Source organism: Chinchilla lanigera, unplaced genomic scaffold, assembly GCF_000276665.1.
Source record: "Chinchilla lanigera isolate Chin_1 unplaced genomic scaffold, ChiLan1.0 scaffold00043, whole genome shotgun sequence".
Taxonomy (NCBI): domain Eukaryota; kingdom Metazoa; phylum Chordata; class Mammalia; order Rodentia; family Chinchillidae; genus Chinchilla; species Chinchilla lanigera.
This window is the reverse complement of record NW_004955444.1, coordinates 5,039,587-5,174,811: the sequence shown is the minus strand read 5'-3', so window position 1 is coordinate 5,174,811 and position 135,225 is coordinate 5,039,587. Positions and strand designations below refer to the sequence as shown.

General features: G+C 36.7%; 1 protein-coding gene across 2 annotated transcripts; it reads left to right on the top strand.

The window, feature by feature from the left end:
• The first annotated feature begins 16,823 nt into the window (after positions 1–16,823).
• Positions 16,824–93,799, top strand: Hnf4g (hepatocyte nuclear factor 4, gamma). 2 transcript variants are annotated; one of them, XM_005392071.1, is made up of 10 exons: positions 16,824–16,884; positions 71,231–71,402; positions 74,988–75,082; positions 78,099–78,205; positions 79,948–80,103; positions 83,364–83,451; positions 85,994–86,146; positions 86,275–86,511; positions 87,445–87,567; positions 91,000–93,799. In XM_005392071.1, exons 2-10 carry the CDS (start codon positions 71,257–71,259, stop codon positions 91,119–91,121), a joined length of 1,227 nt encoding a protein of 408 aa, XP_005392128.1. In that variant the 5' UTR covers positions 16,824–16,884; positions 71,231–71,256; the 3' UTR covers positions 91,122–93,799. The 2 variants fall into 2 exon arrangements, with proteins under 2 accessions (XP_005392128.1, XP_005392127.1); XM_005392070.1 differs by lacking the exon at positions 16,824–16,884 and adding an exon at positions 67,277–67,457.
• Positions 93,800–135,225: the final 41,426 nt, after the last annotated feature.

Sequence of the window (135,225 nt, the reverse complement as noted above, 5' to 3'; positions counted from 1 at the left end):
TTCCTTCTTTCCTCCCTCCCTCCCTCCTACCCCTCTATCCCTCCCTCCTTCCCTTCCTCCTTCTTGCGTCTCTGCTGTCTCCTCTCTCTTTCTACCGTGGCTCACTGTGTAGCTCAGCCCAGCCTTGATCTAAAGTCAGGTTTATTCTTTTTCCAACACAACTTTGTTGACAAGAACAGGCAGTTTTGTAGGCTTATGACTTTTGTTGTCTGAAATTGGGTTGTTCTGTTGCTTTGATTACAGCCACAAACATAGTTCAACTTTCATAAAGCAGAGGATAAGAATCCGGCACAACAGCTGAAGCCCGTATACACAACTGTCACACGTCGTGTCTGACCACATTCTACCATGAACATTTAGTTACATGGCTGTGCTCAGATGTCAAGGTGGTTGGAAATGTGGTCTCCAGCTCCAGAGTGCTCCTTTCCCAATCACTGGTTACAGATGGGCGGAGAATGCATGTTAGTAAACTACTAGTTATCTCTTCCAAACTAGCGTCAAGTTAAATAGAAACAACTTCAACAATTTTATTAAAAAATGATATAAATAAATATTTCCAAAGAACAGTAATATAATATCCAGTGAGAGGATCATACCATTATTATACCATTATCAATAACATTTACAATTACAAATAATCACTGTAATATCCATATGTTTCCAACACTGTGATAAACAATTAATATACTTTATTTTTTATCCTCAACACAATCTCAAGTGTTGGGTACATTTACTGATGTTGATTTCTAAATAAATATTTTAATTTTAAGCAGTTTAAAGACTTAAGTATAAAGCAGGCGGGTGGCGTGTGCTTGTCATCTCAACAGTTTAGGAGGTTCAGCCAGGAGGATAACAGGTTCAAGAGCCCATCTCAGAATGTAAAAAGGGACTGGAGGTACATCTTAGTGTAGAGGCTGTGAGTTCAACTGCCAGTCCTGGAAAATAATTAAAACAAGACTTAAGCATATAATTGTTCAGTGTTTGAATGACCATGCCACCCAGCCAATCCTGTCTGAAAGCCCAAGTGCTTCACTCATGGATAGTGAAAATAAGAACATTACTGTGGACCATGGATGTTTTAACTTTTCCTCTTCAATGAGGGACTTTTTATTTTGAAGAAAACAAGAAAATAACAACAAAGACCAAAGCAAAATAACACAAAAACAATAAAAATGATACAGGATTTCAAAATAAGATGATAGGAAATTAACAGTGGTTGTTATATTACATGTTGTTATCTTCAGTGAAGTTGCTCAGATTACCAGATGTAAGAATGCAAGATTGATCAAACAATTAAACATTAACTGTTCCTTTCAATAAATAACTGGAAATTAGTGGTACAATTATCTTAGCTATTGTGTGTGTGTGTGTGTGTGTGTGTGTGTGTGTATCTGTTCCTTTTCTCCTTTCCCCCATCTCAGTTGTTCTTTCCTTTTAAAAAAATGTAAACATAACAATGAAACCAAGTTTCAAAACAAGTAATTAGAATAGTTACAATAGTTAATATATTGTGTATTGCTATCTTCCTAGTAGTTTTTCAGAGTAGAAGATACATGTATGCTATCTTGTCTATACAATGTTAACACAGGACTTTCTTTTTAATGAACAAAGTGGAATTAGCTGTATGACAATCTTACCTATCTTGTATGTACATATATTTTTTCCTTTCTTCATTTCCCCTTTCCCTAAGTTTGTGCTTTCTTTTGAACACTGTCTTCCAAATTTGCAATATTTATTGTACATTTTGGATCTTATTTACTTGTTTTTTCACAAAGTGAGAATACAATCTTTACACATATGGGTCTGACTTGTTTCACTTATGAGTACGGTCTTGAGTCGCATCCATTTACCTATGAAAACCTTAAGTTTATCTTCTTTTACAGCTGAGTAATACTCCATTGTATGAAAATACCACATCTTTTTATCCATTCCTCAGTTGATGGGCATTTGTGTTGTTTCCAAGATTTAGCTGTGACAAACTGCACTGCTGTAAACATGGGTGCATGATGGAGAGCACTGTCCCTGAGCAGGACTTAAGTTAACCTATTAACTTTCCATATTTACTTGTGAGACTGTCCAAGGCCTAGGCTCCTTGTCTGGATATGGGCAGTGGACTCAGAGTAATTGAACCTCTCTAAGTCACTAATCCCTACCAAGGCCTATAATGGCGGATGAAGCCAGAAAGCCTGAAAGGATGATACAAGATCACAGACAAGGACCCCTGGATCCTATCTGAACTGGATAGACTGTAGCCTCAGGCATCTCATCCCTGGGTGGATTAATCTAATACCTTACTTGGAGAAGTCCTTCAGTGGTTCCACCCTTCCTGAGTATTCCCATTCCTTCTTTTGATAACTAGATAAATACAGGCCACCACAGAAGGTAAGTCTGTGAGAGGGCTTTGCTCTTCCTAGAGCCATGAAATCATTCCATTTGCCTCTTTTATTTAGCCTTCACCATACACTCATTTGGGAGATTGTGGACTTGATCAACCCACAGTAATTAAGGGATATTATTAACCCAATAGGTACACACTTATCACTGTGATATGATGTTTTCAGTTCTTCTGGAAAAATACCCAGGATGGGAATAGGTCGGTTGACTGGTAACTCTAACAGCAGAGGACTCTCCATACTGATTTTCATAGTGGTTGTACCAGTCTGCACTCCCACCAACAGTGGAGAAGCGTTTCTTTTTCTCTACAGCCCCTCGAGCATTTGTTATTCATTGATTTCCTGATGATACCCATTCTTTCTGGGGTGAGATGGAATCTCGGTGTTGTTTTAATTTGCATTTCTCAAATAACTAATGCTGTTGAAGATTTTTTCATATGTTTATTTTCCATTTGTATTTCTTCATCTGAGAAGTGTAGATTCTTCTCAGATGCCCATTTTTTGATTGGATCTTTGAATTTTTGAGGCCTATATGTGTTCTAGATAGAAGTCCTTTGTCTGAGGGACGGTTGGCTAAAATTTTTCCCCAATTTGTGAGTTTTCTTTTCACTCTGTTGGTGATTTCTTTTGATGTGCAAAACTTTTAATAGCATGAGTTCCCAGTTCTTGATTCTTTGAAGTATATCTCATGCAGTTTTGTTTTTGTTCATGAATTCTCTCCCTATGTCTTCAAGGTTTATACCAACTTTCTCTTCCAATAGATTTAGTGTTTCTATTTTAATAGTTAGATCTTTAATCCACTGGGATTTAATTTAGTGCATGGGTTACACATGGGTCTAGTTTTAGTCTTCAGCATGTGGAAAGCCAGTTTTTCCAGCAGCATTTATTAAAGAGGCTATCTTTCTTCCAGTGAACATGTTTGGCCCCTTTGTCAAAGATAAGGTGGCCGAGTGTGTTTGTAGTTGTGTCTGCACCTTCTAATCTGTTCCATTGATCTTCAGGTCTGATGTTGTGCCAGTACCATGCTGATTTTATCACAGTAGTTTTGTAATATAATTTTGTCAGGAATTGTGATGTCTCCTGCCTTGCCTTTGTTGGCCAGGATTGCCTTTGCTATTCTTGGCCTTTTCTGGTTCCAAATGAATTTTAGGAATGTTTTCTCTAGTTCTCTGAGGTATACTAATGGTATTTTGATCAGAGTTGCATTAAATCTGCATAACAGTTTTGGGAGTATGGCCATTTTCACAATGTTGATTCTTCCTATCCATGAGCAAGAAATATCTTTCCATTTTCTGAGATCCTCTTCAAACTCTTTTTTCAGAATATTACAGTTTTCAGTGTATAGATGTTTTACTTCCTTTGTTAGATTGATTGCAAAGTACCTTATTTTTTTGGATGCTATTGTGAAGGGTGTGGTTTCCCTAATTTCTCTTTCAGTGAGTTTGTTGTTTGTGTACAAGAATGCTGTTGATTTTTGAGTTTTGACTTTGTAGAATGAAGGATAAATTTAAAGATAAAAGAACAAAAACATTAACAAGCATACATACATTTAGAAAATAACTGGGATGAGGGATTTTTGAAGGCACATCTTAGGGTATTAATTCTGGTTGCCTGGTTTATATGAGGCTTTCAATATTTATATTTAGAACAAGTTAATGAGCAAATAAGCAATTATATAAATTTAATTTAAAGAGATAAAGAGAGGGTTCAAGATGGCCCTGCAGAGTGGCAATAACGTTGGACCTTCTCAACATCACCAGTATATTCCCTTCACTGGGCTCTTCTAGTATCTCTATTCAGACTCCCATTTTCCTTCTGGTGCATCTAGAGAGATGATATATACTTGGCTTTTAATTACATTGTTCTCGAAAGTGATCGATCATTGAAGTATCATGAGTGTTATTACCTTTAGTTATATACATATCAGACACTAATAATCAATATGCAGAGTAATCTACCAGTAATCTATGCTCTAGAGAACAATTAAATCAATTTCTACAATCTAGTGTTTCTGAAAGGCATGATAATGGAGAACTACAACTTTCTGGGTAATTCAATTTAAAGTAAAGCAAACTAAAATGTGCAAGTAATTTTTAAAAATGTATCTGCTGCTAACATTTATCCTTCTGGGTTTAGCTAATTTTGCGGATATATCCATATTATTAATATAGTGAAATAGCTGTACAACAACTCAGGCAAATGATTTTAAAAAATGGCTTATTGTCCAACAGAATGATAAAGGGATGCAGAAAAGAGATAGAGCTTTTTCTGTAAGTTACTCTTGCTGCTTTTAAAACTTTAACATTTGCAGCATTTCCATAGTTCTGTGTGAAGACTGATTTGATCGCATCTCTTTCCAGCAAAAAAAAAAGCAAATAAAAAACAAAGCATACAAACAGAAAAATCAAAAACAAACCAAAATATAAAGTTCTGAAATGAAAAAAGTAATAGTTCTGTTGAATTAGGTATTGTAAATCACAACTGGTGCAAGAAGTTGTATAAACTTTTCCATATTATGGGTAATTGTCAAGTCACTATGAAAGGTCTAAAATGCACTGCATATCTAACTATAGCTGGGGATTTTTTTTTGCTAAGAAGAAAAGAATTTTATACACCTGTTCAGAGTGCATATATCTAGAAGGTTCATTTTCTACACATTTGAAATCCTGTTCTCTATATAAAATCTTAATTGAGTCATTCAAAATTCAACATATTTATATTGCTTGTGAAGAAGTAAAGAGCAAAGCAGAAGATGATTCTCAAATGCATTGTGACTACTGAGAACAAAAATAAAAATTTTTGAGGGTGGCCTGAGGCCACATCTTTAGAGGTCTGTGCTTTCACTGAAAAAAAGGGACTTTCAACAATAATACCTCAGCTACCTAAATCAGCAAATGCTTGCAATATTCCCATAATTCTCTTCTTGAGATATATTCTATCTCAGGCATCAGGCTGCCTTCAAATATTTTTATTGAAGTTTGTTTATATCGAAGGATCTAAACTTTACTTTCCATGGAGATGCAAAGTTGTCAAAAAGAGGAAAAGAACAGTGACAGTAAAAAGCTACCCAGTCTGATTTTAAAGAACTTCATTTTCCCAAAGGAAGCAGTGGTGAAATTTTCACAATTTTTACTCAAACAATAAGAGCAAACAAAGAAATACCTGTTCTGACTTTGACCATTCTGAAACAAGAAACAGTCTCCTCTATACCGTAAGCTTCTGGGAGACAGGAATTGTGTTTTCTTAATTCTTTGCTCCCTAAATGCTCGGTGCACGTGGTGCGTTCACCAGACCGAGCTGACACCCTTGTGGGAAGAAGCAGTAACCTCCACTGACAGGTTGGCTTTCAGGGGCAGAGTTCATCTCACCGCTGTAACTGGGTCAAAGTTAAGGTACAGTTTCCTCCTCATGTGTGTTTTCTAAATAGAAAGTGAAAAGTAAGGTGGATAATAATAATCCATTTTGTGCTATTGTATTTTTCTAATTATTTTTAACACTTTAACTGCGATTTAATGGGCACAATATGAGGAAAACGTGTTGTTGTAGCTTAAGCATGCACATTTTAAGGGACAATCATACTCTGTCTGTAATGGTGAAGATTATGAAATAAGCTCTTGTAATTAAGAGAGTAATAGGAGCATTAAAAATAGAGTAATAGGAGCCTTAAAAATACCACGTTGAGCCTGGTGTAGTGGTGCAGGCCTGGAAACCCAGTGCTCAGTGGGCTGAAGGAGGGAGGCTCTGACAAACAAGTTTCAGTGTCACATGGGTTCTCTTCTATGAGAAGCGCAAAGTACAAATAGCAAAATAAAAGATAGAGAAGAGGAAGTGGGGAGATTTTTATCAATGGAAAGGGGAACAGAGACGGAGGAGGGAGGGAAGGACAGGAAAATGGTGCTTTAGAAAGGAAAGAACTGAGGACAAATGGAAACAGAGTTTTGGAAATGGAAAGGGGGACGAGTTGGAAGCAGCAGGGACGGATGGGCGAAGAGGGGGACAAAGAATCGAAATGTGTTATCCGCACGTACAAACCCCTCGTGATGAATGCAGTCACTATGCACTGCAAATGTGCGCTAATACAAAGGTGTTTTTAAAAAACAAGTTTAGGCTCCTGGAAAATTCAGTGAGACCATGTCTCAAGATAAAAAAAAAAAAGTGCTGAGATGTAGCACTATGATAGAGCATCCCTGGGTTTGATTCTCCATACCAAATTTTTTAAAAACATTATATAATCTTAGGCATCACAACATTTCTTTTCATTTAGTATTCATTTGCATACAGTAGTGTGTATATTCTTTCTGCATTCCCTGAACAAATCTTACCTCACCCTGCAAGGTAGGGTAAGATTGTATAAAGAGATGTAGCAGGAGAAAAGTTTCTAACACACACACACACACACACACACACACACACATATTTAAATGGAGTGCAGGCTAAATAATGGCAAAACACATCTCAAAAACATTATATGTCTGCTTTTCCAGTCACTGTGATATTCACAGAGCTTCACAAGTTCCTAGAAAGGGAAGGTCACTGCAAAAATCTGTGCAGAAATGTAAATATACACTTGAATTTCTCTCATTGTGTAAAAAAAAAACCTCCTAACTTCTGTGTGCTGAACAGGTGTATCAACTCTGATCAGGATAGCAGTAGGGACATTAAAAAAAGATGAAATGCTAGATGAAAGGATTCTAGGAAAAGAAAGACTTATTCTCACCCTGACTTCACGCTGGTGCTTGTACAGTGGTGTTTACAAACGATCTGTGTACTTTGGCTTTGTTAGCAAACAGGAGTCAATTCTGCTGCGTTCTCATGTGAAACCCGGGAACTAATCTGTGTGTGTGCTCACACGCTTGTGTGTGTGTTCATTTTGGAAATATCTGTTCCCAGTAGCATTTAATCATACACGTATTTCCCCTACCTCCCACCATTGTGTTGCTGTGACCGAGACACTAATGGTCCCATAAAGCATGGAGGAGCCCTTGTCCTCACAACGGCAGCCATCGAGGAATCTTCCCCATTTGCTGAATGTCCAAACAAGCTGGTTTTCAAATAACATAGGTTGTGTCAAGAAGTAATTCACATATTCGCACAAAATGCACCACCTGTGGAGGAGGGTTGCACAGTAACTCAGCAGCTCTCCTACTCTTTTTAAATAGCTTTTTGGAGAGGTCAGAGCTTTCCACAAGAATTTGCCTCATTTTGTGGTGTCATGGATATTATTTAACTCATACTATGTTGTGATCCTGTATATAGAAATCTTATGTTAATAAATAGCTTCTGAAGGAAAAAAAAAAAAACCCTCTAAATACCTTGTACACAGAGTTCCTAACAATGGCTAGCACAGAGGGGTTTGTAAGCATCAATGTAGTTCTCTGCTGGCTTAAGGAATGAAGACCGGAGCTGTGCCTCCACTGAGAAAGTGTGCACAGTTCTACGTTGGGTTTATTCACATTGCAGGCGTTCTGGTGATAGAACGTACTTATTTCTTTTAATTCACTTTGTCATTTATTCTATTAAATGTAAACCATATTAAAAGCTTGAAAAAAATGTAAAAGCCAACGTTAACCTCTCAAACCAGCTGAAGGTGCTCAAAAGACAAGGATGAAATTTCATTACACATACGTCATGTGGGATTTTTATAAAAAACCCATAGCCTTTCCAACTAAAATGATGAATGCTGCTCTGATTCTAATTGACAAGTGTTATATATAAAAGAGTTCTTGCCTTCATTCCTATCAAAACTGTGGGGATTTCCAGTGATAGGACAATATTATGTGGGTGGAAACTTCTCAGAAGAATAGAGAACTTATCAGTATTTACTTAGGTTCTATTACATTCACGGCCATAAAAGCAACTACACTCATAAATTTATAGTCAGTCAAGGTTATTGCTTCTTTCCCAAAGAGGCTAGATATTAAAGGAGAGGAGTGAATGAGCTCAAATTGTCAAGTGGTTTCAATATTGGGGCAGTTTTTCCCTTCATATTTCAACTTACAGCCAAGATGTTAGGAAGAATCACTGGCTAACTAACTTTGAGGGCATGGAAGCCAAAAATAATCCTTGCCTTTATTATTATTATTTTTTTTTGCTGATTTTATTTTTCTTCTATAATTATTACTTGATAATAATATGTACCTTTTCACGAGTTCTGACTGCAGTTTGGTGATCACCACCTATGTGCAAATAGATGTTTTTATGATTTAAAGTTTGCAGATAAAGAAATACTCACAGAAGTTAAGAATTTTTCTCCCAATCACAGAGCAGAAACAAGGTTTAAGCTTGCGTTCTTCCGATTCTGAAGTGGATTTTGTATGAGTTTCTGCTACTTGCTGAAACACATTATCACAAACTGAGTCCTTGAAACCCCTCAGTTTTTGACTTTATGGTTTGGGAGCTTAGAGTTCAAGATGGGGGTCTCCCTGGGCTGAAAGCAGTGTGTCCGCAGGGCTACGTTCCTCTGGGAACGCTAGGAACGCACTCTCTTCCTCGCGTTTTCTCACTTCCTGACTCTCTCTCCATTTATCCACCCCTTTCTCTGTTTTCCAAATCAACAAGCCTATGATTCCAACTCTACTTGCTGCCATATCAGCTCCTTTTCTCTCTTGTCTGCTTTGCTTGTGTCTCCCCTTTTCCATCTCTTGAGGAAAATCCTGGGCTTTTGTTTTTTTTTCCTTATGGACAAAGAATAGTTACCACCCCGTTTTAATTTTTTATGATCAGAGAGGGTCTTGCTGAGTTGCTAAGCTGCTCAGGCTGTGCTTGAACTTGCTTAGGTTACACTTGTGCTGGCTCAGGATCATCTATTTTAGAGCCCTGAATTATATCCCCCGGTCACTTTTGACTTATTCACAATTTCTGGGCATTGTGATGTCTTCGGGAGGCCGTTTTTCTACTTAAACAGACGCTGAAGAGCTAAGTGCAGTTGTGTGTATATTTTGAGGTTATTATGTCATATTACTACTTAGTGAAGCAGAAATATCCCTGCAATTAATGATCACTGCAATGATTATAGTGATATAAAATAGTAAAAGTAGAATTGACTCTAAAAAATTTTTGACCTATCAGGTACTATTGTATAACGTCTGTGGTGCAGTACTTTAGAATTTATGTAGTTTGGAGTTATACCAAATTTTCTTCTTCAGAAGAAAATACCTAGCTGGTACATGTTCCAAAAATGTTTCAGGGGCCAGGGATATAGCTCAGTGGAATCGCGCCTGCCTGGCAAGCACGAGGTCCTGAGTACCATTCCCAGTACCCACCCACTCAAAAAAAAGAATATCAAAAGTGCTTCAGAAAGCAGGCAAAGTAGTATGTGGTGTATGTAGATATTATTATGCAATGTCTGATCATTAAGTTTGGAAAACTGTTTAATTTCTAAATGTGTGACACATGTTGCAGGCCTCCCGAACTCTGCCCCGGGCCTGTGCCAGGTCCTCTGCTGTACTTTTTAGTGGAGACTCACTCTGCAGAAAGCCAGGTTTTACACAGGAAAAAACGTTCATGATGTTCAGTAGATTATTTATGCTTTTCCTTTTCCTTTCCTTTTCTTTGTGTGTTTAAATTAATTTTCCTGAAATAATTCCTCCCTTACATTTCCTTTACATTTGTACTTGGTTCAAAGAAAATCACTTCAAATCTATTTTGTTTGATGTATTCAACCGTGGTATTTTCATACAGTTGTTCTCTCTCTCTCTCTCTCTCCCTCCTTCCCTCTTTCCTTCCCTTCCTGTCTTCCTCCCCCACCCCATCCCTTTCTTTTCTAGTACTGGAGATTGACCTCAGGGCCTCTGCCCTGAATAACGTCTGGTTGTCCAGATAGAACTTGAGTTTGTGATCTTCCTGTCTCAGCCTCCCAGAGTGCTGAGATTACTGGTATATGCCACCATGCGCAGCACAGATTGGCTTTTATCATGAAATTTCAAATTGTATTCTTTTTCCTGAACTAAATTTGTCTTTATCTTATCCTCACTCTTTTACTCTTGCAGGTCTTATCAGGTTTCTCCCCTGGAAATCTGCCTTGTGAAGTTCTACATGTCTCTCCTGCATCATTCAGAAGCGGTTCTTTCCCTAGTCGTGCTCTAGGACTGTCATTCTGGAAATCCCTTCATTTTATTTCTAGAATGTGACCCTTGGCTTCTTCAGTTCCGTGTAATTGCTTTCTATTTATTATTGTCTTCATTGTCTAGAGCCTAGCAGCTGTAGACTAGTGGTTAGCGATGTCAGTTGTTGCCACCTTCTACCCACAACTATCTGCCAACTCCTTCCATGGAGGCCGTGGGGTGTGAGATCACCATTGTCTCTGAGCTGGTTGCAGGAAAACACCAAGGACAAAGTGTGTGAATTGTAATGGGATCATCAAATTCTGAAGAGAAATTTGTCAATGCGGTACAATCGTAAGAGCAGGAGAATGTGGAATAAAAAAGGAATTATACTGTTAATTCCTTCTCTGTCCATTCCTCCTGTTGTTAGTGATAACTGCTTTTTTGTGTAACATTTTTCTGGCTCTTTTTTTCTTAGGTACCTAAGTTATCCTAATAAACCCATTTTTCTGGATTTTACTTTATTTATCCAGTTTATCGCGTTGGACCAGTTGGCTGGACTTTACTGTGAATGCCATCTTTTCTGCTAACATCCGCCTATTCTATCTTCCTTGATTCTGCTAGACATTGTTGGCATTTTTTTTTTTTTTTTTTGGAGGGGAAATGGAGGAAAAATATGTTCATTTCTTTCACTAGTTGAGCTTGAATGCTAGATTGTGTCAGTGCATGTGAGGCTATGCTTGCTTCTTTAGGTTCTATTTGTTTTATACATGAAGGTACTTTTGTCTTTATGCTGTTAATTATACCTATATCTATATCTAATCACTCTCTCTATGTATATATTACTTTAAGTATATTCAAATCTTTCTTTGTATCCTTTTTTTTTTTTTGGTACTGGTAATCGAACTCGGGGACCTTGAGCTTGCCAGTCAGGCGCTTGTACCGCTGAGCTGTGTCCCCGGCCCCTTTTCTTTGTACTGTGCCTGAATTTCTATGAAGAATTTCAGAGTGGCAGACAGAGGTATCTGTTTATATGAATAAATGTCTATATTGGCATGTGTGCACTTTCATATATTCATGCACTTGTCTTAGTATATCTCGTATTCTCCTTGTATAGCTCTATAAACATTTATCAAGCGTAGCTACTGTTGGCTGAGATGGTCACTCACAGCTCACCTCGGCACTGCAGATGAAAAGACAGCTCCACGTTTGTTTCCCAGAACAGATGTGTCAGGTCCGGTGCCCAGGTCAGGATTCTCTCTTTTGTTCTGCTTCGGGGAGGCACAGTCCACATCCCACTCACCCCACCTTAACAAGACCATCCTTGCCCTATGATTTCATTGAAAAGGTTCTTGGAACATATTTGCCCTTTTCTAGAACATTCTCATTTATTTTCTTGACTTAGCATGAATTCTGGTTCCCCAACAGACTCACATATCTCCCTAAGAAAGGCTCTCCACTAAGGCATTCTTTTATGTATTCAAGGGATGTACGAGCGCTCACTCGCATCTTACCAAAACGTTCTTCCTGTCACTGTCCTTCCGCTGAGCTGCATTTTACTGTTATGTCCATGTCCTGAGGCTGTTCTTATCCAGTATGCCTGGGATCCTCTCTGAATTTTTATTTATTTTTTGTAGTACAGGGCCTTCACTGAGCTCAGGCCCCAGCCCTTTTATTTATTTATTTATTTATTTATTTATTTATTTATTTATTTAGTTAGTTAGTTAGTTAGTTGTTAGTTAGTTAGTTAGATTTTTTGAGGCAGGGTCTTGCTGAGTCATTAAGTTGTGTAGTAGGTTATGTAGCCTGGCCTTGAATTTCCAATCCTTCCTCAGCCTCCTAGAGTGCTGGCATTGCAGGAATGTTTACTGTACCTGGCTTGAAGTCTTGTATAAGGAAGCAACACGTGGAGATCACAGATTTTTTTTTTTTAATCTTCATTATCCTTCCTTTCTTTTACACATCAACAGTCCGTAACTTTTGAAAAATCATTCCGAGATTTCTTTCATCAGATCCATTTCTGTGCATCTTTAAAACTAAGACTTGAGTTCCAATTCAGGCCAGCAAATGTTCCTAACTGCTGTGGACTTGGTGGAATCTGCAAGTGTTTAGGAACCTAGATGATTTGTAAACACTTTAAATTTTAAGAACTACTGCTGTAGGTTAATTCTTTTTTTATCATAACTAATCTCACATATATGCATGTATACATACATGACAAGTATATCTTTTCCTGTTGCTAATTGTGTTTTTGGGCTAGGTGCCTAAGGAGAAGTGATAGTTGAAGAGGAATAGCATTTCAATATTGATTTCTCTTGCACTTTTTCCTGTATTTAATTCTATGATTCATGATAGCTTTTCTGGTCATTTATCTCCCTCTCTGTGACCACTTGCTCTCAGTCTTTTTCTCTGACTCCTATCTGCCAGTCAGTTAAATACTGCCCACCTCCTTTTCTTGTTCTTTGTCTCCTTTTCAACACTTAAAATTGTGCAGAGGTGACAAAGGAATATCTCAAGAACCTTACATCAAAATGCACCTCCCAGTCTCTATGTTTCATGAGCTTACATGAACATAAAATATACTGAAAGTGTTCCAGTGCTACAGATATTTGAACAGCCACTGGTTTTTTTTTCTGTGTAATTTATTTGTACCTAATTTCTTCCTAAAATGGTAGCCTTGTCCTCACCTTCCTGTAATCTAGAAAAGAAGTTAAGATGAATTGATCATGAGTCTATGGAAAATCACACTCTTAAGGAAAAAGACTATTTCTGTATTGTGGAAAAATTGTATTAGTCAGCAATTGGTACAATAATGCTGCCTAAGAAAAAAAGACAAAACTTTCAGTGTGTTACTTCCTGTGTGTTATTTATTTTGTTATAGTCACAGTGCTTTAATTTAGTTGATTTACGATAGGATTTTCTGGATTGAAATTACCCTGCAGGCTTTGGGAGGGGTTTCAGGTCTGAGTTACAGGCTAAAGGGAGAGTGGAGACACTGGAAAGTCTTTTAGTGGCAGATGGGAGTTGCTTCAGAGGGCATGCCCGCCCATGCAGGTCGTTGCATCACATTCACTAACATTCCGCTGTCAGAGCAGGTTCCTGTGTAGTGGGATGGGGGAGTGCATTTCACCCATGGCAGGAGGTGCTCTGACCTGACATAGCGCAAGGTGTGGTAAATAATCCCAGTACCAGGAAGTTTATAATTGGAAGGATAATGCAATCCACGTTAGAAGGGAAGCGTACGAATGCAGGTGTGACTGAAACTGTTCTCGGTTCACACTATGTTTTGTTTTTTTGTTTTGCCACAACCAGAAACTTCCTCAAACTTTCTTTAAAAAAGAGTTTTACCTGGTAAATTAATAAGATTACTCATTCACTTACTCGAGCTTTATCCTACATTACCTGACTATCATAGTGGTGGAAAACAGAGGGGAAAGATGTTAGTCTTTCTTCTGTCAGACCCGTGTTTTAAATTGCCCCTTACCTATTCTGCAGGCAGCTGATTCCTGGTACCATCAGTCATCGGACTGAGTCTTTGTTTACCTGACCTGCTGCCCCTTAACATCCCATCCTCAAATCTCCTTGCATCACCCTCATTTATTTTTCTTTCACATCCTCACGCAGGATTAGTGAACACAGTCTGTCGGTTCTAACTAAACACACCGTACAAACCTCTTCACTCAATCTCTGTTTTCCTGAGAGCTTTCATTTTTATTCAAGACTTTTACCTCAGAAAAATCTAGAACCAAACAGAACAAAGACATGGAAGTGTCTCTCATGATTAGAGGCCTCAGTTGCTGAGTTCTGACATTCTGTTGACTACAAGGTAAAATTCAAAGGCGGCATCTGAGCCCTTCTACAGTGGCCCATTGTTTTCTGTCTTGGGGAGCCTCCTACTTCTAACTTCCCTCCCGCCATGCAAACTCCCCGCCATGAAATGCTGACTTCAGCACTTATTCCTTAGATGATTCCGTCCCTGTCTTTAATATCCCCAGTGTGGCCTACTCTTACAAATCCCAGTTCAACTTCTGAAGCCAGGACAGTTTAACCTTTGCTATTGGGCTTTGTGTGACTTTTACCCAAGTCAGTGACCTTCTTCTGGGAGATTTTTTCCAACTACCCTTGAAAAACATATTTCACATGATCATGCAGACTGGGGATGTAGCTCAGTACTTAGCCTGTTTAGCAAGCATGAGCCTTGGACTGGCTACCCAGTGTGCTACAATGACCTCACTGCGTCTTCATTTTTGATTATAAAAGTATTATTAGTGTATTTGTAAAATCCACACTATATGAAAGAAAAATATTTCCACAATAATCACTGTTTTTCTCTGCTTAAGAAAATATAGTCAATATTTTGTTACTATAGGTTTTTTGTTTGGGATGTAAGATCATTTCATGTAATAATATACTGTATCTATTTTCTCAATTACATTCTATTGTAGAAGTTAATTTAGCTATTTCTTTTCCACTTCAGATCATGCATTCCTCCAAAGAGCAGTTTTTGTAGTTTACAGTGTATTTCCAATGCTCTGCACAATGCCTGGCAAAAGGGAAGCTTTTAATGAACGGATTCGTGAACGTTAAGTAAAATGGGAATATGTTTCTCATTCCAAATAATTTAGTGAACCAAGAAAGTGTAACAATAGCCAACAGAAATTACAAAATATGCAGGTGATGTTTTAGTAACACCGGGAATCTTGTTATATAAGATACAATTTTCTTCATCCCGGCACTGTGTCCAGGCAATGGTTGTAATTCTGTATTAATCTTGTTTTCTGCTCCTTTGACCTTTGAAATTTATTCACTCTATGGAATCTAGCCACATAAAGCTTTAAGTATTGATCAAATAATGCTGCCACCTTTTCCCTGGAAAGAAATACAAAGGGTTAATTCATTCTAATCTATTTTTTTTTTCTTTTTCTCCTTCTTTTAAAGATATGTAACTTCTTTGTCTGATCTCCTTATGGTCCTTGTCACAACTGTAAGGCTTTTAGTCACTCATAGCACCCAGTGACTTACAGCGCTGCCGGGACCTTAATAATGTGCTTGTCTCTCTGGACGATCTGCCTGATAAAACCCTGACAATCTCGCAGGGTAGTGGGGAGACAATCAGAATAAAAAATGCTCTAAGAGTTCAGCTAGTGGAGCATACTATTATTTTTCACATTGTGCAAGGGTAGTAAAGTACTGACTTTCACACTCTTGATAGAGTCTCTGATGAAATCCGAGAAAAACTGAAAATCTGACTTATTCTACTGCCAGTCGGGACAGGATATTGTGAGCAGAAAACAAGCATATGTAACCGACTCTCGTACCACAACCTCCGAGGGTCAGGCTGTGCTCTCTGAGGTCGCTCTGTGCAGACCATCCCAGCAATGAGCTCATGACGGAGCTCTTTTATATTTTCAATTTCTGCATGGAATTTTGCAGGAACATAAAATGTCTCTTCAGTGATGCCTATTTGCATAATTAATAATAATACCTTATATTGACAGAGTGTCAGATTTTTTCAAGGTGCTTTCCATTAAATTATCTCATTTAACTCAATAGCCCTCTGAAGTAAACAGTGCACTTTTATAATTCTCCCACCTGTCCCATGCCATATGCCTCTTTCCTTCTCATCATTTCCGCATTTCTTTTTCTCTCTTTTAAAGGAGGCAGTTTGCTGTGGAGGAAACAGCACAGTATATGAATTCAGGTATTTAATCCTTGCCTCAGTGAATTACTTTGACATTGGAGAGGTAAATTTCATTCCTCTGAACCTCGGATTCACAATTGGCAAAATATGACTAGCGATAATATCTGTTCCCCTAAAGTTGTGAGGATTAAGTCAGGTAAAATAAGAGAACTGTGAAAGGTTAGCGTCTTTGCAGGGCAGCTTGGGAAAATGGAAGGAGACAGACCTTGGCCTCATTACTTTGTAATTATAGCACCCGAGCAAGTTATCTAACCTTTGGAGCTTTATTTTCTTTCATGTAAAATGGGCATAATGCCTATCTTGTGGAACAGTTGCAAAATAAAATAATCTATATGCTGACGCCGGCATAGCTCCTCACGTGCTGCAGCGTCCCCCAGAAGCGTTTGCTCCCTTTCCTGCCTTTCACTCTCTTCCTGCTCTGCCTCTTTGCTCTCCGCTTCCTTTTCTTCTTCCCATCACCAGTTTGGGAGGCCGAGAAGGTTGGAAACGGGATTGCAGAATCGTGGAACCTAATCATTTAAAAGTGTTTAGCATTAAAATTATTTCCCACGAACAGATACGTAGGCTTCATTTGAAGCGTTCTGAGAGCACATCCCTTCCCGTCACGTTGTGGAAACTGCACTGATTCCTGAACATTTCGTGCAGTTGAACTTGAAAGTTGCTGACGTAGCCCATGTTCTCATTTTACAGATGAAGGAACTGAGTTTCAGAGAAACTGAGTGACTTGCCTGTCTGAGCTCGCAAACTGGTAAGTAGAAAGCTAAGAGCAGTGCTCAGTTGTTTTTGCCTTTATTCTATGGGTCCCTTTACTAAGTAAAGATGCAAAATGCAAATGGAGATGATGCAGAAGCTTCTGTTTAGGCAGAGTATGGCCTCTTTGTGTGGATCGAATGAACATATAGAAGAGGAGGAAAGGCAAGACAGCATATGTCCATGAAATGAGGGCAACAAGTAGATACTTTGAAGGGAGCATAGGTGGGAAGGACACTAACACCATGAGGACAGGGACTGTTTCTGCATCGATGACACTGCATTCCTAGTGTACACAGAAGTGCCTGACTCCCAGTACGACGCTGAAAACTGCTTCTGAATTAAGGGGATGAATGATGGATTAAATATACAATTGAACTAGTTTTAGAACAAGGGAGGAGATTTAGAAAATCTAAAACTCTGGATTGCTCTTCATTACCGGGCAATGAAATACATTCTGTGGATAGCGATTTATATCTAAAAATCCAGAGCATCATTAGGTCATTAAAATTGTTAGGTTTATGTGAGGCAGACATAGAAAACATGAATACAGAGGACACTTATATATACACCTGGTCACAATTTTAGTTAATTTTAATTCATCTGTCACGAGCATTTGATGACGGAATGGAACATGTAGAGAACTGCACCAAAGTCTAGCTCAGGATAAAGAAATGATGGCTTTGCTTAGTGGCAGCTGCTAGGAAACCAGGTATCCTAGCCATAAGTAGGACAAAATGAGGTTAAAACTGTGAATGGAAGAAAGTTTTTCTTTAGAGAGGAAGTGAGACTCTGGGGTTAGACAGTAAAGGATTAGCCAATAAAGGATTTTAGATGTAAATTAGACATGAATCAAAAGAAGCTATCAAAATCTTAAAGAGAGGAGGTTGAAAGGAAGAGTCCCTTCCTCTTAACATCTAGTGATGAAGCTGACAGGAGAAGGCGGGACTGCTGGGTGTAAGCAACAGAAAATTAAATAGACACAGAGATAATAAACAAATCTTTAAGTCAAAGACTGGCGGAAACGGCACGTTTAATCAGTGAGCCTAATACATTTTGTGTTTGTCTTTTTTAAGTTTGCAAAAAACACTCACTTTGCTTTCTAAGATCCACGTTTTTCATTTATCCTAAATTTGTCTAAGACTTTGTTGGTACTTGATTTTTTTTTCTTTTTCTGGTCCTAAGGATTGAATGTAGAATGTAGTGTCTTTACATACAGCTAGATCCACAGCCCCTTTCATTTTGAGATGAAGTCTTCCAGCATTGCTCAGGCTGAGTTCAAACTTGGGATCTTCCTGCCTCACCCTTCCGAAGTACTGGGGTTACAAGCATGTACCACCAGGCAGTGTCATTATTATTATTATTTAAAATTATAAAGCTTTGACTCCCCTCTATATTATGTGTTCATTTAAAAGTTAGAAATAAGGTTTCAGGAAGTACGAAAACATTGCACTTCTTGTCCTTACTTTACTTAGAATGAAGTAGGTAGTAATGAAATAGTTTTGGAAAGCTTGAAGTCTAATTTCAAAGGGCTGCCATATGTCTACAAAAGTTGAACCTTTGTTTTTCCTTTGGGTTTACGTGACGTTGAAAGAACACTCAGAAGTTGAGAATTACAGAAAAACAAAACAAAAGAGGTGCTTTTTAAAAAGCCGTAACTTGTTTATTTTAAATTAAACTAAATTATAGCTCTTTGTTGTCTGTTAAGCGAACATATGCTAGCAGGCATTATCGGTGTTGTTCTACGAACACCTGTATATGTGTGTATGTCAGTGTGTGTGTCTACACGAGAACTAGGAAGAGAAAACAAGACTTCAGTGTGGTCGTGTTGCTGTGTGTGTGCAGTCAGGAGGTTGTCTCTAGGCATGGCCAGGTACAAAGGTTCATCGTTTAAGTCTCAGAACTAAATAAACATGTGAGTTTATGATTATTTTATTGAGCTTTTTTATTTTATGGCCCACTAATGACCCATGGATCAGTTATACTGGTGAGACCTCAAAACCTACAGCTTCCAGGAGTTTATTTATTTATTCATTTATTGTTTTTATTTTAAAGTGTGATGAAGCAAATGCTTAGTTCACAGTCTTATTTTTCACTTACAATAAACCGTAGAAGTACATTTTTTATTTTAGAGAAGGAATTAAAGTAGCTATTGCATGGATCTAACCAGCAACTTACATGTAGCTTTCTAGTTTGCAATTTGTAGTACAAATTGAACTTCTAAGTTTGAGTATATGGCTTGTTATCAATTATTTATTATCAGATCTGTTTCATTTTACACTTTTTAAGCTGAACTTATTGAAAAATTAACCAGGTTATGTCCTTAGCATCCATGATGAGGTAATGTAATTCAAGTGTAGTTTTTAAATTCGTCTTTGTTTTATTTCTGCGTGTACTATAGGTTATTCCTGTCACGCCTTACTGAAAGTTTTCAATGATAAGATTAGGGATGTACTTAGTGGAGGAGTATTTGCCCAGCACCTGCAAGGCTGTGGGTTCAGTTCCCAGCACAACAAAACAAAACGGACGGTAGAAATTCTTTCTCATGTAACTGTCGGGGCAACTTGCACACATAAACCTTACTTCCCAAAGAAGGAGGGGCTAGGTGAAGCTGTGAATCTGTTTCATTTTCCCAGAGTTGTCACCCAGAGGAGTCCAGTCCTTCCCTCTAGGGCCAGGTAATAAAGGAGTGGCGAGCAGAACGGAGAGGAAAAGCCTCGATTTCCTCAGGAAGAAACACCAGGCTTGAGGAGTAGCTGCCCCCTCGCGAAGCATTACTGTTTTCACTCTTTACAAGTAGATTGTATTTGAAGATTGGCGCGAAGGTTTTGTTTAGTAGGACGTGGGTGTGGTGCTCACCTGCAGTTCCAGCTGCACAGGAGGCTGAGGTGAGAGAATCACTTGAGCTCATGATTTCCAGGCCAGCCTGGGCAACAAATAAAAAAACTTTTTTTATTAATGTAGTAGCTGCTAATGTGACTTATTTATGATTAAAGTAGAAGTAATGAGTATTTAGCATTACAGTTAATTAGCCTCCTTCAAAATCCTGTCTTTATGAACATCTCGTCCAGTTTACTTAATTGGATTTTTGTAGTTTGTAGGAGTGAAATGGGAGTAACTGACAGCTTTATTTTGAGAATTTTAAGTGTTTGCAAAAAACTATGTTGATATTACAAAAAATTATTTGACTTGATATATACATATACGTATATATATATTCCCTAAGATCAGAGCCCAATTTTGGAAAGATTATTAGGTCAGAGTTTTGAACCATGGACTTTTAGTGCTAAAATATTTATTAAAACTGTATTATAGAGAATGAGAAATATTAACCTTTATCAATACTATAGTTCATTGAACTCTATGCTTAGAATAGAATTGTTCAACTCCTTTATAAAGAAATTGAAGATAGTGATTTTTATGTGATCATATTTAGAAACACATAGATATGGAGCAGAAAGGCAATTGGTATCCAAGCAAGAGAAAAATATTTATTTTATGAGCATTTAAATATTTAAAATAGGATCCACATCCAAATTAATGAAAAAAAGAACCTGGGGTTCATTATTCTCATAGCCCTTGCCTTTATCCCATTATGAAAACGTTACAACACATTCTCATGACTCAGAAGTTTATATATATATTGAAAGTTGAGTTAGTCCAGAGACACAAAGATGAAAACTTTCCAAACTTTCCAAAATGATGTGAGAATTTTGTAATAATTCTGCAGACATTCTGAAGTTCTAAAATTTGTTATGTGAGTTCTTAAGGACTTTATGCATTGGATTTTCTTACAAACGTTTATGTTTTTCAATGAAAACAATGAAGTTTCTGGCAAAGCAAGAAGTAGAAGTTGGGACTGGAGACTGGGGAGCTGTGAGCCTGCCCTAAAAAATAAAACAATTGTTGGTTAGTTTCCAGAGTCCCAAAATATGATGTGGTGACAGGAGAGTGAATTTCAGAATCCGATACATTTAGGCTGCAGTCTTGGTTTTGTCAACTGTATACGTTTTTGCTTATGGCACTAGATCTTTTTAGGGCTCAGTTTTTCATTTGTAAAACTAGAGAAAGGAAGACATACTGCTTAAGATCTGGATGAAATGAGGAAAGGGATATCAAAGCCTTCCACAGACCTGGCACAGAATTGGCCTTTAATATCTGCCTGACAGAAATATTCTTTCAAATGTAACTTTCTAAATGGTCCCTGCCTAACTCTCATTGAGAGACAGACCAACCTCTGGTTATATCTTTTAGCTCTACCTGTGAATGGAGGAAAATGATTATTTTGCTTCAGGGAAGAGAAGTGATTCCCCTGCAGCAGTCAGAGGAGCAATACACCTCAAAGCTGGCTTGTGTATGGTGCAAATTGAACGTTTTATTTCTTGTATAGTGGTGTTAATGTGGTTTGCAAGTGTAGGTTGTGTGGAATCAAGTGAAGTGCCCGAAGAAAGCATTTGTTTTTGGTGGTATGCTCTCTGAGAACTGATCAGCAGTCAGGACTTCAACTGGGAGATCCTGTCTTCCGAGTGGCACCCTTACTCATAACGCAGTGAAAATCACAGATAAAGCTAATCAAGAAATTGCTGTCAGGGCTACATTACTAATAAAATGCATTGATTTGATCTAAATGATTTTTGCTGTGTGTTTCTTGTACAAAAAAAAAGCTGTGTTGTGCATGAGTACTTATTTGTTGAATAAGTGTTTTATTTATTAGAAACTGAACAAGAAGAGGGGGTAAAACAAATGTTCTATATTTGTCTATGATGGGGTACAGGAGGATTTTATAATAGGCCAAAACAAAAATAAAGGAAAGAAACTATCCTCTTAAATTTCTATACCATTCACCAGTTGTATACTTTTAGAAGTTTGTCCATTGTATCAATGTTTTCAAATTTATTTGCCTGTTTCAGTATAATAGTCTTTTATGATACTTGTCAAATAATTGGGCTATACTGCATTACCCAAGAAAAGGAAAGTAATTATAAAGTCTAATGATTAATATAAAAGAAAAAAAATCTATATTTTTTAGGCTTTTTGGTGTTAAGATAAGAGTTTTTTTTTTTTTTTCTTTTGGGAAAATCCTGGGCAATTTATGAACAATAGCCTTCTTGCTGCAGGTGTGCTTAATTACCTAATAGGTAATATTTTGCTTGTTTATGTTATATATGAGATAACATGTAACATAATAAAGTGTTTATCAGGAATTGAGAGTCACACAATACTTTAATAAGGACCACTGAAAAGTATCTAACATGTACATTTAGTCCAAATTTGGGCAAAATCACTTTTCCTTCCTGAGCGCGAGGCACGTCTCTCCCCTGAAGCTGTGGCGTAGCGGCAGAGCCTCATCTGCTCAATGTCAAGGTTGTAAACGGGGCGAAGCCGTCCGTTCAGCCCATGTCCTGCAGCATCGCTGAACCCCAGTAAGTGTCTACAAGTCCTCTACCTGATTTTTAGTTGTATATTAAAAAAGAATTTCTGTTGATGAAGCCAGGAAAGCTAAAGATAACAATTAAAACAAAATGTAAGTGGAGGTTAATAAAACCATCCAATATTATTAATTTCTTCATGGGAATATATGATATCTGAAATTATTTTATTTCCCCTTAACCTTGCCAGAAAACATAGCTGGGCTAGTTCACAGTATTGCATGTTATTGCAAAGGAAGTAGAAGTCTTTGTTTCTAGTCCCGGTAATGACTGTGATCATATAACTTCATTTCCCTGGGTCCCATTTGTCCTGTCAAAGGATGGGATTAGTCCGGAGAGTGCCGAATTCTTTCTCACAGTTATGACTTTTACCTACCGGTTGTATAAGTGAAATTTGTTTAGAAGATATTTCCATAAGGTGAAGGTTTAAAATGCTGTGAGCTAGAAGTACATCTAAGGTATGTTTACTTCCAAGATTTTATGATCTAGTTCGTGTTTACAGATTCTTATGATTGAGTCAAATACAGGGATTACAAAATTGTGTGTTTTTCTTCTGGAACTGCCCTACTTCCACATTTTTCACAGAATTCCACTTGCCCATTCTCCTTAGTCAAAATTCAGCTTGTTTTTCAAAGTTCAATTCTGCTGCCACCTTTCAGATGAGTAGATACTTCAAAGTCCCCTTTCCGGACTTTTGAAAATAGCAAATTAGCCCTGAAACATTTCACCTGTTCTTCATTCTGCTTTGGTTGCTATGCGTGTGAAGAGTTTTTATCTCACATTCCCACAGGGGCATCACACAGGCAAGGGTAGGGGGTTGGGGTCAGGGACGATAGTGAGAGGGTGCCCGGATGTTACCCGGAGCGCACATTGCTTCAAAAGGGGTCATATCCTGAATGGGCTGCCTGGAAGCTGTCCATGGGGAAACTTCAGATCAGCATTGCAAAAGGTGTTTCAATAAAATTTTACATGGAAAATTTGGATGAAATTTTGAACTCATAAAAACTCATTTAAAAATAGAAAGCATAATCTGGTTATGGTGGCACATGCCTGTAATCTAAGCACCTCTAAGGAGGATCACTGTGAGTTCAAGGCCAGCCTGGGCAACATAGTGAGTTCAAGGCCAGTCTGAACTACACAGAGACCCTATCTTTAAAAAAGCAGAAAATATAAAATACTAAAACAAACAAAAACTTTATAATACTCCATAGTATACACCTCTGGCCTGCACAAAAAAATGCATGTCCTCTGACATGAACATAATCTATTAATTGCACTTTTGTTTGGGAACATTCAGTGAATCTTACTGAAAATGTTCAGACAGCCTTTTTACTATATAAGCTTGCATTAAATCATGAAGCTTATTCAAAATACTGATGCAAACGACTGTTAAGAGCTGTGTGAGTGTGAAGATGGTCGAATTGTAAGTCGCTCAGCATCAAAGATAAAATCTTTGGTTGCTGACTTCAATGTCTACTGCTTGCATCTTTGCAGTATAGTACAAAAAGTTTCCAGAATAAGAATATACTTAATGGGCATCTATAGTTCTACTATAGTTATGTAAGCAGTGGGTAGATTAGCTAATCACCTAGAAGAAATAAAAAATCTTTCTAGAAACTTGAGAGGATTTTAATGAGTTATCCTTGACTAGGTCTTAAAAGAGATCTCTTGCATTGGAGTCTGGTTTTTTTTTGGATGTTTTGCCTGAGCACCTTTGGGTTTTTTTCACCACCTGCTAGCCAGAACACTGACAAGTTTATGTTCTTTTATATATGGCTCTGCTGGCAATCATGCTTCATTTTTCCCACTAAGAACGTGTTTGAATTTTACCTGTACAAACAACAAATGAAGCACTCATATCTTCATTCTATACATAACTAAGTGGTAGTGTTGATTTGCACTATCATTGTATTATTGTTTGCTGTTTGAAGTAATTCCTAGTGAACTTTTCACTTTAATCCTTTATTTTGCTTATCACTGTATGAGTATTAACTAGTGCGTGTGTATAGAGCAGGAGTGATTGAATATTTCTAGGAGGAATGACATGTGAACTGAACATGCACTGGCATGATGAAATGAAGTTTGAAATATGTATGCTCAAACAACACTTTTTCAGTTATGAAGAAATAGCCAAAACTTTATATGTTATATGTTATTCTAAGAAACACAGAATGGATTCTGGTTCTAAAACAATGCATGTGACTTAAGATATATATTCATTTGTTTCACATGGGTCAGATAAAAATTTCCTGGACTTTAATAAGTTTGTCAAGAGAGGGCCACTTTCTCTTTCCAACACAAGTGTTAATACCTGCAGTGATTCTGATGGCCTGGTTTGTTACTCTGCATGGCGCCTTTTCTCTTTAACAGGTCTATTAACATCAAGGGAGCAGAATTCTCCTGTGAAAAGAGCGGTCCACGCATTATTTGGGGAACCCCACTGGCAGCTGTGTGCCTCCTGTCCTCAGCCTTTGTTGCACTGCCCCCTGCTTCTTGCCGAGTGGCCACACGGTCTGCCCTTCAAGTTGTTCATCCTCTTTTCTCCCTAAAAAGTAAGCCTTCTGGGCAGTTTTCCACTGAAGTTCAATATTTATCTAAATTTGCCCTTGCTTTAAAAATAAGAAAAATCACACCCCGGTAATCCCAGCACAAGGGAGGCTGAGGCAGGAGGGTTATCAGAAGTTTAAGGCCAGCCTGAGCTACATTGTGAGATCCTGTCTCAAAACAAAACACAAAAACTAAAACGAAAAATAAAAATGATGAAATTTAAGTAGCACAGAGATACTTTAAAAACTAAATATATATTAGATAATATCTCAAAATTTATTAAAATAACTCCTATTACAAGATTAAATAGATTTATTCAAAGCTAGTCTAAATTACAGTTACTTACAGCTATTATCTGTTAATATGTCACTATCAGTAATAAGGACATTGATAAAAATAATCTTCAGTAGAATTTTCTGTGTACATGGACCCTTTAACGAGAAATATCCCATTATGCTATCATACCACTTTTATTTTGATTACAGATTCAACAGTAAAGATTCTAGAACACTCAGTTTAGTGAACTCAAGCAGACGGCTGCTGGTTGGAATGCAAATTCTTCCCTTAATGCAATAAAATTTGGTAAAACTGATATTTTTTCCTGTCGGCTCACTTGTGAAAAGAGCAAGATATGCAGTATATAAAATGTGTAGAGCTTATGACTGCAGTTATGAAACCTTCCTTAGACTCTGAGCCTGAGTGTCCCGAGGCATGAGGCACCCGTCGGTCTTGGATTTTCCTAGAATGCTCTGCAGAGAATCTCCCTGGTCTATTTATCTCTGTACTTGACTCCCTCTCTTCCAAGGTTCAGCAGGGTCACTGCAGGCCAGGTTCAATCTGCTCCTAATACTCTAAGTTTACTTCACAGCAGCAAATCTGACTATAGTTAATCATTTTGCCATAATTTTTAATGTCTGTGTTTCCCAGTAGACTCAAGTTTCCTTGGAACAGTAGTTGTGTCCTAGTTCACTCACTGTCCCAGTGAGAGGAGAGCTGAATTTAATCCTGGTGTCCGTAAGTGTGGTTCCCAAACTCTTAGCCTCTAAGTATGTGCGGGGTTGAATTTTTTCTAATTGAGCTAAAATGGTCATACACTTGATGGTCATTGGTTTTTTTCTTCTTTTGAGAAGTGTCTGTTCAATTCATTTGCCAACTTACTGATTCGGGCTATTTGATTTTTTGGTGTTAAGGTTGTTGGATTCTTTATGTATTATAGATATTAATCCTTGACTGGAACATTGGCTGGCAAAGATTTCTTTAGGCTGCCTGCTCACTGTGTTAGCTGTTTCCCTTTGTGTGTAAAAACTTTTTAATCTGATGTAGTCCTATGGTTGATTCTTGCTATTTCCTGTGCTCTGTTCAGGAAGTTTTTGCTTATGTCTAAGGCTTTAAGCATTTCCCCTGTTTTCTTCTAGCAGTTTCAGTGTTTTAGGTCTTACACTTAGGTCTGCTTAGAGTTGACTTTTGTGTACATTTATCCTGTACAAGTGCATATCCAGTTTTCCTAGCATCATTTACTGAAGAGGCTGTCCTGTTTTCAACAATAGTTTTGACATCTTTCTCATAAACCAGCTGTGTGGATCAGGTAGTAATTGTGTGGGTTTATTTCTATGTCTTCTATACTACTCGATTGCTCTATGTGTCTATTTATGCACTACTACATACTGTCTTGGCATTGTGCTATAATTTGAAATTGGGTATTCTGATATCTCCAGCTTTGTTTGTTCTTTTTGCTTATGAATGCTTGGTTATTCTGGGTCTTTTTCCATATGAATTTTGGGATTTTTCTCCTTACTTTTGTGAAGCATGTCATTGGAATTTTGATGGCAGTTGCACTGAATCTATGAATGTTTTTTGATACCATGGCCATTTTAACAGTATTAACCTTGCTGATCCATGAATATGGGAGGGCTTTCTGTCTTCTAGTGTCTTAATTTCCTTACCTGGTGTTCTGAAATTTTCATTGCATGTGTCTATCACCTCCTTGGTTAGATCCCTGTTTTTTTTTGAAGCTCTCTTAAATGGAATTGTTTTACTGAATTCTTTTACTGAATTCAGTCCATTATTAGTATATGGAGTAGCTATTTATTTTTTAATATTGATTTTATATCCTGCTACTTTACTGAATTCATTTATTGGCTTTCATGATTTATAGTATATCTCAATAGTTTTCATAGTACTTTTTTTTTTTTTTCCATCCTAGGATTGCTGCCCCGATTATCTCTTCTCTCAAAATAGGTACAAATAAAGGAACACTCTGAAAAGCTCTGGGCTCTGTCTGTCCTTTTTTTGCTGTAGGGTTTTTCTAAGATAGGGGCACGTATCTTGGGAGTCAGCACTTGGTAAGTTACGGTGCTACCACACACATACTGACACTGCCCAGCTACTGTCCCACGTAGATCTGCTGCACGCGCAGCTTGCTTGCTGCCGAGCATCAGATACAAACACTGAGCAGCCTATTTTTGTCCACAGCTTACGGTCAAAATTAAGAATAAAGGAATGGAGACAACTCTTATTTTGAGTGGACTCGGTTTTCAGCTGTTCTTTTTCGACTGTCACACTAGATTTCGTGGCCTTCACCTCGCAAGGACCCGGCTGGCCTTCCTTTGAACGTTGTCCCTGGGAACAGCTTTTGCTTGAGTGTTCTCCAACAAATTCTCCACGTACACGTTCTTGTCCCTTATGTAGTGACCCCGGCATGCTTTCTGCTTGGATCTTGATAGTGCTGTTATTTTGTTTTGATATCCAGATTTGGATAGACTGATTCGGGGGCCTTTTCTCCCATCTTTGTTTATCTGCATTGAACCTGTATTATGTGCAAAAAAAGCGAGCTAGAACTCAGGGAAAACACAAGATACACGGTAGTCTTTGTTTAACAGTATTTCATGCCCTTGTTCAGTGAGAAATGACTTACTGTGGTTTACTTGCAGAAACTGAGCTTAGCTTAGCTCTGCCTCTGTAAATGAAACCTGGTCAAACTCAAGCAATGAGTACATTTTTTTTTTTTTAAATTTCATGCTTAACATTTGAAGATTAATGCTGAAAATTCATCTTCCCAAAGTGAATTTAAATACTGGGTATTTTAAAAGTCCCAGTTTATAGCTGAAAAATTTGAAAAGTTTGTTTCTCCACTCTTCCCTCGAGGGTAAACGCTTTAGTAGTCATTTCCACAGACTTTAGTTTCCTTTACGCTAGCGCTCGATTTGGAACAACTGCTCTTACCTCTTCACACTGATATGTTGAATCGGTGAATCTTTTGCATAAATGTGAGTTGGTGATTCTTTTCTGCTTTATTCCTATTTTATTATGAATATTTTAAACATATATGCCCTAAGACCTGGAAATTATCACATTAAGACTTTCAGGTTGTATTTGAGTTTTGAAAATTGGTCATTTGGTTTGTGTACACTCGAAGACTTACCTGTTTGGGGCCAGGGATATAGCTCAGCAGCACAAGCGCCTACCTGGCAAGCAAAAGCTTCTGAGTTCAATACCCAGGACCCAAAAAAAGACTTAGGTGCTCAACAAAATGTAATGGCTTCCAGTCACTCAGGTAAAGGAATCTGAATATTTCTGCCGTTCTCTTTCTAAACCACCTCTCCAATGGTCTTGTTCCTATACATGCACAACCCCTACTCATCCTTTCAAACACCCATTATTTGCTTTCCTTCTACCTAAAACTCTTCTTTTCTTCTTCTACCAATTGAAATCTTCCCACTCTGGTTTCAGTTTAACCCAGAATCAGAATCATTTCAGTCCTTGGTTATGAGATTGCCTCGGAATATTATGAATAACTTGAGTGTCTTAGTTACTGTTCTCTCATTGCTGACACAAAATACCCAACAACCCAAAGTTAAAGGGGGAAGGTTTATTTAGCTCACAGTTTGTAGAGGTATCAGTCCATAATCAGCTGGCTCCAGGGTGGCATATGCCAGAGGGGCAACAGTTCATGGTGGTAGAAGATAGCAAAAGCAACGAGAGAGGAGGGCTCAAGCCTCTTTGTATCCCTCACATTGTTTGCAGGCTACCTGCCCTAGGGCGGGTGTAGCACTCACACCCTTAATCCCAGTGCTGGACCTTGAGTCAATCACAAACTCTAGATGCAGCCACCTCTGAAGCGCCTGCCCCCCATCACCGCATGAGGCTTTGGGGGGACATCTAGACACAAACCATAACTTTGAGTTTGAATATTTTTCCAGCTTATGGTAATTAGCCTTATATGTGTCTCTCTACACAACTAGATCGACTTTTCAAAAGTAGGAACCATGTTTCATATTTTTGTCTATGTCCTCGGATCCGACCATTAATGGCCCGTTAATAAAGATTTTATTTTTTTATAACCCATATACTATGCAGTTCACCCATTAAAGTAAGTCATTTCACTGTGTTCACTCTAGTCACAGAATTCTGCAGCCATCATTTTAGTTGATCAACTTTTGAATATTCTAATTAGCCTGAAAAAAGAAAAACTCTGTACCCTTGCCTCCTCACCTCCAGATCTCCATTCCCTGCTCAGCCTTCAGCTACGAGTAATCTCTTTCTCACAGCTTAAACATTTTTGCTTGTGACTTACAATTACATTCATTTTGGGGAATTGGCACATATACTTATTGTATCTTAGTCATTTCTACCCCTTTCCCCTTCTTGCTTTCCCTCTGCATTTTCCCTCAGATCTCCACAGAGTCTACCTCCTTATTTTTTTAAATCATTTCTCTTTTAGTTTATTCTTTAAATTTTTTATATTTTGGGCTTTTTATATAAGAGAAACCATGTAATATTTATCTTTGTGTGACGGTTTTCAGAAATTGTTTCTGTTACATACACTGTGAAAACCTTGTACATGTGAATTGTTTGGATAATAACTTCTGACTTCTGCTATCTGAGCTGGGTACAGTAGTGCATGCTTGCAATCCCAGCACTAGGCTGAGGCAGGAGGATTGTGAGTTTGAGTAAGACAGCCCCCCCGCCGCAAATTGAATCAATTTTAAAATTTTAAAACAAGCTGGGAGTGTAACTCAGTGATAGAGCAAATGCTTAGCATGCTGGGCTGTTGGTTCAGACCTTATGGGTTAATATAGCAAATTCCTCATGTTACAGGTGAGAAAATTGGGGAATAAGCATTAGTTTTGCTTTGTTGTGTTGTGTTGAAGCAGAATCTCACTGTGTAGTCCAGGCTAGCCTTGAACTTATCTTTTGCTCAAGCCATCAGCTTGGCCTCCAACTCTCGATCTTCCTGCCTTAACCTTCTGCGAGCTAGGATTATGGACTTGCACGCTGCCCCCACCTACTCATCTCTTGTCAGGTGTTCCTAATAGCTTTTATTTCTGTGTCTTTGATATCTCAACTCGTTATACCTTCTGAAATCTTAAACGTCACGTTTCTTTTAAAAAAATTTAAAGTGTGTTGTGCTTTCTCATTCATAGTTTTTTCAAAACAGCAGAAAACACTTTAGACATCTGAAGCAGGAAAGACTTAATTTAAGCAACACAGGGCTCACCAATCCACTGGAAACCCTGCAGAAGCAGGATTCAGGAAAGTTCACCACTGGCTTGGACGAGTCGGAGAGCTGACCGTACGGCCAATGAGCCTCCAGCGCTGAAGCTGCGGATTTCTGGGGGAACCGGGGGCGCAGTGGAATCTCACATTTGGTGGAGCTTGAGTGCTTGGTTGCCTGCTATTGCTAAAGGACTGATAAAGTGCCTGTATCTCTTTTACCTTTTGGTGGGGTTGCGGTGCAGTCCTGGGGATTGAATCCAGCACCTCTTCCTTGAAGTGCATGCCTGGGCCTTTTTATTTATTCATTTGTTTTTGAAACAAGGTCTCTCTTCATTTCCCACGGGAGACTCAAACTTGGGATCCTCTTGTCTTTGTCTCCCAAAGTGTGAAGATTACAGATTAAAATCAGTGTTCCCGCCATGTGAACACCTCTAAGAGGCACAATCTGCATTGTAAAAGGAAATGAATTCTCAAAAGTTCATATTAGTTCATTATTAATTTGCTGCCTTTTAATTTAAAGGCACATTTTCTCATCTACCTTAATCACTCGTAAACTATCAATCTGCTCTAAAACTGAACACTAGCTGGTGTTTATAACAATGGAGTTATTCATGCTCGAAGGGATTGCAGCTCATTTAAACCCTATCTTTTATTTAGAGGATCAAATCACATATGAATGGTAGTGGGGAGCCAACTTTTCTAACCTATCTCCATGGTGTAGATAATGTTTTCCTGCTGTACTTGCTTGACTCTGCTTGTTGCTCTATACTTATTTCTGTAACTTCTAATTTAGTAAGGTAATTAGTTATTGTATTTAATTGTATAGTGCTAGGCTTGTGTTTGAGTTTTACGAGACACATATACATACGTATTCGCTAGGGAGGAGTTAAGCGTGCTCATTGCTGTTCCAAGACAAAAATCACCCTTTTGTCTGATAACTTACAGACAGAGAAGTGGCCTAGTAAATCTGTTTCACCAGGTCTCTCAATGTTGTGGATGATCCTCCGGGCAGCCGGATACTATAAGTCTGTCACGGCCGCTTCTCACTTGGACGCGTTCTGGATGACCTCGCTGTGGCACTAGGGTTTTCTTAAGTATAAGCCACTCCCAAGTCACACTGCTGTGGGCTGCGTTGTCCTCAGACTCTTCAGTTTTCCTTTTGGGCTATTGGTCTTTCGATGTGTAGGGAGGGGACTGCGGTGAATCACTGAATCCACGAAGCATGTCACTCAGTCGTGGGCTTTTGGAAACGGTTTCCACGGGAGCACCAGTGAACGCAGCCAGTGTGAGACAGTGATACTACAGAAAAAACTGACAGCTTACTCCTTGTATCGATTCTGCTCTTCTCTACAAGTACAGACCCCGTTCCCTCCCACAGCCTTGTAAGTGGTGCCTGCTGAGGTTGCTAAATTGCTTTGTAAATTATTTATTACTTGGACACCTTGTGAAGATCTCTTTTCTTCCTCTCTCACTTACTTGCGCTTTCGTGGGTCTCGTACGTTGAGAGGCCTCAGAGGCTATGCCTCCCACCCCCTCCTTGTGGAAACCCTTCCTTTGCATTTTATACTGTAAGCAAGTTTTGCCCTGCCAGTGTCAGGATTATGTGTCTTTCCTCTGGTTCTTGTCTCTGACGTTGTTTACAAAATATCATGAATTTTTATATGCATCTGTGCCCACTGAGCGCCAGACAGCCTGGCAACTTGGCAATGAAACGCCGCATTTTAAAGCCGAAAAGTTTGAGGTGTTTGAAAAATGATGGAGAAAATAGTTTCTCTTCGCAAAAACCGTCGAGATGCACGTCTTTCATTCACTTGTATCGCTGTCACAGAGCCAGTTTTCTAAAAAATGGCAAGCACTTTTTCTCTTTTTAGTTATTTTTTCTAATGTAGGTTTCTTTTGTGATTTTTCTGAACCAGAATCTTTTTAATGTCTGTAATTTAGGTAGGAAAAAGGCACTTTTACATCCACTAAACCAAGCAAATTAAATAGATTTCCACTCCTTACATTTAGATGCCTGAAAGTACACACACAATTGAAAATACTGCACAGAAACAACTCTGAGCTTCACATCACCCTCTCTCTGCCCTGGTTTCTGCGTTAGTGGGCTCAGGACCAGTGTACACTTTTTAAATTAGAGCTAGAGTTACACTAAGGCCTCCTGTAGTTCCACAACACAAGCACCTTCACTTGTCATCCATCCTTAAAACTGATGTATGTTTCCTGAATGTGAGCTCCTAGCTCAACCTCTGCTGGTTAGGAACTCCCTGACTATAGGCAAATAACTTAGTCCTCGCATGTATCAGTTTCCTTCACTATAAAACGAAATTAAAACAGTGATAATGATAATACTATCTCTATACAAGTTATTGAAAAATAAATATGTCAGTTAATTAGGAGTCTTAGCATATTCATATAAAAACAGCCCCTGCTTACCTACCCGATGGGGACATGTTCCAAGACACCTGGTGGATGGCTGGAAATACAGGTAGTACTGAAATTTATATGCAGTAGGTCTTTTGCCAGCATGTACATTCCTATGATAAGGTTTAGTTTATAAATTAGGTGCAATAACATATTAGTAATAACTAATAATAAGATGGGATAATGAAAACAATATACTGTAATGAAGTTTGTGAATAGGGTATTGGTCTCTAATCTCTCTTTCTTTCTCTCTGTATATAAAGTATATATGTACATATATGCAGTACACATAAAATATAAATATATATACATTTTATTGTACTGTAGTTACCCTAAGATGGTGATGCAAAATGGTGCAAAGTCCTCCCTGCTGAGATGAGGTGGCCGAGCTGGTAGTCATGACATATGGGATGAGGCTCCTATGAAAACATTACTTGCACACAAGCACTGTGATAACATGACAGTATATCAAATTACGAACATGGCTGCTAACTGGCTACGGGGTGGGTAGTTTATACAACTTAAGCCCTTTGGACAAAGAAATTATTCACATCCCAGGTGGGACGGAGGAAGAGAGTGTGAGAATTTACCATGCTATTGAGAATGGAGAAAAATTTAAAGTATGAGAACCACTTATTTCTAGAATTTTCCGTTTACCGTTTGCAGACTTCAGTTGACCGTAAGAAACTGAAACTATAAAAAACAAGTGACTACTACATTAGGTGTGAGTGATGGTTATGATGTTACTAAAATGTAATTTTTCACTTAAAAGTTCGACTTTGTGATGATTACATTTTACATAACCTCAATGGATGCAACATTGAAAATTAAAAATATGCAGTTAGCTTCTCCACTTTAAAATCACTGCATCTTGTTTTTAACTGTAGAAACTTGAGAATCATGCAAATACAGTGATTGATTGACGGTAGCAATGCAAGTCAAACTAAGGGCCTTGTCCTTGCTAGGCAAGTGCTCTACCACTGAGCTACCTCCTCGGCCCATGAACTCACACTTGTCAGATCACTACTTCTCAAAGTGATGGAGAATGCCTGTCTGTTAGAGTGCAACCACGAGGATTTGTAAGAAGAGGAAGCCTTCTTGGCTGGGCTGCAGCTGAGAAGAGATGGGTGGGTCCAGAAAGAGCAAAGCTGGACGCAAGCAAGTTGGTTTAGACAGTGAGGCCTTTGTAGACAGTCTTCAAGCCGTCGGGACAATCTTCCATGGGAGGTTCGCACCAGCACAAGGCTGGTTCTCTTGTTCACGGCTTTGTGCCAACCTGTAAAATGGCCCTATCTCATTCTTCCTCAAAATACTGAAGGCTCTTACCATGAAGGATGAGTTTTCAGTACCCATTTTCGAACTCAACTTCTGGCTTGGGGTGTTGTTTCTTAATATTCCTCCAGTGTCTCACAGAGCGGCTGAAGTACCACCCCCTCACCTGATCTGTCCCTGTTGTTCTTACTGACTTGTGCAGCACTGGGAGTAGGAGTCACTGTGTCTAACCTCTGAGATTAGAATGCTACCTGGTTTAAAAATTGTTTCCTGTAAAACTATTGAGCCAGAAATGTAGGGCAGAAAGAGGCTTCCACTGTCCTTTCAGTAACAACGAAGTGATAGATTAAAGAAGGTAGAGGCTGGTAAAGGAGTTTCTCAGATAAAATGCGGAGGCCAGCACCAGACTGGAGCTTTGTAGTAGCTGCCTGTGTGTGCACACCTTACACGTTTCTCACCTTGCCAGCAAGCACTGCATTTACCACGCTACTTCATAAACCACAGTAGTCACCGTGTAATTTTTCTCATGCATTCCTACAGTCTTACGAGCTGGCTGATTTCTTTTGAGGAAAAAGTAAGAGAAGACTCGGCTGTGCTGGCTGACTATGCATAGTTCCTTTTTGGGGGCAGAGACGAGAAGGCCCTTAAACAAGAATTGGAACGAAAGTTGGAACAAATACTGTTATTTATATATAAATGTAAAATATTAAAATGTGAAAAACATGTATTGAAAAACATGTTTTTATCTCTATCTATATACATTTATTGGAAATTGAGCTAGAAAAATCCTTATTATTGGGATGAACCAGATTTGTGCTAAAAAATTTAGAAAAGGAAGCAATATCCTCACTTTAGCTGGGTTTATGTTCTAAAAACTCCTTTTAAACTGAAACTGTCAGAAGCTGAAAATGCACTCAATCTGCCTGACCTATGGACCAACCCAGCGTAGCAACCCAAAACTCTGCAGAGTATACGTAGAGAATAAATGTATCTACATATGTATCTATGTCTATACATACAATATACATGTTTACTCTCATGATGGCATGGCTGACCAGGAGCTGTGGATCAGCTCCCTGCCCCTGGCCTCTCTGGAGCTACAGGGATGGTCTTACATATGCCAGGGGAAAGATCAAGTTTCAAAATTCAAAGCAGTGTTTCTACTGCATGCTTATGACCATAGAAGAGTCAAAACATTGTAAGTTGAAGACCACCCATGTTAGACAAAGCAAAACTAATTAGACTGTGTTTCCAGTCCTGGGAAGAAATGGAAGATGATGGGGAGACTGCTTCACCCTGCTGAGTTTCAAGAGGCTTCCTGTCTTCCTCACAAAGTGATTCCTTGAGGGAAACGTTATAAATTCACGTCGTGCAAAATTGCGGTGTAAATGTACCTAGTGAGTGTTCCCATCGAAGTACAAGACAGCATCCACTCTACTGTATTCTTACTAACACTGGTCATTGGAATTAAAACATAAAATGCTGATCTGAAATTTAAAAACAAATACTCCTTATACTCTTCCACTCAGGGTGAAGATTTTCTATATATTTACCTCCTAATTGCATTTCCTTTTGTCTAAATGGTAAATTTGTAATTTTAACTTCTTCAGAATCTCTTGTAGCAACAGTTTTTAAACCAGTTCATACAAACATATACAATTTTTACAAATTTTATAGTATTTTTTACCTGTTACATCTTCAGACAACATTGGATAAGCACATATAATTCCTACTGATTATATATAAATTAGAAATTTTACTTTCTGTCTGTTAATTTCATGAAGCCAGATTTTACTGGTTCATTTAAAAATTGTTTGAAAGGTTGTCCCCAGTAATTGATGACACATGTTAATTTACCTTCTCTGTTGCTATAGTATTCACTCTAGTGTTACTTTGTCATGAATAATAGAACTTGTCTTCTATGTATTAATATTTTCCAAACGTTAGATCTCTGAGAGCATTGGATTGATACTTAAATAAGAATGTGTATATACAATAGATAGATAGACAGATGGATAGATAGGTGGATAGATAGATGGATAGATAGATAGATAGATAGATAAATAGATAGATAGATGTATATATACAAGGCTATTAAATGCCTGCATACTTGGCTTTTATTCATCAAAATTCTCTGAGTCCATATTTGTAGCAGATATTGTGGGATATATGTGCTAATATGGGTCATCTATACTACTGGTTTTTCTTAGTTCATTGAAAATAAAGTTTTGTGCTGTTACCTGTTTGTTTCTTTTTTTGTAAGACAGAATTTTTTCTATCCATGACTTACAGTCTAAGTAACATTTTGACCAGTTTTTTCAGATTGTACTACACTGGGTATTAACTATTATTGGTGTATTTTGGTGTATTTTTTTATTTCTATAAACTTTGTTATGAAATTTACTTTTATGTTTATAGAAGTAAGAAGAGTGATTTTTAATATTTTTCTAAATATCTTCATATATTACAGTAAAATTAAAAAGCACTCAAAAATAAAAACACACCTTGAAATTGAGAAAAACTGTTGTAGAAAAATCTGTGTTTCCTGAAACATCATTCTTGCAAAAAGCAGAGTGTAAAGGGGTTTTGAACTTCTATTCAATAATTTAGCAGGAAGTACGAGGAAAGGACATCATATACAGAGACAAAATGTTTTTACAGAGTAAAGGAAAAGCAATCTCTTTCCTTCCAACTCTCACACATTTGGTTGACCATATAGAAGGCAAGTAGAAAAACCATGTAGTAGATAAGTGAAAATTTAAGTCATCTTTATTGCCTGAAATAATGACGTGAACATTAGTAAGGTCTTTTATTCTAGTTGCATGAATTGAGCTTTAATTTGTAGTCATTGAGAATATTGCTCCTGACATGAAATGAAATTTATTTTTGCAGAATACTGTATAATAAATGCAGATTGCATGTTAAGATTTGATGGATCGTGTACAGTTAGAAATATTCTTATCAAGTGCAGATACTGTGTTTTGTTTGTCCTTGAAATTATTATACTTAGATTAGTGCCTTAAATGCAGTAAGTGGTCATTATTTTCTTAAATGAATGATTGGTAGTGAAATGTCATCTTTAAAATGGTCAAAATTTAAATAATATTTCTAACTCAGAAAATGTGGAAATAAACATGCATTAAAATGCAAAAACAAAATATTTTATTTTCATAATAACTATCTGTTTAAAAAGGTAGCAATAGCAATTTTATTTCAATTGACAGTGAATTACTGCCTGCCAGCTATGTACAAGTTAGTTTTTAAGGAAAGTACATAATTTTATAGTTTGGTTTCTCTCAGTGAGTAAATTATGCAAATAATAAACTGGTACCACTCATCCACTAAAAAAAATACAGCATGACATGAATATTGTGAAAGAATGCACATGGCATTGTTTTTTTAACTGATTTACACATCATATTATTTAATTTTTAAAGATTATGTTGTTTTCTGCTACCCCTCTCGTGGTGTTTTCTTTTTTGAAATCATGAATAGTATTTTCTGTTTTCATGCAGTCAACCTGAATACAGTGGTAATATCTCTGAACTCTTTACTCTGACTGTCTCCATTTGTTTGCACTCATTTCAGGTGTTTTAATTACCGATATTAAGGATGTAAGGCCCTTATTATCCAGCAGGACTTTCTGTCACTAACAGTGTGATGCTAAGCCTCAGGAGTTTCACTGTGCTCGGGGTCTAGTGGGATCCTGATATTTCAGGGCTTCTGCCTGGACACAGTATTCACTTTGGCACTTGTGCGAGCAAAGTGTCATTTCATACATTAAGACAGAGCATTTTTAATTTTTAAAAGTTAAATTAAAGAACACAATATTGTTGTATGAAGACTAATGCTGAATAGTTACAATATTAGTACCCCCTACTTGAGAAAGCGAGCAATATCAATTATTTTTCCCCTTTTATTTAACAACTACATTTTCAAATCTTTAAGTTTTGTGAACTAGCATGCTCAATATTGTGAATTATCATATTATATTTACAGAGCTGTACTCCAGCTAAGTAATAGAGATGTGCAAATTAGCCATGGGAAAAAGGACATAATATCAAAACTAATATCTAAATCTATCACATCCTCAAGAATAATTTTATATTTAAATCAAATTTTAATGTTATATACAAGATAAGAATTATTTACAAATTCAAACACAATTTACAGTGTAACGTCTCTCTCTCTGTTTCTTCCTTTCTTTCTCTTTTCTACACCATCTAGCTGTGCAATACAGGCTGGCCTTGAACTTATTAGGTAGCTCAGGTTGGCCTCCATCTTATACTTCTCCTGCCTCTGCCTCCTGAGTGCTGGGATTACAAATGTGTGCCGCCTCGCCTAACTTGGGCAATTGATTTTTTAAAAAACATACTTGCCCATCTAGTCACTGTTATTCTTTATCCTCTTATCATGAAACCTCTCTGACACCTACTGGCAGGATTCTGGTAGCTTCTGAATAAGTCTAAACATTCTCATTTCTTTTCAACTTAGTTACTGTAATATTAACATCACAACACTGAAAACTTTTTAGTTTGTGTTTCCTGCAGCCTTCCATGGTTCACTACTCACAAAATGTTTGATATTGTGTTTTTTTAAAAGTGCATTTACAGTCTGCTGCTTCTTTGGATGACTTGCATAGGAATTTACCATCTCTTATTCAGAGGGATGTTATTCTCTAATGTTAGAATTCTTGGATAATTTTGCACTTACTTGTGCCATGTAACTTATGAAAAGAATCTCTTTTCAAATCTCAAAAACAAACTGGTTGTCAGGAAAGAGTTTTCAAAACACGGGGTGGTTCCACATCCAGAAAAGTGAGGGCAACATAGAGGTAACGTCATGCGTACAAATTATGCCACAGAGGAACAATATCAAGTACATTATTATTATATATTTTGGTGATTTAAAATAAAGAAAAACTTTGCTATTTCACAGGTAATAGTGAAAACTTTTGTGACTGAAAATAGCTGTTATAGGAAAGATAAAATGCAATGATGTTTATGAGACTTACAAATATTATCAACTTCAAGGAAATTATGTTGTGGAAAATTCACTTTCTCAATGTCAGTGTCCTGTGATTTGGAAGACTTTGGCTGAATTGGGATGACAGGTGCTTCTTCACTCCTCATATAACCTGGCAAGTGATATAAATGCTGGATGTAGAAATGAAGGGTGTAATGACAGCCACGCAGCCAGGGCTGTGCATTTGTATTTGAACCATCTGGAAAGCTGTCTGAAGATTTTCGGTTACCGAAGTAATGTTTTAAAAGAAAAAAAATGCTCTAAAGGCAGAAAAAAGTGTTTGTGTGTCACCTAAACATGTTTAATTTGATTAAGCATAGGAAAGAAATCTGATTCCTTGTAAAAGGAAGTTCTGAGCAGCGAACTTAATAGAGACTGGGAAAGACTAGAGGTGGGAGGAAAATTAAAAGAAGATTCAGTAACACTAATGAATACAACTAATAGATGACTCTGTGAGAGAAACATGACACTGCTTCATACAACTGTTGAAGAGGAGGAAAGGGTTATAAATTCAGAGCATATGATCTCTATTTCATCATAATTCCCATTGCAATTTTTCCTTTCCTTATTGCTCTGTGATCTTTTATAGATATCCTGGTTTTCCTTGTCATATTGAAAGAATCACTGTAGATATTTCTGTGTTTCAGTTTTTGTTACTCTGTTTTAGAATTCATTAATGTTGTTGTTGGACATTTTAAAAGTTTGTCATTAAAATGAGACGTATTGTCACATTCTAAGTCACATTATGAGCTAAGCTTAAATTGCTTTTAATATTTTATTAGTGCACGTTTTCAGTCTATGATGCCTCCATTCCTGGCGTGGACCTGACACATATACATAACACATCTTCATTCTTTTATCGTCTCTTTCCCCTTAGTACATCTCTGACTCCCCGACTCCTTTACTAACAATATAATTGATACCAATCGACCTATAATCCAATTTGGAAGTAGGATGTGGTGTACTTAATGCTACCCTAATGTCTTCTAGTCTTAGGTATAAAAATAAAAAAGTGTAGAAGCCTCTAAAATACACTGTGTCATGATTAATATTTGTGTACCTATTAATAGAGAGCGTGCTGAAAATTAAAATATAAAGTATCCGTGTGAAGCCAAACCTGATGACACTCGGGAACCATGTAGAATGCTCAAGTTCCACAAGAGTCCTTTATCAACGCACAATTAGTAGTCAGATGCACAACTCACAGCAGCCAGCTCTTGAAAGTGTCCTACATCTCCATGCAGAGATTAAATAAAATGTAATAGTTATACGCAATGGAATTCTGCAGTGACACAGACATTTAGGAAAGTGGATGCACGTTGAGAATATAATGTTAAGTGAAATAAATCAGACACCTAAGTTTATATAGTGCATGGTTTCTCTTATACAGAAACCCCAAATGCAAATGGATTGGAGAGCAAAATAAAAGATGATAGGAAACAGGGAGGTATATCTGCAAAAGGGAAGGAGATTTTGAAGTGGAGAGAGGCCAGAGAGAGGGGAGGGAAAAGGATGAAGGAAGAGTTAAGGTGTGCTATGGACATGCACCAAGTCCACTTGAAAAATATAAACATTATCTACTGAAAACATGTGCTAAAGAAAATAAAAATTAAATTCTCACAAGAAAACCTTAGTATTAGATGACTTCACTGACCAGTTCTAATGAGCATTTTATTCATTTATCTTTGTTTTCTTGAGACATGGTCTTGTTATATAGCTCATACTGGACTTAAACTTATTTTGTAGTGAGGGCTGTTCTCAAACTCAAAGCAATCCTCCTGTCTCAGCCTCCTGAATGCTAAGATTACAGTCATTTGCTGTCGTGCCCGAGCTAACAAGCATTTGAAAGACAAGTTAACATAAATCTTTTAAAAACACTTTACAGTATTCAAGAGGAGGGGATATTTCTTAACTTACTCTACATGGCCGGTATTACTGTGACACCAAAACGAGGCAAATCCAAGGCACTTTAATCACAAAAGCACTTCATAAGCTAGAAATAGAAGTTAACTTCCTCAGCCAGGTGAAGTTCATCTTATAGGTAAAGATAAAACTCTTTATCTGTCATGTCACAAATGCTTAAAGACTGAAAGCATTTCTCTCAATATTGGGAACAAGATAAAGACATCAGTTGTTGTTCTTTCTGTTTAATATTTTACTGGAAATTCTAACCAGAGCAGCTAAGCAAGAAAAAGAAAGAAAAGGTTTTCCAGTTGTAAAGTAAGACGTAAAAATATTTCAATTTGCAAGTGCTGCGATGCTGTACAAAGACAGATCTCATGAAAAGCCCTAAACATCACTACAGCCAATAAGTAGGTTCAAGAAGATTATAGAATTCAGTCAACAGAAAAAGAAATCATTTGCATGTCTGTGCATTAACACTAAACATTCTGAAAATAGAAGTAAGAAAACAGTTCCATTAACAACAACATTGAATGAAACAGTAAGGAATAAATGTCACAGTTTTAGTTAAAAGTTGACTTCATTTGTTTGGGTGTAGGTTTCCAATTGTCCTAGTGCACTTTTTGAAGAGATTACAGTTTCCCAGAGCGAACTGTCTTGGTCCCTTGTCAAAATTAATTAACCATAAAAGTATAGGCTTATTTCTAGACTATTGATTCTACTTCACTGATCTTTATATTTATGTTAGTGTTATATGGGCAATTAGCAAACCTTTGCAGTAAGCTTTGAAAGGGTAAAGTGTGAGTCTTTCAACTCTCCTTTTTATTTTTTAATCTTTTGCCTATTTTAGGTCATTTGCATTTTCTAATGAACTTTAGAATTATCTTGTCAGGTTTTGCCAAAACAACTGGAATTTTACAAGAATTGTGTTGAATCTGACAATCAACTTGAGGAATATTGCATTACCGTCTTCACAATATTAACTCTCCCAGTCCATGACCATGAAATATCTATTTATTTAATTATTCTTCAATTTTTAGTAATTTTTTAGTGTACACCCAAAAGTATGAAGTTGAACTCTTAACTAAAACTGTTTACAAAAAACAACTTTAAATGACCAATGATATACATGTAACAGCTAATGTAATGATATACATGTAATAGCTGATATACATGTAATCAGTATATCAGTGTAACCAGTGATATACATGTAATAGCTGATATGCAAGTAATCAGCTGCCTTCATGATTTTGAAGCAGACAATTGACTCTTGCATGAAATAATGACAGCACACAAAACAAAATAAGAAATAAGTTAGATTTAAGTAAAACTTACAATCTTCGTGTTTGAAAGAACTTTGTTGAGAAAGTTAAGAAAAAAATCTATGGAATGAGAGGTAATATTTGCAAATCACATATCTCATGTAGTCTGATATTCAGAGTGAAGAAATGTTACTATGCCGTAATGGGATCAAAACATAATTACAAATGGACAAAAAATTTGAATACATGTGTCTCCAAGAAAATATACAACTAATCAGCATATAAAATACGCTCATCATCATTAATCATTAGAAAAATGTAACTGAAAACAATGAAATAATACTTCATTCCCACCATGATAGTGAAAATAAATAAGCCAGACTATGATGAGTGTCAGTAACCATGTGGGGAAATGGAAATCTCGTGTAGTATTGGGCTGGATGCAAAATGATGCAGTCACTTTAGGAAACTACTTGGCGATGTCTTAGAAAGTTAGAAAAAGTTACCATTTGAAACAAATTTCTTGCCCAGAGATGTACCCAAGAAATTTAAAACATATGTTAATATGAAAGATTATAGTTTATAGCAACATTAGTCATTAATTCTATAGATTAGATACAATCCAGTTGTACAATCTGACCAATTGATGTGTATCCATATACTAGAATATTATTCAACCATAAAAAGTAAAGCACTGCTACCTTTTGTGATACTAATACTACAGCCTGTATGATCCTTAAACACAGTAACATGAGTGAAAGAAGCAAGATTTATACATGCAAATTATCACAGAAGTCTACTCATGTGAACTGTGTAGAATGAGGAGACTTACATTAATGGATTTTTAGGACAGTCGAAAGTGAGATGAACATGACTGCTTATGTAAGGGGGCTCTGAGGGAGTGATGGAAATTTGCTAAATTTGGTACAGATACTGGTTGACCAATGTTTTGAATAGACTTACTACATCATAAATAAATACACAACATATTATAAAAGTACAATTCATATGTTTATACGTTCATGGTATTTACATTTTTATAATATATAATTATAATATATTAGAATATCCCAGAGAAATTCTGATTGATAAAATAATGCAGGATGAATAATAAATGCTGGAATTTTAACAATTATGATAAAACTGTAATAATTCAAAAAGTTTGATGCTATTTGGTGTGTGATACATCTGTCAGATGAGAGAGGGCCCAGATATATTCCTAAACAGTGGAATGGCTACGCAGAGCTCACTGACATGCACATTATCTCACAAAAATGGTGGTAAAAGCCCTTACAAATCTACTCTTAGTAATTACAAAGTGTTCAGTGCACTCCTGCTTACTCTAGATGCCTTGCTGTACAATAGATCACTTGAACTTTTGAGACAAATTTTTAAACATGAATGAATATATAAAAGTTTTATTAAAAACAAAAACTGAGACAGATAATGAAATTTGAATATGTGAAACTTTAAAACATCTGCATGCCCCAAATAGTAGTTTATATAAGACACGTAAAGTAAATATTAATTTTAATATAATCAAGAAAAAGACAGCAACCACCCTGATCTGCAAAGGACATAGTGTATAGTGCAAAGTTAAAAATTACAGTTAAAAATTAAACTTTTAACTATATAGTAAAATATCTGGCCTCTACCAACAACTAAGGAAATGCAAGTGTATGCAACAGTGGAATATTTCCATTCAATTTAGCAGAAATAGAAATGTATCTAGTTTTGATAAGCCTAAAAATGTTACACAATTAGCATATATTGCTAGTGAGCACATAATTTTTTATCACTTTTAAATAATGTGACTCAAAAGATAAAATGTCTTTAATTTAGGGCTTAGGTCTCCAAAAAAAGTCAAAAACATTTTTAACAATGATGTCCCAAGGTAATACAGTCATTTCCTGTATTAGCAAATTACTGGAAAATATAATCTATTTATTAGTATGATAGGAATCTAATATACAATGATGTGAATATGTCTCCTGGATATATTTTTTCAAACAAAGAACTCTGCAATATTTCAAAAAGTATGGTTCAGTTGATGTGTATTTTAAACGTACATAACATATACTTGTGCTTTTTTCATGCATAGATGTTCTTTGTATAAATGCATCGTAATTCTGAAGTGGTGGCGCCACTAGGTGGCGTAGTTTGGAGTCTGGAAGGAAAATACTACTTTTCATAGAGAATACTACATAGGTAAATAATTGTCAAGTATTTGAAGAAATGTTTGGGGGTAAAGTAAAACATTAATAAAAGTAGGCTTTGATATTAGACAGCTCTCTATTTGTGTTCGGTTGTGTTGTGACTACCTCCTGAGCAATCACCTGAGCTTTCCAAGCCTCAGTTTCCTCTCTGTAAAATAAAGATAAAAATAGCGGTCACCTATGGAGCAACTGTAGGTGTTAAATGAGATAGAACAGGTAAAGTACCACAGGGCCAAGCACTGAATGATCTTTCAGTTAATGCCCTATATTTGTGTTACTAATAGTAACAGTAAGAGTTTAAGATGGTTGGATCCTAATGCTTCCAGCAAGAGATGTCAGGGCACTCTTACATTGGTTGCTGGTCTGGATTAGAGCTTCCTAATCCTGGTGCCGTGACAGAATAATGTGTCATAGCCACTGGTGTTTGTGTTGTGAGTAATTTGTTACTTTTTTATAATACTTTACCACAGTTTGAGGAGTGTTTCTTCTATGCTAGAGCTGAATCAGTGCTGTGCTTATAAAAGTTCTCTCGGTCTCTTAACTTTAAGAAGGATCTTTGAGTAGGAAAAAGAGGCGTGGAGCTGCTTATACCCAGTGCTGTGATTGAGGACATGTCTGGGTGTGCCAGTGGGAGTGGGATGGGAATTGCGGAATGAAATGGTCACAGCTACAATCGTTGGCTGTGGATGAGAACGAGTGCAAAGCCAGCAAGCGGAAAGTGTGAGTCACTGAAAGCACTGGGAGTCATTGTGGACTATTTTGAGAATCAGTGAGTCTTGCATCTATAATACCAAAAGCAAATAAAATTCTGGGCACGCTAAGGAAAGGAAGCAGAAAGTGTAATCTTACTCCTTATATGAAAACTTTGTTTTTGCCTTTAAAATACAACTGCAGGGCTGGGGCTATAGCTCCGAAGCACAGCGTCTGCCTGGCAAGTGCCAGGGCGTGAGTTCCATTTCCAGTACAAAAAAAAATAAACAAACAAATAAATACAACTGCTACAGCAGTTGTAGATATTAAATCTGAAGGGTGATACATTTATATAGAACAAATGCTATGAAAAGCACATTATTAATCCAAAAGTCATGAACATTTTAATAGTGCTTGATATATGTACATATGAGATAGATCAAAAAGTACAGTGATGTCTAAATTTAAAATAATTCTTCAAGTAAAAGACACAGGGTAATTATTCCCCTTCTAAATGTCCCCTCTTCCGTAGCACACACGTTTCTTGTCTTTGCCATTTTCTGAAGCCGTCCTGGGAGTCCTCCTCTGTGAGTGTCTTCAGGTGCTTGTCATGGCTGCCTCAACATCTTGAATCGATTCAAAACATTTTACCTTTTATGGTAATTTTGACTTTGGCAAAGAGCCAGCATTCAAACAGTGTCACATCTGGCAAATGAGGATACATGATCATGTTTTTACGAGCCTGCACTCTACAGAAGCGTGCACCACGTTTTTGATCACATCTTAAGAAGACACACATGAAATAAGAGTTCCAGAGCAATTTCAGATTGGCAAGAATGATGAGATTTATTCAAAGTGAAGGTGGGTGTTCTGAGGGAGATTAATGTGTCTTTTACTGGATTTAATTTTTAAATGTAAACATTCAGCATGTGTTTTATCACCCTGCATACATGTACACACACACACACACACACACACACACACACGTTTGGGATCAGCGTAATGTATTTATCACCAGCATTGCATAAGTAATCCTGGTTATCTGCAGCATACAATATCATTTATAAAACAAGCTAATTTTCTGTGCATCAAATTATACTTTGAGATTCATGTAGTATAATTCTTACAAATTTGACACATTTTCTATGTGTTGGTTTCCTGTTTACTGTTTGTCTAAATTGTGTATTCGGCACTCTTCTGTTGGTGAGTCATCAGTGATTTATGGCACTGTGAAAGTTAGTTTGAACTGGTCACATCTCTGGTTCCATGGTGTGGCACTTTGGAACTGTGTCTGGAATATTTGGTGTTGCTTGATAGAGAGTTGGGTGGGTCTTGCTTAATTCCATTAGAGAAGATGAGAATAAAAGTTTCTGTCAGTCCTAGAATACATTTTCAACTCTTAAAAACTCATTATGTCCCTCACTGAGAAATTCTCTTTTTGGAGAATTTTATGGATAACTCATTAGGGTCTTCAGACAAGACAATATCTCTTTTCTCATGATAATGTTTTATAAAATGTTTTAGGTTTTAGGGGCAGTTACTGATTTTTCCAGCTAAATGCTTGGTGTAGTTACTGATTTATAAACTTGAGTCTTCTGCTAACTTGTTAGTGGACCTTTGACAAGTAAGTCACTTCACCTCTTTGTTTTCTCAACCACAAGATGAGAGAGAAGCTGAGGTTCCTCCAGGCTCGCTGCTAGCTACCCGTTTCTGATTCATTTATGCTATGAATTTCTTGCTTCCAGATGCATTTTAGGATTGTGCAACCGACTTTGGGGTCGTCCGCGGTCCAGCACGGGTTAGCGTCTCTCTGCCTTACTCTGCAACCCATTTCCAGGACAGTGTAAACAGTCCAAAGGTTTCCAAAGCTTAGAACCTCAAAACTAGAGGATCTTGAAGCTGTATTCACTGAAATGCAGACAGAGTTAAAGGAAAATATGCATCAGTATTGCTTTATTTTTCCAGCTTTTGCTTCAATTCCACTGCCCTGTCCTTAAGAAAGAAATATTAATTTGTCTTGTGATATATTCGTTGTAAAATTCATAATAAGGGAGTGGTAAAAAAGAATATGTGAGTCACAAATACACTACTATATTTGTGAGTTCTTGCTTTGTTTTCATTGAGCTTAAATATTTTCAGGGGAAGAGTGTGATGAAGCCATTTAAATGCCAGTTACATTTTAAATGCTGTGTAGATACACACACTGAATAATTAACTCTGGTTACCAGTCAGTGACTTAAGTGGATGACCCTTGACATTCTGTTTGTAGCAACGGACAACATGTTTTTTTTTTTTTTTTTTTGGTTTTTTTCTCCGGTACCGGGAACCGAACTCACGACCTTGCGCTTGCCAGGCAGGCGCTTTTGCCGCTGAGCTAAATCCCCAGCCCCCAACATGTTTTTTTTTAATTAGGAAAATTTATCTCCAGAGTTTAAGATTCTTGGAGGCAAAAATTGAACTTGCAAAATGGGTTAGTTTAGCAAGTATTCATCTCTCCATGAAGTCAATGTTTTGCATTTTAAAATCTTGTGTTTTTTAGAATGATTAGATAATTTGAGATCAAGTATGTAGTGCAGAGAAAGGTACCTTTTCCCCCTACAACTACACACCAATCCTCAGTGTATTAGAAACTATGTAGCTTAGAAATTGGAGAAGTTGTGATTTTAAGAATCTGAGTTTGAAAGTGTAAACTAATTTCATAAAGAAAAAAGCTTGTTGTATGATAGAAGCAATAAAATCTATTGTGAAATGTGTAAGAGGCGGTAATAAATATTAAACTAAGCTTATGAGGGAAAGAACTCTTACGTTCCATTTTAAGCAGCTGTTTATCTTACACTTGAACCCTTCCCTCATTTTATCCTTTTGAATAGTGCTGCACTGAAGTGAGTGTCTGATTAATATTTAAGTGCACATGGGGAGAAATAGGTAACCTAATCAAAGAAAATAATTAACAAGCCACCTCATTCTCATACTCTTTAATTCCTACAAGGAAGCATGTATCTTGATTACTACAATATCCTTCCCTTTGACCTCCTTTCTAATTCAACGCCTAATAGATTTCATGATGGGCCCGGCTCACTAACATGCAATTATAATTTCTGAATATTTCTGGATGTAGTTTTTTCTAAATTCCATTTTTTTCTCATACTGTATCAAAGAGTTACCCGTAAGGATATTCTTTCTCCCACTCTAGACAATTGTGTGATAGAATTCAAGGGCAAATACCCACAATTTAAGTAGGGACCACTGAAATGTGTTTTTGGCAAAGAACAAAAAACAGTAGCTTGTTAGGCACAGGTTTAAAAAAAGAGATAAATCTCCATGTATTAACTCACTTTGAATGATATTCATGTTCTGATGGTTGAACATTACTACTTGATTTAGGCTGAAAAATTATGTAGGTATGTGAAAACATACATTTACAAAATTTTACCTGTGTATGTTTATGCTTGAGTATGTGAAATATGTATTTTGTACATTTACATGAATTATAGATGAAAACTATAGATAAATTCTAGGCTATTGTTATATATAATGTACCTGTTTATATTCTTTTTTATTTTATTATGATCTCTTTCTACATACCTTTATCAGGGGGGAAATGGTATGTATTGACTGCATTTCATTTACATATGTTGTAAATTTTCTATTGTATCATTTTATAATCAAATTAAATTTAATGTACTCAGATATGTGCATGTGTCTTTTATGATTTACCTTTTTCAATTGTTATTATTATTTTCCTATTCTGAAACAATGACTATGCCTTATGTTACTAAGTATCCTTTTTAAAAGTTTACATTTTGATGTTTTCATTATTTGTTCATAATACTGTGGACCCTACAGCTCCCTAAATTCTAGGCAAGAGCTCTACACTGAGCAACATTCCTCACCCACCCCTCTCCACGTTTTAAATTTTGCTTTGAAATACGGTCTCTAAATTGCCTAGCCTGGCCTTAAATGTGTGTTCTTCTGCCTCAGCCTCCTGAGTAATACTTTGTATTCATGTACCAGCAGGTCGGACCTGAAATTTTAACTTACTTCACTTAAGTTTAAAATTAATATCTGAACATGTACTATAAATAATATAAGCTCAATAAATGATTTAAGGGTTGCTTCCTTCTCAACCTAAATGTTACTGTTGACCGTACTGCAGTTGTTTTATCTTATGCTTAGAAATGTCTGTATTGCCTTGCTTTTTAGTATTTTCAGTATTCTACTCTTAGTACTATATTTCTTATTGTATACCTTATAAGATGGGTACCTTTTCTGCATATTTAAAAATTTTCTTACGTTTATGTTTAATTTGTTCTTCTTTGTATAATTTCTTCAGTTTCTCAGTAAGCTACGTGGAATTAGGTAACTGATTTTAGAGCATACTTTTTCCTGCGTAACCATTTTTGTATTAGAATTCTCTGGAGAAACACAATCAACCTGTCCTATACATCATTACGTATGGAATACATCCATATATACAATAATCGTAGGTATGTATAGTTTTTTCACACCTAACACTAGTATGAAGGCAAGGAATCCCACAATATGGTGAGAAGTCCCAATATACCACAGGAAAACTGGAGAACTAGGAAAACTGATGGTATAATTCATCCAAGTCTGATAGCCTGAAAACATTAGACGTGAGCTAGGGGAGAAGTCCAGGGGATGCTAAGTCCTATTTGGGGTCAAACGGACCAGGACTAGGAGTGCCGGTGTCCAAGAGCAGAAGGACAGGTATGTCCCAGTTCAAACAGAGAATGAATACACCCTTTCTCAGCCTGCTAGTTCTATTTGCGATGGATCGATGGATTAAGTGATGTCAGACAGCTTTGTGAGGGACATTTTCTCTACTCAGTCTACTGAACTCAAATGCTAATTTCCTGTGATTTCTGGGATTGTAGGCATGTACTACTTAGTCTGCTTCCCATTTTATTTCTTTAAAGCTTAATTCACTGTTCTGGATAAGGTCTCTCTTTGTGAAGAGTTCTTGCACAATTGAATAGATTCCTTATCTTTTTTTTTTTTTTTTGATGTTAGGTGAAGTATTTTTATACACGTAAAGTAGCTACATCTGGTTGATTGTTGTCCTTCAATCATCCGTATTGTTACTGAGTTCCTACCTTTTGTTCTACCAGTTAATGAGAGAATAGTGCCTATCCATGTAAATGTTATTATGGATTTATTTACTTCTACTTTGGAGTTTATGAATTTTTGCTTTGTATAATTCATAAGTCTTTTGATAGGTACATGCATATTTAACATTTCTACATCATTTTGAATAACTTAATTCTATTCTTATATAAGATCACATTTGACCCCTAATCTTATTACTTGCTCTGAAATCTTTTCTGTGAAATAATATCACTAACTGTATTTTACTTTGTGATGGTATGATATACGCTTTCTTCTCATTTTTCTCAATCTTTAAGTGTACTTATTTCTTTATATTAGTAGTGGGTTGTTATAGATATGATGTTTTGTAGGGCAGTTTCTAAATACAACCTGCCATTTGTATTTTAGTTTTTATATTTACATGGAAACAATAATAATCGTTGGTCTTTTGTATCTTTTATGTGAATGTCAATAATTATTTCTCTATCATAAATTATTATTATTGTAATGACATATGCAGCAAAATAAAACTATTTAGTAGAATACACTTTATTTGATGTTGTCTTGAAAGGTTGAAAATAATGATACTTCTTTAAGAAGCAATCACACTACAGATTAAGTTTTTAAACTCTTTATTGAAGTATAATATAGATACAGAAAAGTGCTCGTATCATAGGCATACAGCTTGATAAAATTTCGTAACTCCACACACCCATGCGTCCACAGATTAGGATTTAAGCACAGAGATATGAGTGTCCTTTTAAGACCTCTGTTGGACACACACTTCACATTGTTTGATTTCCTACCAATATATTTATTAAATAAAATTTATAGGAAACATTATAGATACACTACTAGGCAGTATAGCTTTATGGATGATGATGCAAGCTTTTCACTCTAGAAGAAATTGTCGTGAATCTGGGAGACCCTTGAAAGGGACGTCTAGCCAACAATTTAAAGCATTCTACAATTTCATGCCCAACTTCGTCCTCTTAGTGGATAAAAAAGACTCAGGATATCACAAACTCAATCTGGCTGGTTAAAATGGTAGTCTTGAGAAATGTGTCATCATTTAATTTTGTGTCATGTGTAGCTTTGAAGTTCTGGCTTATGTATTTATGCCCATGTGTCATATGCTTTTTCAAATTGTAGTAGTCATTGATTTATCAGAGTTATGGCATAAGAAAGGTATGTGAGGCACAGTCGCTTGTTTGTAGCACATGGGGTAAACGGTATGGGAGACAGGAAGGAGGAAGTGAACGTATTGCGAGGCTGCTGCACCCTACAGAGCAAGTGATTCATCTTGAATTAGGAAGACAGTGAGAATGGACAAGTAGGGATACACAAGAAAATGTGTTACTGAGGATTAATCAACATGATGCATTATTGAATTAATGGGAAGATTAAAGTAGACAGAATTTTCTCTATTTGTTATACATATAACAAATGTTTCACATTTAAATGTAAATATGTAGTTAGATATTATTGGAAGAATATACCAAAGAAATGTAGGATAATTGGAAAGGCCAATTTTTGCATTTCCAGTGGAGTAAATTCCACATTCCATATATGTATGTGCTTGTATTGCAGACGTATTGTGACATCTACATATACCAGCAGTAACCTGTTTCATAGTAATGATGGTTTGCATGTGAAGTACTTGGTACTTGTCTCCCACGCTTTCTGTAGCTGCAGTTCTCCGTGTGGGAGAAAACACAAGCAGATGAGATCCTAGCACTTGGTGCATGCTAGAAAGTCATGAAATAAACCTTTGTCACTGCCTTCACGGTTCTAGCCAATCATATTCTCCTGCATCAATAGTCCAGCCTTGATGAGCAGCTGCTAGCGTGTCCTCCCTGCCTCTGGACCCAGGAATCCTTTCTAAGCGAGGTGGCTCCTTGTGCTCTCCTGTGTCAGTTTATGTGCCCCAATGTAATGGAATTACGATCAAGTTCTACTATGTATGTCGTAAAAGTAGTCCATGGAAAACTGTTTTTTAGCTGCAACAAGTGAAGGGAGGAAATTATATTTTGCAATGGCATAAAGTCTTTGATAAATATATGGAACAAGATAGTAATAGTGAGTTTAATTGCCAAGATTTTGAAGGAAAAGAATAGCAGCAAGCTAAAGGATGAAACCTTGAGGCATGTTGGGATGTGTAAGGTGGATGAGGAAGGAAAAATAGGTTTCTCACAGGTAGGGAAGGCTTGAGGACCATATAGTTTTAAACAGAAACAGCTAAAGAATTTGACAAGGCAGAGACCGGGCGTGGTGGTGCATGCCTGTAATCCCAGCACTTGGGAGGCTGAGGCAGAAGGGTCATTGTGAGTTCCAGAGCAGCCTGGGCTACAAAGTGAGCTCAAGGCCAGCCTAAGCTGCATAGTGAGACCCTGCCTCAAAAAATGAAAAAAAAAAAAAATGAATTTGGCAAGTGAGAAGTAGATTTAAAGTGAAGCTAATAAAGGTAAAATTTAACTAAACAAGATGGTACGACTTCAACAATGGTTGTTGTTGTTATTTTGTTATTGTTTTTTCTCTGTAAAATGAAAAAACAAACAAAAAAAGCCCCTAAAATTTCAGGGCCATCTTTTGCATGAATCTTTTAATCTTCATAAACCTTCCTAAGTCGCCAGTTGAAAATGTTTCTAATTTATTCTTTTTCAAGAATCTTTTCAAAATGTTATTATCTTCAGCCTGGTGTAGTGACACACTCTTGTAACCCCAGCACATGAGGGGCTGAAGCAGGAGGACTGTCACAAGTTTGAAGCCAGCTTGAGCTATATAGTGAGTTCAAGGCTAGTCTGAAGTACATAGGAAGGCCCTGTCTCAAAAAAATAAAATAAAATCTCCCCCTCTCTATGTGTCTATCTAGCTATCTATATCTATATATCTACCTCTATCTCTAGATGCTACATATAGTATAGTATCTATGCATATAGTACATATAAGTGTGTACATATATATATAATATTAACTTCACAACATATGAAACTAGAGTAGCAAATGAAAGCAGTTTTTTCTGCTTATTAATTTTACTTATTTTTTATTTAATAATAGCGGTAATGTCATGAAAATTATTCTGATACATAGTTGTGCTGTTCTGTTCTTTTCCTTCTGTCTTTCTGTGCTGAGAATGGAACCTATTGCTTTGTGGGTGAGCTAGGCAAACTCTCTAGCACTGAGGTAAACTTCCTAGCACCCTACATCCTGATATGCTCTAAACAGGTAAGTAGAACACATAAATATTCCTGCCTCAAGCATTTTGGCACAAGTATATTTTGAATGCATATAAATTCTATTTATTTGTGATTTACTTAAGTTTTTCTAGAGGTAGATATTTATGATCTAGGATAAAAATTCCTTTCTTTTTGTGCTTTCCTTCCTGATTTCCTCCTTCTTGCATTCTTTCCTTCCTTCCGTCTCCTGTACCTCCTCCCCTCCTCTCTTCCCTTGCTTCCTTTCTCATCCTTTCTTTCTACCTTAAGTGAAGGGAAAACAGTTAGAAGAACATGGTATCTGTTATCAGAGTGCGTACTTATCACTGAAAATTAAATTGCCCCAATTAACAGGGGTGTAACTGCTTGACTGAACAAACATTCCATGTACTGTCGTAATTTAATGTCAGAGTTATATTACTGGGTGCAGGGTTTTTTAATTACAGATTTAGAAATAGAGTTTTTACGTTGGAGGCCTGGGACTGACCAGTTAGTATTGGTTTCTTGTGTGGAAAAAAAATGATTTGTCAACTTTTGTAAGTTAACTCAACGAAATGGACCAACCAAAGCAGAGTGAATTTGTTAGTATATATCAATATTTCTTTACATTTAAAAATCAAATACTAATAACAAAAATATATTCGCATAGCATTTAAAGATTCTTAATGCCTTAACAAATTAAAGCAGAGATTCAAAAATAAATATTTCTAGAAGGATTTTGCCATTCTCAGAAAGTTTTCTTTACCTCAAGTTCTAATTGATGCTCCAGAGCCCCTGATTTATCTTCTTTTCTACTTTTTTATTGTAAAATGGTAAAAATAAAGGATGTAGCCCTGTGCAGTTAATCTTCATTATTTGAAGAATCCATATTTGCAAATCTGCCTACCTTCTCAAATTTATTTTTAACTTCAAAATCAAGCCTCAAGACCCTTTGCCAAAATTTCTGGTGGAAAGTTTGCATTGCTTGGTGTGCACGTTCCCCACTGATGTCATACAGTGCTACACTCAGGTCTTACACCGTGAACAAGTTTCCATTTCACAATATATTTAGTGTTTAATTAAACTAAATTGAAATTGAGTGGCCTTGAACTCACTAAATTTAGTGTTTAATTGAATATATATTTAATATATTTCACAATATATTTCACTGTTTTTGGGCTTTTGTGTTCACTGTTTTGCTATTAAAAATAATCCCCAGTCAGATGTGGAAGTGCACTCCAGTGTCATCACGCAAGAGGGTTATGATGAGCCTTAGGAGAAAATAGATGTTAGAAAAACTTCACTGGAATGTGTTAAACTGTGATTGTTGGTGAGTTCAATGTTAATAAATCAAAAATATGTATTAAATAAGCATCTTTAAACATAAACATGCATAAAATGAAGGTGACAGAAAGGGTGGTTTATAAAATCCAATGACCAGAGACTTTCGGAAATATCACCATTATTTCTCCTGGGAATGGAAGCTCAGGGTTTGCTTATACAGCCTTCATGTTGATTTAAAGGAAACAAATCCTACAGATGACGAGAATCAGCCGTATGTATGTATGTATATGTGTACATGTGTGTGTGTTTGTGCCGCTTACTTACCCTTACAGATATACAGATATACATATATTGTTGTTGCATTTGAGAATTTACAATAGAAAATCATTTGTTTTGAAAACAAAATCGTATTTTGACCATTAAGAAATTAATTAAATGGTAACTATATGGGCCTGGGGATTTAGCTCAGTGGCACAGCACCTGCCTGGCAGGTGCTAGGTCGTGAGTTCGATTCCCGGTATCAAAAAAAAAACCAAAACCAAAAAAAAAAAAAAAAGAAAGAAAAATGGTAACTATGTTTTATTATAATGACAATCTGAAATAATCTTAAAAATTTACTTTTGAAACTGTAGTACATTTTAGCTTTTTTTTGTAACATGAATTTGTGTTCCATAATCAGACAATAAGCAGATTTTGTAAATGTTGCTATTAAAATATTTTCAGTTAATGCAATGGCAATAACTTATTTACTAAATATATCATTGAGTCTATATTAGGACTTTTGCTTTCTTTGTAAATTAGGTACAAGTTGATATTTCCTCTACTAACTGTATTTAAAAATGTGTCCCAAGTTCTCCATTCCTTGGAGGGAATTTCACGTCCAGGAAAATCAATTAAATCTTCCACTTGAACTTTTCTTTTCTCGTGGAATCTTGAATAAAGGCTGCAAACCCTGACGTGAATACCTTTATTTCTAATCTTGCTCGTGTTAGATTTTTCTGCATTTTCCTTGTCTAGCTTGTTTTTCTTTTCCGTGCCATTTGTCTGCTTGTTCCTCAAGCTGAGAGAAGGAGCAGTGGGGCAGGTGGCACACGGAGCGAGTGGAAACTGGGGGACAGTGCCTGCAGCACCTGCCACCCATCCGGGTACTGTGGACATGCCGTACTATGGCCCTTGTGAGGCCCCAGACCATTTTTTCAGCCTTAGGATATTTTTGCAGATATTGCCTTTAGAGACACTTCCAAGAATGAGGTGAGACTGAGGTGGGAAAATGTAGGAGTGATGACATTCAATCCAAGCTGTTTGCAGTGTTAAACTTGAGGGAAATTCTCAATAAAGGGTAGTTGTTCTATTTTTTCAGTAAAGGATATTTGGTCTATCATGCAGTTACTGTAAATATGAACTGAACAGAAGGTACTAAGTTCTGAGCTGTGACAATAATGTGCCATACAGTGGCGCAGTACAGATGCCACAGGATAACTTCAGGTGGCTTGTGCAGGAAAATTCCTTAGGACTTTTGCTTTCTCTGTTTGGATGTCTGAGACTTCTCCTTGGAGTGTCATCCTCTGGCGGTCCCTAAAGGTGCGAGGTCTCAATCTCTCCCTGTTTTTGCTTCGTGTTTTTCTTAAATTGCAGGCAAAAGCTGAGTGACAGTAAGATTATGTACCGGTGTCTTTACCTCATGGGATTCATTTATAAAAATGCTGTAATGTTAAAACATAAGGCTGTGGAGGTGGCGGACAGGGGGAGGGACTGAGGTGTGGCTGGGGGTAGTTTATTTATCCTACTAGCAGACTCTAGGAAATAGATCATAGTCACATAAAGAAAGTTAATTATGTAACTCCAGATTAACCTGGGAAGAAAAAGAAAAAAAGGTGCTTTAAAGAGAAAACTACACTGGCCAGGTGTGGTGACTCACGCCTGTAATTCCAGCACTCGGGAGGCTGAGGCAGGAGGATCATTGTGAGTTCCAGAGCAGCCTGGGCTACAAAGTGAGCTCAAGTCCAGCCTGAACTGTATAGTGAGACGCTGTCTCAAAAAGATAAAAAAAAAAAAAAAAAAAAGAGAGAGAGAGAAAAAGAAAAGAAAACTACAGGAAAGTACTCTTTAAATTAGATGTGAATTTCTTTTCATTAGTTTTGATTAGACTGCTTAGGCACATACAGAATTCTCCTGGGCCCATAAAATACTCATTTTAGCCAATTAATTTCTTCTCCCAAAGTAACTATATTTTTGAGTTTGTGTAACCTTTCTTTTTTCAACATTTATCTTACTTTTCTAATTTTTTTAAAAACTTTTTGTTGGACAGCTTATTTTGGAAAAGCTACTGTGTTTTTGCTGTAAAGCACTCATTTGATGACAAACAGTATCATTTTTTTCTGTCTTGCTTCCATGAAGCCGTTGTGTTTATTTTTTGTTTCATTTAGAGTCTCCTTAATTGCCTGTGTGAAATTTTGCATTTTGTACATCTCAATCTATCCTCTTTGAGTTTATTTTGCTGTCCTTCCACATTCGTTTACATTCTTGAAATCATTATTACATTAGGAAATCATTATTTACCTTGTCTTTATGGTTCTTTCTTGTTCGCAAAAACATTCGCGCGTATGTGTGAAACTCACAGTATTAGAAAAAAGTTTAGGGAGCTGGGGATTTAGCTCAGTGGTACAACGCCTGCCTGGCAAGTGCAAGGTTGTGAGTTTGATTCCCGGTACCAGAGAAAAACCAAAAAAAGAAGAAGAAAGTTTAATATTCCTCATCTAGTTAAGACATTTACCATACAGTCTGACTAAAATATCAGTGGGCAAGGTTTATGGAGTTCTGACAGTTCATATGCTTGGTGTGTTGCCTCCGCTCCCATTTTTAAGACAGCCTCGAACTATTCATGTTTCTAGAGAGGAAGAGCTACGGGGATGTGCTGGCAGAAAACGAGCCAGCAGGCTGGGAAAAGGAAAATAGAATGGGTCTTCAGAAGACATCCTTTCTCTGCTTAGAACCTGGGGGCTTGTGCCAAAGAGCCTTTGGCAAAAATCAGAGTTCCAGCCCAGATGTCTGGACCAATGCCTCTGCCCACAAGGATAGTTTGTAGTAACCTAAATGTGTTGCCATCAGATTTTTACTTTTCTAGGTCCCTTAGTAAAACAGGACAGTGGTGATGAGGAGCTCCCCTGTCCCCAAGCCCTCACTGCGGTAGACTTTGCAGTCAAAGGCACTCCACAGAGATGGTCTCCACCTGTCACCTGGAAACAGAGATGAGGACTTGTAGCTAACCTATCACCTGCCCGCAGGCCTGCTGTGCCTTCAGCCATTTGTAACACTCAGGAGGAGAGGAAGCAGAACCATGAGTAATCCAAACATAGAAACAAAAATCCTAAAATCACTTACCAGAAAGAGAGGTACTAAAAATCTTGCGTTTAGTCAGAACGTTCCAGCTGATTAATGATTAGAAGATGAATATTTAAGTCAGATTCAAATTTAAATCATTTTGTAAGGCTAATGGCTAGGATTATGAGTGTAAAATTTACAATAAAATGGTGAAAGTATGGTTTCTATGGAAGTGCAAAAAGAGATGTTGGGGGAATGGGGAAAAGGTTATATCATGTACAGGTACAAATTCTCTATGATGGATGTGATCATTATGGGTACCTACAAAGTATAAATAAAATCTGATTGAAAAAACAAACAAAACCAAGTTGGTGGTTCAGAAAGTGCACCTGAGTAAATACCTGAAGCAGGGGCAAACTGGAATGAAATTTAAATCATAAGGAAAAACATAAGAGCTTTGTAGAATAGATAGTATGAGCTTAAGTTTTTTTTAATGTACCAGGCATTCTTCCACACGTTTCTCCATTTCTACTTAATTCTCAAAAGGACCCTTAGAGATAGAGATGCTAGAGAAATCTATACCAGAGTAAGACATTTTGGAAGGAGAAATGAAAGGAGTAAATCCTTTAAAAGTTTCCTAAAATAAAAAGAGTAATAGAAATTTCCCTTGGTGAAAAATAGTAAGTACGGATAGAAATGGCATGCACATTCCATGAAGGACTCAGGAAAAATAAATTTAAAGACGTACTCCTAGACATTTAGTGGTACTCTTTCCTTCCAAATATCAACATTCAATTCTTATGTTTAAATACATGAAGTTAGAGTTCATAGGAATCATTTTTAGAGAAGGTAGAAATTAAGGACCTTTGACATCTGGTCTCTTCAGCCAAGCTACTATTTACCTGTTGGTGTAAAAGCAAAGCGTTTCTCAGTTATGCGTTATTTTGCTTTGTAATTTTGTTTAAATATATATAGAACTGATATTACCTGTGACGTAGTGTATCCAGGATATTAAAAATACTGCAACAGTTCATTTGCAATATCTTTCCTTTCTTCACACCACATTGAAATACAATCTTTATGGTATATTAACTACTTTTTACAATTTTTGAAAGTTTTATTAGCACATATTTGTAGTACATGATGGTTATATTCATTGTGGAGAGTTTTGATGTGCACATAACACATCTTAATTCTTTTTCCACACCCCCTTTCTCTTGCTCACTTTCTCGTCCCACCATCTCTTGGTCCTCTTCCACTTTGGAAAAGATCTAACTTTTTATGTAAAATAGATCCTTTGGCTTTTCTCTTTTTTGACTTGTTTATCTAGCACAATATACAGTTACTCTTTATTTATCAGTCTATTGTTTAGATAAGGTTACCCCTACTTTTCTTTCATTTAGTTTTGACTTTTTAAAAATTTTTATCAATACAAGTTTGAAATCATGTCACTTAAACAGTCTCTACCTTGTCATAAATCAGTGAAAACCTAACCCATAGCTGGCTTTCTCACTGGAAATGAATCTCTTATGTAGAGAGAATTACTATATCTAGGATACTAGTATTTTATATAAAATAAAATTAAATCTTCATTGGTTTCATTTCTACCTCATTACCTTCTAAAGATTATTTTTATATTATTATTCAGAATTTACACCAATTACTTAATTATTTCCCCTTTGTGAATCCTAGAACCTAACTAACCATGTTCGTTAGTGTGGGTGAGATTCGTGTTTAATTATGTCCCCCAATTTAAGGGAAATGGCCATAGTGTTTTACCATAGAATGTACTTAAGATTGAGGTTCAATAAACATTCTTTATAATATTTGTGTGGGCATTTGCTATTCCAGTGCTGGCTTTTTATAATACATGAATCATGCTTCTTCCACATTATCTCTGACCTTTATCTGAGCAATGTAACTCAATGAAAAAACTGTAAAGACATTCTTGGTGTCATGGAAAGCCTTAGCACTGATAACATGACACAGACATACAATCACATGCAAGAGACTGCATAAAAATCAGGGTGAATTTTACTCCTCATTTATACTAGTAACCCTACACATATATGTGTATGTATATATGTCTTAGTTCCTTAGTTACTGAGACAAAATGTCAGACACCCAAAGTTCCAGGGGGAAAGCCTTATTTAGCTCACAGTTTGTAGAGGTTTCAACTAGTAATCAGCTGGCTCCAAGGCAAGGTGGCACATGGCAGAGGGCAACAGTTCATTTCAGCCAAAGACAGCAGAAGTAACAAGAGAGAGAGGACTCTCTCTGTCCCTTATATTGTATGTGGTGTACACAGCTATGAATCAAACACAAACTCTAGATTCACTGCCCCCAAAAAGCCAGCCCTCATGACTGTGGAAGGCTTTGGGGGCTTTATATCTATAATTTCAAATTTCCCACTGAAATGCCTAATAATTCACAACAGTGCAAATGAAGACAGAATTTGGGAGTCAGTAGGTGGTTTTAGATCCTTTCTCTGACCCAATGAGTTTTCTGTTTGTAGAAGTCTGTGTGTGCATGACACTGATTATATTTCTCAGTCCAGCCTCGTGGATGCTGGGGAAAGACAAATGGCCGGCTGGCTGCCTCTTGATAGGGCTGTGAACCATCTTGATCGTGGTGTTCGTTGTGATGCTCGTGGTGATTACTTGATTGTAAGCTCAGTGAGAGCAACAGGAGTGTTTTGCTATTTGTCCATTTGGAGAAACCCAAAGACTAGAAAAGTGCTTGCTGCATCAAATCCACTCATGTACTTGATATGATACTTTGGCAAATGAAGTATTTGTATTTTATTCACACATTCAATAAACATTTGTAGAGTATTTGCCATGTGGTGGACAGTGTTCCAGGCACTAGAGACACAATAATAAATAAAATATAGGCAGTCAGTCTTTGCCTTCACAGAGCTCATGGCTGAAGACAATGGTCCCCACTCTTTGTTGCACATTCGGCTCACCTAAGATTTTTTAATGTCTGATCTTCAAACATTCTGATGTTATAGATATCTGTGACAACTTGGGCCTGAGGGGGCATCTAGATACCTAGATTCTAACGTGTAGCAGAATTTGTAACTCACTGGCCTGATATCAAAGTTAGACACTAAGCAATTTCAGTTATTTACTTGAAAGTGTTAAGAGATTATTTTACACAATCTAGCACCTTGCCTAAGATGTTCAGTTCTTGTATTAGACTCATGTGATAACTATTTAACATCATTGCTATTAAACCCTATATTTTCATGCAGAATACCATACTTCATATGCTAATTTTTAAAACCTAACCAACAGTGTTCTGTAAAAGATGCTTATGAAGAAGGAAGGGACGTATTTAGCATTTCATTTAAGAGTAATCCATATATGTACCTACCTTTATTAAATGGAGATGCAAATATTGTTTAGTTTTATCCAAATAAGTATCACATTAAAATGTTCTGCCTCTTTATTTCCAAAAGCTTTAAGAAAGAATACTGAAGTTTTTGATAGCATGACTGTGAATATAATCTATTATGACTTTTTTAAATGGAGAAAATGCAACTTTATTTTGATCCCCGAAATAAAATTTTATGGTTATCATAGTGCTTTGTTTAAAGTGTTCAAGTTGAAATGTTCACTCAGCATAGTAAAGCCGCTGTTATTTTTCTTAAACATTGCATCTCTTCAGAATGTATCTGAAACAAGCCCTGGTCCAAACCGATGCCTTCTTCCCTTTCATTTTGTACGCTGCAGCAAGGTTGGTATCGGTGTGTCCCCACAATCTTAAAATATTTCGCCTAGCTTCGCTGAAGTTGGCAGTGCAACAATGATAATAACCAGTGTAAAAAAACAAACAAAAAAAAATAAAATAAAAAGAAAGAAAGAAAAAAGTACCTGTCAAATGTTCCTTATATCCACAGGTCCTTATAGCCACCATTTTAAAAATTTCCTTATATGTGCAAGCTCTATCCCGGTTAATAATTTAGGACTAATCAGCTGCTTATCTCCTGGAAAGGAGAGTCTGTTTCAATCGCAGGCAACTGACCTTGAAAGTAGGTTTAATACATGAAGATTTCTTCTATCACTTCTGAGCTTTCACTCACAGTATTTTCTCGGCTACACGTAGGTCTCAGCTGTGAAACCTTTTTGTTTCTCATCACTGTCTCAATGATGCAGTTGTCTGTCTTCCTTCTTAATTTTGAATTCGTAGAACTAGTTTCAAATAATATTCTGAAAATGAGCTCGTAAATATAAATAGAGGAAGTAAATCATAATTATTATGAAGAACTAATTCAACTATTTTAAAAGGTACTTATATATCTTTGTCCAGTTTGTCTAAATTTCACTATTATGAAAATAGTAATGCAAACTGATTTCATCAGTCATGGAAAAGATGTGGACGAGATATAAAACTAAATTAAGAATTTCAAGTTTGTTCCTTGGACTAAGGATCAGGAATTGCAGAACAGTGAATTGAGAAATGAACTATGGAATAATTATTATTTAAGGAAAATTATAAGCTATGTAAGTAAAGTTACAAAAATTCAGTTTAAAATAGATATTTTCAACAATGAAAATAGACTTTTTTAGTATCAGAAATGACTTTTGTCTAAATATCCTAAAGAGCTAATATAATCCTTCTGGGAATTGCATAAAGCTATCTGATCAAAGAACAAGGAAAAGAAAAGGAAATTTGGTTTTGTCCATGTAAAGTTCTATGCGATCTGGACTTTATGAAAAGATTTCTGGATATGTTTGAAAACTGCATCCCATCCTTGCAAGCACTTTCAGACTTCTTGGTATGTCAGTGAGGGCCACTCGCTTTGCAGATTAATATTCTGATTTTTGCTTCTTCGTTTTAATTATTTTCATTTGTTTTTTTCTCATCAAAATTACAAAAAAAAAGAAAAAGTAGAAGTTTTATTTCAAAAAACACATATCAATGAGGCTATTAGCAACCGAGAAATAACAGTGCTTTTTTCTAACAAATGAGAAATTGCTTTGAATTAAAAAGCCATTTTTCTGGGGAGACTTTCCTACTTGAAGGTTTTCTGTTTACAGTGAACAATATATTTGATTGATGTAGATTGATACTTTTAATCTAGGTTTCACTGATTATGTTTATGTGCTCTTCATACTTGAAAAGTGAATATGAAACAACTGAAGAATTGCTCTGGGGTTAACATGCAGTAATTTTGATAATATAAAATAATCTCAAAGGAATACATTTAGAGAAAAATTTTTATTAACTATACTTTAATATAAAAAATGTTTTCATGCTGTGTTACTGTTCCAAGTTGCGTTCATGAAAATTCTCTTATGCAAATAACCTTGATTTTATTAGCTTGTTTTCTATTTAAAATCACGCTATGAAGGAATGATTAAATCAAATGTAAAGTATAGAACAATTTAACAGGCGTAATAGTCTTACAGATAAGATAGAAATGTTTCTGCTATTACTTAAATAGTCAATGGTGGATTGAGTTGTTAGCTGATTTCAAAACTATGTTATTTTCCTTTCTTCTTACATTTCTCTAATGAAATTAAAATAATATATTTCATATAGTTTATAAGAATAGTGCCCTGAGAAAAGTGTTTTTCAGTGTCATATTTTGTGCTTTTTAAAGTTGACCTTTTATGCACAACAAATGTCAATTCCTCTATGGTGTTTGACCTGACCAGGACAAAGGTGTTATACCTTTACTTGCGAAATGTGAGATCAGACTAAGTAACAGGGATACTTTTATTCAGCTGAGAGAATAGATGCACAGAACAGCCTCTGTTAGGAGACATCTTCCATAGACCATAGTTTATCATTTATATATACTTTTAGATACAGATTAAGTTTATACACACTGCTTTAGAAAATATGTTCTCATTATTATAGGTTACTGTTGTGTATATTAGCGTGTATATATGAAGTTTTTCCTGATTAAACTTTTATAAGTAGACATGAAAGTGCTTTGAAATTGATGTTAAATTTACAGCTAAGTAACATGTAAGCCTTATCTTTTTAAGGATTATTGCTTTTATTATCACTTAGGAATAGAATTAGTATAATTTTTCTTTTAATTGTTTAAACTTTAAGGGAGCCCTATGAACCTGTTCACAGGAATTATGCAATGATGTAATAATTATCTTATTCATTAATAGGAACTTGAGAATTATCAGGGCACAGACTGCCTGCTTGATGTCCATCTGCCTCTTTCCTGAAAATAACTCAATTTTAAAGTGAAAAAATATAAACATAGCATATATGTTTCATGCGTGTATCTAAAATGTATGCCATTTAATTTTAGAGCTTTACTTTATCACATTGTGCCTTGGATGTAATTTCTGACTTTTGAGAACTCTGCAAGCACTACTGAGTAGCAAATGCAAGGAACACCAGGGTGTGGTACTTGCTGTCCATGGGATGTGAAGCCAAACATTCAAAATGAGCCAGGAGTAAAATTGTCTCTCTCTGAAATGTTCCTCCTCTTTTTCTCCCTCTGTCTTTCTTTTTCCTTTTCCTCTGTTTTTCTTTAGACAAATAAAAACATTCTGGATGTAGCCTAATTGCCTTTTTTTGTTTGTTTGTTTGTTTTTCCAGTACCAGGAATCAAACTCATGACCTTGAGCTTGCCAGGCACGTGCTGTGCCACTGAGCTAAATCCCCAGTGCCCCTAATTGCCCTTAGAAGTAGAGAATTAGAATTGGTCACAGAGTAGAATATGTTAAGTTATAAATGCAAGTTATCTCAAGTTAAAGTCAATCTAAGAGAAACTTTGTTGTCCATTTGGTTATTTCCCAGCATTAAATCAGTTTCTCAACTTCTTTTGCAGAATATCCTCATTATCTTCTGGGGCAGGTGCGTCTGACTAATTCGTACCCTCCTCAGGTGTCAGTTGTATGTGTTACTAGGATGTCACTGCTATTTGTGATTTCATTTCATAATATAGTTAAGTGTGGTATGATCTACTGCAGAGTACGTATTAGAAGATCTTTACTTCACCCCTGTAACACCAAGGAAATACTGAGGAATTTAATAAATGTGAGTTGAATCAATGTATGAAATATTTTTTAAAAACTATATAATTCTATACAGCTTCTGCATTCAGGTTAATTTATAGATAGCTTTGATTATTTTCTGTCTTTAAAAATATACTAGACTTTAAAGGCAGTGCATGAGACTTTTGAAAAAAATAAAAATATTGTAATCAATGAACTGTTACTGAAAAAAAAGTTTTGGTTCTACCACAAAACATCAGCAGTTCTATCTACTTAATTCTCATAAACTATTAAGCATGAATAAATCATTTTATGATTTTTAAAAAATATTTTATCAGTCAGTTATCACTCACGGATTTTAAAAAAGGAGACATTTGACTACACTTTATAATCTTGGAGAAAAGAGTGAAAAGAATCGTTTCTGTGCGAGATCGAGGCTGACTGAATTCTCCGTTTTGACATTGGAGTTGTCAGTCATTAAGAACCCAATGGATGCACTTGAGAAGATACGCTTGCCATTTTGACGGTGCCCTGATAATTCTCAAGTTTCTATTCAATGAAAAAGATAATTTGGAGTAATGTGGATGGGAAAAAAGTTCGTGTTGAGGGCCAGCCCTGATTAGATGTGAGAGGCTACTTGAACATCCGCGCTGAGAGGACTTTGCAGCCCCTCCCCCTTAGATCCAGATGCTTTGGTCTGACAGTCATGTGCACCGTGAAAATAGGATGGGGTCGGACAACAGGACTGCGTCATTATTCTCCTGAGCTCTGTCCACACTGAATTCAGTGTTTGCGGGCATATAAACAAAAGTTTCCCTGCCTTTTTCTTTCCTTTTCCCCGTTTTTTGGACACTGTCAGTGGTGACAGCCCTCACTGTTGGTTAGATAGCACACTGGTGAGAAAGACTGTGTGCTCTGCACGATTCTCTCTTGCGCTTCTTACCAGAAATACCCCTTAGTTACTTTGACACACATGAGATCCACTCCAGGCCAGTGAAAGCTACAGGATTTGTTTGCTACCACTTCTACAAAAATTGAACAGGTACATTTAGTCTTCATTTAAAAAAAACAGTTTCTAAAATTCACTCAAATATATTATTAATGTAATCGTGTTACTAGCAGGAATATACGGAATCTGAAGGCAAGAGGGTGACTTCGGTGATCATGGATTGAGTGAATTTGAGTACTGATGTGACGCTGCTCCTTTTCTCCCAGTTCTTCCTATGATTTTAAGTTCATCTTCAGGGACCAGCCTTTCCAGAGGAAAAGTGCTGTACTAACTAAAATAGAGTATCCACAAGGTTTATGGCATTAAGAAACTGATTAACTTTTTATAAACTTTAACAAATATGAAAAATAAAACTCTCCATGTATAATGTAAATAGGGTACTATTTTTTTTCTTGTAAAAGAAAAATTAATGAAATTGTTTTTAAAGACTCATTCATTATTTTCACCTAAATATTCTCCAGAACTCTAAATGCTCCTTGTCATGTATACACTTAAAATTCATATTGTGTTGCACAAATGAAGGAATGTATAAATCAGCACATGTTGGATAGGGTTCAGTTAATGCCTAGAATGTAATAAACAATGTCAAAAGGCATGAAACCTTATTCATGTAGTAAGTGTTAATTGAATAGTTACAACTCTATTGGCCGTGCTCGTGGGAAGCTCACAAGAAATAGAAAAGACACAGCCCCATTTAGCAAGAGTAAAGGAGATTATTTTAAAGGTTTTATTAGGTTTCTGCCAGGATGCTCCTGAAATATATCATAAATACTTGTCACTACAAAATACAGATTTACTTCAAAATGCAGTTTTATTACACATGCAAGAAAATTTGTGACAGGCTGTCAATTTAGAGTCTAGACAAATTTATAACAGAAAAGTAAGCTCCATCTTTCAGAAAATGTGGTGTGTAGTTCTGAGACCTTAAACAGACCACCTCGTAGTGTAATTACCGCCTACAGCCTGAGAGATTTTCTTTTCTAGGTTTATCTTGTTCTGAATGATAGCATTTATTGTCTCTTAGAAATCAATGTGGGGAACCACGTTAGTCTACTAAGCACTTCAGATAAGGTAATTCCATGAAGCATTCCAAGATTATCCCAAGGAATTGCTCTCCGGGTCATAAAATAAGAAATAAGCAGAATATGGCCTGCGAAGGAGGTTACAGTTTTACAGCCCCGCCCCCTTCAGCACTTAAGCCACTCAGTTACAGTTACATCTGGATTACCACTCGCAGATTGAGAGCAAAGCAGTCATCACGCGCTGGGCTCCTGCTGCCCCTGCATGTGTGTCCCTCAGTCGAGGATGAGGGTGTCGGAGCCGATCCTGGACATGGACATGGGCAATTACAGTGAAGTTTTGGACCCCACTTACACGAGTTTGGAGTTTGAAACTATGCAGATTTTATATAATTCAAATGGTGAGTTCTCATCTGCTTATAAAATATAAAACAAGGCTAAGTACATATACTGGGAGAGTAAAACAGCGTTCTGGGGCGGTGGCTCGGTCATTTACTGCCGGAAAAGGAAAGGCCTGCATTTTTAAGGCCACAAATCTGAGCTTTTTTTACTTCATCACAGAATTTCAATTAATAATCCTATGGCTATTTCATGTTACAGATAGAATAGCCTAGTTTTGTGTAATAAAGTAACCTCAGAATTCTGGCATGGGCCTGTTAAGAGCTAAAAAGAGTAGTTTCAGCAGTTATTTTATTTGCTGTAAATCATAGTAATAAATAACATTGGCAGATCGGCTGTGAAAGTGTATTTTCTATGCAGTATTTAAAATGAATGATGGGACAAAGTTTCTGTAGAACACTAGCGTTGTACAGTCTGCCTCCATCCAGTATTCTAGTTCTCAATTGCTGCTGATGAGAAATCGCTTTTAAAATGACTGTCAGGTTTTTGCATTGAACACAAATATGAAAAGAAATAAGGGTTTATATTACAATCTCACTTGACAAGCTAATGTTTAGCTACGCAAAGCTCTTGGTATTTATCTGCTGTAACATTTTAACTTTAAATAAGACATGAATTGTTTAGGGATCCTTTCTTTCTGTAATTCAGTGTGCTGTTACTTTGAATTTAGTTGTTTTCTTCAAGTAAAAGTCTCATTGAAGATAAGATTTAACAGTCAGAAATTGTGACATTTCAAAATAACATATACTTTGGGAAAATGTGTATGTGTGTCTGTGTGTGAATACATAGTTTCAGATTTAAAGAGCCTCTTACGGTAGGAAGATCTTAATATTCTACTGTAGTACTATTCTACTGTACTGTACAATTAGTCTGACTGATGCTTTGTTTTTACTTTCAGTAAGTAACACCTTGTTAGTGAAATTTTAAAAAATCGTCCAAAACTTATAATTTTTGAAATTTTAAATTGAAATTTTAAAAACTTGTTCTCAAATCTAAACATAAGTAGAATAAAATGAACCTGTAGTAAAACTCTTAGGAAATTGCTATTTGATTAGCAATATTTAATATTTATCTCAATAGAATCATGACTTCAGAAGCTCTAGATTCCTAAATGGTAGGACAGATTTACCATAAATATTTACCACTATATATAAAAAGAAGTACCTTGTAGGGCTACTTATCATTTTACTTGTTTTAACATATTAACTATTTTCAATATTTCCTTATAATATCCCAGAAAACACTCTATGCTGAATATTTCTGATTGCTAATATCTATTTTGCAACTGTTACCAAATAAAAAATTCTTAGCATTTTAATTCTATAATGTTACATGATTAACCTTAAACACCATTGCACTGAAATTTTTCCTACTTTAAACTGGGCATTGTAGGGGCTGGGGATTTAGCTCAGCGGCAAAAGCGCCTGCCTGGCAAGCGCAAGGTCGTGAGTTCGGTTCCGGTACCGGAGAAAAACAAAAACAAAAAACAAAAAACAAACAAACAAACAAAAAACTGGGCATTGTAGTATACGCCTATAATCCCAGCACTCAGGAGGTTGAAGCAGGAGGATCATCATCAGTCTGAGGTAAACCTGGGCTCTATAGTGGATTCAAGGCCAGGCTGGTCTGCTAGTGAGACTGGTCTCAAAAAGCAAAAACAAAACAAAAATTTTTTCCTACTTTATATTTCTGAGTTATATGTGACAGTATATATCTACTGAGAGATATTAGTAATAAGAATATATATAAAATCACAGAATAAGTTGGAGATATGAAAACCTTTAATTTCATTCTCTTGTTATAGTAGAGATATAATAAGTTATCCATATTATTATATAATTTATAGGGATTAAAATTTTAATCTGCTACTTTATAGATTTTTAAAGATCCTGTCAACAATATTAAGTTTTTGAAGAACTAAATATACACTCAAATTGAGGATTTGAAGCCAGGCCTTGGTACATGCTAGACAAATGCTCCACCCCTGAGCCCCCCGCCCCACATATGTAATGTTTAATGGACCTCCCTTCCTAACTATACCTTAGATACTATGTGCTAGGCATAATCCTAAGAGCTGGAAAGGGGGGGAGAAACATGACATAAATCCTCAGACATTGTGAAGTTCATAATGTATATGTGTAAAGATGGGTAGGTAAATATATATCTTTCCTCATTTATTATATGTATTGTATATATTATATATGTAATATATATATAATTTTAGGCAATGTCATTGTCATTAAGGAATCACTAAGCCAAGCCCTAGGTTCTTCCTGAAGGGCAGACACGAGTTGACAAGATGTGTGCTTGGAAAGGGTTTCACACAAATTGCAAGTTTTGAACAGAACCTGATAGCTACCTCAAAAAGTCTGGAAGAAAAATTTTCCTTCCAGGGGCTGGAGATTTAGCTCAGCGGCACAGCGCCTGCCTGGCAAGCGCAAGGTTGTGAGTTCGGTTCCCAGTACCGGAGAAAAACCAAATTAAAAAAACCAGTTTTCCTTCCAGACAGTGGTAAAAGTGCCAAGATGAGAACGGTTGAACAAGAAACAAAAAAACAAACAGAAAAACCAGAGAAAGGAACACGCTGGAGAGGAGAGCACAGGGCGGAAGGGGAGTGGCACCAGACAGGAGAGCGGTGGTGTGTGGAGGGCAGAGATTTACAGGTCTCCCTTTCTTATTTGCTTTCTGCTGTATCTAGGGACGAGTCAGAGTGAGGAGTTGAGTGAGGAGGGTAACAAGCTATGAATTTCTTCCATCAAGATCACTTCTGCGCTTCTACGGCAATAAATATATAGTAGGGGAGCAAAGGTGAAAGCAGGAAAATTAGAGAGGACCTGGTGGCCGTTGTGCAGGGAAAGAGCGGCGGTGGGCTGGGTAACCGCCCTCCCGGAGAAAGCGGGAGCAGGTGTAGATGAAGTGCGCTGTGAGATGCGGTTCCCAGCGGGTTACCTGAGCGCTGAGGGAGCGGACTGAGGGAGCACTCGCAAGTTCCTGGTTCTAGGGATAGGTGAGGCCCTTCGCTGGACAGTGGAGACTGGAGGAAAAATAAACCCTGCAGGAAAAATCAGAGTTCTGGCTTTGATATATTGACTTGTGATTCTTGATTTCCAAGTGAAGCTTTTGTGAGGTTTATTTGCCATCCCAGGGACTGAACCAGGGTTTTTACACTGAGGTGCGTCCCAGCCTTTTCTTCTTCTTCTTTTTTTTATTTTTCTCTTCTTTCATCCCTCCCTCTCTGTCTCTCTCTCTCTCTCTTTCTGTCTCTCTCTGTCCCTGTCTGTCTCTGTCTCTCTCTCTCTCTGTCTCTCTCTGTTTCTTTTATTGACACAGGATCTAGCCAAGTTCCACAGGTAGGATTACACCTTGTGCTCTCCCAGCCCAAGCCTGGAAGAACGCTGGGATGGATTACAGGCAGGTGTCTGCCGTCAGGCCTGGCCCAAATGAGACTATTGAAAGTACTGAAGCTTTTCAGGCGCATGCCCAGAGGAGATAGCAGGGCAGAAACAGACTTCCAGGGTTCTTCCATCATACAGGCGATGTTTAGTACTCTGACACAGCATGCGCCTCCCTTGGAACTAAAGCTGGAGGACTGAGCCACACAGTGTCCCCAAATTTCATGGGTAGAATGGAAGCAGCCACAGTTCCAAAGGAGAGTACTTTAGTGGAGTCTGCCAAGAAGCCAGGGATTGGACTGTTTCAGGACTATGAATGATGAATAGAGCAATTTAATTTAAACAAGAGAAACAGTACTAACTCTAACCGTATTCTTTAACAGATAATTCTGCCCCCGAGACAACAAGTATGAACACCGCGGACAGTGGTGTCAGCTGTCTGTGTGCAATTTGTGGCGACCGAGCGACTGGGAAGCACTACGGGGCGTCGAGCTGCGACGGGTGCAAAGGCTTCTTCAGGCGCAGCATACGTAAGAGTCACGTGTACTCCTGCAGGTTCGTGAGAGGCTCCTTTGGGGAACGTTAATCTTTAGAGAAGTTTGAAAATAGGATGCAAGAAGTAAAGGAGGAAAATTTAGAACTCTCTTTGACCCGTACCTCTGTGAACAGTCTTTAAGCTGCAGTAAAAGCGAAGACGTGTGGATGTGTGTGTGTGAGGTGGTTCCTTTTTATGAAACGTCCTAAACTTATAAAAATTATATAAGAATTTCACATCTCTACCACCCAGCTTAGACCAATATAGTTGAATCCTCCAGGGGACACCTCCCCAGCCACTCGGTGTTCCCAGTCTCTCTAGAGAAACAACTGTATGCATTTTGGTGTGATATTTTCCTACTATCTCTTTATTGTTTTACCACATGTTCATATAGCACTAAACATTTTAAAATCTACATTTAAATGATTTCTCAATGTGTGCTTTTTCTGAACATTGATTTTCTTTTTACCGTCACTCAATCATGAATCTTTTAAAACAAAATTGTAGAAGCAAGGAAGATGACTTGTGGCTTGCTATTTTCAATAAATGAAACTCAATTCTTAGTTCTAAATTTTATAATTCATTTCTCACCCTATATTTTTTGACCATTGACTTTCAGTGCTTTGTCTAAAGGTCTTTATTTATATTTTATGTGTTACCTATCTCTGGAAGTCTTTTAAAGAAATTTTTAATCAGCAGCGTAGGTCAGCTTAGGTGTACCCTGACTGGTATGACAGTTTTCAGATACAGATTACATGTTGGTTGAATAGAAGCTGTGGGCAAATGCGATGGCTTTGAACACAACACAAGAGTCTGCATTTGCTCTGTCAAAGACAAGCATCTCAGCATTTGTACATAATTTTAAGAACTAATTGGACAGTTTAGAAAAAGTTCTCTTAACTCGTGGTGCCATTTGATTCCTTGGGCTGAAATAAAAGTTAATACATAACTTCCCTAAATCTACCTAGTGTTTGCAAGTAATCTTTCCAGGAGAATTTGATGCAGGTTTAAAGAACTAGAACTATTAAAAATTTAATAAAGAAATAATATTTATATGAGTTTTGGATTTTATACAAAAATTCTGCAATATAGACACGTAATTTTCTCCCATCAAAATATTTTCCTAAGATTGCCTAACATATTCAGCGTTCTTAGAAATTAACAACTACAATAAACATAAACCAGCATTTTGTGAAGTCATGTACTCTCCTAAAAGTGAAATGTACATTCAGTCAAACAACTGATCACCACAGCCTGGAGGAAGCTGAGAGCAACAGTGCAGGGACTCTACATTTTCACGCATCGTGTGTGGGGAGAGTCAGAAACAGCGGCTTCCAGAGCAGCCTCCGTAAATTTAACAAACATTCCAGCAACTTGTATAGTTCACCTTCTCTCCCTTTCCTATCACACACGGTGCTATTAACCTAATCCTTCTTTACATGTTTTGGTAGGAAGCAAATACTATGATTCTTTTCTTTGGATAGTAGTAATAACACTGGTGCACATTGAAAGGAATAATATTTATTTTAAACTCAAGTTCTGTTGTCTTTAATTTTATCAGTTTCTTTATATTCGTAGATTCAGTTTCATTTTAAGGATTCCATCCCACTGACGCTGGGGTTTTCACCCTAAAACACTTTAACTTGTTGCAGTACCTTGTACACAAAGCTTTTGATAATGGCTATTTGTAAACTTGCTTGAGTGCTTATTATAATGTTCTCAAATGGAAGAAACAGGCAACATTGAACTCTTCATTCCCTACACCAGCGTCTTGTCCACACTTGATATAATGCTTATTCAAGCTTTGCTGTAACTGTAATGTTAATTGGTTAGACGTTGTTTGTGATACGTGTAATCTCATCCCTTCTCCTGAATCTCAGTCACACATTCAAAATGAGCAGTGCTGTTTTTTCCTCACTCTGAAAGCATCTTTCTCTTTTAACTCAACTCTTCTGAAGTATGCTTCATTCCTCAGGCATTTTTCAGTAGTTGTTCAGTTTAAAGATCTTATTTATTTGTTATCATTTTTTGTGATACTGGGGACTGAACCCAGGACTACTGCGCTGAGCTACATCTTCAGCCTTTCAGATTTTTTTTAAAGGTCGGGTCTCAATACATTTTCTAGGATGACCTCACACTCGAGATTTTCCTTTCTCAGCCTCCCAAATAACTGAGATTAGAGGCATGTTCCACAGCGCCCAGAGAAGGAAATCTCAGTAGCTCGCCGAATACATTGTTTCATTCTCATTATTTAATAATCAACTAAAACATCCAGGATATATAAATACATACGAGTAAGAATTTTAAGTAAATGTTATATTTAGAATATGATTAATATGTGCCCCAAATGTTGTAGTACATGTGCACTAAAATGTTTTAGAAGAAGACTTCTGTATTTTGAAATTATAGGCTGGTATTGACATCCTCAGGTTGTACCAAGAGTGAATGGTTAACCTGAGGATCGATTGAAATCTAATTCCACAGACTGTGATATTTTGGATGTACAGTTCGGTTTTCTAGCCCACCTAGAGTGGTGCAGTCACCCCTGCAATCAGTTTGGTACAAGCGCTTCACCCCCCAGGAAAACCTGTGGCAGTCACCCGCCAGTTCCAACTCCCTTCAGCAATGGGAGGCAACTGCCATCTACTTTAGAGTCCCGTAGATTTGCCTCTCAAGGGCGTTGCACGTAAATGAAGTCCTACAACATGTGGATTTTTGAGTCTGGCCCTCTTTATCTAGAACAGAAGTATTTCCAAAGGTTCATACAGGCTGTGGATCAGTACTTCTTTCCCATTTATTGATAAACAGTCACACTCCCTTCTGCAGGCTTACCACATTTTATTTGTTCATTGCTTTGTTGTTTTGACTCTTATGGTAATATTGCTATAGACATATGCTTTTATTTCTTTGGGTATACACCAGGCATGGAATTACTGAGTCATACAGTGGTTCTCACTTTTGAGAAACACCCAAACTTCAGCCCAAAGCAAAAGTATCACTTACTGTTCTGACCAGCAGTGTATGAGGATTCCTTTATCCACCTCTTCATTAACACTTATAATTTTTTTCCCAATTTATAGCCATTGTGATGCATGTGAAATGGTGTGTCATTATGTAGAAATTACATGCTTAGTGTTGTTCTTATAATCTGGTATCTAGAGTAAGTTTCAGCTGGATGTGAGGTCACTTAAATGGATAGAATAATACATAAAAAGAAAAATAGCTTGCAAGTACAGGGAACTGAAGTTTTACTATATTCTACAACACACTGAGATCATTTAGCAATAAGCAACTAGAATTTATATGCCAAAGATTTTAAAACTAGGTTTGACTTTCATGATTCATGATAGGCGCTATAATCTATACTGACCAAAACAATGTACTAGTCATTCAGTTTTACTTTTTATAAAGCCTAGGGGAGAGGTGAGGTTTGCGTTTGAATGTACACACTGATCTTAAGAGTAAAAATTCTTAGTCAGTTGCGCTTAGGCATTCTTTCCATTAAGCCGAATTTGACTATCTTAGACTCATTTGTTTGTTTGTTTTCTCCATCTTGATAAATCATAGCTTTCTGTAAACTAACATGTCTGTATTTGATGTTACAGATTCAGTCGCCAATGTGTTGTTGACAAGGACAAAAGGAATCAATGCAGATACTGTCGATTAAGAAAATGTTTTAGAGCAGGAATGAAAAAAGAAGGTAATGATGATGATGATAATTACCAAGATTGATGAAAAATGCTAAGCATACACATTCTCATTAATCACAATTAACTTTTGCATGAATTTTCCTTTTCCTCCATGTGTGTGGAACCTGCTAACAAATTTCTTGAGTTAAAGAATTTAGCCCAAGGGTATCCAGCTATGCTCTCTGGGTACTGATACCATTCTTTTCACCGTGATGCTATCGTGGGCAACAAAATTACTTTTACATATAACATTTTAGTATCTAGTTCAAAAGATAAATGGTGAGGTCTGTCAATAGATGGAAATTGTAACTGCATTTTAGACACATTTTTATTCTCAGAACAATTAAGTATATTTATTCATTTTATGAACATGAAACATTTATTTTTAATGCATTTATCCACTTAACAAGTATTTATTAAATACTCCTGTTTCGTAAACACTGCTCCAATACTAGAGGAGCCTCCCGAATAACTGAGGCTTCAGTACTGGACACAATAGGAACAATTTCCACCCCCAGGGAGTTTATCTTCTCTGGAGTTTATCCAGAGACACAGACAGTAGGTTGGATGTATAATTTCAGCATATATTAATATCATTTTGAATGCCTTAAACAATCTGCTTATGTTCTTTAATGTTCTAAATGCAGTTAGCTTAGACACAGAAGTATTCAACACATTCTACACATTTGGCAGGTGCAAGAGCTGCAAGGTTTTATGCCTATCAGTTTTGCTACATCCCTGGGTCTGTCATATGCAAAGAGATCTTTCATAACTGTGTCTCAAATTTTATTTGTTTGTTTGTTTTTTTTTGTTTTTTCTCCGGTACCGGGAACCGAACTCACGACCTTGCGCTTGCCAGGCAGGCGCTTTTGCCGCTGAGCTAAATCCCCAGCCCCTGTGTCTCAAATTTTAAAAATTAAATCACTGCACTACAGAAGTATAAAGTGTATCAAATCTGTCTTGAACATATATGGTGTTTTTCTTTGTCTTTCTTTGTATTAAAATTATAAAAATTCCATTAGCTTTCTCAGATTGCCAGGCTGTAAAGAGGACAACAAAAAATTATGTTCACAAAACTGAAGCAGCAACAGTGTATTTCAGAAATGCCATTTTTAGTGTGCTAAAGCTCTGTTGGGTACTTATAAGATTAATAGACTTTGTCAGTTGTCTTTAGCCACTTCTGCTTTAACCTCAACAGTTTTCCCCACAAGCATATAAAAATATCACAATCTTGTAATTCTTTTCTGAATATTACAGTGATAAAATAGTGTTTCTGAAAATAGAGGAAATTTTTCTTCAACTGTTTATGAAACTGTACGGTAACTTGGTAAAGTAGGTTACAAAGCAAATTTTGAGTTTCAAAGTTGATATATTTCTCTTTTTTTTTTTTTTTGAGACAAGGTCTCCTTTAGTAGTTCAGGCTGACCTTAAACTCAAACTCATGGCAATCCGCTGCTTGGATGTCTCGAGTGCTGAGATTGTAGGGGTGCTTGACCATGCCCAGCGGTTCTCTTCTTCACAGTAATAGCATAGTTTAGAAATTGGTTAAAACGAAATATATGAACACGACTTATGTCAAAACTGAAAGCAGTGAAAATAATATCTATATGCCCAATATCTTAGTATTTTTCTAAAGACTGATTATGTAATGGAATTTATAAAATCATAGCAAACACCTTACTTTTTATCTCTGTGTATGCATTTCCAAGTGAGTCAGTTTAGGTTGAAAATCAAAAACAATTTATGTTTAGAGAAAAGCCACCAGTAAGTGTGATTTTGAAATAAAATATTAATGATTCACTCAGTCTTAAAGACTATTTACTCTTTCTTAAACGCAAACAGACCAGTACTTTCTCCTCAAACTTACTGAAGTTGATCCTTCATTGAAATTTTCAGGTCTCTTTTACATGCCTGTAGCATGCAATTTGGTGCATTTCTTTAATAAAAGAATAATTACAGAAAAGGAATGGAGAGCTTCATGCTGTGGTTTCCCAGTAGAGCAGACCAGAGCATTAACCTAAATAATTGAAAGGCTACAGGCCTTGATTTTCTTCTCTTTGGTTCATAGAAAATAATCATATATATCCCCAGTTTGGAAATTTAGCTTTGACATCTGATCTTTATTATTCTTTATATTTACACAAATATATGTTACAGCTTCCTTCTCACTCTTCTATTTAAAAATGTAATTATCAATAAGCTATTTGGAGAAATGCATGTTTTTTTCTTCCCTTTCTGATGTAAGGAATGAGAGCTAGCTCATATATATTACAGCTTCCTTCTCACGCTTCTGTTTATTTGAAAATGTAATTATCAATAAACTATTTGAAGAAACGCATGATTTTTTCTTCCCTTTCTGAGGCAGGGAACGAGATCTAGCTCTCCTGGAGATCTTTCATATAATACAGTCCTTCTTCCTCTTACTGAACAGTGGATACTCAAACTTTGGTCTCTTCAGGAGATAACTCCGACTGGTACAACATTTTTTATTAATGTCTATAAACTTTCTTAAGGACAATGTTTTATTGGTGATTATGAGATTGCAATCTTAAAGCTATTTTAAATACAAAAAATTACTTTCCATTTGGTAGTGTTTTACAGGAAAAAGAAAATGGACTTTTAAAATCTATGACTCATATTTTCTGACAGTAAAGGCACTGTTATTTTCGACCTGATCCATCTCATAGGCAGAGGTCTTCCTCTAGTTGTCATACAGTGTTATTATCTTGGAAGGAATGAAAAGCCAAGCTAGTGAAAATACAACTGGCACAACTGGCTGCCCCAACGCTTTGTCCTGTGTATGTCATCGTGAAGTCCCAAACACGAATCTCTACTGAGCTCTGTTGCCAAGCCTGGCTTTTCCTACTTTTGAAAATACGGGATGAAAAGATCTTCCTCCTAACTTCCTATCACCCAAATCTTTTAGGTCATTGCTCACATTTTGTAACTTTTTTTAAATCTTCAAACTGTATATCGTGCTGTCTATTGAAGAGATCTAACCAGTAAACGCTGTGGTTTCCCCTTCAGCTGTTCAAAATGAGCGTGATAGAATAAGCACCAGAAGAAGCACATTTGATGGCAGCAACATTCCTTCCATTAACACGCTGGCACAAGCTGAAATTCGGTCTCGACAGGTACCAGCACACAAGCACCCAGTTTCCTTTAATAGAATCAAGTAGCTCTTTATGTGTGATGCTAAATTAATCTCAATTCGCTCAAATTAATACTCGATACTAATGTAAAGTCAAGCTACACACGTTGAGTGTTAATTTGGAAATATTAGTGAGACTGTTGATTTAATTGTGACTTTTCTTGGATATGATCTCATTTTTAATTAAAAAAATCAAGTAAGTTTTAGTGTAAGACTGTTTGAAAAAAGTTTATTCCTAAAACTAATTAAAAGAACTTAATATCGACGACAGTGTTCTGGGGAGAGCATTTTGTTGGTTAAATCTGTAAAATGAGCTGCTACAACTTTTGGGGAACTTGGTTGACAGTTATCATCAGAATGCCTTTCCTTCAAAAAGATTTGTGGACTTTGCAAACAGATATTTGAATGAAGAGCCAGAGTTTAGAAAATATAGTGAAATACCATTTTATTATTTTAAATTTCTAGAACATCAGGTTGAATGTTTAAAGTCATTAGTTATAGAGGCAAAAATAAATCACTTAATAATTCAATAAGGAAATCCTTTAAGAAAGTTTATTTTAAAATTATGAAATAGGTTAGTAATCAGGTCCTATAAAGAGACAGTGGGACTGCTTTCCTTTTTGATTACACCAGGGTAATACGATGAGGTTAATATCCCCATTATCATTATTACTTGATGGTCCAATAAAGCATTTAGCAAGTGGCTTAAAGGAAATCTAGGAAGAAATACCTTGGTGCACATAAAGACACACACACATGCGGATAGATATGTTCAAAAATTAAACTCACAAAAGAGTTTTAAACAGTTTGAAAGAGACTGTTGACTTGTCACTTTTTTCACCACTTTTTAAAACTACCACTATGTTTTTAGAGTTCAATATTATGCACAGTTTGAAATGTGTAGCTCAGGTCTTCACACATTGCTGAGCCAGGGTTTCATTCCTTAATTATATTGTGAGGGGCTCCCTTTTAACTTGATAGCATAAATAATCTGACTTCCCGTGTAAATCTTTTCTTCCTGCTTTGGTAAACTGTATTCACTGGAGGAATGTTTTCTTCATGAACATTAACAGATGGAAGATGGACTGCTTAATGGAAATGTTGTTTTTTCCAGTAATGGGGCTGGCAATGGAGCTCAGGATCTCACACTGAGCTATATCTCACTAAGCTTCTCAGACTCACAAATCTGATTCTCCTGCTTCAGCATCTTCCGTTGCTGGGATTTCACGAGTGTGTCATTGTATAACCTGTGTGTAAATATAATTTTCTAGTTAAGGATAAGATCACAAAGCACATTTCATGTGCATACTAGTTATCTTTCTGTGTAGCCATTGTGAATTATAAATCTCCCCAAAAGTTGTGGTAACTTCTTTATACATTTGACTTTTAAAATAAGACAGCTTCTGGATCATGGTGCTATGTACTGAATGTCTTATAAACTGGTATGTATTTTATTTCCCAAATTAAAAATGTCTAGTATGGGCCTGGGAGTCTATTTCAGAAGTAGAACACTTGCCTAGCAGGTATGAGATTCTGGGTTCAATCCCCAGACTGCAAAACGAAAACAAAAACTACACGAAATGAAAAACTGTAATGCATTTTGAGATAATTGTGCAATAGCAGTGTCTGCTTCAGTAGGGTTACTTAACTCAGTCGTACAGAAGACAGAGAACATTGGTCATGTGTTATTTTAAGGAATGACTGAATATGATGTTCTTTTACTAGATCTCAGTCTCAAGTCCTGCGGCAAGCACTGACATAAACATTAAGAAAATCGCAAGTATTGGCGACGTCTGCGAATCTATGAAGCAGCAGCTCTTAGTCTTGGTGGAATGGGCCAAATATATTCCTCCCTTCTGTGACTTACCTCTGGATGACCAGGTATAAGTTAAGCAGATGATGACTGCTTTAAAAGTGTTTTCTGAACTTTGCTAGGTTTTTGTGTTCTTTGAATCCTCCTTGTAATACCTGTACTTTATCAGTCAAGGAATGCATTATCTTGTGAGAAAGGATTAAGGTTTCTTATCACTCTGCCTTCTTGTTCTGTCCAGAGGCACTGCTGCCCAACTGGTATATCAGGGCTGTAGCAAACTTATTGATTAGATAAGAGTTGATCAAGACATTGTTCTTCGAGTAGAGATAGAGAGGCTTGTGTGAGGGAGAAGACAGGTTGCAAATAGCTACCATCATGAGACGAGGTATTGGAAGAGTAAATGTCTGGGAAGTAAATGCTCTGCTGTGGTGTCTAGGGTCTCCCATAGGATGCCCTGTAGGATTCTTCAGAAATACCTGGGTACTCTCCCACGAAAACCAATCAGGGCATGTTGGTGTCACTGGAGGCACTTGATAGAACTAACATAACTTTTGCCTGCCATGCTATCACTTTTATTCTGACATTTATTATATGAAAAATATGGATCTGGCAAAAACGCCTATAGAATCATGACCAGAATTCTACAGAGAAATAAAATTTAGATACACTCATCTTTTCCTAATACATTTTTTTTTTATTTTTTGTGTATATTAACATATTTTGATTAAGAATTGGGAAATTGAGTTTTCTAATTCATCTGTGAAGCTTAGGTTATTTATTTCAGATTCATTTGAATTATTTTTACTAAGTAGTATAAAACTTGTGTAAATGAGAATAATTTGAATTTTTCCATTTCTCTCCTATTGAAAGAATAAGCCAAGATAAAAATTACACTCAGCGTATATTTATATACTCTCAGATCAGTGCTCTCTCTCGGTGGTACACAAGAACAAAGAAATGATCAAAGAGGAAAGGAAAGGGCATGAGTATGTAAAAATCAAAGAAGGGAAAAATATTTGTACAACCAGGAAAAATCATTGTGCAATGTTAACAGTGACATTTCTAAGAAAACATTTCACCTGGTGACAGGGGAAGAAATCTGTGAATCTGAAACCATTTTTAAAATGTTCTGTAACTGCCTTCCTGGACTGACTCACAGTTATTGACATGTCATAAAGATAGCTTGGCCCAGAAGGTTATGCCACAGTGAATAATGCTAAATTGCTAAAAGCCAGCAGTCTCAATCCAAGCAATATAAGTAGGGTTGTGTTATTTATCAGTTTTATATTTTTATTATCATTCTTCCTTAAAAGTTGGTGACTTATGTGTCAAGATGTTTTAAATATTAGGAAACTGAAATCCAACGACTAATCAAAAAAAAGTTTTTACTTGCTAACTGATCCTTAATACTAAAAGTATGATATTAATAGCCAGGAAGTAGCACATATTTACTCCAGCTAAGGCACTGGGAAATTAGATTTCAGATGCATTGTCAATTGCATTGCTTTGTTTAAATTCTCAGGAGCTCTATGGTGTAGGTGTTATTTCCATTTTAGAGTTTCTAAAACTGAGCTATATTCAGTTAAATTCATTCCATAAATTCATCAAATGAACATTTATTAGGTGGCTACTGTTCAGTTCTAGGAACTGTGTATATTCTGCAGTAAAAATACAGATTGCTTCACTATCTCATAAAGCTGGTGTTCTATGTGGGAGAGACAGACAATAAAAATATGTAAATTATGAGTAAGTCCAATCTAGGTGGGGAGAAGTTCTATAAAATACTATGATACGGAGGAGGATGAGTTGTAGAATGAGTTGAGGAGTGACATAAAGATACTTTGTCGTGAGAATGCGAGAAGATTTTGCTGAGACCTGAATGACAGGGGGCCAGCCCTCCAAGAGTAGAAGAGAAAGCCTTCTGGGTGCAGGCGCAGCACATTCGAGGTTCTGAGTCAGGCGGGAGCAAAGAGAACAAGGAGTGTTGCTAGATAACGCCAGAGGCATGGGGGTGGGGGGTAGGACAAGGAGTTGAACTACTCAACTTCTCCTACCACCTGTGAGGCTGTGACTGAAGAGTTTGGGTAGGAAACGTTCCTTTCCTCTAAGGAAAATAAAAAGCCACTGATGAGTTTGCAGCAGAGGGGTGATATGAAATGATGACTGTTTGCAAATAGCACCTTCAAAGATCTGACAAGAATGTGTTAGAATGGAGCCCTCAGGAAGCAGAAATATGTGCCTGAATGTACCCGGGTTGCCCAGCTGGAAACTGAGCAAGGTCTGGCCTGGAGTCAGCAGGCAGAATAGAAAGGAAACGAATAGCAGTGGATTGATTTTGCTTAGTTTTTGAAAAGCAGTACTAGGATTTCCAAACTACTTAGTGTCAGAATAGACCCCTGTTTGAATGTCACCAAGCACTTTGGATGATGGTACCACTTTCTAAGGCGATGAAGACCTCAGAGAATTACTGTGGCATCATTTGGTTTAGAAATACTTCCTGTTTCACCTAGTGGTGATGTTCATATTGCAGCCAGGTGTCTCAGTGAAGATCAGTGAAAGACTTTAGTGCAGTCAGAGGCTCAGTCTGGAAAGTGGCGGGACCCAGACCTCCATCTTTTTCTCTCTACAAGTCCTTGCTCTTCTGTTTTTATAATTCGGTTTATTTTATGTAGTCCACATGAGTACTCTTGGATATTTTTTAAATCACTGCCTCAATTTTACATTGAGAACAAATGAGTCTCAAATGTATTGGTCAGTTTAACCAGCAAACTGATATTCATAGATATTAAAATAGAAATTTTAATGTCATAGATATTAAATTAAAATAGATATTAAATTCATAGATATTAAATTAAAATAGAAAGCTAGAAGGCTTATTACGTCAAGCATATGAGGTGATCGGGGAGCACCAGGTTTTAAAAATGAAAGCGGATGTTGTTCAGTAAACACGTTGAGGTAGCTTCAGTCTTAGCAGGATGAGGAATTAAATGCGTAGCAAGCGGCCAGCCTGGGATTTGAAGTCTAGTCTGCTTGATGCTGTTTTCCTCCAAAATATTTAGCTGCTGTACTTTCTTTCTGCTCCCTCTCTACTGACTTGCTAGATACTTTTAGAAAATTTGATAAGTAAATTATTGGCAAATTAAAATAGAAAGCTAGAAGGCTTATTACATCAAGTGTCTATGAATATCAGTTTGCTAGAACAACAACAGCAAAATAACAAAAATGTCCCAGGCTTAAAGAATACTGCAGGTTAATCAGAGTCATATTATGCTGTCTTTTAATCACTACATTTTATAATTAATTGTAAAACTTGGAATTTTTCATTAAGGTGGCCCTGTTAAGAGCTCACGCAGGGGAGCATTTACTGCTTGGAGCTACAAAGAGATCCATGATGTACAAAGATATTTTGCTTTTGGGTAAGGTTTTTTTCTTAATTTAAGATGAAGTTATGTATATTTTATCCTTAAAATAAACTACAAATTATATTGTGTATGGACCAGGCGCTTACAGTGCTGTTGCTTCACAGATCTGATATAATTGAATCTGTTCTCACGCAGCCCTCGTTTTCCTTACCTTGACTGCAAATAAATTCACAGCACATGAGGTGATTGGGGAGCATCAGGTTTTAAAAATGAAAGCGGATGTTGTTCAGTAAACACGTTGAGGTAGCTTCAGTCTTACCAGGATGAGGAATTAGTGATTTAAGTGACCACGTCTAGAGTCTAAACATGTTTCTACACTCCTTTCGGGACTGTGTAATAATTATTTTGTAGTTTTTAAGGAACATGTTTATTCTCTATAGTTTCATTGTGACATGCTGTAAAGTACTCAGTGGGCAATGTCTGAGGAATCCTGATAGATACAAGTGCTTTAAAAAGTAGGGAGGTATCTGGAGAAGAGCAAAGACTCAGAAACAAAGCTTTGCTAGTCACTAAATAGTTATTCCACTCCCAACTGTACTTGACTCATAAAGTTAGGGTTTGAGGGTTGAGATTCTTTTAATGCTGTTAGTTTTAGCTCTTTCTGGCTTCTGCAAACTGATGGCTGAATTTTTGATTTTATATTTTTGTGTGATAGATATTTTGCCTTCAAATATGAATGAGTGCAGCACATTATAACAATAGCTGCTACCTATGGAAGCCTTAGGACATAAATGCTCTGCTTTGAATGCTTCACGTGCGTGTATGTTTGTATGCACGTGTACACACACTCTCTCAGTTAATCACTGATCTAAGTAGTGTTCTAAGCTGCCCATTTTCAGGTGAAGAAGTGGAAGCACACAAATGTGCCTGTGGGTGTAAGTTAGGAAAGGAGAGAGTCAGGAGTCTAAACCATGTAATGTGACAGTAGAGACGATGCTCTGAAATTCTATGAAATACTTCTTTTGCACTTCTAGTAAATACTTCAACTGCTTCTTGTTCTCACTGTGGATCTGAATATGGTACACCCTAGAAAACACATTCTCTGCTGTATCATTCTAAATTGTTTTACCTTGAATAGTTAGATGAGCTAACTTTTCCTAAGAAAGAATAATTCTCAGAATAAAGCGCAGTGATCCATATGTTTATTAGCTTGTCTGTGGTGATCATTTCACCAGCTGTAATCACTGATGCATGTGCAGGCATCATATTTTACAGTTTAATTAGATACATATTTTTGTGCAAAATACCTCAATAAGGCTGGGGACAAAAAGAGTATGTGTTGTCAATCAACTTTTCATGACTCTGGCAAAAGTATCTGGGATGTTAATTTAAAGGAAGGGAAGGTTTATTTTGTCTTATGGCTTCAGAGAACTTGGCCCTGATGCTTTAGGCTGGGCATGACACAGTACCCCATGGCGCAGGAGGGTAGGCAGAGGACTGCTCGCCTAACGGTGAGGAGAGAGAGGGAGGGTGGGAAGGGGCCAGGGTTCATCCTAACGCCCCCTCAGTGGCACAGCCCCAGGGGCTGGGCTTCTTCCCATGAAGCTCCTCCTTTGAAAAGTTCCATCACTTCCTGATAATGGTATTGTCTGAGACCACAATTTTGACCTCTTGACATTGAGGATTCAAGATCTGAACGAACAGAGTTGTCTTTGCCTTGAATGGTAGAATTCAGAAATTTTGCTTTTGTTTTCAAATCAGAAAAGAGTAGTTTGGTTATGTTTTACAGGCTATCATGTTATTTATCATATCATAGACAGACAGTTTTTAAATTAGGAAGAACTTGAGGAATTGCATGCCGGGCGTGGTAGCACACATCTGTAATTTCAGCACTCTGGAGGGTGAGGCAGGAGGAGCACTGTGAATTCCCAGCCTGGGCTACATAAGCGAGTTCAAGGCCAGCCTGCACTACATCGTGAGAACTTATCTCAAACAAACAAAAAGGAATTGCATAGTCAAGCTCCACATTGAATTTCTGAGTACCGGATTTGGTGCTATAAAATGATTATCCAGGGAATAAGAACAGGGAATATACAATCCACTGTGACAGCTCATGAGAACATATGTGCTAATTTTAAAAAATCATCCTTTTAGGCTTATTTATACTGCGTGTAAAAAGTTCTTAGTCCTTTATAGGCCTAGAGCACCAAAGAATGGCTGTTTCAATCCTGTGCACAAGGAAGATATTTTAGGATCTGTACTGTGCTCACTAATAAAACACTAATGGATCACAGACAAGTAGGAAAGCTAATCAGCATATTTTGACTCTCCCTTGTCAATTACTAGCTCTCGATTAGTTTTGGAATTCTGTGGCGTCACAGTGACTGAGGTTGTAGTGAACGTAATGACATTATCATCATTATTGATTCTACAAGTATTACTCTTTTTTCTCATCACTGACCTAAGGCTGCTGAGAGATATACTAACACTCAAGAGCGGACCTTTTCAAATACTAATGTGTAGAATGTAGACAATATTTGACAACTTGGCAGATGAAGTGGCTGAATTTTTTTGTTTTATTTTGTCTTTCTTTTAGGAAACAACTATGTTATTCACCGTAATAGCTGTGAAGTTGAAATCAGCCGAGTGGCCAATAGGGTTCTGGATGAGCTGGTCAGACCATTTCAAGAAATCCAGATTGATGACAATGAGTATGCTTGTTTGAAGGCAATTGTATTTTTTGATCCAGGTTTGTTTTCAGCATCTCCCTGATAAGCTACGATCATGAGAATTAAACTGGTTTTTTATATGAGGATATTTTCTCTCGTACTCTAGTCAGATGAAACCTTCAGCCTGACCTTTTTATACTCTTCTTAGATGCCAAAGGGCTGAGTGACCCGGTGAAGATTAAGAACATGCGGCTGCAGGTGCAGATCGGCCTGGAGGACTACATCAACGACCGGCAGTACGACTCGCGGGGGCGGTTCGGCGAGCTACTCCTGCTGCTGCCTACGCTGCAGAGCATCACCTGGCAAATGATCGAGCAGATACAGTTTGTGAAGCTGTTCGGCATGGTCAAAATTGACAACCTGCTTCAGGAGATGCTGCTGGGCGGTGAGTGTGTTGAAGCATTTCCATGTTATTGATTAGCACGGCTGTACGTCTGTTAACACACGTTTGCCCTATGTATTTAGTTTTGTCCACATTTATTTCATGTTTTGAAGTCGTCGAATGTTCCTGCTTTTCACTGTCTTCTGCCATGACGTAGTAAACTCAACTTATTCCATTTACAAAACCTGCAAAACACAATGGAGAGGAACAAAAATACCTGAACAAATTACATCCTCATTCTTTATCAGTCTCCACTATCTTTTCTACATACTGTCCCCTTTACTTTACTTTACTTTTCAGAGTCTTCTAAGGACAGAAAACAGAAATGTATTTCCCACTTTTGTTGCCTCTTGCAATATATAATGTTTATTTGCCTAGTTTCTTTAAAACTTCAGCATTGCAGAAGTTGCAACATAGACAAGTGTGTACTTGACACAGAGTGGTAGAACAGGGAAATGGGATTGCAGTGCTGTAATAAATGTCAGGAAGAAGTTAGAGAATCATTTAAGTTCTGATATATGTTCAATTTTTTGTAAAGTCACTGTATTATTTTTAGTATTCTGGGGCTTAATGTGTTCTTAATGATATATTTCTGAAATAAAGGTTGGTCATGCTATTAGGGTGATGCCAAATACAATAAATTTGATGTAAGCAATTCTTGGAATTGTCTTAACACAGTCAGGAAGCCTAATGATTCCAGGAAATGGCACACAAAGTCTGTTATTAATATACAACATTATGATGCAGAATTAATCTATCCAGTGTACAGTGAAAGCTGATATTGTCCTTAATATGTCCTTCTACCAATCCATTTTTAAATTCTCAAAAAAGCTCTTTGCAAATATAGCACTGTTCACAGTGTCAGCCAGAACATCTGTGCCAAGTAAACTCACTGTTCCTTATGAATATCCTAATGGAATCGTTGATCTTCTGTAGGTGCCTCCAATGACGGGAGTCATCTCCACCATCCAATGTACCCGCATTTATCTCAGGATCCACTAACTGGACAAACCATACTTTTAGGTCCCATGTCAACGCTGGTTCATACAGACCAGATCTGTAAGTAGTTGGGCTACTTTTCTACATAAGTTTTAAACTTAACTATTTGAGAAAAGTGGAGTTTTGGAGAATAATCAATTATTACCCAGAAATGGCAAAAGTTGGGTAGGATGTCCTCTGCAGAACGCTGCTGTGGGAGATTATAATATTCACCTAGCCACCTCTTTTCCCTAAATATGAACTTGCCTTCTTCAATGAAGATGTGAGAACTTCCTTTTTTCCGTAGGCTTGGGAGCACAAAAGATCATACAGGGAGTTCCAGCTTTGTGTGGTGGTGCTCGACTACAAAAATGTCTATCTGAGCTAAAACCACTCAGAGGAATCCTAAAAGTCAACAGAGAAGTTATGATTGCTTATGACCATTAACAAGGTCAAAAAATTAAGACTGCTCTTCATTACAGAGTGTAAATGTATAGGAAAATTTCAATAAGAATACTGATAGTTATTATTTAGTGTACTATAATGCAAAACATTAACAGCAAAATGTTGGAATATTTTGTAGAAGTTTGGGCAGTAGTTTGGACAGTGCGCACACTTGCTTTTATAACTGTTACTGGGAACTGCGTGCTGTTTCTGTGCCTGAGTGACGTCTACTCATTCAGCAGTTTGGGTCAACATTTTAGTTTTGGAAGTCCAATGTCCTGGAATAGCTCCGGGAATTTGTTTTGTGTGAATATTTTGCTGATATCACTTTCTCCAAAATCTTTGTCATTTGCATCACATCCAGTTTGTTGATTTATGTGGATGAGTTTTTGTTCTCTGTCTCTCTGTCTCTCTCTGTCTCTCTCTGTCTCTCTGTCTCTCTCTCTGTCTCTCTCTCTATCTCTCTCTGTCTCAATCACTCTCAGTCCTGGGGATTTGTCTACACTAGGCGAGGGTTCCACCACTGAGCTACATTCCTTATTTGGTTTTTATTCATTAAGTTCCTAGTTACATCTTTAAAGACTCAAACAGCAGCAGCATCCATATCCACATTCTTATCTCCTTCTTCAGTGGTTGCGTTTACGTTCCGTGTGAGCATTACTTCTATTAATTCTCGTCACATCTTACACGGAACGCTGCTGTGCTTCACCTTTGTTGACCAATTCTCTTCCAACGATCTATTTTCTTGGTAAAATTTTATATTAATTCATCACTAGAAGACAATGAACGAGTACAGTGCTACACTAAAAGATAGTGACGCATCAAGGATAGACTAGAGGTGGGACCTGACCAGTGACTCATCACAGAAGCCATTATTATTTAGGAAGCTGTTTGCGGACTGAGGGCAGTTCGTGTTTGTGCAGTTAGTCACAGTTCATTGTGAGTTAGGAAGGGAACTGGAATTTGAAAAGTGTTTCAAGAGTGGTTCCATTTGGTCAGCAGTGGTCACTGGAATTCTTGCATATCAGAAGTGTGTGAAATAAGGGCTGGTTTTGAAAACTCTAGAATTCAAAAGACTGTAGAAATATTAGTGGTTACTAGTAGCTAAGTTAACTATTTCTGATTCCAGCTTTAATGCAAATTCTATTTTTCTAATTTACTTTGGGGATAAAAACTGTAGTTAAAAATTTCTATAATTAACTGAATAATTGCTTCTAAACTTCACCTAGATTTAACTTTGACCTATTGCCTCTGAATTCCAAACCAGCTAATCACTGAGATGACTTGAATTACTGTTATATAATTATTATGCATACTCTACTATCTTTTAAATTTCAGTGGTCTCTAATAACTAGTTACAGTGCTGTTTTATTCAAATATAATGCAATGCCCATTTTGGGAGTGCCATCTGATTATGGCCAGTGGTGGGAGAAGTAGAGCCCACAGAACTGCCCATTGTTACACTCTGCTTTGCACACAAGCAGCGGTAGACTCTTGGGTAAATTGTGTCTGCAACACAAAATTCTTTGAGTCTATGAAAAGATATGAAATTGTCGGGAAAAATTATAAATCCTGGACATAACATGGAACATCATGAATATAACATAGTAAACATAATTTATCTGGGATCCGCAGCGTGTATGAGGGACGTTCACTTGGGAACATTATTTGCAAAGTAATGTTACTTTCCATTTGACAGTTAGGAACAGAGAGAAGAGAGTCCAAGGCCAGGCCGAGGGTTCCTTGGAATTGTGTCTCTTAGAAACGTTATTCATAAACTTGGGAACTAAAACGCCTTAACAGCACATTAAACACTGTAGGCCTTAGCGGGCGAGATAATTTGACAGTTCTGCTGTTGGCAAAATCCTTCACATTTTAAAGCCTCATGTTCTAGTATTTAAAGAAACATATTTGTTGATCCTAATACTTGGAGAATGACATTATCGCATTTTTTATTTGTTTTCCATTTTGAACATAATATTTATGAGAATCATCTGTAAAGGAAAACTTTTGTTTTTGCTTGTCCTCATTTAAAATATTTAGTTAAAATGTCTACATTTTTTTTCATTAAACAAAAATTTGGATAAATGAATATTTTCTCATTCTTTTGAAGACCACTACAATTGTTAATCTATTCTAAATATCCAAAAGGAATCTAAACTGCAAATTCTTATTTTTTGTCAATTAAACGGCATTTAAATGGCATTCCAAAGAAATGTTTAATCCACATGTAACAAAAATACTAAATTAAAGGGTTAAGAAACACTAAGCGCAAAGAGCTTGTTTTTTGTGGAGAGCTTTTAAAACTGTGAAAAAATATTACACGGTTTCCAGGGCTACAATCTGATCAGACATTCTCTATTAATTCTATTAAATATAGAAATTAACAAATGTGAGTAGTGAAATATTTTAAGTTTTTTAAAATTACAGAATAAATCCTAGATCATTTTATAATATGATAAAAATTCACATTAGAGAGAACTACTATTTTAGACAATGAAGTATTAAAATTACAATGTTTATATATTCAATTATTTTCTGTTCAACTATTCAAGCTTGTTCTTTCTATTATAGGAGAAAGGACAGGCAAGCTCAGTTTTGATAGAATAATTGTGAAGCAACAAAGATAGTATGTTTCTTATGCTTCTGACTACAGTTTGAATTTCTAAACACTTATAAAGTACGTTATCTTTAATTCTTGTGTCATTTAATGTATCTGGATTAGTGAACTCCAAGGCAAATATATTTTAATGTTGTGTGTGTGCATTTTGATTGCAAACATTATAATGGTTGTATTCTAATTGAAAAAAGCGACATTCTGTCAATTCTTTCTCTAACACCTGGGTATCTTAGGGCATTAAATGTTCGTAAATGCTTCCAACTTTTAAATGCATTTAACTTTTAAAGTTAGTATGCAGAGTTTCTGTTTGATCTAATGCTGCAGAGTGGAAGAGGGAACTCTTTCAAGAGCATTTCCAGAGTACAGTCACATGTAGTAGCGTTGTGTCGGTTCACCGACGTGGGCAGACTGGCTGCTACCATCGAATACATTCTCTGCTTCTCTTCCAGCGACTCCTGAAACACCGCTTCCTTCCCCGCCACAAGGCTCTGGACAAGAACAATACAAAATTGCTGCAAACCAAGCTTCAGTCATTGCGCACCAGGCCCTTAGCAAACAGAAGCAAGTGTGAGCCCGAGCTTGTTTCTGAACGGCACTGCCTAAATGTGAAACACGGTGGATCTTGAAATGTCTCAGGATAGTACTTCCGGCAAACTCCCAGCCAAGGTGCCCCCGTGGTGCTGTTGTAAGATGGTGTCCTGTTTTCTTGTTTGTGCGTTTGTCTCTTTGTTTCTGTGGTGTAAAACTTTCACACGCAACCAATGTATATTTGAGTCTGAAATTGTTTATACAGTGTATTGTTTTTAGTTGCCCCTGCACTGAGCTCGAGCCTGTTGAATCTTTTGTACTACTTTCATAATATTAATTTAAATCTGTAAATAATTGCTGTATTGTGATGTGACGAGGAATTGAATGTTCCCTTTGCCTAAGAGTAGTAGATCAGAAATGCCAGTTTACCATAAAATGAACCAAGTTTTATTTTTTCATAAATTACAGTCTTGAAGATTGGAAAGGTAAAGCAGCGGCTATAGAATAGAACGCTTTTTCTTTTTCCTAAAAGAAGAATCATTTATGGGTATTCTGTGAAGCCATTCTCAGAATGACTGAATATTCTTTCATGTCTAACTATATTTGAAGGTGTATGCTAAAATAAAACATATTTATTTTACTGGCTAGGATACAAACTAAACTGCAACCAAGAAAACCCTAAAACATGGGTCAACCGAAAGAGATGTTTAATTCCCTGTCTTGAAACAATCTGGAAAGTCATCCACCAAGAAGAGATTCACACACTCCCACAGTGAGCTCTCAGGGAGGCTGACGGGTAACCTTTTAGGGGGAAGCCTGTGCCAGGGGAAACTGTGCAGCCCTGGGACAGCCAGTACTGGGGGACAAATTAGCCATCGGACTCCTGTGTACTCATTTAACCCTCACAGCAATTCAGTGAGGGAGGATTGCTGTTTCTCTTCATACGTAAAAGAAACCTTCAATCTGAGAGTTTAAAGAGCACAACAAAGTTTACATGCGAAAGAGTAAGCCACAGGCAATTCCAGCTCTGGCCGACTTTAATGAGACTATATATTTGGTGAGTGGAAAGAAACATTCGCATTTCTTGCTTACAGTGTGGATTTTAAATATATGCAACCTAGTAATGATTGAGTACTACCCATCATGTTATTTGTATTATGAATTACATGTAAGTGGCGTATTTGAAATTGTCATAGTGTAAGAAAACATTTTTGTGTTTTTAAGAGTTTTCTCCCTAAATTATTTTAGAAATAAAAATGACACCAGATAAATTTAGATGAAAAGAAAGACAAATTCAGAAATGCAACCACCTACAAATATGGTGAATGTCTCATTCTAGACTGAACACCATTTATGGCGGCTCTAACCTGCTTGGTACCTAAGGGTGGAGTTTATTTTGAAACAGTTCATCCTGGGCAGCATCATGGAAAAAGCCTCTCTCCTCCCCCCGTCTCCGCTTGCCGTAACAGGGAAAATTGAAAATTGCTGGAGTATTATCAATGACATTAATAAAAGAAGATATTCCAAGCTGTAATACGTAGAAATAAATGTATTTTTCTCAGGGCTCTTTGAAATCTCTAGGATTACGATTTCATAATTTCCACTTACCCTACAAATACAAATTTATATTAATATTAACTAATTTATTGGCTCTGAGTGGAATAGTGATTTATGCAAGAACTATGGGCAATTGAATAAAACAAGTAATATTGCTTTAAGAGTCAGTATCCTTGTGGTGCTATAAAATATATCATTGAGTAAGGGAGGGCAGAGGAAAGGAGATAGAGAAGGGAGAGAGTGGAGTGGGGGAGATCAGTGAGAGAAAGTTTCTTAACTGTTCTTTTTTTGAAAATTTATTCCAGTGTCTATTACATGAATAGGAATGTTTCTGATTTTTATAAATTCAAGTATCTTCTGTAGGTTCTGTTCACTTTTTGAGATTGCTTTCTGAAAAGATATTTAAAAATATTTACTCCATTCAGGCTGCTGTAACAGAATACTATTAACTGTGAAGTTTATAAATAAAAAGTGTATTTCCCACAGTTCTCAGCATCGGGATGCTCAAGGTCAAGGCATCGGCAGATTCAGGCTTTGGTTCGTAGTGCTTTCTAGCAGTGCCCGCACCAGAGGAAGCAGCTGGCGGCTCTGTGGGACCTCGCTTAAGAGCGCTAATCTCACGCACCGCTGTGTGACCCTCGCGACCTAAATCTCTTCCCAGCCTCGTCATCTCCCAGTGTCATTACACTGGTTTCAACGTATGAATTTTGGAGAGCGTAGACCGTACCAAATGCTGTTAAAGTGTGAAAACAAAATTTCTTTGCCATGAGCCTTATAATTTATCCACAGATATTTACTAAACAAATATTTTAATAGAAATTATTATTAAAGATTATGTTTTATAGCTACGGTCAGGGAATTTGTACTATAATGTTTTTATACACTGGACTGCCGACAAAGCTGGATAATGTGGAGCTGATGTTTTTAGCATATTTTCAAAATACTGATAAGGAAAGTTGTTGCTTTTATATCATACATGATTTGTTCAGGTAATGGAAATGAATAATTTATTATGAATAGCTGCATTTTATATATATAAAACTATTTTTATAAATTTCATTGTTGATTTTTTACAATGTTAAATTATAGTGAGATTAAAATATTTCTAAACTGTGATACCTTCCTGTTTCCCTGAGCTTTCTAAATAAAAGCTTTAAAAAATAACTGACCTGGGGAGTTTCTTCCATTTTCAAACTTGACTTTATGGGCTGGGGATTTAGCTCAGTGGCAAAGCGCCTGCCTGGCAAGTGCAAGGTTGTGAGTTTGATTCCTGGTACCGGAAGAAAGAAAAAATCAACTTCATAATTTTAGAGATGTGAATCATATCTTTCCTATAGTAATTTGGTTAAATTGATAAAGAATTTAACACTGGCCTTTAAAGGGGAGTAAAATTAAGAGCACATTTCCAAATAATGATAGAGTTGGAAGCTGATGGAAAGGGCAATTCTCACATTTATAACTCACTACATAGTTCTGCCATATAATTTTGGTGCCCAAATTTTGCTTTTTGGCTTTGTAACAGTAATTAAAATATTTGACTGATTTTGGCTTAAGTGTTGTTTAATTTTTTGGTGCAGATATTGTTAACCTAGGTGTTGAATTATTTGGTACATTTTCTATTTGAAGCTTAATTACAATATTGCAAAGTTATGAGGGCCATTAAAATCTTATTTTATAGATTTCTACTAGCTTCATTTTATATTTTTACTTTTATTGGGTAACGTCATCCTTTAAAAAGAATTACATTGAACGTTTAATGAGCATCTGTAGCTCTCCCAGCACTCCCACTTCCCTGTGTTTTGCAGTAGTATCATTCAGATACTGCAGTTATGTTTGTCACTTTTTTCTCCATAGTTTGAAAATGTGCTTATATCACACTTTAGGGTTTGACCTGACCTGTTGACTTCCTACAGTGAAAGCGGAGGTGTTGGTACATGTACCCACCTATGTTACCACAATTTTTTTCTCTTCTTCTCCTACGTTGCCCAGAGATGGTCAGCGTGCGCCTTGCATGTGTTGGGTGAGCACCCTGCATCTGAGTTACAGCCCTGGCCTTATATCTTAGTAAGTAAATATTTTCATTTAGATTAATAGCTACTATTTGATTTCTTTTTTTTTTTTTTTTTTTTTTTTTTTTTTTTTTTGGTTTTTCTCCGGTACCGGGAACCGAACTCGTGACCTTGTGCTTGCCAGGCAGGCGCTTTGCCGTTGAGCTAAATCCCCAGCCCCTACTATTTGATTTCAAACCATCTTTTAAAACATGAAACAGGTATCTATAATTTCTCAGTGGTGAGTAGATACAATATAATTTGATTTCTTAAAGTGAGAGGAGTCAGGAGGAATTCTACTTAAGGAAGTGCATGAATGAATCAATAAGGTGGTTAATTGTAACACTACCTTTGAATACAGTCGGATGGCATTTCAGCTGTCTATTTCAAGCTGATGGGTTTTGTCAACTTCCTCTTCTTCCCTCCGAAATCTGATTGACTGACTTGGGAAAAGACTTAAAAAATTAGCATTGCAGGCATTTAAAGTTTTACCTGTAGTGAACTGTAACTATAGACTGATGAAAGAAAATTTACTAAGGAGTAAAACATATCAGGTGTTCAGGGAGAAAGGGGGAATGCTAATTGTAAGAGCAAAGAAATTAGAGAACTATTTTGGGGGGCAGCTAATATTTATAATAATGAAAATAATGAAATGCTCATACTTTACAGTCGTGATAATAAATTGAAAGAGTATCTCATCCTCAGTGTGTATGGCTGGGGAAAGAAAATATTATGATCCCTTAAAATCTAGAAGACTAAGGAAGTAGCTCAAAGTGCAGAGCTTGACCCTAGGTTTGAGCACTGGGGGAGGGTTGGTGGTGGCTATAGAATGTAAAAATACTGCTGTATATTATTATACCTTCATTTATTTCATCAGACTAGACTTAAAAAGGAGCACAGATTCTGAAGACTTAGAATAAGCGACCACAAACTTGAACAAAATAGCTTCTCCAGTGGCAGAGTATTAAGATGGCTATAGGTGTGAGGTATGTGACGACTGACCTAATGATTGCATTCAATTCTATTGCTATCAGAAAGAAGGGTTGGGATCAGTTTATCTTCACTGGAAGGAAGCAGTAGTATAACTTTGCAGTCTTCATCCAAGGCTACATTCTTTCCAGTGTCTTCTGCCCCAGTGCACTCTGAAGATAGGTAGATCATCCCAACATTTTAAAGAATAGCATATTGGCTCCTATTCTGCCAGAGGTTTGTACTTTATAAACAAAAAGAAGGCCTCTTGAAGGTTGCTGTGATGAACCAGGCCTAGACCTCTTGCAGCTCAGAAGAACTGCAAAGTCACTTCACTTTCAGATCTTGCTGTGACACTGGCTGACCCTGTGCAGAGTCTACAATTTAATTTCTTCTTCCAATCTGCCTTCACCTGCCCTCTCAGGTGTGGACCCTTAGAGCATTCACCGATAAAGCATTGACCTCAAGATATGATTCCTGAAACAACACAGAAAATGCATTTATATGTCGCCAGTAGAACATGAGAAAATAGAGTTAAAGTTAAATGTATAAACTATGGATTATAATATCATCGAACTCATATGTGTAAAATAGTCTCATGAAAAATTTATGCCAAAACCCTGAAAATTATGCAACATTTCTGGTTCTGGTTCATTTCCAGGAAAATCAGAGTATTAAGGACAGATGGATTTGGAGAAGAGAGATGTTGAAAGTGTGGATAAGACTGAGTTACAGCTGTAGTTTTTATTTTATTACAAATTACACTAAATCTCAAGAAAGCAGCGATTACACATTTCAATTAATACAATTTCATAATCAGATTCCCCACAAGTACAAGATAGGTACTGATTTTAAGTAAGACAAGAGATTACTCACAACTGTGTTATTTTTGTTGGTAAAGGTCAAAAAAGAAATATGCTGAAAAATATGCTTCTCATTTAGTGGATTATTTTTAGATAATTGTACCTACTTCAGTAAAAAAGTAAAAATAGTAAAAAAAGATTAACTTTTCAGTAAGTAAAATGCTATCACTATATTTGTATTATATTTATAAAGAATATTTATATTCTTTCTTACAATTTTTTCTCATAGGTATTTCTAAAACAGATTTCAACATATTCTTTATTGTAAAATATAAGCTTTGCAAGAGGGTATTTTGTAACACAAATATATTTTTATATGGCCAAATATTAAGCAGCAAATTATTTTTTTCTTATGATATGTCAGATTTTTTTGTGTTTATTTAATTTGAAATACCATTCAACCAAATCATTTATTTCCTCATATTAGATATTAGTCACAGGCAGCTTGGTAAGCAGAGGTACAACACTGCATTTATTTTATTACTTATGGAGTATCACAGATTTAATGTACTGATAATTTAGGGGGAAAAAGATATAAAACTCTTTGCCCTAAGATATTGGCAGTAAATGGCAAAAGGAAGTAAGTTAGCTACTTGTTGTTTTATAAATCATCAGCATATAAAAATTCAACTGAAATATAAATGTAAATATCTACTGAGCACTTAGCTGGCCAAAAAATAAGATCAGAAGTGCTTATCAACAGCTATAATGTTTGTTCAGAAAAACACTATTCTTCCTCTAATGTTGAAGGGCTTTGTATACAGAAGGAAGTTATTTTGTGGTGGTGGTGGTGGTGCTGGGGTTCAAACACAGGACCTTGAGCATTAAAGAAGAAAATTCTAAGATGACTTCACTTGGCATCACAAGACACACACATGGATGATATTTCAGCAATTTAAAAGATTATGTTATGGAATTCCCACATTTTTTCTGCCTCTTTAAACATACAGAATTAATGCTTCTAAAAATGTTTATTCTAGAATAAAATTGAAATAAATCTTTTATAAATATATATTGTTAGTACTTAAAAATATTTATTTTGTAAAACCACTAAGCAGTATATGCTCAGATCCGTGAAGGTTCTAGAAGTTTGAAGTCTGCTGAGGAAGGCTGCTGAGTTATTAACGTTTATAGTAGAAAATGCAAGAAATGTGAGGATGTAGTGCACCAGTAAGAGTAAGGGTTTAGTTTTAGCCTATAGCCAGATGTGGGTTCTAGTGTATAATAGCTATAAATTATTTGGAAGTTCTGTCTTAGTATAGCTTTGAGAGAAAACTAAACAAAACAAAGGGGTATTTATATATTAGTACTAACCTCAGTCATACTGTTATTAAGGTAAATTGAGAAAATTTATAAAATGTGCTCTTCATGAAATCTTGAGAATCAGTAAGCACTAAAGAAAGAATGTCAGCACTATTATTGACAGTATAGACAGTGAGGTCTCAGAGTATGAATAAAAGATAATTAGTTCTAATAATGAGTACTGAGGATGTTGACTAGAAGAAAATAGTTGAGGTGAGTTTGTCAGGGTTTATATATGGGAAGGGATTGTAATGTAAATTTTTGATTAACAGAACATAGCAATCAAACACATGGAGACTAAGACATTTGAGGGAAATACTGAGTAAGTCATTGTAATTAAAATTATGGGGGAAAAATCTATTTGAAAATATATTTTGGAATACAACTAGCAACTTGCCACACCAGGAAGCAACTTGTAACTCCAAGAGAATGGAAGGGGATATAAATCACAGAACAAAAGGTGACTTCCAGCTTGAGAAAAATTCAGAAGGATGTTGAAATTATTTTTCCATCTAAAAAAACTAATAAAAGCATACGTACATCCAATATTGAAATGATCTCTTAAATATCTTTTCTTAATATTGGATGGGTAGAATTATCTTGATGACTGCATTTCATTAAAGTATGGCTTAAATATGATGATCTAATTCATAGTTAGAGTTTATATTTTAACTTCTACATATACTTTCTATTTATTCCTGTCTTGGTTACTTTTCTCTCATTGCTGAGACTAAATACCCAATGCCCAAACTTAAGGAAGCAGAGGTTTATTTTGCTCACAGTCTGTGGAGGTTTCAGCCCATACTCGGCTGGCTCCAAGTCAGGGTGGCACATGGCAGAAGGCAACAGTTCATGGTGGTGGAAAACAGCAGAAACAACAAGAGCAAAAGGGGAGGAACAGCAAGCCTTGTTCTCTCCCTTATACTGTATGCGGGCTACCCGCCCCAGGGCAGGTGTAGCACTCACACCCATGATCCCAGCATTGCACCATGAATCAATCAAAAACTCTAGAAGCCACCTCATGACTGCATGAGGCTTTGACTGGACATCTAGACACAAATCATAGCAGCTCCTTAGAAGATATTAGGAGGAGTTTGTCTTTAAAATCTTATTTTAAAAAATAACGTTGTTCTTTTCCAGGTTATCTTTAATAAGTCATCTCAATACTATAGAACAAATTTTAAGAGTTTAGGTAAATAAACAGTTAAAAATTATTAAGCTATATTTCTGATTTTGAGATGAGAACACAATCTGGTAATGACCACAGCTTGAATATATACAAGGTATTCTTAAACATATTACCTATGAATTTTTACATTGGGTTCTAATATGAAATATACTATATTCATATTTTAGTTAGGCATTGCAATGATTACATAAACTACCTAAAGATCTAGTGATCAATAGCTTACAAGGATAAGTAGAAATACTATAGTTATTAAACTATGAATGAAACACATATATCTGTACATTGTGTAGCAAAGACTTTTTGAAATATATTTCCATTCATTTTTATTAAACAAGAAATTATTGGCTGCAAGAGAAATGGTAGAAATAAAGGAGAAGTTAATCCTTGTCCAGGAATTAGTGATGTACCTGGAAGAGGTAGCTAGAATGACTTCAAAGACCCAACTTAGGGGTTCAAGTTTATGTGATAGTATTGGCATCCAGGCAGTGTGACCAACCTAATCTGTGTCCTTCTTGCTCTAAGTACTATAATTATACAGATGCAATTGCAAAAATGCTATAAATGATAACAGTGCTAATTCCTATAGGTTGAGAATTTTCTGTAGTTACAGAAAGCTGAACGTGCTTATCTCATGGATTTTGATCTGGCGCAGTATTCACAGCCATTCACTCTGTCTGTCTGTCTGACTGTCCAGGACTGTCTCCTGACTCCCAGGGAGACCCAGAGAAGATCAGATGCAAATAACCTTCTCCAGGAAACCAGTTGAAAAGCTACAGAATGATTTCTGCAATTACAGTTAAAAGATCAAAAAATTTCAGTACCATTAAAAACAAAAATGAAGATATTTGCATAAATTATATTTCTATTTACAATTCCTTAAAGTACAAATATTTTAGTTGGTTTAGAACATATTTTGAAAAGTATTTGTGATTTTTTTCTTTAATTGTTTAGCACAGTAATTTACTTTGACACATTATACAATTGGATGTTGAAGTCAAACAATAAAAAACAAAATTGGGTATTTTGATTTCTGTGTCACAGAGAAACATAATTTATTCTGGTATTTCTCTAAGTAGTGTATGCCACTTCCCCAAGCTCCATGAAATATGCACATTGCATTTCCCCATCACTCCCCGTTTGACCTCCCTTCACTCACTACGTTAAATTCTCATCAACGTCCTTATCCTTACCAATACCCTCATTATTTTGATTATTGGAATTTAGGGCTTTGACCGTATTATTTTTTATTCTGCACTCTTCACATGGCTGACATACTGTAACACCTCATATTTCAACCCTTACGCTATCCTTTCAAAGAGACTTCTTTGACACTGTTCCCTGACTTATGTGTTTTGGTTGTTTTGGTGGTAGAGATTGAGTCCAGGGCCTGTGCATAGATGCATCCCAGCCCCTCGTTTAAAAAAAATGCTTTTAAACTACTAAGTTTTATGGTAGTATGTAATGCAAAATATATAGTGAGAATTGTAAACCAAAGGAAATATACTATAATCTCTGCAATTAATCCACACAACCAACTTGACCTAACCAGACGTAGAGGGTGATAATTCTAATAGATTTATTTATAAAAATAAACTATAAAAACAGTGATATGTACATTTTTACAACAACCTTTTGGTTTCAATAACTTTCTAGCAAATATGCTAGTTCTTTAACTTAGTGATATTATTACCAAGTAAAGTTTAAAAATAATGTGGAACTTAAAAACTTAAATGCAGAATGGCCTCTAGATTTCAATCTAGGAAATAAACTTATGAATCATCACTTCAGTCTAACTTAGTAAAAACCTGCACACACTAAGCAATCCATAGCTCTCATCAAATCTATCAGGTAAGTGAGTTCACGGGGCAAACTGCTGGCCCAAAAGCTAGAGAGAGAAGTGAGGAAAGGGCATCACACACTGCTTGAGGAGACACCTGTGAGCAGGAAACTGCAGCAACCTCGACAGGTGGGAAGCCTTAAGCTGCAACAGGTTAAACTCCTGGAAACTTAGAGTGGCTAAATCTGAGGCATAAAATTTCCCAGAGAATCCAGTCCTGGTGGGATACTTGCCCTCACAATTCTGAGTTTACTTTATTTTCATAGTGAAAATGGGAGAAAAATCTGCTCAGGTTTCTAGCAGATATTAAACAAAATATACTAAGGTACCCTATCCTTCATAACTTCAAGAGAAGCTATTTTATGGGACCCTAACCTACAGAAGTTTTATTAGTACCTGATTGGTCTGGGGAGAGAGAAATACTAACTCCAGTCTGCTCTGCATGGGTGAGGAAGAAAGTATCCAACTCTATCCTCTCCTGGACAAATTACAACATCTAAGGGAGGTAAGGACTATGAAACACTGACAGAGTTCACGGTGCAGAGAAATAGATTCACTAAGAGTCTGAGAATAATAGAACCATAGAAAGATTCCCCTCCCTGATACTTCACCACTGCATAATATAGGACCATATATTATAATTTCTTAATCCAGTAAGTCATGCTACCTTTTCAGTAAAAATTACAAGCCATAATAGAAGGCAAGAACACATTTTGAGATGGCAGATCAAGCATCAAAACTAGACAGGTCGGGGATGTTGGAAATAATAGTGTTAAATTAAAATAACTGTGACTAATGTGCTACTGGCACTAATAAAAAACAGACAGTATATGGAAACATTTGGATAATATGAGAAGAAATTCTAACAAAAGCCAAAAGGAAATGGTAGAGATAAAAAGCAATCTAACAGAAATGAAGAAGTCCTTTGATGGGTTCGTGGATCAGAAAGACTACCTGAGCGTGAAGATAGTCCATAGCACCTTCCCAAACTGAGAGTCAAAGAAAAGAACAGGCTGAAAACCCATAAGACAACATCCAAGACCTGGAGGACTACTATAAGCAGTGTGGGTTGTGTATGGAATGAATATCATACAGGGGAGAAAGACAAAAAATGTGATGCACCAACAGAATTTCTTTAATTCAAGTCAGACACCACATGACAGACCTGGGAAGCTCAGGAAATAGTGGCGTGGATAAATGCCAAAAGCATACCTAGGGATTTTCAAACAAAAACATCAGAGATAAAAATAAAATCTCCAAGAAAGAAACAGATTTACTAAAAGGGAGCAAGGATGAACATTATACGTGAGTGCTCAGAAACCAATGCAAGCAGATGGAAGTAAAGTCAATTTTTTAAATATACAAAACATAGAGAGAAAAACCCCTCCACCAACTTAGAATTCTGTATCTTCCAAAATTACCCATATGACACTATGACAAACAAGATATGAAGAAGTTTGTTGTCAGTGGACCTTCCTTACAAAAAATGTTAAATGAAGTTCTTCAGAAAAAGGAAAAATGAAACAGGTCTAAAATTAAGATCTGGCCGGGCGTGGTGGCACACGCGTATAATCCCAGCATTCGGGAGGCTAAGGCAGGAGGATCGTTGGGAGATCAAGACCAGCCTGGGCTACAAAGTGAGCTCAAGGCCAGCCTGAACTGCATACGAGACCCTGTCTCAAAAAGACTAAATAAATAAATAAATAAATAAATAAATAAATAAAATAAAACAAGAAAATAGCTGTCAACATATCTCATAATGGGAAATAATGAGAATGGGTCCCTCTAATCATACTTTGTCCTTTTCTTCAAGAAGATGATTACGACAATAAAATACCTCTGAAGGCTGGAGTTTGAGAGCAGCATGCCAGCAGACTTACAGAAATGGGCTGTGCTTTTTTAAGTTTTCTAAGGCAGGTATCCTCTGCTCCAGATCACAGATGGGTGCTTGTCCGGGGTATGCTGGGAATGGGAAAGCACAGCCAGAAGTGTGTGGTGGGCTAGGAGGGGAAACTGAATCTGTGTACCCAGCCCTGTCCCATCACTCTCGGAGGTCCACCATCTGCCGTAGAAGGGATGGCGTCAGATTCCCACAGAAGCACGGTCTCTGCTCTGAACTGTGCTCATGAAGGATGTAGATTGCCAGCTCCTTATGAGAATCAGGTGCCCAGTTACCTAAGGTGGAGCTGAGGTGGTGATGCTAGTGCTGAGAGTGGCTACAGATACAGATTAATATGAGAGAGAGAGAGAGAGAGAGAGAGAGAAATTTGACTGCATATTATATGTACTGGACTTGAGTCATGCAAACCCGCCCATACCCCCAGCTTTCATGGAAAATTTTTCTCTGCATGAGACTTGTCTCCAGTGCCAAAAAATGTGTACTGCTGTTCTAAAGGATATTTAGGATAATTTTTTTTGTTTACTGTTGTATAATTTCTAGGTATCATAATCCTTGATGTTTAGTTGATGCTCAATGAATATTTGCTAAATGAGGAAAATAGCTGCCAACATATCTCATTGATTTTGAATATAGAGTTACATATTAAGGCACTCAAAATGTTCATGTATTTCTACTTGACAAGAACATTATCAAGTAGATTAAAAGAGAAGTATTCTTGTTCACAAATTCTGTGTCTGTTTGGGTCTAAGTTGACAGACATGAATGAAAAGAACACAAGAGACTCCTTTGCAGGAAAAATGAAAGTGGACACTTCTGTTAGCTTTGTGGAAGAAGTGGGCAGCTATAAAGAAGTGGAACAATGTGAAAACATCTAATTCAATGTAGCTTTGACAACAGTTGAATTAGAAAAAACCGGGAATGATTCCTGGGGATTGGTGCTGTTTGGTTGGGTGGGAGACATTGGAGCAGGAGTGGAAATAATGGTAATGGGTCCTTCTAATCATACTTCCTCCTTTTCTTCAAGAAGATGATTATGACAATAAAATAAATCTGGAGGCTGGAGTCTGAGAGCAGAGTGCCCACACGACCGAGTCCTGGTGAGGGTGCTTCTCCAGGATGGCACACATCCAGCTTCCCAGTGTGTCCTTGCATGGGGGGAAGAGTAAACACATTTGCTTACTAATATAATCTAATATATAAAGTGTTTAAAATCATAACAAAAACTTATTCCGTACTTATGGTTTGTGAATAAATAAAGCTAATGATGCATACACATAAAGGACCAGCAGAAGAAATTCAAAATATTTCATATAAGGTACTTGCACTTGGGACATGGCATAGCAGGATTTATAAGTGTATTTGAATTAGTTGTCACAAAAAGGATGTAGTAAAAAGTATGCTCAAAAACAGAGAAAATGTAATCAGATAAAATGTTCAAGAGACAGAAAGACATGGAAGTCAAAAATAAGTAAAAGTATATAAAGAAATAATATAAAATACAGCACACATGATATATATTAATCCAACTGTAACAAGCACTTTACTCATCAATTAAATTACATCTCAACTACCAATAAAATTACATACCAATTAAATTACAATTTGTCAAAGTAGATAAAAAAGAAACCCAGTTATATGTGCTCTATAGCCAGTCTGCTCCATACATAAATCTCATACATGTCAAAAGTGAAGGGTGAGACACTGCGCTAACACTAAACAAAATAAAGCAGGAGTGGGCTGAGGTTGTAGTGCAGTGGTTTAACAGTTGTGCCGCACAAGATCCTGGATGCAAACATTAGCACCAAAAGTAGACTATAAATAAATAAATACATAAATTTATATTAATTTTAGACAGCATTCTTCAGAGAAAGTGATATCATTATTCTCAGCAATAAAATTAAATAATTTACATAACTGTAGAAGGGTCAAATCTGTAATATGACATCACAATTTTTGACATGTATGTACCTAACAACAGAGCATAAAATACATAAGGCAAAAGCTAATCATAAGGCAAAGAGAAAGAGATGAAACCACACTGTAAGTGGAGAAATTAAGTCTCCTTTATCAAAAATAGATCCTACAGGCAGAACATCAGTGAGGAAACAGCTGAACTCAAAAGCAAAGTGAATCAGCTGGATACAATAGTAATATATACATTATTTTTCTGAACAGCACCGGAATATACATTCATTTTAAGTTCACCGTGTATACTCATCAGACAACCTCGTGTTGGAACATACAACTTATCTGAACCAATTTAAAACAATGACATTGTACATTGTTCCCAGACTATGGTGAAATTAGAAATCAGTAATAGAATGATAGCTGAAAAATACCAAAGTATTTGGATGTTAAACTATGCACATCTAAATAAAAAAGCACTCAAAGAAGAAATCTCACAAGAAGTTTCAAAACAGGTTGAAGTATGTAAATGTGAAAATATAACGTAATTTGTGGAATACAGAGGAAACAGCAATTAGCAAGAACTGTGTGCCACGGAATGCACATGTCAGGAAACAAGAAGGATCTAAAATCAATGTCAGCTTCCGTGTTAGAAAAGTAGGAGGGGAAATCTAATTAAATGCAAAGTAAGCAGTAGAAAAGGAATAATAAATATGAATTCAGAAATCAATGAAATTAACAGGGAATCTAGAGAAAAATCAACAAACCCAGTTATGGTTTTTGAAAATATCAGTAAAATTGATTACCATGTAGCTGTTCTAACAAGGGAAGAAGAACAAGAACTCAAATCACTACTGAAAGAACAGACATTCACACACAGTCCACAGTCCTTAAATGGAAAATGAATGATTGTCTTGCAGAAGTTTATGCCCAGATTTGATTAATCAGATTAAAATGACCAGTTTTCGGAAGATACAATATGCCAGAATTCATAGGATAGTCAATGAAAATATGATAAGAATTGCTAAATTGAATCAATAATAACTTTCCAAACAGAAATGCAATAGCCTCAAGAGGATCAATGGTGAATTCTGCCACTTAAGGGAGAAATTGTATCAATTATCTAACGTTTCTTCCAAAAAAATAGACAGAGAGGAAACATTTCCCACTTCCATTTGGACATGATTCACACCCCCACAAGTTCCTGTGCTGGAGACGGGGTCCAATTGTGACGGCTTGGAGATCGACCCAGTAGAAACTAATTAGATCATAAGGGCATTTAGCTTGGAAAGGGTTAAGGCCAGCCTTGAGGGCTTACCTGAGTTTTATATGGGAGTCTGACTTGGTTTCAAGAGGTCGGGGTGTTACAGAGTGAATCAGCCAAGTTGCTCTTGCTAGAGCATTGGTGCCATGCTGTTCAGACCCGATGGACACCAAATTCGTAAACCTAAGGCTTGGTGGAAAGTAGAACTCAGAAGCAATGGAATAAAATGTTTGACAGAGAAAATATCTAAGCAGCAAAGCATTCAGCCTACTGCGAGCCTGCTTTGACCTTTTTAGTGCAACTCCATGGCGTAGGGAGGGTGAACTCAAGTACTTGGAGTATTTGCAGCCCTGTGGAGGGGAAAGTATAGGAAGAAGCTCAGCACGCACTTGCTAAAGATATTAACACAGACAAAAGGAAGGCAAGTCTCGTGCATGAGGTCAATGGAGAAAGCTCTCAAGGGCATCTCAGAAATCTGTTAGGGCCCCTCACTTCTTCCATAACCAGATGAGGGGCTTCTTGCGGCAAAATGGATTCAAGAAATAAGCTTGGGGTTATATCCACTGGCGTTATGCTTTTTGCTCTCTGGAAAGGGCTCTGTGGGTGCTGAAGCTGTATGCAGAGGAGCTCAGATAAAGCTCATGCCACTGCTGAGAAGGGGGCAATAGACAGAGCACTGGGAGTTTCCACACGGTGCTAACTGTACATGTGTGCAGAGTGGAAGAACTCTGTGGTCATAGTCGCTTTCACCAGGTTTGCAAAGAAAAGGCTGGGAAGTTAGGGAGAACCATTTTATGATTCAGAGCTTCCACAGCTCCACTACAATGCCTTGTGCAGGTGTGGGAGTGAAACTACCATTGAGAGCCTAGGACGATAGAGCCATTACTAATACGCAAGTGCAGCCTGGGGAGCAGCAAGAGGAGCTGCAGCCAGCAAAGCCACGGCATTGGAGTAGGGGACCCCCCTCTACTGCTGTGTGCACAGCACACCACATGTGGAGTGTTTAGGTTTAATGTCGGACTTGGTGGTCTTTATTTTTGCTTGGAAACTTCAACCTCAATCTTTTTCAGTACAGACTGTTAAGGAAGAAATAAAACTTTTTGTATTCATGAATGATATGATTGTCTACTCAGAAAATCTGAAAGAATGAAAGAAAAAAACCCCGAAAACCTTCTAAAACAACTGGTTATAGAAAGTTGCAGAACACATTGTTAATACTAGCGAAAAAAAGTTAATCACATCTGTACATCCCAGCAAAAAAAGGGCAGGATTTGAAATAAAAATATAATGTCCTTTACATTAATACCCCAAATATGAAATACCTATTTATAGGTATAACAAAATACTGTATATATAAGAAACATAGGAGATAAAAACACCAAAACTCAGGAATAAAGAAAAGACTAAACAAACTGAAAAAATTCCAGGATCAATGATAGAGTCAGTAGTTTGTCAATTCCTCCTAATTTTATAAACAAAGGCAGTGCAATTGTATCTTAATTCAGATGTGATGGCTAAGCTTAACTGTCTGAACTCGATGGGCTTATGAGTTCCCCAGGATATGGAGGGAGACACACTCCCGGGTGTGTGTGGGGTCATGGAAGAGCTACTTTGGGTGCTGTGTGTGATCTCTTCTATTTCCGTGGCTCTGTCCCCTCCTCCCCCCTGCTCTGCTTCCCAGCCAGTGTGAACTGTGCAGCTTTGCTCTGTCAGAGCCTTCTGTCTCGATGTTTCCTTGCTGGAGCCAACTAACTTCAGACTGATTCCCCTGGAACTATAAGCCAAATTACACCTCCCCTCTCTTTAGCTGTGGGTGGCAACTATTTTTTTGCAATGATGGAAGAGCTGAGTTACATACTCAGGGAGGTATGTTATGAATATTAATGATCTGATTTTATTGCTTTTTGATAAGGCAGAATACCGAGTTAGCACAGCATTTAAGGAAAAGAACAAAGTCGAAAGAGTGACATTTCTTGACTTCAAGACTTACTTGTTAATCAAGATAGTGAAAGAATAGAAAACTGGATCTTTGTAACACAATAAATAGTGCAGAAATAGACTCACAGAGATAAAGTCAAACTCTGATAAGGAACAAAAACAATACAATAAAGAACAAGTTTTTCCTAACAAATGGGGCTTGAACAGCTGGTCATCTACATGTAAAAACGCCAACCAAAGTGGATTTCAACAGACTTTATACACTTTAAAGACATTAATTCCAAGTTGATCATAAATGTAAATGCAAAACAAAACTGCAATACTCCTAACAGATAGCATAAGGTAGATCTAGACCACTTTGTCATGATAATGAGTTTTGAAATGCAATTCCAGTTATTATCCTTGAAATAAATAATCAGTAAAATAATTAATTTAAAACTCTGTGACAGATACTTTTAAGAAAAGAAAGGACAAGTTACAGACTGTGAGAAATATTTCTAACAGACTTATTTGACAAAAGACTGTCATCCAAAAACATACAAAGATTTCTTAAAATTTGACATCATAAAATCAGCAGTCTCATTAAAATTGAGCAAAAGATGTGGACATATATTTCATTAAATAATATAAACATATTAAAAATAAGCAAATGAAACAATCTTCTCATCATACATCATTAAGGCAGGGCAAAATAAAACAAGGTGATACTACTAAATACCGATTAGAATGGCCAAAATCCAAAACAGTGACAATAAAAGTACTGCGCAGCATGCTGACCAACAGAAACTCTCATTGGTTGTTGACATGAATTTCAAATACTCCAGCTACTTCAGAAAAAAATGTGGAAGTATCTTATAAAACTAAACATGGTTTTACAATATGATCCACCCAGCATACTCCTTAGAACTTTCCCAAATAAGGTAAAACTTACTCTTTTATACAAAGACCAGCACAATCGTGTTTATAACAGCTTTATTCACAGTTATGCAATGTGGAAGCAACAAAGATATCCCTTACTGAGTGAAAGGATGAATAGTCATTGGTATACAGCTAGGTGATGGAATATTGTTCAGGCTAAGAAGGAATGAACTATCAAGCCACAAAGGACTGCAACAAGCTGAAATGTGTGCCGCTCCAGCCAGTCTGAAAGGCTAAATGCTATGTGCTTTCACCAATATGACATTTTGAACAAGACAAAACTGTGGAGATAACAAGTTCAGTAATTTCTAGAGTTTAGATGGAAGAGAGGGATAAATAACATGAGTATAGAGTTTTAGAAATGTGAAACTATTATGCAAGGTACTATAATTATGACACATATCATACATTTGTGAAAAACCTGTAGAATATAGAATAGTAAAGAGTAATACAAAGGATGGACTTGGATGAAAATAATCTACCAAGGAAAGTTCATTGATTATAATAAATGTATCACATTTATTATAAATGCAGATGTGGAGAGCCGGGAAGAAAATGTGGGAGGATAGAGCAATATGGGAAATCTGCACATTCTGCTGAATTTTGCTGCAACTCTAAAAATAATTTTGAAGGGCTGGGGATATAGCTCAGCAGCATAGCCCCTGCCTGGCAAGCACAAGGTTCTGAGTTTGATCCTCGGTACCAAAAGCAAAACAGAACAAAATTTTTGATTTAGTCTCTGTTTTAATATGAGATAAAAACTTTAAAAAATGTTTAATAATTGTGGGTTCCATGCTATTTCTACTCATGTGCAGAAGTTCTGGCTGATTTTTCTGCCAGGATACTTCCATAGCCATCTCAACTGCACAATGAGAGTTCACTTTCATATCCATTGTCCTATTGCAATTTGATTTGAGTCCTCCATATTTTTAATTTTTATTTTAAATCTAGGTGAAAGAAAATTAAGTGATGAGGAATTGTAAACCTGTGAGTTCTACAAATCATCTACTTGGTGGTCAACACTGTCAATGTTAATGTTAATAATGAAAACATTACCTTATTTGTATTTTTAAATTTATTTTGTCATTTTCCCAACTAAACACTATTATTAAACATGTGACAATGTAAAAACTTGACATTATAGACAGCTTCACCTTTCTGCAGTATTATGGCATATTCATAGAAATAGGAAATATTATTTCTAATATAAAAATTTTAGAAACTCCTTAAATAAAGTTGAATAAAACAAATATTAAAAATCAAATTAGCATTCCATGAACATTTGCCCTTGCATTAATTACACAGGAAAAATACTCCAGAATTTAGGTGAAGTAGGAGAGTCTAATGTCCTAGATATTGCACAAGCAGTCCACTTCTGGTTTATAATTGTAGTTCTCAAGTGAACAAATCTGAAGGAAGCACAATGTTCGAAGTGTAGCATCAGATCCACTTCCAGTTTGAGCAGTTCCATCCTGCAGGAGCAGTGTGTTCTTAACACCGCTTCAGCGCTGGGCTTGTGGAAGTTGGATGAAGAACCTTGGCAGTGAGCCCTCTGAGCGCACTGAGGAAAAGGCACAGTAAGACTAGCACTCAAGCATGCATGGCAGAGCGAGAGAGCAAAGAAACAAAACTAGGGCCTGCATTTGGCCATCTTTCAACTTGGACACGCTCTGACACTTGCAAATGCAGTTTGGGTAACTGAATGGCAGCAGATGTAAAATGAAATAAGGAAACAACCACACTAATGCTCAGTAAAACAGCAAATGTTTATTTCTGCTAAAACTTGAGATGTTAGAGATAAAGAAAGGAAAATTATTCTTAATATTAAATACATTCTAAAATATAATTCCAGAGATGCTTGGTTAGTAGAAGGTTTATTTATTTATTTTTGCCTATTTAAGACGCTGTTCATCATCATCCTTTTTTCTGCCATGTCTATTTCTAAATCTTCAAATTTTTCTCTTTTACTGATGCTCAATTTTCACTTTCAGGTGTTTTGTAATTTTAATCAATGAGTGAGATAAAGTCATATGCTGAACTCATGTGATTAACATGTATTAGACCTTCTGTAGCTCCTCAGAGATGTGTCCAAGTTCTTAAATGAGAATTTTATATCTTTTTGTGTTTAAGCTGAAACTTTTCATAATAATAGGCAGCTCTAGTTATTGTCAAATCTTTTGAATAACAGTGCTCAAAAGATTCCCATCTGAACTTAATCGCCAAAGAGAGATTTCTTCTATCAGAAGAGTACACTTTTCCTAAATTCATTAAAGCATTTTATTGTATGTGTAATTAATGCAAGAGCAAAGAGTGTGCCTGGAGTAGGTAATGGATTTCTGCCTCGGGAACCAAGTAACAGTGCAAAACTAATGATCATTCAGTAATTCAACCTCATACTTGATTGCATTGACAGTAGATATTCAAATAAAAGTATTTTCCTTTATTGGTCAGATGCTTGACTTAGTTTAATATGCAGTCATAATCATCTTTGATCATGAATTTACTACTTTAAAAATTAAAGCACTAATATCTTGTTCATAAAAAGACTTTCAGTGTTGTCACTGGGTGTTGAACTGTGGTTCATTTGTCTGATTTGGACTTTGGGCCTAGAAATGTTCAGCTGGGAAACCTGAGGGTTACAGTGTTCAACTATCTTAAGATTGTATCTACTATAACAACTATCTGAGATACCTGTATCCACCCACATATAATCATATAAAATTATGTACTTCTGTTCTTGTTTTTATATATTTTTACAATATATATAAAATCAATATATATGAAACAATATATGTATTTATATATATAAAACCATATGTATGTGGTATATATTTTTATGTACCACAAAGTGATCCTTCAGGACAATAGGGAAAATCTGATATTTCCGTGAATCATATTGTTAATAAAATATCCTTATGGGTAAAGTAAATCAAGAAATTTACTTCATCCATGTGAAAAACAAAATTCAGAATGGGAAAAGCAACAAAGCCTTTTTGTGGACAGAGAAAGAAAGAGAGAGATGGAAAGAGACAGAGACAGTGAGAAAGAGAGACAGAGAGAGAGAGAGAGAGAGGGATTGGCCTGGGTTAAGCAAAACTTACAAATGATAAACCAAAATGAAACCAAACCTAAATAAAAATGAACCACTAGGAAGAACAGCAATTTAAACTGCATTAAAAATTTTTTCTAAAATGGAGAAAAAGCAAGTGGTACAGCAGCAAATATTTGTGGTTCACGTATTTGACATGTTATTTATTGTGGATTACAGAAAGAATTTCAATAAATAGACTTAAATTTTTTTAAAAAGGGAAGCCAACACAAAACACAAAAGACTAATACTGTTGCTTCACAAAATATATCCACAGTGCTAACAAAAATGTGAAAAGGGGCTCAAGTTTAATTATCATTAGGAAAAAGGAATTTTAAAATACCCTATAATACTCATGTACATTGACATGAGTGGCTAAAGTGGCAAAAGACTCAAAACGTACTGTTTTCCTGAAGATGTGGTCAAGTAATAATATTACATGTTATTAATAGACATGTAGAAAAAATACTTTGAAAAGTTACTTGAAAGTAAGACTTGTGTTAAATGAGTACATACTTTTAACTCAATACTTTAATTTTATTTATTTTATTTTTTTATTTTAAAGAGTAAAAGAAGGATAACATAATAATGGGGGGCTTACCAAATTACAGACAAAGTGGTAGGAAATTATCAAGGGTTATTGTTTTACATATTGTTATCTACAAAATAGTTTCTCAGGAAAACAAATAGACAAACAATAGTGAGTTACAGACAAAAGAGGTAGGAGATTATCAATAGTTGCTGTACTATACTTTGGTATCTTCAAAGTGGCTTCTAAAGAAAATAGAGCTGTACGTGAGTGACCAATTGAATAATCATTGACTATTCTCAATGGTTGTTGAGGGAAACTTATAATAATAAACATGCATCCACTTATGAAATAGGATAGGAATGATACAAACATTACAGACTTATGGATAGATTAGTTGGAAAATATCAATGGCTGCTGTAATACATGGTGGTATCTTCAAAGTGGTTTCTCAGGAAGTCAGAGATACGCAAGAAGGATCTAACAAGTAGTTACAGCCTAAGGGTTGTCAAAAATCTAGTGAGCCTTCTGGGGCAAAAACCATTTTTTGTAGCATTTTCTCTCCAGCCTCCCATTGCATTGGGACCCCACAACCAGTTAGTGTCCTTTCCCCAGCTGTCAGCACAGGAAGCAGGAATCCTGCTGCAGACTTCTCCGGAGCTCCACCACAGCCTGTACTGTCAGGGGAACAATGGCTTCCAGGGAGTCTCTGCAGGTATTGTGCAAGGTCTTCTTGGTTTACAGCTTTCGAGCGGCTCTCATGACCCCAGTCCACAGGACCTCTGACTCCTGGGGCTGAGTCTGCACTGTCATATTCTCTGACTCCTTGTTCAGCAGGTGCTTCTCCGCTGACTCTGGACCTTTCTCGTTCTCAACGGCAGGAGCAAGAGTGGCCCATTGTATGGCATGTATTCCCAGAGGTTTCTCCACATTTGAATGATTCACACACGTCTGTGGGTGGGCGTCTGCAGCCAGTGCATGGTAGGCCAATTGTGTCATTGTTTCTCTGTGTCATGGTAGTGCTCAATTGAGCGGCAGCCGGCCTGAGGGCCAGCACATGACAGCACTCACTGCTGCACAGCTTCCCTTGTGCCAGAGCCCCTACTCCTGGGTGCCTGCGAGGCAGGGAGCTGGCCCAATACTTTAATTTTAGATAGATGACTTGACAGAATGTGTACGTGTGTTCTTCAAACAAGCATTCAGGAATGTTTATAGTAGCACCATTTAGTAATGACTGCAGAACAGTTGCTGCCAAATTGTGATGTATAGATACAGACATATATATATACAGAGATAGAGATAGACCAAAATATTCTATAACAAGGAATGAATGAGCCATATATGAAACATTTATTAAAAAACATGGTGTTGAGAAAACTAAGTCAGGCACAGAGGAATACACACCATAGAGAAAGTAAAAAATGGGCTTTAGAAGTCAAAATAGCGGTTATAGTCACTAAGAATGTGTCTAGAGTGAGCTTTAGGTGTCAGTAATATTTTATTTCTTATTATAGCTACTATGTAAATATCTATGTTTCTCTTTATGAAAATTAATCTATGTTTATGAGTCATACACTTCCACACAAAGGTTGTAGTTCAATTTAATACTTTGTAGTCCCAAAATGAATGTAAGTTTTTATGGTTCTCATCTTAGATGGAGTAGGAATGGCCTTGCTTCCCCATTGTAAACAAATAAAAAACTGGCAAAATGCATGCAACTACACTTTTAGACATTGCAGAGTAGGAAGTGCAGGATTTTATTCCCCTAAAAGAAAAATCAGTGGTATGAGTCTTATAATCACTCCAGGTTCTTGCCTGAAGGAACAGTCCAACCTTGTATACCAGATGTAGGGAGGAGAATCTGAGAAGAAAGGAGTGAGTCACTGAGTCCAAGAGGCAAAGACACAGAGCTCAGAATGTAGAACGGCTGACGGTGTGAAATTTGCTAATTAATCTATCTGCTAAAAAATATTTTCTTTTCTTTTCAGATGGCTTCATCCATATAATATTCTGTAGTGAGTCCTCAAAGTATTTGTCTTGGTTACTTTTCTCTCCTTGCTGAGACAAAATACCCAAAGCCCAAAATGAAGGAAGGAAAGGTTTATTTAGCTCACAGTTTGTGGAGGTTTCAGTCCATACTTGGCTGGCTCCGAGGCAGAAGGTAGCAAAGCAACAAGAGCAAGGGGGAATGGCAGCTGAACAGCAAACAGCCAGAGCAAAATGGAGGAATGGCGGCAAGCTGCTTCTTTAGGTGGGCTACCCCCACCTAAGGGGCATGTAGCTCTCACACAATCTCCATGCCCTCCTCTTCCACAGGCTCAGGATGTATACAAAGTAAGCACCCTGGCTTCCTGCTGAGTCACTTAGCCAAACCTCTAGACTCCCCAAGTTGACACAATGTATCAACCATAACAGTATTCTAGCTCATACAGTATAAAAAAATTATGGTTACCAAAGATAATTTTTTCAAAAAGCAAGTAAAATAATTCATATGGAAAAATAGAGCTGACATTGGACTAAAAAGAAATGCATTTTAAAATATCTGAAACTTGTGTTTATTTGGGAGTTTCTCCTTAGGTGTACAAAGCCCATAGACCAAATGAACAATTTTCTTCCAACCATCCATATACAGTAGGCATTACAAGCAGGCTTCATGTTTCAGGAGAAAGGACCAGTGTCACCTATAGCACACGAGTTAGCTGAGCCTTAGAGAAGAGCTACATTGACCTCAGTCATTTTGCTCAGTAATTCTTTAAAAGCAGGCTAGGGGCTCTATGGTGAACATGCTTGCAATGCTGAAGTTTCTGCAATGGAAAATTTTAGGAAAAGAATTCTATTTCCCCAAGCAAGTTTCCAAGCACTAAACTGTCTTTCAAGTAATAAAAGAGGTTAGAGACTAACTTATGACACAGATTCAATTTTCAATGTGGCATTAATAGGGGCCAAGCAAAGAGACAGATGGCTTTGACAAGAAAACAAAAAATGGACATTGGATTTAATAGCTTCAGTTCTAATAGAAAAAAATACATTCTGCATGAGATTATCGTATTTTTTAAAAATGTGACTGCCATCAATAGTTTAAACTATGTAGACATATATAAACTATGTAGACAAAAACAAGCTTATATGTGTCATATAAATCATTTAAAAGTTTTCAGCAAAGTCAAGTAAACAAGCATTTTTGTTTCTCTCTCCATGATTTTTTCTTCACCTATCCTTAGTAATTGCTTCTGTACTTCACATGAGTGAGAGCAATAGTGCTGCACTGAATATGAACCTGTCACTTTTAACTTTTGGCTGCTTGCAATAAAACAACAACAGGAAAAACTGTGAAGCTTACTTGGATGTTAGAATAGTTTTCAGTAGCCTTGCAAATCTCTAGCTCTATCTCCATCTCTATCTCTATCTCTATGTATCTATCATGTGTATATCTGTCTCTATCTCTAACTATCACTACTCTATCTCTATCTCTACTCTGTCTCTACTCTATCTCTATCTATCCCTATCTCTATCTCTGTCTCTATCCCTACCTCTATCTCTACTCATCTCTATCTCTATCTCTATCTATCTCTATCTATCTCTATCTCTATCTATCTCTATATAAATGAGAATGAAGAAAATTGTTAGATTTAGTGTGTGATTATTTGGCTAACCAAGAGCCATTTTAGCTCATAATCTCCTTAATCTTTTCTTTCTGTTATATAAAATATCCATAGGAAAGAAATCAACCAAAAACTCTGAAAATACAGTGATATTGGCAGACCCATAACAATGCACACAAGACCATAATCCAAAATTTTGAGTGTAATTTAGGTGATCATAGGAAATAACCTGATTTAAAAATATCAGATTAAAATATCGTGAGGTAAAGTATAAGATAAATAACTGTACAGGATGTTGAGAATAGGATAAAAAGTAGAGTCAAAATTTTACTATTTTTCAAAAGACAAAGAAAAATATCCTGGGTATTGATCTTAGTACACAAAAAAAAGACATGGGGACACATGGAGACAGAATTTATGAATAGGTTGATATTTGAAAGTGAACTCAGTTTCCCAGTGTAAAAATACTAGTCATGATTATTCCATAGAGGGTGAAAGGGAATGCCTAGAGAGGGAGAGAGAGAGGAGGAGAGGAAAGAGAAAATAGCAAAGGGAAAAAGGAATCAAAAGACAAAGTGAAAGGGAATCAAAAGAATGAAAAGATTAATAAGAAAAGACAGATTGGAAATTAAAAATTAACAAAATTTTTTTTACAGTTTGCCTACAATATTGTTCAAATACTTGATAAGAGATGTATCTGTTCTTTTGAATGGTCTATCAACTTGTGTCAATGACCTTGCCGCCTGTTATTGTTCTTTCAGAAGCAATGAATTACATTAATGAGCAGGCCAATGAAAATAGCTAAGTACGGCAACAATTCAAACATAACGAAAAAAATTAAAAATGCCCAAGTAAAGATGAACAGCAAAATATGACTTCTTCAGGACATGAAGTCAAGACTCCTGGAAAACAACAAATAAGTGAAGAAAAAAGTAGATTTCTGGGAATCAAGAAAGGGCTCACAGGAAAAATAGAAACCACAGAGAAAACGGAGAATCAGAAGTCACTGCAGAGAAGAGAAGGTTGCAGGGTGGAGCACTCACCCTGGCTCCTGGGTGGAAAGCCTGTCTCTGCAAACACAAGGTTTGCCTTGAGAGTGCTGGCAGCCCTAGGAAAGGGAGAAGCAATGGACTTGGTCAGCAGTGTTACCCTATGAAAAATCCATCGTTATTGTAAACCGTAAACTCATCATGGGACTGCACTCTGAAAGACGCTCCTTCTCTATGGCAGGCTAGAGTTGGACAAGAAATTCAACACAGTGCCTGTCACATGTCTGAGAGTTTAATCAGAAGCCATTTTGGGGAGGGGTTAACTATTTAAAACTGAGTTACTCCAGGAATCAGAAGCCATAGAACAACTCCACTTTGGGGTTCTGTGGTCATCTTATCACAATCACTGGACAGGAGACAGTCACAAGAGACAGTTAGGGAGAGGGCACCAGCCAGACATAGGTCCCCAGAGAAATGTAAGCTCAGGCAGAGAAAGTGGGTCCCACCCTCAGTGATGAGAAACCAGGGCAGTCTTCTGTGGTGTTTGCAGGAAGCTGGGTCTGAAGGTGCTGGCACTGAGTCCCATGGGCTCTGACTCACCTGCCCCCACTCTGCTGCCTACACACAACGCAGAGCTCACTTGGCTGTTTACTCTCCGTGTCTCTCGGTTTACTCAGGATCACACCTCAGACAGCTGCCACAGCCTAGGATGCACGGACAGAGCGGCCTCTGAAGGGGCAACACCTCCTAAACCCACAGGCCACAAGACGAGGTGGAGAAAACAGTGATTTGGGGCACAGAGAATAATACAAGCAATGAGAAAAGTTGGAGTAAATACAGCCCTAACGTGAACATCATTGAGCACAACCAGCAAGAAAAGGCGACTGGACTAAGAATTCACACAAAAAAAGAGAGTGTGGAAACAAAATAGAACTCAGACGTGATTCGCTATTCCTTCCCCACATCTGGTGGATTCTAATGCTATAGGCCCTAGAAAGAAAACACTCATTCAAACACATGGAGGTGATGAATACAAGACTAATCTAACATCAACTGGAGTTAATGAAAGATAGGAAGGTGACACTAGCGGTATGAAAAGCCTATTAGCAGAAAAACGTAGAGCAGAAAAATTTTCAAGTATAAAGAAAAAAATTAACATACACTGGAGTGAAGCATATGAACCTCACATAGCCATGTTCAGAAAGGAGCTCCATGTAACATCTAGACAAAATCCCAGAAGTTCAGTACAAGAACAGAATCTTCAAAGGTATTAGAGAAAAGGTACAAATCACTTATAATAGTAATCCCAAGAGAATTACAGCAGACTTCTCAACACGAGTCTTAAAGGTAAGGAGAGCTTAGACTGAAATATTTCAATCCCTATGAGAAAACAAATTGCAATTTGGGATTATATATCCTGGAAAATCATGTCTCAAAATTGATGGAGAAATATGATCTTTCCATGACAAGAAGTACCTTCACAAATTCACGACCACCCAATCAGCCCTCCCCAAAATTTTCAAGGATGATACATGACTAGCCGTTTTTATAGCAGCACAACTAACTTCTAATAGCTAAATCTTGCGAGTGGCCTATATGTCCATCACCAGAATACTGTACATTAAAGCAACACCAAGATTTCATTTTACTCCAGAAGGAATTGCTATAATCAAGAAGTCAAATAAGAACAAATGCTAGTTAGGCTGTGGAGGAAAAGGAATTCCTCTGCATTCTTGTTGGGGATATAAACCTTTACAACCACTGTGGAAATCCTCATTAATGGAGATTCCTCTGAAAGTTAAAAATAAAAGTAATTCCATTTGACCCAGATAGTATATGTATAATCTCAGAACTGTTAAAATATACTATATAGTGATGCTTGTGTATCCATGTTTAAAACAACAAAATTCATGATAGGTAAATTTTGGAAGTGGCCTATATCTCCATCCACAGATGAATGCTTAAAGAAAATGTGGATTTTATACACAATGGGGTACTACTCTACCTTAAGGAGGATGAAGTTGAGGTTTGTGTAGGTTCATTGACTAACCTTCAGACTGCAACATTAATTGAGATAAATCAGACACATACACTGAAATACTTCATGCTATCTCTTACTTGAGGAATTAAATTATAAATAATTGAATGAACAAAATACAAGACAGACAATACAAAATAGAAAAACAGATCTTTTGCAAATGCAAAGGGACCAAGAGATAGAGAGGAAGGGGGAGAAGCAGGAGAAAGAACTGAAAGGTGTCGTGTATGTGCCGATTCCACAGGATGAATACAATTGTTATGTAATGCAAACATATAGGAATGAAACTTAAGTAGTAAAATATCTCAGGGGTAATTTTGTCTCAAGATTCAATGAATATTACAGTGTCTCATTTTTAGAGTTTATGTCAGTTCACTTGTATTTGATGTTAAAAACACACCATCCTGTGCACTATTCAAAGAAATATTGTAAATGATTAGAACTCAATTTTTGGAATATTCTCTGATAAAAAATAAAAAGCATTTCAAATTAGTTGGTTATAGAAGACACTTATAACCTAACTTAGCATGTGCTAGAGTTAGGTGACTATCTCATGGGATCCTGAAGATATAGCTGTTGGTTTGTGGATGAGCTTTCTGAAGTGGCTGCTTATATCTCTGTATACCCTCATAGATGTTCCATATTACCAAAAGATGACTAAAATGTAATTTTGTTAACTTTTGTGTGCATATGACTAAATATCATAAAATAAAAATAATTTATTGATAGCTTAATGAAAAATCCTGGGTATAAACAGTTAATAAGAAATGTGAAGCTAATTTTGATGTTAGAATAACTTTTAACATTTTTGGCAGAGTATATGATGAAAATTATTAGATTTACTGTGTGATCAATTGACTGTCTCTTCTTGTGTCCAGTATTTGGACGACATTGCATAACACAAGGGCTACACATTCGTGACCAAATTTACCCCAATATTTGCTATTCAAAATTATATGTAGGGGTAATTCTTTCTTTACTCTGAAGTTCTATGCCTACTCATTTTTTGAATGTATGTTTGTAAAATATAGATAAAATTGCTTATCTTCTGAGTTCTGATTTTTTAAAAATGAGAATGCTATTCTAATACAGTTTCATTTACAAGTGTGTATTTTGAAGACCAAAATGCATGCATGAATATATGTAAATCTTTTGGTTAATGTAGAAACAATTTACTCATGAAAAATGAGAGTTAGTGAAAGAATCTTAAGGTGAAGTAATAAATGTAGAGCTCTTTTCTGAATGCAAACTAGTAAGTAAGGATAAACATAATGTTGAGATGGGACAAAGCTGTCAGCCATTATTCTGGTGGCTTCCTGAGTGTCACAGAGGCATCCCAATGATTTTGGACAGAAATTACAGTATCTGAAGCAGTTAAGAAATATTGTTCCACTCAGTATGTGACTAACCCTGTCAGTTAGCTGCTATGGCCGAGACACTGGAAAGCCAGTCCATGAAGAATAAAATTCTACCACTTGCTCCACCAACTCCTGACACAGAATTGTACCAACTTTCCTAATAGGCATAACAGCCTTCTTCTCCTCAGTGGACTTGCTGGGTGTTTCTTCTGGCAGCCATCTTGCTGTTGTCTCCAAGCTTCTGCTTGCTTTGCTTGTCAGTCATTTTCTCGTCCTCACCTTCTAAGTGCAGAGAATTCCCTGTTAATTGTCTTGGAGAGCCTGGACAATGCATGAACACAGCACCCTTCTGTGCAAAATTGCCTGACCTCACCCCAGCTCCTCTCTCCTCAAGGATAACAACTCCCTTGTCCCACTTTTTTGTACCTTCTAAATTCTTGTCAACAGCAAGTTAGCAAGTGACTCAGGAGAATTTTAAATTTTTTGCTGCTTTATTTAATTCATTTATTTTATTTTAGACAGGGCCTTGCTAATTGCTGTTTCCTGCCTCAGCCTCCCAGATTCAGAATTTGTTTTCTCATTCTTCAAAATATGAGGTATGATTGCAAAGTGGAGTGAATGTTTAAATTAACATGTATATGAATAAAATGCATATTGTAATTAACCCCCTTCAGAATCCTCATTCTTGACTGGGAAACATTTGCATTATTGCTCCTGCCACTTTCTGAAGCAGTTCTGGAAGTCCTTTTTCTTGAGTGTCTTTATTCTGCTATCGCCCTGCCTCCTTGTTCTGAAGCAGTTCAGAGAGTTCACCTTTCCTGGTCATTCCGACTTTCAGGAAGAGCCGGAAGTTCCACAGTGCCGGATCAGATGAACACCGCGGACGAGTACACCCCCGATGCTGTTATGAACCTGTCTTTCCATTGGCTGGTACTTGACAGCAACATTTACAGTATTTTTAATCCCATCTCATAAAGACACCCACAACAAGGGATTTCTAGAACTGCTTTAGCAAGTAACGAGAATGAGAATGTGTTTGAAGTAAGGTGGAGTATTTTGAGAGGGATTCATGGCAAAGTGCATTTACAGTTGTAAATTTTAAAAATTTAAACACTCATCTTGTGTTTTGATCTCAGAGATCAATTTCTGCTTGATGTTAGTTAACATTTCGCACTGCCTCACACATGCATTTTGTCTTTTCAACTGAAATAAATGAGAACACTGCAAGGAATCCGTGCAATCGAGCAGATTTTAGCCTCTGCTCTAATCTAGTTATAAAAAAACTTTCAAGAAACATATTCAAACTCCCTGCTGGAATTCATAATGAAAAAGAGTTGGGAGGAATTGTATAATTTTTTACATAATTAGTCACAAAACTAAAGTTTGGCTTGAAAGTGTAGACACTAAGTAATTAGGATTTATAGACACTGTTGAGGCTATTATGAAAAAAATTGAATTGGAAAAATAGCTAGCAATGCTGCTGATCTAAAGAGAAACAGAGAGAAAACAAAGCTGAGAGCGAGCATCTGAGAAAGAGAGCATTTTACTCAGCAAGGCTTTTTGAAACTAGTGTATTTTATTTGAGTTTAAATTACTGGATATTTTAGGTGTTTGTTCCATATGACAATCAAAATTCACTGGTTAGAGCACTGCCTCCTCATTTTCTAACCTGACTGGGAGAATTATAATGGAGGAGAAACTGATAAAAATTTATTTTTATAAGTTTGAAGAATGCCTGACTCTGTAACCTAGCTATGTGTTTATTGCTTTTAAGATGAATAATTATCACAATTTTTTTTACCCATATATTTCTCTATTAGGATCTATGTACTGTATATTAGTTTTTTATTAAGGTGTGCAGACAGTAAGCATTCAAGTTAGTCTGCTGGACAGTAAATAAATATCAAGCAAATGCTCTTCCCTTATTTCCTCCACTTCAGCTCTGAGAGCACTGGTTAAAACCAAAGAGTTGTGGTGATGCACGTCTGTAAACCCAGCACTGGGGAGGCTGAAGCAGGAGGATTGACATAACTTTGAGGCCAGCCTGCACTACATAGTAAGCTTTAGGCCATTTTGAAATATATAGTCAGACCTTGTCTCCCCCAAGAGAGAAAGGAAGAAAGAAGGAAAGAAAGAAAGAAAAAAAGTAAGAAAACAAGCCTAGTCAAAGAGGTTTAGGAGAATTGCTTAGAAGGGTTACTGCTGTAAGTAATTTATGCCTAATAATACCAATATAGCAAAAGCTTCTTTTCTTCTTAAAATAATAGAATATACCTTAACAACTACTATAAAGGCATTTTATTTGATTTGCATTTAAAATTGCCATATATTCCAAAATGCTAAGACTGACTCACTATAATAATAATTGTATTGTTAATATTAAATACTGGGGCTGGGGATTTAGCTCAGCAGCACCGTGCTTGCCTGGCAAGCACAAGGTCGTGAGTTCGATTCCCAGTACCAGAAAAAAAAAAACAAAAAAAGAAAAAAGAAATTAAAGAAGCTATCTAGTATAGAGTACTACAACTATTGTTCCTGTACCTGAACAAGAATGACCGAGAGCACTAATACGGTCATCACGGAGCGCACTCACAGAGTACTTGACGTTTGCCAGTACTGTGTTTTATTGCCAGTGGCCAGAGCACGAAGCTGTGCATTTCTGGACAGATGTCTACGTACTTAAGAGGTAGAGCTTATAATCTTAAAAATGTAAAAGACCTCTGAAGGACTAACATAAATGCAGCTAGGAAATGATTTTTACACAAAACCAAAATGAAGTTTCTTAGGAACAATTTCTTCTATTTTTTCTCCATATTTGGTGCATATCTGCATTTGAAGTTACATGTGCAAATATACAAAAAATAGTAACAGGTACTGTGAAATTACAGCAAGAGGTGTATTTGCATTAAAGAAGAAAGTGATGTTACCAAAATTCAACTGTCCATTCTTGTTTTTTTTCTTTTTCATTTTGGTACCGGGAATCTAACTCAGGACCTCACACTTGCCAGGCTGCACCGCTGAGCTAAATCCCCAACCAGTCCACTCTTATCATAACAAATATTGGTCATTTTAATTTTACCTTTCCCATCAAAGTTTCTTAAAAGAAAGCCATACTTGACTCTGTTCTGCACTTCTTTCTATAGTAATCTTTTTATCTAAGAGAAAGAAGAGTTTGATTGCAGATTTGTTTCAAATTATCTTTCTGGGTTTTGCAAGCAACGTTAAGACACAGGGAGAGTCTTTGGAAAGTTGTGACTGCGATTGGCTTCCAGAAGTGTTATCTTTATTGCTACTCAATCAAATATGGTGACAAAATTTGCAATTAATAAATAATACTGGGATGGTAACATGAAATAACAGGAAGGCATTTACAGCTGGGGATCAGGATAGTTGTGGCTTTAATACTTCGGATATGACTATGGTAAAAGAATTTTATTTTCTTTGAGGCAGTTTTCACATATCTGTTAAATGAGAGGATTATAGCATAAATTCTCTAAAATGGACTTCTGAAAGTTTACCTGATTTCCAATGCAAAAGGAAAAAAACTTACTTTTGCACAGACCTTTAGCTGCATCCATAGAAACTAGGCCTGCTTCCTTTAATTTATGCCTAGATTATCCATAATCTGTCCATTATTTGAATTTCTAGGGGCATTAATAATTGGTAGTTTCATAACATTTACATTTTGAAATGTATATAAGAAACTGTAAATAGTGCCCTGAAAATGGAATATGTCAAGAATATGGAAAATAAAATTACTGGCCTGTCACTCATTTTTAGGAAAAAATGTATTCCAAAAGGTTTCTCTGTCTAGAAAGCTACTACACCCTACTAACATCAGAGGAGGAATCCTTGTGCAACATACATAAATTAATTTGCAACACAATAGTTATATTCCATATAAAGTGAAATTAAGACCCACTCTAATCTGTACTCATTGCATGAAGAACCCTCCAGAAATTGATCATTCTGAGCTGAGCGTGGGTCACATCCCCACGTGACATCTACTCACTTGCCAGGTGAAAATTAATGAATTAATGTTACGCTCGTTAAGCTGTGCTTTCACTGCCGTCTTACAAACACGCTTTGCTTGCTCATAGAACAGTTTGACAATGCTGAGCAACCCCGACTACTTGAGTGAAAATTCAATAAGCAAGTTTAGACTACCGAATGGTAACCAGGCCTTGGGGATTCCATAGAATTGAAACACAACTTTTTTTTGACAGTTTGTAGTGTAGCTCTGGTGGTCTGTTTCAAAATCTGTCAAAAACGTGATAACTGGACTGAGGAGTTTGGTTTGATTCATAAACCAAATAATCAACCGGCCTGTCTGGCACAACTGCCTTCAGCCATTTAGGAAAAAGACTAGGGGGAGGCTGAGTACTGAAAAAGCACAAACATTAAAATCATCAAATTGTTGCCACAAACTGGCAGAAACTTTCTAAGTGTCACAGCGTGAACATCCAGTCAGGAAAACCAGATAATGAAGACATCTTCACCGAAGTCAATAGAAGTGGACAGCAAACACATCCCCAAGAAACCATATTTAACAATTATGTCATCTCCAATGGTCGGGGAGTCACCAGCCTCCATCTGTCTCAGTGGTGATTTTACTTTCACTTTCTCCACATCAGTAAGACAGTTAGCCCCACATTTCTTATATTGGCTACTCAAGTCCAACTCAGGAAGGTGACGTTATAGTCTCACCGTTTCTGAGTGCTGCCAGGTTGCTGTTAGAAATATGCCAGGGAAAAGGGAAACTGCAAAAAAATACATTGATAACTTTGTACTTAGAATAGCCCAGGCTGGTCTCAGACTCACAAGGATCTTCCTGCCTCAGCCTCCGGAGTGCTGGGATTACTGGTGTGCACCACCATGCCCACCCAGTAACATAATTCATACTTATATGAAGTACACATCATAAGCCCTCAGGGTTTGAGGATATCTTAAAAGTTATCTAATTTAAAAAATTTAAATTGTGATTTCTGTAATACTTGAATTTGTTATGTGTTAAATTAAGCCATGAAACCAACGGATCCTAGCTCCTTCAATGGATTCTCTGAACAAATAATATCAATGATGGTAGGTAGCATTTAATACATGCCTTCTATTTTCCCTACACAGCACTGCATTTTTTTTTGGATTTTTCACTTGATTCTGAAAACTCTTGTGTATAGATACTATTAACATCTGCACTTTACAGAAAGGATGTTGAAGATTAGAAGCTTCCCCTCTTTCTCAGAGTGTTAAGGCAGCAAATGACATTCACAGGTGACACTGCCTGGATCTATGTAGAGATCTACTGGTGGGTGTTTGATTTCTTTACTCAAAGAACTGTCTCTGTAAATACCCTAACCAGTATTATATAAGAGATTTTAAGGACCCAATCCATTGTAAATCAAAACAAAACAAAGCACCAAAATCTCATTGCTGACCAGTCTAAAATTTTATATTAATTAATTTCAAACTATCAAGGTTCTCACCTGCTTTCCATGTTGTCACCATTCATCAGGTCCACGATAATTGCTCCAAAGACATGTGACACCGAAAGCTAATAGGGATGGCTGTGTGGGTCTTATCTGAAGGGATTAGCATGTGGAAGTCAGGCCGGGCAAAGCAGTTCTGATACGGGGCTTTGTGAAAGGGAAAAAAAGGAGGATCGCTGAAAGAGAACTAAGACAGCAGAGGGAGGAAGAAATTTCTGGTGAACGTAATAAGCTTAGCCTGTTTTCCTTCAGATTGGCACGCCTATCTCCTTCTGATCTCTATCTTTAATTGCCTATTTATACGCTGAGCAAATAAAAGAATTTTAAAAAGATATCTTATGTGCAAGCTCTACAAGACATAAAAGTAATTGTCCCAAAAGTTGGATAATTAAGAAAAATGCTGAAAATAGCTGAACTAGGTTAAGGGGAAGACCAGAAGGAAAAGTGGCTACTGTTCTTTAAGCAGTTAAGCACCAACCATTTAAAAGGATAAAGAAAACTATATTTCCTGGAATTCTACTTATGGAAGTTCTGTAAACAGATTGAGGGTGGGACACGCAAGTGGGTTCAAGTTGGAAAGCCAAGGAGTGTAAAAAGCCTCTCTCATGTTAAACTCTCTTCTGAGGAAACTCTACCCTTCTGCAATGAGGGCAAACTCAAAGTGGGGGCTTAGAGCCTGGAGAGGGATTTCAACAAAAGAACTTTGCTATCAGCAATTCTATCATTTCCCTTCTTCTCATTGCCGATCTCGCACCTTCCTTATCAAAAGTAGTGAATTATAGTTTGATAATATTTACTTGAAAGCCTATCAGGGCTTGGGTGTCCAGCTTCATTACTGCAGACTTGAATCATTTATACTGCAATAAAGAAAACCATCAAATCCCAAACAAACAATAGAAAACCAGCAAAAAATGTTCGTAACCTGTTTCTTTTTCCCTCTCCATGTCAGTTTTTCACTTATCCTATTTGTATTGGGTAAATATTCTCTCAATAAAACATTACTTTGACTGTTATAGTAATGCTTGTTTTCCTCTTATAGTGATAAATATTGGAGAGAGGACTGCCATCCAGCTGACATATGACTGCTCCTAATTTTTTCTGTATAATTATGAGGGAGATTCTTGTGGTCTGGAGTATAAATTATGCTTGTCCTGGGTCCTATGTAAAGTATTAAGTTTAGTTTATCTGCTTTCAGTGTTAAAAAGTTAGAAGACAAGTTATCAATTAGTGTTTGGACTATTTTTTAGGAAAAAAGAGAAAAATATTGTAATCCTGAGTAGACAATGTATTTAACAATTTACTTTGACTTAGAACAATTGTCTTATATGTTTTATATGTTTTGGGCCTATTATTCATTTCTTAAAATCAGCATATATGATAATTAATTTTATAAAGTCTGTAAGATGAATAAATGAATCTGAAGCCAGAAAAATAAAAGGGTGAAAGAAATAATTGTACTGTGTTATGTACATGTACCAATTCCCTACAGCGAATGCAATCATTATGCACTGCAAACATATCAATAAAAGTTTAAAAAAATGACATACAAAAAAAAAATGAAGAGTATAGCTACTGGGAGTGATGTTGTTGATACAACAGAAAGTAGAACTATCAGCTATCTAAATTTCAAGAAAAGGTTTTTTCAGATGATACCTACAGTAGGAGGCGTTCACATCCTGTCAAATGGGACGGGGATGCTGGAGCTCCGTCAGCACCACAGCTCCATGGGGAAGACTCCACACCACCTGCAGTACACACGACGGAGTGGTCTGAACTTCTCAGAGGTGTGCACTGGTGAATGGAAACAGAAAGAGAGTTTTGGAAACACTCTAAACAGTATCTTAATAAACAGTTTTTAAAAGAAGTAGGTTAAAAAAGTAGGTTTACAAGGGTCAAGAAGTAGGTTTAAAAAGGGTCTTAAGACATTTTGAAACCTGGAAAATATTCCTCTGGAAAGTTGTGTACTGGTGCTGTTGACAGGCATCAGGAGACGTCCGAGTGTGAGAACAACAGCACAGGCTGACCCGGCCCACAGTCAGACCAAAGACATTTCCAGAGCCGCAGCAGGCTGAAGCTTGCATTACCTGGAAGGGAACAACGTAACAGTTAATATCAGAGGGGCAGAAAAATTGGCTGAAAATGGTGTGCGTTACAATTAGATTCTTAATTAAGGACTTGAGTCTAAAAAAAAAAGTGTTATGACAAGTAAGTGTGAGAAGTTGATTACTTAAATTGAACATTTCAAGTGATTTCAGAAACAAAGGAAAATTATTTCCATAATTTCTACTATGTAAAATCAACATACAATCAAAATAATTCGATTATACATCATAGGTGTGATAAGGCAGCAAATGTTAAATATCTCTAGCTAAATTGTTGGAATTTACTGTAAAGTTGTTAATGTTTGAATGCTGAAGCTATGATTAATATATTCTAATATGTTTTTCAGTTTAAGCTGAGAATAAATTTTGTGAACATTATACAACGAGGGTTGGAGATGTCGCTCAGCGGCACAGTGCCTGCTTGGCAAGTGCGAGGCCCTGAGTTTGATTCCTGGTACCATAAGTTAATTATTTAATAAACAAATAAATTAATAAATACATAAAATGAACATTGGAAACTTACTGTGTCTATTTCTTTGAGGAACTGGTTGAAGTATTATTTTATTAAGAGTCAGTGGACCAAATAGCTATTTCTGTCCACATTCACTCAGATTTGGAAGCCAAGTCTGCAGAATTCTTTGGATCATGAACTTGATTCTTTTTGCAGTTCTGGTCACACGCTAAGTTGGAGGAGGGCTGAACCAAGTTCAGTGGTTTGCCTCAGCGTTGACCTTGTGGGGAAGTTCTGCTCGTTGTTGTTCCGTTTGGTTTGACAACAGAACCGTGAAGAGAACTGAGTCCACGAGTTTGTGAGTGGAGGGGCCGCTCTAGCGCAATCTGCAGAGCTTTGCCAACTGGCTCCGTTTCACCTCCATGTCCTCCGTCCTTCTTCTAGAGAAGTCCAGCGGCAACAAGATTGTGCTACTCTTAAATATACTTTTCTTCTTATTATTTTTATGGGAAAAGTGGGGATCATGATCCCAGGCTAGATTATAAATTTCTCTTAGTCTTTCCGCTTGCACCCTCTTCACGAGCTCCTCCTCTCAGACCTCGGAGGTCTTTAGATTTGTACTTGCCAGCAGAACTTTTAAACACAGACTTGCTGAAGATAGCAGTGATAATTTGTGATAGGCAATGCGTTTGTAAAATGTAACATTATATTATATTGACTCAAGGGGTGTGACCACAAAAAATCGTGACTCTTCATAGCCAGATGTATTTAACTGGCTGGGGGTCGAAACTACAAACGCGAATCGAACGGGACTCAGGACCACCCTCACGCACTCACGGACCAAACTGCGCCATTTTCGAAAATTCAATCCAGCCAAAGTTCATTAATCAGACACTGTGTACATGAAAAGTACATTGTCATTCCCTGCTGTCTACTCTCGAGTGTTTATTTCCTTTGTAATTGTCCCGCATGCACTCACACGCCACGAACACAGACAGCCCAGTTCACCCACACCTACCAATTACACCCCTTTCAGTAATTGGTTCATCTCTTTAAAATTTCCAGTTTTGTCCTCTCTCAATTCTATTTCCCCAAACCTTGTCCTTTTCTAAGTCTGTTCTTAGACAGTTCTTTACAAATACTTTTTCTTCTATCCACGAATTCTTTAATATGCTGCTGTCCAGCCGTCTTGCTCCTCTGAGATTATGCAATTGTTTCCACCATATTCTCCCTCGGTTTCAAACTGGCAGTTCTCCTGACTCTACACTACTTCCCTTCGGTGCTGCGATGTTTGCTCCTTCAGCAGCCCTTGATCCCCAGGGTCTGAAGGGGACACTCTCTTCCCGCCGCACCCTCTTTCCGACCTTTGCCTGCACCCTAGCTTACACACCTTAACTCTGCCGGTGTTCATGCTGCCTACTTAACACACATGCTCAGAGCCGTTCAATCTTTGCCAAGTTTGTTTAGAACTTCCTCTACTCTATTCCATTTTACTAACCCCTGTGAATTCAATATCCATGCTATTTTCTCTCACAGTAGTACTTTCCATTATTTTCCCTAATTCTGATAGTCTCGTGAACGTTCTTAAGCATTTCCACAACTCGTCAGCATAGATGCAGGTGAGATGTGATTGCCATTTACTGTGGCTTATGCTCAGTAGCTCCCACTATGCCCTGGATTTCCCATGCACAGATTTCTTTATAAATGTATTTTCTTTGATTGTTGATTTCTCAAGCTCAACAAAACATGCTTATAAATTTATAAGTAAATGGTTACATTTTATTTTTGTATAAAAGGAATTCCTAATGTATAATTTTGTGATCTTTTTAAAAGCTATGTATATTGGAAGTGTAAAAGTTAACTATATACATTGCTTTGTACCTTTATATTTTATTTTTATAATAGTGATATTCCTTTTACAAGTCAATGTAATCAACATTTGATTCTACATAGTTTTTGTTAAAGATGAACATTAACAACCCAGGGTTGCCTACATCTTTTGAAGAAAATTAATAATCAACACAGTGTTGATCAACTTTTAAATAGGATAATCTATCTTTTTTTCAAATTGCAAAATATTCCCCTTTATGTTATTGACCATAATAATTGTGTCAAAATCTTTATCCCATGCCAACAGTCATGTAATCACCCTCATGTTGCTTTGCTGACTGACTTTTCTCTTGAGTTTCTGAGTCCTTGTCATATTTAGTATGATTCTTTCTCCAAATTTTATTAGGACAAAAAATCTTTTTCTTTGTGTTTTTGACACAGGGTCTTGCTACGCAGTTCAGGCTGGCCTCGAGGTCACTTTGTAGGCCAGCTGTGTCTCGAACTTGCAACTATAGTCCTGCCTCAGCCTCCTGAGTGCTGCGATTACAGGCGTGCACCATTACGCCTGGTTAGTTCACAGAACCATTATATTCTGTTAGTTTCCTTCAAAGATTGTGATGCTTTGCTCTAGCCTAGTAAAGACAGAGAGTGAAAACAGTGTTCTATGTGCCGTGGGTAGTAGCTGAGACCTCAATTCAGTTTGAGCATTAGCTCTGTTAACAGAGTGTTCCTTGCATGTAGGACCCACCGGTCAGTCATACAACCTGAGACTCTGCTTTCGTGACTCTCTTTTCTGAATTTCCCCGACATTTTCTTTTCTTCTTTTTTTTTTTTTTTGGTACTGGGAATCAAACCCAGGACCTTGCGCTTGCCAGGCAGGTGCTGTGCCAATGAGTTTATGGGCCTATATTCCCAACATTTTCTATCCTCCCCTGCATTTTCTATCTTCCTTTTTATGCCAAAACATGACATATTTTCTATAGGCTCATTTTTATTAAGTTTATTTCTACAGGTTCTTGAGCCACCCTGTGCTAGACTGCAACCTCAGCTTTGCCCTGAGGATAAAGCCAGGAAGACAAGTCATTTACCTCTCAACAATTTCTACTTCCAATTCTATGCTCTCTTCCAAATAGGGCAGATTTGCTTACGCTCCAAACCCATAATGCAGTTGTCTGTAGTATTTTGTCCAGACAATGAAAATAAATAGCTACAAGGTCAGCCCATTGAAAACTTATCTCACTCTAACAAAAGTGAAACTTGAAAGTGTCTACTAGATATATCTGCTACTTTTGCATTCTGACCTTGTTATCTTGGGTTTTTTTAAAATGGTTTTATTAGTGTCTATTAATTTTACAAAGTACCAGGTTTCAACGTGTGTAATAATTGTGATCATATTCATTCCCCTCATTTGCTCAGCTCTATGTAGCTGTTCCCAACCCTTCCCTGTCGCATTCTTCCCGTCAGCCTCCTTGACACCTCTGCCCGCCCCTTTGCCCTTACTGCGTATCTGATGGCGATCTGTTTCCTACTTCCTCACCAGCGGTGCAGCAGGGCTTTCTTTCCTGACACCCTTGCCAGTGCTTGCTGTTTTTGTATTCTTGATGATGCCATTCTGACTGTGGGAGATGGTGTCCCAATGTAGCTTTGATTTGTACTTTCTTACTCATTAAAGTTGTCGAATGTTTTTGCATACATTTACTGGCTATTTGTCGTTCTTTTGTGAAAGAGTCTGCTCAGATCATTCGCCCATTGATTGCCTGGCATATTTGATTTCTTGGTGTTAATATTCTGAGTTCTTTCTGTATTTATTAGTCCTTTGTCAAAAGAATAAATGACCAGGATTTACTTGATTCTGGGAACTTTCTCTTTTCTCTGCAAGCTGTTTCCATTCCTGTGCAGGAAGTTTTTAATTTGCAGTTCCATTGGCTGATTCCTGTCGTTATTTCTTGTACTGTTGGAGCCTTAGTAAGGAAGTCCCTGCCTGTGCTTGTGGCTTCAATTTTTTTTACCTATATTTACTTCTAGTAGTTTCAAACTTTCAGGGCTTAGGCATAACTATTTGATCCACTTTGAATTGATTTTGTACAAGGTGACAAAAGAGGAACCTAGTTTCAGTTTTCTGCAGGTGGATATCCAGTTTTCCCAGCACCATTTGTTAAAGATGCTGTCATTACAACATGTGGTCTTGGTTTCTTTGTCAAGATCGAATGGCTATAATTGGATGGTTATGTATCTGTGTCCTCTGTTCTTTTCCATTGGTCTATGTGTCTATTATTGTGATAGTACCATGCTGTTTTTCATTTAGTATAGTTTGAAATTGAATATTGTGATACGTGCAGTCTTCCTCTTTTTTGCTTCTGATTGCTTTGGCTTTTCTGGTCTTTTGTGTTGCCAGGTGAGCCTTAGTATTGTTTTCTCTTTCTGTGAAGAATGTCATTGAAATTTTGATGGGGACTGCATTGAAGCTATAGATAATTTTTGGTAAAATGACCATTTTAGCAATATTAATTCTGCCAATCCATGAACATGGGAAGTCCTTTCTTCTTCTAATATATTTTTAAAATTTCTTTCTTCAGTGCTATGTAAATTTTACTGGTGAGTTTTTTTACTTCCTTGATTCGATGGACCCCTGAGTATTCTATTCCTTGAAGGCTATTTTGAATAAAATTATCCTCTGCTTTCTTTTTCAGCTGGTTCATTACTGATGCTTAGAAAACCTATTGATATTTTAATGCTGATTTTGTATTTTATAGCTCTTCTATATTAAAATCTTACAATTCTTAAATTTATATCTTTTTATAATGCCTTCTGAGTAAGCTTACTGACTCTATCTTTAATCTGTTACCTATTTATAGGTTAGATGGAGATTTCTATGATGTGGTGTGCTGTGATAACATGAGCAACAATCATCTTTAAAACACATAATATTCTGAATTGTATATGTTAATTTTCCAGGAAATGTAGGCAGTCATTGTAAAGCTCACTTTGAGTAAATTGTGATAAAGTCTAAAAGCCACTGTAGAAAAATTAAACTTATCTTTATATTCAAATAATTTCATTTGTTTTTCTCTAAATTCATTTGTTTTTCAAAATTATATTCTTGTGTTTAACTGTTTGGATAATGGATTTTTGGTATTTGTTTTCAGAGTGGAATTATTTTTTTCATCTTCCACTTAGGTTAACTAGTGGGATATAGATAAATTTGCTTATGAAATTAATAACTAAGGCAATTAATGAGTAAGAGTATGATCCTTTTAAGGAAGGAAATAATTGATCATGTATATTTAATTTAACTGCATTCACTGTATCCCTTTGGGGTTATTTTCTTTTTGACTTTTTCCTGAAATGTATTTTGTCTTTCTAGTTCTCACTGTTCCTTTCTTACAACCACACACACACCCCAAACAGTGAAATACAGCATGATTTATCTGCACAAACTGCTTCCAAGAATCATTTTGAGCTTACTAATTGTATTGTCTGAAAAATTTGCTTTGACTCCAGTCACGTTTACATGGTTCCATTTACCACAGAGAAAACTATTTCCTGTATCCCTGACCAAATGCCGTTTTAAGCCAGTCGTCTGCACCTACTCATATAAATCACCTCATAAATTAGAGTCATCGTTCCTCATAGAATCTGGGTTTATTTTTGAATTGGGACAAAATAAATCACAAAGAAGAAGCGCAAAGTTAGGGAGGCAGTCTAATTTTCATTAAGTTCCTTCCATTAATGTAGTTCAGTGCTTAAAATTCTTAGTGAAAATATAAAATTAGGTCCATCCTAAATGTTTTATCTTTTTTTCCTCCCTTCTCATCCAGATACACTGTGTACCCGGAGGTCTTTCTGCTTGCTTGTCTTTGGGGTGTGTGTGTGTGTGTGTGTGTGTGTGATTCTATCTGCTATTTAACTTCATTTATGATTTTCAAGTTTCCTTACAATGTCTTGGATCAGGTTAACAAGTGTTTTGGATATTTTGGTTTTAAAGACAGTGGAGCCTGGATTTGCCAACACAGCATCCACCTTTAAGCTATTACCATATTTATTCAGTCTTTTAATATTAATCAATCCACTGAACATTCATATACTGCCTATCATGAATCAAGCATTTGTTAGTGAGATATGTTAGGTTTTCCACTCTTAATTGTGCAGTAGGATACTGGAGACAAATATTGATATTGATATATTTGAGATAAGTGCCGAAGACGAGGCATACACATGGGAAGCTCATTGTCGCTGGCCACTGGCAACCAAAAGTCTAGCGCAAACCTAAATTAGGCAAGGTGCTGTCAGGAATTGTTGCTCATATCGCCAAAGTTATCACTTCCCTGGCTGCTCAAAATCTATGTTTCTTCATTGGCTGGAAATCATGTAAATTGTTTTCTCCATACATTTGAAATATAAAGATGATTGTTCCTCGCATGTATTTTTAAACTTGTCCAAGCAGTGTAAATAGTGTAAAGGGTGAAAAGTGGGAATGTCATATGTCACACTGCATCATGGTAATGAGATGTCTAATGCAGGCTCATAGACATAGAGCCTGCAGAGCATTTCTTCATATTCATGTTTTCCATAATTTCCCATTTACAATATGAAATAAACGAGGAAAACTATTTCTTTCAGTAAAATCATGGGTCAACTCAAGGTAGACCGTTATTCTATAAAAATGTGGTTCAGAAATAACCTAATTAGGTCTTGTAGCCATATTTCTAAGGGCTACTGTTCTGTTATTGTTTGTAAAATAAAAGAACCCTTCCCAATAAAGCAAAAATGAGGAAAACTGATATAAAATCTACAGGAGTAAGCTCACAATTTTCCAGATAACAAAGTTATATATTTTGCATTATTGTTCTGAAGACCTATAGGCTTTGATTACTTGGAACTGCTTTTTTTTCTTCTTTTTCCCTTCCTAGCAGAGCTGCAGATTTAATTTTATCGGTATGAGAAATATGAAGCTAGGGAATTTAATAATTGTTTCAGTAGGTAA

Bases quoted from the DNA above. Each gene is read 5' to 3' on its own strand.
- Hnf4g (XM_005392070.1), top strand. From the start codon at position 67,322: ATGTGTGTCCCTCAGTCGAGGATGAGGGTGTCGGAGCCGATCCTGGAC. The intron at 83,452-85,993 runs GTAAGGTTTTTT...TCTTTCTTTTAG, and splicing joins CAAAGATATTTTGCTTTTGG to GAAACAACTATGTTATTCAC. The intron at 86,147-86,274 runs GTTTGTTTTCAG...TACTCTTCTTAG, and splicing joins AATTGTATTTTTTGATCCAG to ATGCCAAAGGGCTGAGTGAC.